Genomic DNA, 121,896 nt, shown 5'->3' on the forward strand with positions numbered 1-121,896 from the left:
TGCCCATTATAAAGCAGTGCTGCTCAGGATTATTGAAAAACCCAAAAATTCTGATCGGCACCACAATTGCGCTCGTCACCTTTAGACATAAGATGTTACGTCTCATTTGGCCAGTAATTTCACTAGCTACGGCGCCCTACAGACAAAAACACAGTTATGCTTACACAGTACTGCTTCACGGCAGAAATAGGCGCCGTTGTGGTACTCATAATCTAGCCGGCGTTCTGTGTAAAGGAGCTTCTCACTGGTATTTGCATATTTTTCATGAAGGCCATCGGAACTCCTGCTATCTAGTTTTTAGAATTGTCATAAGACGCACTATTTCTATATTATAAATAATAATAGATATTGTCCCTCGTCACTAATTACCTACTCATTTTACAAGCATGTTATCTCGTATATTCAAATGTTTATAGTATATCTAATATGTCAACTTGATTTTCCTTAATCAATTACCGTAGAAGACAAATAAAGAGTTTAAAATAAAATAAAACTAAAAAAATACCGACGTTTACTATCCATATAATATATCATACATATAAATATCTCATATCATACATAAAAAATCTCCTATAAGAAATACTAGTAAAAAAGAAATATGTCATAAAAAAAACTTAACTTTAAAAAGTTCCGGTGGACATTTTGAGCTACTCGAAGTCCACATCACCAAATGATGTTTTCTGTATAAAAATATTACCAAAAACGCTATATAAGTTTAAAAATATGACCATATATTTTCTTCAACAGGATAAATATTTTATGTGGTTTTAAAACTTAACTTTATCTAATTACGGATGTAAGTTCTTTGCGTGAAACAGAACAATTAACAGGCAGCTACAAACCTCAGCCTCCTTCGAGCCTCAGCCCGCGAACCGCAATGTGTTTGTTGTGTGAGAGTTCGGCACTCGACTCACCACACAATTATGTTACCAAGTTTTACTACAAACAGACAATCTCAACGAATCACTTGTACATTTGTAACGCTGTTAAGGCGAAGGGTAAGCAGAAAACACGCAAACAAGGTGTTTTTAGACAAGTTTTGTGGTGAAAATTTGGAGCTATGAACACTACTTTATCATTTTACACATACTCTTAAGACTTATTTGTAGGTTGCTTATGTTTGCTGTTGGTTATAGTTAACACTCCAGAGCTAACACTTTTCATTGCAATTAAACCAGATTTTTTTTGGCATAACGCATTTGTTAAGTACTACTCTCAAGTTATTCTTATAGTATGTAATATTTTTCTGTTGGTAAATTTATTTCGATTAGTAATTTATAGTGAGAATTTAAACTGTTTGCGCCTGTTAAAATACTACGTATTCCACGAAAGAATTTTAAAAATAATGGCTTTGTTATATAGATGGTGGGCCGGTAGCCGTGAACTCATATCGCTCAAGGTCGCTGGCACTTAGTGTCGCCTTACTATAATTCTATCACTAATTTACAATAAAACACCATACGGTGGACTTGTTATCTAAACGTTGCTTGCTGTTATTAAACTATTAAATATACTCGTATGTATTCAATGAAAAATTACAATTTACACTTTCAAGTCAAATAAACTTTCTTCAAATAGACTTTAAAGAAAAAAAAGCGCTTAGCTTTTGAATCGCCACTATAAATATTTATTTTAAAATAACTGTCTACAATAAAATAATAGTAAAATCTACCATATGTTCGGAAAAAGTAGAGTTCGTGAGAACAAGAAACTCAACGGCCACTCTTTTTAATCAATAGAGTATTTTACAATGGCTATCATATACAAAACAAATTAAGTATGGTGCCGCATCCAATATATGAATTGTGTTCAAAGTTAAAAGAGTTTTATATATTAAATATTTCATTTAAAGTATTAAAAAGCAAATTGCATAAATATTAATTGTCGTTTATTGGATGCATCAACCTTTTGAGCTTGAATTCATTGTTTGTGTATGGATGCTTTGTGAACATAATGGTGATATGAAAGTGATTACTGTCATAAGTAGTAGTCGCATACAATTCTAACGTTGCTACCAATATTACTGTAATGTCTAAGATTTTGATTTAACATTCCCATTGTAGTTTTTATGAAACAACAGATATAGGTTTTTATTTTTTTCTCTTTAAGGTTAACTGTGAGTGTCAAACTAGCATTTGTCTGTTGATTGAAGAAGTATCTTAAATCAAAACCAAAAAGGAATTTACTTATATCACAATCGCATTATTATTGATTTTTTTTATTTGGCACCAACAAATAAGTGTTGTAAATAACTATAGTCTTTTTCCATAATTAAATTGATACTTGAGTTAATCAAATCTATTTTTGTTCTATTTTTTTTATCACAATAAGGGACACGACGAGCTGGACGTTATTCGATACGCCCTGCCCATTACAATACATTGCCGCTCAGGATTCCTGAAAACCTTAAAAATTCCGAGTGACACTACAATTACGCTCGTCACCTTGAGAAATAAGATGTTAAGCCTCATTTGCCCTGTAATTTGTAAACAAATCATCGTTCCCAATCGTTTTTACAATACTTTTCATTGGAAGAGAGGCTATCGCAGGATTCGCGTAAGTCGGCAGGATAGCAATAGTCACGCAGCGGATTTATCGAGTGTGACGGATCATTCTGGCCTCAAAAAGCAGACTTTAATTCAGAAGTTAGTGCCGCGTGACATTCGTGCGTGACTCCCCACTTATTTGATTAGCTACAATGCTCTACACAGCTTTTGAGATTTAGATTTGATTAGTGTTAAAATAAAAGATCACAGACTCTTGCAGGCACTATTTAAAAAACATAATTAAACGATCATTGTTAAAACATAATTATGTTTTGTTTGAAGGAGAGCTAATGTGCACAAAAACGTAAACTGGATTTGTGACTTACTTTATGGTAAGTGAGGTAAGCTTTTAACCTGTTTCTAAATCAATTGAAAGGTGCGTGAAGTAATTTACCAAGGAGAACGGATGTAGTTCCAATTATAAAGGATTAGACTTGTTATCTAAACGTTGCCTGTCTGTCATTTTTGGGGTGTTTTGCCATAATCGCCACGCTTGTCAGGGTGGTTGGCGATCGCAGTAGATGGTGTGATCTTAAAGAAAGACGCTGTTGCCCGTCCTCCATTGCTTGTATCGCTTAGTCGCCTCTTACGACACCCACGGGAGGAGATGGGTTGATGCTGTTGGGTGAGGCCTTTCTCATGCAGTGGACGTCTTCGAGCTGATGATGATGATAAGAACCGTCTACACCGGTACATGGTGTACAAGAACATGTAGATGTTTCTTTTCTAATGCTTGTTTCTTATGTTTTTTATATGGACAATGCACACTTTGTCTATTGCACCGATCTCTCAACAGATCCTTTTTTTTTATGGAATAGGAGGACAAACGAGCGTTAAGTGATCACCGCCGCCCACATTCTCTTGCAACACCAGAGGAATCACAAGAGCGTTGCTGGCCTTTAAGGAAGGTGTACGCGCTTTTTTTGAAGGTACCCATGTCGTATCGTCCCAGAAATACCGCACAAGGAAGCTCATGCCACAGCGTTGTAGTACGAGAAAGAAAGCTCCTTGAAAACCGCACTGTGGAGGACCGCCACACATCCAGATGGTGGGGATGATATCCTAACTTGTGGCGTGTCGTTCAAAGTTGGAATTCGGCGGCAGAAATCAGGTTAAACAGCTCTTCGGAACACTCCCCGTGATAAATGCGTAATTAAATGCTTTGAATAAGAGTGAGTATATATAAAGTCACAAGTGCGTGAACACTTACTTCTTAGACCTGTTGCGTGCGTCTGACTTGCTTATATATATAGCTCTGTGGATATAAACTAAAGGAAACATAATATCCTAACTGTATAATAAATTATCTACGATATTGCTACTAGACCAAAACATTAGCAATCTGGAGCGATACGAGACTATTTCATATTATATTTAAGGCGACGTCACCAAATTTCCCAACGGAAGACCAACTCTGGATTTCAAGCCAGCAAACATGCTGATTTGCTACCACTTTGTGACGTATAGAAAATAATATTCCTCAATTTTGTTTGCGTTTAATTTTTAAGTCTTTTGTATTTAGATGTAGTCCACTATAACGTCACAAATGAATATTTTTCTCTTTTCCTAATCAAATTATCAATATCATCTTGAAGAATTGCTTTCCACATTCCCTGTAGCGCCTTTTTAAGTTCTATCATACCTGCGGATTAGGATTTCTATTTTTATTTCGTCTCCCAACACTGTCCCAGACACGCTCTATAAAACCATCTCCTAAGGGATTAGCCCTTAGTACTACGATTTCTTTACAAATTTTCGTTACAGTGTAATGGGCAAGGCGTATCAATAACCATCAGCTGAACGTCCTGCTTATCTCGTCCCTTATTTAAAAAAAATACATTGATTTATTATTATACAAAAAAATAATTAATTATCTAAACATAATTCTTGCAATTTTACTTGTAAAGTAAATCAATATTTGTTGACAGACAATGGAACGAAATATATTTTGACGTAAGTGTTGTTCTTGGCGCTCTATCTCTGGGAGACTAATGGGCAGGCAATCGATATGAAAGTTTTTTGTGTTCCCTCCGACTGCAGACAAATTGTCTTCGAGAACAAATTAATTTGACAAGTCTTGGAGCACCCCCGAGACGCCTGTATTAATTTATTTGGACGAGTAAAAATGTGGTCTCGGTCAGGGGTGGGTTCTGTTGCTGCCAATTACTTCAAGATTAGTTTTGGGGAACATATCGGTACGTCGGTACCTTATAATTTGCACTCATAAAACACACTAAATTAACTTTTGCTCTAACAACTCCTAATGTTATGTTAATACTAGCTGACTTCGTCCGCATAGATAAAGGATTTTTAAAAATAATAAGCAAGTTTGGAATTGAAGATTATCTCATGTCCTCTTCTATTTCCGGTTTCCGTTTTTGCTGCAGTTCTCAACATATTATTTGAATCATATTTCGAGGAAGATTGCTATGGCAAACTAAACCTTCTATTGGTATAGCTCATCGACGTGAATTACAGTTTTTAACAAATCCCGCGGGAACCATAGATTTTTCCAGGATAAAATGTAGCCTATATCTTTTCCCAAGCTCTAGCTATCGCCGTACCAAATTTCATCAAAATCGGTCCAGCGTAAAAGCGTAACAAACAAACTTACATTCACATTTATAATTTTAGTAGGGATTGTCAATATCAATGTCAACATATTATTATAAATCAAGAACCTATTGTCCTTTTCTACAGTTTCATCCGTCCAAGTTGTTCATATTATTATTATCTGGTATATTTGAATTCATAAATAAAAAAACACTATTGCAAAAAAATTTTTGTGCAAATTACGCTAAAATCTGTCTCTCACTTAGCCAGCGCAGCGAACTGCCTGACATCTATATGAATGTATTGCTTCAAAAGCCCCCTATTATTCTTTCGCCCATTCTTCGAATACCTAGGTAGTTTTTGGTACGTTTTGAAATTCAATAAGTGATTTTAAAATCCTATTTCTGATAAAAATATTTTGTATTTAAATTGATTGCCGGATTGATAATATTAATGTACAATGACAACTGACTGAAACTATAATTTAACACAACAGAAACTGATTTTATCAACAAGATGGAATAACAATTGTACGAGTAACAAGATGTGAAAAAAGCAATCTTGATAAGAACAAGAATGAAGAAGCAAGTGTATCAGACGGATATAGTTATCGTCTAAACATGGACATAATAAGATCGCAGTGGGGTAAGTCACAAATATCGTCACGGATACGCAGGGGACGTAACGAGTACGACGCAGGGAGAGGATTTATGACGTTCTGATGATACAATCGAATCATATAAACCAACTATAAATCAATGTCCGATTCAGACTCTAGGTGAGAATGTTATTTTTGCTGTTATTTATGGTATTGCTTTTCGTACTTCGCGTCTTATTTATGAAATACACTTTATAAGGATGTCATGCGATAAGTACGGTACATTTTACGCAAAGTGAGTGATGTTTTATGACATTGTAACCAGATTTAATAGCTTTGACTGAAAAGAACCTGATAAGCCTTAAGCTGTTCTAGTCTCCTAGAAGGCAAAGAATATCTATAGTGGCAGAAGAAGAATGATTATTTATTTACTTGTAGACGGTGGCTATTTGACTAGTCCTGGTGAATCCTAGTAATACCGTGTCCAGAATTGAACTATTGTGTTCGCCACTCATACTGATCGTCTGAGCTCATCGTCAAGCCCTGGCGCCTTAACGAACCGCAGTATCTTCTTGGCGTGAGTATTACAAACTGCATCTGGGAGCAAGGTATAATCACCAAGGATGGTTTTACGCTTATGAATTAGTGGGCCGCAATCGCAGAGTAGATGAAAAGGCGTTTTATCAGCCTCAAGGCAAAATCTGCAAATTTAACGTTTTTGATACCGACCACACTGAGATGCTTGTTTAGGCGACAGTGCCCAGTTAGCATTCTGGTAAGTATGTATAGATTTTTCCTGTTCAATAATAGGGCTTCATTAGCGATTCTATTTTTAAAGCCGTTATCAGTGCTTTGGTATGGTTTAAGCCTGTTGAGTTGTTCCAGCGTTTAAGTGCTTCTTGTTGACATTGGTTTCTCAAGATGTGGTGGATGGCGCTCTTAGGCAGTCCATAAATAGGTTCTGGACGATATTAGACTGCTTTAGCTCCAGCTTTTGCGAGCTCATCGGCTATTTCATTGATTATGATTACGGCATGCCCTGGAACACTGGAATCTGAGAATCACTGTGTTTTTCATGTCTAATGAGTTCATGAATTCAATGCAATTTTTTAATAATTCAGACGCCGTCAAGTTAGCGTCGTAGGCCAAGAAGAATGTACAGCGTCCAGGTTACATGATAGTAAGATTCCCGCCACCATCACGCCTTACCAACGCTCTCTTGCTACACCAGAGGTGTCACAGGATCGCTGTCGGCTTTAACATTGGATATTGTCATGGCGACGTTGATACAGCACTCAAATAAGTTCATACCATATTTTTTTGTACGTAACAGATTCTTTTATTAAAAACGCACTGAAGAAGAATAGCTATAATGAAGGAGGATCTTTTGATCTTGGTGTGAAGATGGAATTGAAAGGCAATAATTTGATCAAACAGCTCTTCGGAACACTCTCCGCGATAAATGCGGTGAAAGATGCACATTGAAGTGACGTCTCTACGCAACGCCAAGTGGTTGAGCTGATACAGAGTAGGTACTCGATCCCCGACAATTTGAATCGCTCTACGTTGCTACGTAAATCGCTCAAGCTGATTTCGGGGCCACTAGACCAGAAATGAGCTCCACATATGGCCAAACCTTAACACGAATACTTGAGTCTGCTAGAGTATATTATTCCAGATTGTGGAAATTTCTGGTTGGAAATAGATTCTAATAATTGCTTGTCAAACCTCCGTCACGTCTATAAAATATTGTGCGACGATTATTTTAATAGTGATAGAAATTACACATCCAACAGACTGCGGACAAGTAAAACAAAACGTTGCAAATGGGATACATTTTCGTATGCTCTTCGTAGGCTAAAATATTTCATTTAATCTCCATCGTAAAACAAAAGACAATATCATAACCGAGGATGTTGACATGTTAAAGGTTTTAAATAAAGTATGAATTTCAATTAACAATGATCGGATAAGTCAGTTAATGAGAGGTTGTGTGGATTTATTGTCTCATACCCGACAATTAAACGTCTTTGTTTGAGACGCGACACAGCTCCGCCCCCCGGCTCCGCTCGGCTCGTGTCGACCTCACAGTGCGAGCTTGGCCCCCATCACTTTGAGCTACAAACTCTTTTCATATTTAACATTCATAAGAAATTATAATTTTTCTATAACAAAAATACTAGAAGTTGGATTTTACAAAATCAACAATTTAAATATTTTGTACATTTGAATTAGTGTGTCCTTGTGAGATAAGTCCATGGTAGAATGACTGCTGCTAGAGGTTCTCATGTCAAAGAGGTTGTAAATACTACGTAATAAGAGGCGGGATTGCCTAACTAAATATTAAAATTTAGTTGAAACGTGCAGTCATTTGACATAAGTTTGAAATAGTGGTAAATAAAGTATTGCAATTGGCAACGAAGTAGAATCCGGCTAAAACGTAGTGGATTTCGGCTATCTCTGTATTTAACAAGATTATAGCCGTCATCTGTCAATCTATCCATGAGTGAATAGCTTTTTTTCTTAGATAGTTTCGATAGGCTGCTCGCATAATTTTACTGAACGAATAAAGAAAAAAATGTAGGGTTCTTTTTACAATAATTGACTAAATATATTTACTATACTTGACGTTAGCTCCTATAACCTCTGGCTAGGGAAGATGACATCCACAGAGCATGTCCATTGGGATCGATCGTAAGACTAAATAAAGTTATATAAACAGACTATTCCAGATAGCTTTTAATTCAATAAAACAGAATTCTCTACGACAAGATCATCCTGCCAGTATATCAAAACGAAATTCAGTATTAGAGCATTAAGGTCAACTCCGAACTCATTATTTAGCTTCAATACTTCAAATGTTATTATTGTTCATATTTGAATTGTTAGAACTCCGTGGTATAAAGCGCGAACATTTCTGTTTTTCATTGTTTGTTTTATATTTATATAATATATGAATATATTTTAACTCTATATATATTATATTAACCCTAAATAGCTAATCTTCTCTTGGGCTTTATTTTAAGCTAACCATCCGTCGAAGCGACGGGTATTTAAGGCCGCTATCCCAAAAAATCGCCAAAATAACGCATAATTGTAACCGTTTTTTGAAGGCTTATATAAAGCTTATATTTTTATTAAAAAAAAATAATCATATATCTACAGAATATGAGAAGAAAGTTCATGTTTTCTTCACAATTCTATTTTTTAGAGACAGTGCGAAATAAAATCATCAAAATATCCCTAACTTTTACAGTTGGAGCCATAGCAATCATTCAATCTAGACAAAAAATGTAAGAAAATTTATTAATTGTACACCAATACTATTTAATATAACATAGTTTTGTAAAGAAAATTGTTTTTTATGTTTGTCATAAATTAAAAATGCTTCTAATTCTGAATTAAAACTATGGCGATCTTGTGTGGGAGAGGTAACTTAAATCCGCTCGATTCCTCGAGGCTATCTGCTCGATCCCCAGCCTTAAAGGAAACTAGTTTATTCGTAAATTATAACCAGAAAAGTGAACTCCTTGTCTTTAAGCCTAAAAGGTGGTAAATGCCCAGAATCTGTATCTACGATGAAACTAATCGATAACAAATTAAAATGCGTCTATCACTTCAAGTACCTCAGGCATTATGACCAGGTAGATTATGACAGGGAAATAAGGTTACTGGTAGTCCGGCGTAATATGCTGGCACGCAGGCTTGCATGTTCTAGCAAACCAAAACCAAGTGCTGTTAATTAAGTTATTTGTATTGCAAGTATTTACCAGTGGGAGGCTCCTTTGCACAGGTTGACGGCTAGATTATGGATACCACAACGGCGCCTATTTCTGCCATGAAGCAGTAATGTGTCTGTACTGTGTTTCGGTCTGAAGACTGGCGTAGCTAGTGAAATTACTAGGCAATTGAGACTTAACAACTTATGTCTCAAGGAGACGAGCACAAACAATTGTGCTCGTCTCGTAGTGCCGCTCAGAATTGTTAGGTTTTTCAAGAATCCTGAGAGGCACTACATTAAATTGGGCAGGGCGTATCAATTACCACAAGCTGAACATCCTGCTCGTCTCGTCCCTTATTGCAATTAAAAAAAAAACATTCATAATTTATTTTTTAGGAGAAGAGATCATAGAAAATTTAGAACAATTTTATATACTAACTTTACACTGTAGTATTAAAGTTTATAAACATAACAAACACTTCTATAACTTAAGCACAAATCAGTTTTCAATAAACCCATTGTACTTGATGTAACTTATCAGGCTTGCATCTTCACCTCGTATCCGATGACTTGTCATTTCAAACAATAATCCTCTTGTATTGTATCGTTTCTATACCCCGGAGTTAAGGCTTACAATTCCGCAGCTTATCGTCTTGACATCTATTCAATCAATTTTATTATGAGATTGTATTCTTATAACTTTGTACTTAAAGTTGAGTCTTGATAAAAATACAGTTTGACACAACGAGCAACAAGAAATAGACAGAGTGCTAGGAGAGAAAGATTCATATATTAAAATACAATAATACTATGTATGGGTGAATATTTAAATTGAGATCATAGATATAGTATCTAATAAGTCAAAGTTTTATTGAAAAAACTATGTTTAAATAAAACAGACTTCAAAAACTGAAAAGTATAAAATAACATAATGAAAATTAATACACATCTATGTAATTTTACCTTTAATTTAAATAAAATACTATTATTTATATTTGCTACCTATTGACATATTTTAAGTTGGTACCAAGCCTACTGTAAAAGTAAGGTGATAGCTTCGTCTAGAAGAAAACAACTCAACAGAATTGAGAACCTCTTCCTTTTTGAAGTGGGTAAAGTGTAACAGAAGATAGGACGCTTAATCATTTAAATTTCAAACAAGTTATTCAATAATATTTTGTTTGTTGGGGTTTAAAGATGATTTCGGTTGGAACGAACAGCACAAGGAGCATTCTAAAGCCTCCTGTCCACTATCGGCGATGATCGTTACTTGAATGATCATCTGTCATCGGTAAGTTGATCGTTGATCATCGTGTAAGCATCCACACGATCGTCCGTGATGTTGTAGCTGCTACTACTATAACTTAAATTCAGTATACAATATTTATGAGTAGGATTCCATATTTGTGGGTAGTTCTGATAAAGTTCAATTCATTTTATTGTGTCTTTATTTGACCGCCCAGTAGTCATTCATTGTATCGTATTCGCGCTATGTAAATAAAAGGAAAACAAAACATAGCTGCGACGACGCGAAGTACGTACGGTTTTGCTCACTGTCCAGTGTACTACGGTGAATGAATGACGGGCGATCGTGTGGGCACGCGAACGCAACTACACGCGAATTCCATTTGAAGTCACCGATCGCAGCGAACACTATGACGATTATCGGCGACTAGAAGCGAATAAACCCTCCACACGATCGTGCTCGCGTGTAATCGCCGACTGTGGAGAGACGCCATAACGTAAATAAGCAATTTCAATTAGTTTCGTGTCCATCTACACATTGCTATATCTGAGAGTGGGCCACATCTGAGAGAGTCGCGTCTCTCATTGAGGCAACCATTCATGTCTAGCTGTACGTACACGACACTCAATTGAATGGCGTTATGTTCATTCATGGTTGTAATAATTAAACAGACATGATTTTATAATGATGATGAGTTTACTATGAGCTGGTCCTATTAGCAGTCATCTTATTAAAATAAGATATAATCTACTTCTTAGCTTGTTGAACTTAAAGTTATCATTTAGTAAAGAAAAATTTGAATACAATGTAATTTTCTAACTATGCGGAAATATTTTACAATAACAATTCTTTATTTTCGATAAAATTGAAAATGATTAAAATTTGATATCATCTTTACTATAATAGATACTAGTACCGGTTCGGAAACAAATGGCGCTCTGAGAGAGAAGAGGCGTCGTAAGAAACTCTACCAGCGTTCTTTTTTTGCGCTCTTTTTAATCAAAATATACAATATTTTTCTGTCATTGCTATTGGTATAAACTAATCATAATCTAGTCACTGGCTGTCGGATCACTTAGATATTCAGCTGCGGAGAAGAAGGATTTACGACGGAGCCTTTTTTAAATAATACATTTAATTTTTTTTATAGATAATGCCTGAACAGTAGCTGGAGATTTATTATGAAAGTGTATACATTTTCCGTTAAAGGTATTATATATCTTTTGAAGCCTACTAGAATTAGTTACAAACAATCCCTTATTTCTAGTGTTATAATAATGAAAATCACTATTAAGAGTTATACTTTACATATTATATTTATTACATTTTATAGCAGTTTTTTGTTGAGTTGTGTTATTTCTATTTTCATCTCATGTTGCCATTAACAAACAATATAAAAGTTAAGCTTTATTAAATGTTTGATCGTGTATCCTGCGCAGGCGCATCCCGCGGGCCACACCCAGCCCCCGCCTCTCCCGGTCTATGCTAATGTGGCCCTTTGTCTCCGCGCACGTAGGCTGATCCTGTGGGATGAAAAAATATTCCTGATCCATGTTGTGTCGTTTATGCAACGACGATGACATACAAATTTATGTCAGGTACCTAATCGGTGACAACCGATTTTGACAGACATACACTTTATAATGATTATATAGAGATACTAGCTGACCCGGCAAACGTTGTTTTGCGAAATTATTTTTAGAATTAGACCGTTTCTTGGATTATTTTTTTAACATTATATATAACATTATTTTTTTTTTTCATAAAATAAAAGATTTTTTCTAAAATAAACGTTGCTTAAGTTATTCCTTATTAAATCAGCTACCTGCCAATAAAAATCCCGTCAAAATAGGTCCAGCCATTTCAGAGATTAGCCGGAACACACAGACAGACAGACAAAAATTGTAAAAAATTATATTTTGGTGTATGTACCGTATATATACATGTAGAAAAAAGTGGTTATTTCAATATTGCAAACAGACACTCCAATTTTATTTATATGTATGTATAGATAACATTAATTAGAAAGAGTAACTAATAATTAATATCTCGTCAGCTCTTTGTAATATAGATTACACACTTCGCGTTAGAATATTAATATATATTATTTATTAGCATTATTATTAATTAATGGCGTGAAAAAATTTGGTACACTGATACGTTTAAAAGGCATAAAATGCATTTATTTTCTCAAAATTGATATCATATCTAATATACTAGATACTACTACCACTTCGGAAACAAATGGCGCTCTGAGAGAGAAGAAGGGGCGCAAGTAAATCTCCTAGCATTCTTTTTTTTGCGGTCTTTTTAATGAAATATACAATTAAATAATCTAACAGTAAGTTAATATTATAATATATATCGTCTGCAGGAATTGTGTTGAGAAGCAGTAACTGCACGCTCGTGTATTTCATAGTCAGTACAAATACGTCACATTTGCTGTAATTATAGTGCGCTCCCCACACGATCCGCGGTATTAGCTTTCTGGGCTTTTAACTGTACCCACAATACTTCTATGACACAACCCCAGCGATGCTTTCACGTCGCGTGTTAACCATTGCTCTGCTACTATATTATATGTGAATACTATATCTGTTCGTAGCGTCAATGTACTGCAGGCATGCAACTGCGGTCGAAAAAAATCTACGTGCTTAAAATAACAGGGTGTCAAGCCTATGATTATAGCATTATTAACAAAAGGGCACATTTGTGGCTAAAAATTTTGCAATTTATTTTAAATATTATGTATATTTTATTAGAGCCTAACCTTAACCGATAAAAAGTAAATGTTTAAAAAATATCAAATAGTATATTGCCATGTTGAAACTCAAAACAAATAAAAAAGTTAATATAACTTAAAGTAACGTAACCTACTACTATAAAATCTTAATATATTATATAAATCTAGTGTCCTAATTTTTGTTTCCAGTGAACTTCTAAACGAACGAAAGGATTTTAATGGGGATTGCTTCATGGAGTGCACTTTAGTCCAACTTGAGAGATAGGATAGTTTTTATTTCGACTGGGGACTCATAATTATTTTATTTCCAATATTTGTTTTGTATGGACATATATTCTATGAGAGAAATTATTTTCGCAGCGTTAGACAGTTCTGCTGTGAAACAATTTCATTATACCAACAGGGAATAATTTTTAACGAAATAATTCTTGATGTTATGAAATATTATTGACAAATTCATAAAAAAAAACAGTGTTGTATTCATTATGTACAGACAAATCCTGTCAGGTCAGCTAGTATTACATAATCTTGATAAATCAGAAAGATACTTAAACGAGTATCCGAAAAGGAAGTTACCTGTTACAAAACACAATAACAATGATCAGCTTAGAAGACTCACAATGCACAAGCAAAATTATTGAGAACTAAGGTAAATTGGACGATTTATCAGGTGAAAAATTACATTGCCTTCGAGGAATCGAGAGTAGATCGCAGGATAGTGGCGCATATAATACCGTCGAGTCAATAAAATCGTTTCTGATTGATGAACTACAATTTTTTGTCCGTGTCGCGAGTCCATCGGTTCGCCATGACGAGCGCCGTGCCCGAGCTCCGCACAATGGTTCCTGTGAACACAATACAATGTGTTCCATTCGATCATCGATTACTTTTTTATCATCAAAAATATCAATAATCTGTTTACGCCCACTGTTAATTTCAACGTTAGTCAAATTGAAACTTTGACACGTGTTACGAGGCGAAAATAATTTTGTGGGTGCGTGATTGTGCGTTTTTATCACTTTTATTTGTTTCTTTTGACCGACGCCTCGAGAAAGCATTGTGAAGGCATTTAGTGGGTGACTGGCTGTTTTTTATTGCCCTTGTAATGAAAAAGTGTTCGTATCATTGGATAGAGTGTTCGCGAGGGCACAATGTTCACCTGATGTTGAGCCAATTGACGCAACCTTTCAAGTTTTTTACAGCGACATAATTGGCCTCAAGCACAATGACCAGTAGCATCAATAACTGATACTCTCTTTCCTTAATGAACCTTCCACCTGTTAGAACATTTGTTGCGATTAAAAAATATTGAAGCAATCACATAGCACGTTTGGGATTAAATTTATATGACTAAATTCGAATTTATTTTACAAACAAGTAACTTGGTATTAAATATAGATTATGTCTGTGAGATGACCGTAACCCGGTATTTACGAGACGGCCGGACATTTATTGGAGGTGCTGCTATCGATATTATTTCAATTACCCGAAATGTAACTTTCTTTTATCCGGCTCGTTAGAGTCACACACTGGGATCCTACCCTCGAAACATTCAATAACATAACTTATAACTCGAGAACGAGCCTTCAAATTACACACAAGTGACAGGTTTAATATTTGCCGTAGTCCCGGGCTCAACACCACATGCTGGGCTTTTAATTTGTTCCATACATCGTTTTACGTGAAGTTTTTTGTGTTTTGTTTGAGGCCAGTGGTGATCGATTGTTTAGTCGCTTTTTATCTTGTTTAATTTTGGAAATAGATTTCGGTTTCGCCAAGTCATTAGGAGGTATTTGGTCTACAGAGTCTGGCGCTGGGATTGGTTTGTTTATCAGCTGCAGGCTTAGAATGGGCCATAGCACTAGTCGAGGGGTCTGGGGACTAGAGGCATGAGTTTCCATCAACATTAATATTTACATCATTATTAATTCTTATTTTTGAATTTTATATATTAACTTATATATGTACTTTATAAAAGTATGTTAAAGTTATTGTTTGCGTATCACTCTAGCTAGGTATAAAAATGAATGAGCCACATCAAAGTGGCAGGCCGTATCAGTCGTCACGGCAGCATTAATGAAGTCAGGGCATTTGACACTCTTTATATAGCAGCTGTTTTAGAGCCACATGGTATTACCCGCCGCGATGGCAAGCGTTCTGATGGAATAACCTAGGTGGGTTGGGCACGGTGAAGAAAGCTTGTGTGGGACGCGACTTGCGTCGACACTCTGGCTCCATCTCATGTTAAGGCAGCTATTTCGGTCGTTGGATCAGCCTTGCTATCCAGTGTGGAACTGCTGCCAGTATTCTTGGTACGCTTCCTCGTAATGATAGTTTTATTTTAATGTCATTATAGTATTGTAAATATAGTTATAAGATTTGTTTTGTTTGAATAAATCTCCATCATCATAAAATCAGTATTTGTCAATATTTAATAAAATTTTAATATAATATTATGATAGCATGTGTGACGTAAAATACTCTAGATAGTATGTTAAAAGAGATAAAAACACACACTTTGGGAAGGCTGTGGTCTAGGTGAAGAAGAAAGATGGGTTCGTGATAATGCTTGTAGGGACACACGTATGCAAATATGCTTAAGGCAGCATTTTGTTTATGTATGCGTGTCCACACTGTGTCCCATCAATTATATTTTATTTTTATATTCAGTAGCGGTCTGTAACTCATGTAGTTCGGTTCACTTATAATAATTAATGCAATTAAGTAACATACATATTGAAGAAGCTATATTGAATTTTATTGAAGACAACACTTCCGCCTGTTAATAGGACCCTACTCTACAATGCTGGATACAATATCAATGGATAAATCGCTCACAACCACGCTTTGATAAAATACATCTATGTGAGTACCACAAATAACATACTAAAAGTGGTAGAAAAATGTACACTTGTACTATTAAACAATTTCCACCGGATAATGTACGGTCTCGAGGTATAGGAATAACAGATGGATCTGGTTTACTCCGCATCACACAGCATGCTCAACATATTTTGATGCGTCTGCGAGCTGCATATTTCATTGGAAATATAGAAAACCCATAACTACACACACCAAAAAAGGAGAGGACACTGTCAGTAAATTTTGACAAAAACTATCTGTGTACAGCAAATACCACCTCCGAGAAAATAAATGGCGCTAAACTTCATAATGACAACTATGACAAATACTATCTTTGACTCACTATCTGCAGTCCCCCTGTAAACGAGATCTGGATAGGTCTTGAAACGTCGGGTTAACTAAAATAAAAATGTAACTTTTACGCAAACATCTAATGTAAAACCGTTACAATTACACGCGTTTTAATCCTTTAAAAGTGTTTTATTTAAATATAGAATAGCCTTCACACCTTAGATAATTTATACGTCTAGATAGAGCCTCTTGCTGTTAGACAACTGATAAAAACAGGCCACGAATATTAGTTTAGTGTGCGTGACAAACTACGTCTTACACTCGCGATTAGTATGAAACTTTTTGTTAGTGTGCGTGAATTGTTCAATTTTTTTTTGACGATTTTGCAGCTGTCACATCCATCTAGACGTATATATGATCTAAGATTCACACCAAAAATTTTGCATAGAAATAGATATTTTATTTTTAATTAATTTGTAAGTCAAATTGTCATAAAGAGCTTTAAGATTAAGTCTCCGTGAGTTTTAAATTACATTAACACTTAAGTTATTATACTAAAACGGAATACAGTGAGATAACTTAAGCATAACTCGAATGATAATAATCTTACACGTTTTATCAGAGATTGTCGATCTCAGCTCGTACCTGCAGGCAGCGCCGCGTGGTGAAGTGCCAAACGGATGATGACGGTGAAATATTTGCTAAGTTATGACACAAGTTGGCCGCCTCGGGGCCTCTGTCAAGGAGAAATTACTGCTATTATTAATTGTATATTTTTTTTATGACCATGAAAATAAGGGACGAGACGAACAGGACGTTCAGCTGATGGTAATTGATACTCCCTGGCCATTACAATGCAGTGCCGCTCAGGATTCTTGAAAAACCCAAAACTTCGGAGTGGTACTACAATTGCACTCGTCATTTTGAGACGTAAGATGTTAAGTCTCATTTGCCTAGTAATTTCTCTAGCTACGGCGCCGTTCAGATCGATACACAGTAATGTTTACACATTACTGCTTCACGGCAGAAATAGGCGCCGTTGTGGTACCCATAATATAGCCGGCATCCTGGGCAAAGGAGCCTCCCACTGGCACATAATATGTCGATGTTAAGTTTGTTAAGAGAGAAAATAAAAATAACTAATGTCACTTATGCTATATACTTAAATGGCGCTAGACGGGACTCACCCTTCGGGGGATAAACAAATGGAGCAAATATAATTTATAAGACTGGTATCTCAGAAACCTAAAAAGGAAACGGGAGAGGGGGGGGGATACAGTAGATGTTCAGACGAACAAAGAACGATAGCAGGCAAGGTCTAGGACAGCTAAAGATAGAAAAGAGTGGAAGAAGTTGGAAGAGGCCTTTGTCAATAGACAAACAAATAGATTTAGACACTTTGTTAAGGATACTATGTATGTAAATTGTAGGAATATAGATGTTTATAGTAGGTATATTCAAATTAATAATAATATATAACAAAAAAAGGCACAAAAGACATTAATATTTTTAAATACATTTTTTTTTGAATACTTATTGATAAAATTACTACACCGATAAATAAAGGCGAGCTGAAAACAAGAAACGGTTCCGGAAGCTCTCCCAGTATTCATTTCTTTCTATTTAAAATAATACAGTTTAAATACAAAATTTATGTGTTATTTCAATGTACCGTCATAAAATAGTCGTTACGACTAACAAATCCCATATTATGACAATCAAATCCCCAGGCACTCTGATCCCTTAAATATCCAAGATTGTCAGCAGAGCCATTTTTAATAAACATTTTAATTTATTAATTACAGATAACGCCTGAACAGCTGCTTTATTGTAATAGTGCGCAATTTTAAAGCTGTAGAATGAACTTCCTTGTGCGGTGTTTCTGGGACGATAAGACATGGGTACCTTCAATAAAAGCGCGTACACCTTCCTTAAAGGCCGGCAACGCCCCTGTGATTCCTCTGGTGTTGCAAGAGATTGTGGGCGGCGGTGATCACTTAACAACAGGTGACCCGTACGCTCGTTTGTCCTATTCCATAAAAAAAAATGTTTATAAGGGTTTACTTATGAAATTCTCATAAAAAAGGAAAAAGTTCTGCAATGCTTCAGGTGCCTTAAATAATAAAATCATTGAAAAGTAATTATTTTTCTTAATTAATAACCTGAGCCCAAGTCGGAGTTAATGAAGCCATGAATCTGTACTAAAGTTTTGACTATATTTGGCAACTTTTTATAAACTTCAAAGCAAATGTAGTTTGTCTTAGTTACCAAGTTACGTCATATATTGCTGGGGCTGCTGTTTCGACTGCCGAAGAAAGCAAACGTCGCAAATATGTCTTGTCTCAGTGAGTCTTAGGCCAGACGAGACACTTGGCCCGTGGGGCCCAGAGGCGCGGAGACAGCACAAAATACTATCTTCTCGCCTCAATAGGGCTACAGGAAACCCAAGCGCTAGCAGCTATTTCGGTCAACGGATCCAACAAGAAATGCTGCCAGTATTCTTGGAACGCTTCCCCATAATGCTAGTTTTATTTAAATCTAATCATAGTATTGTCACACACCCCAATAGGATTTAACGAATAACTAACACCGGGTGAGCGGCCACCACCATCGGTGGCTTATTAGGCGCTCAATTGCAAGAATTAGTGTGACACAGGAAGACTCAGCAAGAATCTAAAGGAGAATAGATAGTTATAAAACATTTCAATAACATCTAACTTAAAGAGTAATGCATCCGTAACAATTCAAGTAGCACTTATTGCCGATGAATGGTTCAAGAAGGTAGAGGCAGACCAATATAAAGGGCAGTACTTTATTATATGTGGATGGATATGCGCTCCACAGAGTACCCATCTGTGGTCCGTTGTCAAGTGTCCACTCAATGAGCGGATACTCAGCTCCTACAAATGACGATGAATCGATTAAGAGGGGTCTTGTGACAGCTGTAGATACCTTCGGCTCGTGTTGCTATCAATTTGTCCGAAAGTCACTCATGACCATGTCATTAGTACAAAGTCGAAATTTAAAGTTGATGTACCAATTTTCGACAGAAAACGTCGTAGGTTTAAATCCAAGCACAAAACTGGAGAGTTTTGCGCGAAAAACCTTATCCAAAAAGGCTTTTTCAACCAAAGTTTACATTCACACTGACAATCAGGCAGCATTATTGGCTTTAGACGCAAACCTAAAGGCGTCAAAATTAGTCAAAACTGCATTGACTGCCAACATTAGGCATGAAAAATAGAGTGATCCTCAGATGGGTGGCTGGGATTCAGGGCATGCCGGAGTCATAGGCAGTGAAATGGCAGATTAGCTCGCAAGGGCTAGAGCTAAAGCAGTCCAATATAGTCCGGAACCTATTTCTGGACTGCCTTAGAGCAAAAGTTACGTTACTGAAGACCTATCATTTAACAGGAAACATCAATGCATACTCACCAGGATGCTAAGTGGACGCTGTCGTCTTAACAAGCACCTCAGTGTGGTCGAAATAAAAGACAGTAAAATTTACAGATTTTGCCTTAAGGCTGATGAAACGCCTCATCAACTCCGCTGCGATTGCGGCCCACTAATTCATAAGCGTAAGACCATCCTTGGTGAATACACTAAGGTTCTGTTTGTAATACTTGCGTCAAGAAGATACTGCGGTTCGTAAAGGTTTTTGACGACGAAAAAACAAATTTTTGTTGCACAATTTAAATTTATTGCTTCATCTTAATTCAATGAATGCCTGCCACAAAGTAAATATAAGACGAATTTCTGATATAGGAAACCCGCAGAAATATGTATACAATAAAGACGAGGTGTATCTGAGGTCGCTCGCATTATGTGCGAGTATCACAAAAGATATTGTTCACACTCGATCACTTTCAATAGTGCTGACTGAAGCGAGCACTTAGGGATGTGTACGCCACTTATCGATATACTCAAATGTCGTAACTTACTACAGCATCTTAAGAATAGAAAATGTTATATATGAACACTTTTTATTATGACGCAGAGTTTTAGATGATTCGACCATCAAGCCACGATTAAGCCATAAGGCTCTTGCATTATCTGTATTCATAAGCATAATATAAATTAACCAAGTTACTTTGTATACTCATAGTATTATAGATGCAGATAACTAAATAATTTTTAAATAATAAAAAAAATCAGATCAGAAATGAGGTGATTCGCAGGAGAACCAAAGTCACTGGCATAGCCCAAATGATTGTGAAACTGAAGTGGCAGTGGGCAAGGCACATAGTTCACGGACAGATGGCCGGAGGGGCAGAAAAGTCCTCGAATGGCGACCACAATTGCGAAGTGGTCAAGATCGCCGAAATACGTTGCATGAGGGCAGCGCAAGACCGATGGTCGAAGCTTTGGGAAAGGCCTTTGTCAGCAGTGGACGTCTGGCTGATGATGATGAAACACTATTTTCATGCTTTGAAGCGCTGGAACATCTGAATAAAAAAAAATTACACGTGATGAGTGTATTGATTATAAATTAAGCATATCCTGATTTGAAGGAGCTGAGTTGAATAATATCCCACGGAGCACTGGAACCTTTTTGACAAATAAAAGGGTTTAAATATGTTGTATACATATTTCAGCCTTGGTTTGAGAATCTCAATGATAAAAATAAATTATGTAATTTGTTGACCACTGACGCAAAAATACAATTGCTAAAAAGCTACTTATTTTATGAGGAAATAACGCTATGTCAAATTTCTTTTAAATATAACTGTCTACTTTATAATATGGAAATTCGCATTGAATGTTGCAGAACTTGTCTTAAGTTAATAAATTGTCAACTATGATATATCTCGCAATGGCAGCCCTGAGCGTAGGAGCCGGACAATCGCAGGTTTGTCGACACGGCACAACACTAGGGGGCCGCACGCGTAGTGATGTAGCTCGCGGCTCGTAATTTAAAATACCTGATTTATAGCCTAACAGTAGCATTAAATTTGTAATCATATATTGATTTACAGCGGCGATAAGGGCGCGCCCGCTGTCTTCTGAGAACACAACTATTGCTATTGCAGAAATTGCTTTTGAATCATGTGGGCTGCGGATATATGGCTCGTGCCGTGACACGACACTATCGGCCCGGTCTGCAGGCTCTAGGTGTAATATACGGAACAGTTAGCTGTACTGAACATAGACCACTCGTTGGAAGTTTTAGCTGCTAAGTAATTGCACTCTAAGATAATGTACTAAACTTATTATAATTATATAATACTAGCTGATGCCCGCGACTTCGTCCGCGTATAATAAGCAATAATAAGCAAGTTTGGAATTGAAGATTATGTCGTGTCTTGTACCAGTTTTGGTTCCCGTTTTCGCTCCCGTTCCCAACATATTATATGAGTCTTATTTCGAGGAAGATTGCTCTTGCAAACTAAACCTACTAATGGTATAGTTATAGCTCATCGACGCAAAAATTCAGTTTTTCATAATTCAACTAAAAAATCAAATCAAATCAAAATCACTTTATTCATGTAGTTCACGGAAATGACATTTATGAATGTCAAAAAAAGTATTTTTTCTTATTGAACCTACAGTTACTTCGTAAAAAGTTGAGCTAATGACAAGAAGTTGCAAGAAAATCCCGCGAGTATCATGGATTTCTTAGGGATAAAATGTAGCTAACGTCCTTTCCCAAGCTCTAGTCTATCGCTGTACCAAATTCACTAAAAAAGGTTCAGTAGCACCGGCGTAAAAGCGTAACAAACTTATATTCACTAACTCTAACAAACATATTTATAATATTAGGGATATGCTTACATCCTTATGATGTATTTCACATTATCTAAGAAACCCTACTCCAACTTTAGTATATTTAACCTTGGCGCTTTTGTAGTCACTAACAGCAATATCAACATAAGTTATAACAAACTCAAGTTGATATTGCAGTCACCTGCCTACTACTCGTTTAACGGCCGTTCCCAATATACTATCTACAGATAGAGATAAATTACTACCTTCAACTGTCAATAATTAGCTGCCAATAATCTGAAGCTGTCCCAATATACCCGATGTACGGATAAGTTGAGTTAGCGTCGATAAGTTTATTGGGACAGAAAAGTCAACGATAGTAACGATTTTTATCTCAAGTAAGAGATAGACTGAATATTGGGAACGGCCGTTAGTCGAGTTTGTCAGTCTTTTATGCGTTGTATAATATGTTTGTACAACTGATCCCAGAAAATGTATAAAACAAAATGTTACGAACCTAAAAATAATTGTATAAATACTTTTTGGATATAGGTTAATTTAATATAAATGATTTTCTTAATGATACCACAGACTGGGAATGGAGCGGACACCCTCAGGCTATTTAATTATAAATGTTTATTGTACAATATTACATTGTAATCCATATTTTTATTTAAAAAAGCCCGCTGAGTTTGTTGCGCCCGTTCTTCTCAGGTCTGAGGCAGTCTATTTTGAATTGGTTGTAGTTTTTGACAGGAGGACGGACACCCGACACAGGAGTACAATGCTCATTCAAATTCAAAGTCAGATAAACTTTATTAAATTTGGCTTAAGCAAAGCGGTTTGAATCATCCCTGTAAATATTTCTTTTAAATTACTGAATCTACCATATGTTCGGAAAAAGTAGAGCTCGTGAGAAGAACATACAAGTAACTCAACGGCCACTCTTTACAATCAATAGTGTATTTCACAATGGCTGTTATTTACAAAACAAATTAGTTTGTAAGTTGCTGCATCCAATATATGAATAGTGGTCAAAGTTGAAGCGTTTCAAATCTCAAATATCTTACAAAAATAATAAAGAATAAATTGTGTATGTATATAAATTATTCTATATTGGATGTATCAACCTTTAGAGCTTGAATTCATTGTTTGTATGTAAGGATACTTCGTAAACATGATGGTCGTGATTACTTCCATTGTTAGTAATCGCATCCAACAAAAACAATTTTCTCAACTATTGACTTGGCACCACAACCAGCACCCGTTCACGAGTTGACGCATTGTCTGATGAAGGCTGATATGATTATGATTCAAATATATCCCGTTGATAACATAAGTTCCAAATGTCTATCTAGCTGTAAAGGTGAACGTGATTTGTATGTATGTATAATAAGGCAAAATTATATACACTACTTTAATAATCCCTTTTATAAATAACGTACGTATTGAAGGCCCCGGGACGGGGTCCATATGTCGGGCTCGGGTGTAAACCCCCCCCTACCGACTAAAAACCTCTGTGCTGATATCCCTAAAGACTTTTACAGCGAAGCCGGGCGTTTACAATGGGACCACTTGGAAAGGACCAGCTTTCAAATAAAAAAAGAATTATCAAAATCGGTTCACCAAGTCGAAAGTTTTGAGGTAACAAACATAAAAAAAATACCGACGAATTGAGAACCTCCTCCTTTTTTGAAGTCGGTTAAAAATTTACACGCATTATCGGGTTGCCAGGTTGTCTATACGCTAGTATATTGTAAGTCTATGACTGTACTTACTATTTTTATCAACTTGTAAAGTAATAAACTTTATGAATGAAAAATGTTGTAAGTACTTTTGTATATTATTAATCTCAGGATGATGAAGTTTTCACTTCTGTCTTGTTTGAAACACACCGTTTAGTTTTATAAGGGTGCCGTACCTCAAAAGGAAAACGCAACACTTACAGGATCACTTTTTGTGCGTGCATCTCTCAAGACCCTTTTTCTTTGAAACGTGTAGACGCGCGTTGCCACAACTAACGTAGGTTAGGTAACTAAATTTATAAGGTAATTTCTGTTAATCTAGAACTATGAATTTTGCCATGTAATACTGTCTTATACTATAAGAATAGGGAAAAATCTGAAACTATGTATATGTAATTAAATCATAAAAAAATAAGAGTATTTTTATTACATCAATTTGAATAGATGGTATGTAATAGTAATATAACATAATATTTTAACCGACTTCAAAATAGGAGGAGGTTCTCAATTCGACGGTTTTTTATGTTTGTTTCCTCAGAACTTTCGACTGAGCGAACCAATTGTGATTATTCTTTCTTATTCAGGGGCGGATCTACTTAAAGGCTTTTTGGGCTGCAGCCCAGGGCCCCGTGGTTACAGAGGGCCCCCAACCGAACTGAAAACAATAGACGATATTGTCAATAATAAAAATTATGTAGAATTAAAAAAAATCCGATCATTAGGTTGGCAACACTGCGATAAATCAATCCGTGTGCGCATCTATCAAACGGTACCCGTTCCGTTTGATATGAATTTGAATTCCCCGTTGCTTGTTTTCGGTCGGTGTATTCCGTGTATTGTCTATTGATGGAGACTAGTGAAAAAAATAAACGTTTTCTTCTCTGCTTCGACCCATATGTGGGAACTGTTAAATCGTGAAACAAAACTAAAATTTACGTTAAAAAGTTTAAGCCAGACCAGATGGTCTTGTCACTATGCTCATATATTTATTATTTGAAGCTTAATTATGTCAAACTTACTTAGATAGAATCTAATAATTTGTTATTGAAAATAATGTTTCAATTTACAAGAGGAAAACTTGAAGGGGTGTATTAAATTTTTAGTTATTTGATACTTTTCCGTTTTTGAAGTCGGTTTTTTTAAACGTTGTTTTTTTTTCGTGTCAGTTAACAATAATAATATATCATCAACCTGAATGAAAACTATTAAAAAAGTCATATACAAAAAACAATTATATCATCCAGGTAGACAAAAAATTTCAAAAAAAATGTTCATTAAATGAAAACTACTAGGCCAAACTATATAATTTTTTATGGGACCAAATGGCATCTATTCCGCATCGAATTAAAGAAGAATTTCGTTAATCAGATCATAAATTTGTGAGTGTACAATAAACGGTGTACATTCATAAAAAAAGTACAGTAAGTGTACAGTCCTTTTTAAAGTCGGTTAAAAATCTTTCATCTACAGGTCTATGTGCACCACGAATATATTATCTCCACCCATTTGCGATCAAATCTGTCATTCCTTTATGATCGTTACTTTAACACCAAACAAACGCAGATAGAACTCGCGCGAGGTGTCCCTTATAACAAACCGTGCAGCAATCATCACGGAAACAAAGATATTAAAATATGTTTGTGTGTTTGAGTTGTCAGTGATGGTGTTGGTGTATAATTCGATTTAGACACTTCCTGTGCATTGTCAGCGGCCGCCTCGTCTCCCACCACGCGAGGCCCTGAGTTGCGCCGGAGTCGGGCAAAGATAACACCTACAGAACCGACATTTTGACTGGAACAAATTTACACTCCGACTTTGAAATTACTGTCACTTATCGGTGCATCTAAAGTCACCGACACAGCCCAAATGATTGCGAAACTGAAGTGGCAATGGGCAGGGCACGTAATTCGACGGACAGATGGCAGTTGGGGTAGTAAAGTCCTCAAATGGCGACCACGTACCGGAAGGTGCAGTGTTGGTAGGTCGCCCACAAGATGGACCGACGATCTGGTCAAGATCGCCGGAATACGTTGGATGAGGGCAGCGCAGGACCGACAGTCGTGGAAATCTTTCGGGGGGGTCTTTGTCCAGCAGTGGACGTCTTCCAGCTGATGATGATGATTGGTGCAATCAAAAATTTTCTAACTTGGTCATATTCAATAGTTTAGTATCTTATTTGGCTACCACCGGATAGCTGAGAACTCTGGCCCAGCAAGATCCAAAAGACTCAAAGACTTGCTGGTAGCTAGTAAACCTCTAACAGCAACCACAACATTAGGACAAATTTTAAGAAATAAACATTTGCGTTTTCAATATATTTTTGATAATGTTATGTATGAACATAGGGACACAAGCGAATTTTCTAGAAGCTGTGATAATCATAATGTAAACACCAGGAACAAACATAAACTTGATATGCCTACTACTCAAAATTTTACAAAAAAGTTACAATATTCAAAAGAAGTTTTAAAAATCGTTTTATGTGGTAAAGGTAGCAAAAAATAAATGACTTTAAATTTATTTTGTTAACAAAATTTACGAATGATGTGGGACTCAAACCAGCGATTTTAAATAAAAATATTTCTTAAACTATTTTCAATTTACATTACATGCACAGGGTATGCAAAATCATTAAAACGTAAACATTATATGCTATATACACCTTATAAATGTAAAAGTGAGTTAAAAACTAAAACCAGAGAAAAAAATTTATAAAATAGTAAATTAAAAGTCTGCAATACATAATCAATTGAGACTTACCCATTAAGTGTTAGTTAAGGAACCAAACAATAAATGTTTCAATTACATCTAGATATAACAAAAATCTTAGTATAAGCTAACTAAATTTATTATAATAAAATCGAGTCCCGCATCCTTCATAAATTTTAGTTACAAAATTAATTTAATTTATCACTGTGAGTGATACCACTTTAAATTTCATCCCCCTAAATGTTAAGGGTGGTCCACACATTTTTTTTTATTTTTTTTTAAATTTGTTTGATTATGAGTCAACATTAAAAATACATACAACTTCAATTTTCAACCATCTACGATCAACAGCTACTTTTGTATCGCGATTTTAATATCGGCAATACAACGTTTGCTGGGTCAGCTAGTTTTATATAAAAAACTCAAAATCTCAATAATATTTGAATTTGAACTTTTTCAAGACTTGAGCCCGTAACTTTTTACTACCGACCAATCTCAGAATATGGACGTAACCTTTAATTGAAAGTTCCTATAGTCTATAACTTTATAATAATACTGACTAAAAAGTTTTCTAAGAGTTGTAAGGTCAGGCCCAGAATCAATCTGAAAAGTGTTCAACAGCCCGAATCACTAATTTAATAAAATTGATAAAATAAAACCGGAAAGTTCAACCGTGGCAACATCTTTGTGTCGAGTGTTTATTCTTACATTTTCTTATAACGATCTTTATTGTTGCTTCTCAATATATTCTTGATAATTTAATGTATGTTAATAGGCACATAAGTGAATTTGATAGAAACTGCCATAAACATTATGTTACCACCAGGAACAGACACGAACTTAAAATGCTTATTACTCGGTTAAGTCGAGTTAGTAAGTCTTTTGTGGGGCGATGTGTATGCTTTTACAACAAGATCGTAGAAAATGTTCAAAACAAAAGTATTAATTACGTTATTCAAAATAACTGTTAAAAACCGTTTGTGTTGTAAAGGTTACTATAACATACATACCACAGCTTGGAAAGGGAGCACTGCCCTCAGACTATTGAATAATAAGTTTAATTGTACAATATTACTTTGTAAACATATTTTTTTTGTTAAAAAAAAAGCCCGCTGAGTTTGTTACGCCCATACTTCTTAGGTCCGAGGCATTTGTTTTGGAACTTTTTGACTTACAATAAGACGTGTCACATGTCACATCCAATTTTAAATAAAAATATTTGAATTTGAATTTGAATTTGACGTCTTTGAGAATAGAAATTGGTGTATCTGTTGAAATTGTCTTTGGCACGTGGAACACGGGCGCGGTGATGTCTGATGCAGGACGAGGGCCGTGGGTGTCAGAATGACGCGCCAGGACTATGATTTACTCCGCGCTCCGCTTACCGCCAACAATGATTGATGTGAACTAATCTTTACGATCGAGAAGTGCATGTAATCACCATTTTTGGCTTTAAATTATTTCACGCTGCGAATACGGGGTCATTGTCACGGGCCACAATAATCACTGTAATTAATTTTATATTCGACAACGTTAAATTTACGGTTTACTTACTTCGCTTTTGTGGGCTTGAACAATCATTTGGTGCTGTGAAGAATGATATGTTCATGTGTTTTATTTATAGCTTGAGCCTGTGACTCTATCATCGTATACTTGTGTTCCGACGTCGACCGTTTTAAAAATATACAATTAATTTACTCCTAAACTGTTATTTAATCTAAACTTAATGCTTAGGTAATTTATATGTCTAGATAGAGCCTTTTGCTGCTAGACAACCGATGAAAACAGGCCATGTTTATTAGTTAAGTGTGCGTGACAAGCTACGTCTTACACTCGCGATTTGTATGTCACTTTGTGTGCGTGCATTGCTCAAATTAGAGATTAACTGACAAACTCATTATCTAAGACTGAATGTTATAATAGTGAGTAGGCGCAAGGTTTATAGTTGGTGGGAGGTGTTTACACCCGAGCCTGTCCCATGGCCCATATCGCCTTGTTTCGGGGTCTTCAATACGCAATTTTATTTTAAAATTTATTAAAAAAAAAAAACGGTTTTGTTATCATTATAAAACTGTCAAAAGCTTAAACCAACAAATATCACTGAAATATTCACGTAGGGACTTACACTTCTCTTACACGTGACATCACATGCCAGAGCCTCTAGCAGTTCTACTCTGTGGTCGCCACAGATAAATGTTTCTCAGAACAAAAGCGCTATCAGTTGGCGAGTGGTGCCGACGGTGGAGTACAACGCCGCAAAAGGCGTAAAGTCGTAACATCTAATAATAAACGATTATATATTCGAAGCCACGTGCCACGAATAATGACAAAATACCGCGTAAAGAGAAACAAAAGTGGGCTTTTTTGTTGTTGGCTGTGCGGTTTATAAGGTATCGCTTAGTGGTAATAAAGTCTTAAAGCGCGTGCGTCGTTAAGTCGCTAGATGCGCACGACACAACGAGAACGATAAAATATTATCGAAGATTTAATGTTCGCTCAAATGTTTTGTTTTGCCCGATTGATGGCCCGGTACAAGAGATGCCATAAAACATAAGAACGCCAGCTTGGGTGCTCATGGATCGAGCAATGCTGGACCTCGTGAGAGGCACAAGTAACCTTATTGAGAGAGACATTATACCTTATTTGGTATATTGTTATGGGGCAGTGCGGCCGATATTAATACCATCTTTGTGCTGCAGAAGAGGGCTATTCGCACTATTTATAACCTAGCTCCTAAAGAATCATTAAAAGAAAAATTTAAAGAAGTGAACATTTTGACTGTTGCTTCTCAATATATTCTTGAGAAAGTTTTGAATGTTTATAAGCTCATTGAGGAATTTGCTATAAACTGTGACAATCATAATGTTAACACGACGAACAATCATAAACTTGTTATTGGGCGGTGTATATGCTTCTACAATATGATCCCAGAAAATGTACAAAACAAATGTGTTACGAAATTTCAAAGAATTGTTAAAAAACGTTTGTGTGGGAAAGGTTACTATAGCATAAACTATTTTCTTAGTGATACCACAGACTGGGAATAAAGCGAACACCCTCAAGCTCTTTAATTTTAAATGTTTATTGTACGATATTACATTGTAATCCAAATTTATTAAATTTGGATTAATTTTTTTTCTTTCTTCCTCGTACCACGAAGCTGTGGAATGAGCTTCCTTGTGCGGTGTTTCCGGGACGATACGACATGGGTACCTTCAAGAAAAGCGCGTACACCTTCCTTAAAGGCCGGCAACGCTCTTGTGATTCCTCTGGTGTTGCAGGAGAGTGTGGGCGGCGGTGATCACTTAACACCAGGTGACCCGTACGCTCGTTTGTCCTCCTATTCCATTAAAAAAAAAATATTAAAAACAAAGCCCGCTGAGTTTCTTGCGCCCGTTCTTCTCAGGTCTGAGGCAGTCTCTTTTAAATGGGTGGTAGTTTTTGACGTCCGATAAGCGATTATGAATCCTATTTTGAATAAAAATATTCGAATTTGAATTATTTGAACAATTAATAGCGCTTTAAGAGTGCACTGTGATGCTTTTTAAATGTTTCGAATTTGCTTCTCAGCAAGCTAGCAACATAGCCTAGATGGTACTTCGATTTGGGAAGCCAAATCAAAGTACCATCTAAGCCTCTCCTATAATGGCCCCTTTAGATCGAATTATAGCTTTTTAATTCCATTTTGCTTACACAAAATTTAATTATCAATTACTAACGAATGGATGAAACTACTTTCATATTTCAAATATCATTAAAATTAAAATTGATCAAAGTTTAATATTCGCGATACTTCCTATAGCTGAGGAAAATTAAAAACCGTTTTAACATAACTCAATTACGTACTAATTTGATCAGAGTGCGTGAAGCTGAACACGAAAATTGTTTCGATAATAATATTAACTGACATTTTTGTTCACACCATAGCACCGTGACAATGTAGCTACTCACTGGAGTTTAGTTCAATTATATAACAATATTAACAACGTCACTAAACTATTAAATAAATAAATAAATAAATCCTTTATTTTGCTAGAAAACATACAGTAACAATGGGTGTAAATAGTTTTAATGTGTCATCAATATTATCGGCCATTACTGGCATGCAAAATTTTTATTAACCAAATTATAGTTATTATTATAATTGATTTAACATTAATAAACTCTAAATTTTAAGAACTTAGGTCAATTTGAATTATAATTATTATTTTTTAATGTCATTATTTGAAGACTAGAATTAATATATATTTTAAAGTCAATTTAATTTAACGTAATGTGTCAACATTTCATTTATGGAATAAAAACATTTATCTATAAGCCATGTAAAAAGATCCTATTTAAATCGTTGGACGGGTAGGGTAATACGCGTAAGCTTGGAGGGAGTTTATTAAATATTTTTATGCACATGACATAGCTACATTTTCCGTAGGATTCATTATGAAATTTGTGTGCAATCACCAGTCTGTCACCGTTTCTTGTATTTCTCGGATAAATATCTCTTGCTTTTGTAAATAAATGGTCATGTTGTTTGACAAACATACATATTTCGTATATATACATACAGGGAAATGGAAGAATACGTAATTCTTTAAACAGTGGTTCACAGGACGTACTTGTTATTAAATTAATAAATAACAATAGTTAAAAAAAACTAAAAAACACGCTTCGGTTGAAAAGATAATGGTTGTAATTTAGAATGAACATCAATTCCTGCCTAATCGAAGATAAATGCAAAAAATATATTAATTAACAAAAATCTTATTTTGCAAATTGAAAAATGGAGTAATTTTATCAAATTAATGTATTGTCATTGGTCCTTGATAAATCTACGAAGTTTGAAGGAAATCTGACCGTTTAAAGTGCTTCAAAATGGCGCCCTAATGAGTCGGTTACAGACAAACATACATACAGGTGAAGCTAATAAAAAGCATGTAAAAATGTCGCGATCACATCAATCAATTATTTCATCACAACATCAGATGCCAACGATAATTGCCGACCTGGACTGTCTTCTACAGTATATCTTATAATATATAAAATTCTCGTGTCACAATGTTCGTTCCCGTACTCCTCCGAAACGGCTTGACCGATTCTCATGACATTTTGTGAGCATATTGAGTAGGTCTGAGAATCGGCCAACATCTATTTTTCATACCCCTAAATGTTAAGGGTGGTCCACACGAATTTTTTTTTTTTAATTTTTTTGACATTTTTTTTTAAATTTGTTGGATTATGAGTCAGCATTAAAAAATACATATAACTTCAAATTTTCACCCATCTACGATCAACATTTACTTTTGTATCGCGATTTTAATATAGGCAATACAACGTTTGCTGGGTCAGCTAGTTGTATATATTATCTTATATTATGTCATAATATAGGTACACAAATTTTATTCCAATTACAATACCAAGAACTATCAGTGTATACTTAAATAAATAATTAATATAAAAACGTATAATTAGTAAAATGAAAATAAGGGATGAGACGAGCAGGACGTTCAGCTGATGGTAATTGATACGCCCTGCCCATTTCAATTAATTCATCTCAGGATTCTTGAAAAACCCAAAAAATTTTGAGCGGCACTACAACTGCGTCACCTTGAGAAATAAGATGTTAAGTCTCATTTGCCCAGTAATTTCACTAGCTACGGCGCCTTTCAGACCGAAACGTAATAATGTTTACACATTACCGCTTCACGGCAGAAATAGGCGCTGTTATGGTACCCATAATCTAGCCGGCATCCTGTGCAAAGGAGTCTCCCACTCCCCATATGTCTCTTGTGCTAGTCATGTCTTTATTCGCGGGTGTGGAAGTTGCTAGAGATGTGTGGAAAATAACTTGCTGGCTGGTAGAATCAGTAGCAGTAGTGGGACACGTTTAGATGACTCTAGCTTTTCAATCGCTGTGGGTTTGCATTTAAGCATCTCAATAACGGTGTAATGTAGACAGCCACCAAGTTTTGTTTAAATCTATTACTACTTTTATACATATTTTTGAAAATCCGATATTTTTACCTTTCGTACCATAAATTAAAGATTGGTCTTCGCTGCGCTCCAACTAGATATCACATTACCTAAGAACAACAGCTTTTTTATTACGGCAACTATTGGATGCTCGTATGCGTGGCATCTTCACACTCAATGGCATCTTTCAAATTTTGTAACATATTTTACATTGAAATTAATAAAATACGAAATACTTACTGATGATATGTAATCCGAGAGTCTTTCTTATTTCTTGTAGTATTAATCTTAGCTTCCTCGTTTATAATTGATTGTATCATATAAACGGTTTGCCTCACAACGGCTGTAAAACACAATAACAACACTATTTAATACGCCCCAAACACAGTTCATAGAATGGATAACTTTCACCAAATAAATGTCCTTCTAAATCGGGCTCCTTAAGTCCTCATTTAGCGGGAATGAGGTAGCAAATGTGTGGAGATGTTTGGAGGTCACTTAAACTGCATTAGATAAGGTGGGGTGATGTGTCAACAGATTAGGATAACCACAACGCAGGATTTTTTCATCCTCAAGCGTGACAATAGTATGGAGAGGGACTCGTTGTAGCTTAAATGCTATTTACATGAAAATAAAGCTTTTACTTTCATTACATTGAAGTCAAGCTTCAAAGTCGACACAAACTATTTCATTTAGCAAAACATACTAATAAGATAGAAGGCTTAGATTTATATATTTTTTTTTGTACTGAAAAAAAGAAAAACTGAATTTTTCTTCATTGTTTACCAAAAATATACACCACTATAATAATATTTGGTTTGATTTATTATTAATTGTATTTTTCGGGGAAGAAATTAATATGATAAGAAAAATTATTATTTGTATTTTTTCGGTGGTGAGAAAACCAATATAACGTCGCTGTAGAATATAAACTCTTATGTTCAAAGAGTTAAACCTTACAAGAAATTATAAATATGGTTATTTACGGCGGTATGACGGTGAAATAAGAAATAAGATTTTATTTTTATTTTAGTCTTTATATAGCACTCATAGTAAATTAATTGGATCTATCGTGAGGTAATATACAATTAAGCCTACAAGACAATTTAATTTGCACTGAAAAATAAAAATAGAGAGTCTTTTCCATATTAAGCTTGCCCATTTCGTTTGGTCAGCAAATCCGATGTTAGAACATTAAGAAGACGCCCCTACCACTTGTTGATTACCGAATATGTGATGTTACATTCAAAGGATTTCGTTTAATTCGTCGTGTGTTGGATAAGAGTGAGTCATGAAGATTTGAGAAATAGAGGTATCATTTTATACCTACCAATGACTCAGTTCGTCTACGTACCTGGGTGAAAATCTGGAATTAAAAATAAACTGAGTTAAAAAAAGCGACTTTAAAAACTGGAAAGTATAGTATAACTAAATAAAGATTTAAATGAATACACCTCTTATGCAAATCTTATATTATACCTATAATATTAATCAAATATTATTATTTGTATGTTCTACCTATTGATAGAGTTTAAGTCTGTACCTGCCCGCTTTTGTTGTTTGGTTCTAGAAGAAGCTATCCCGCTCAATGTCACGCGTGGCGAGTGTAGGTACCTGCTAAAATATTTGGCTTGACACTTACTTCAAACTATCAATAGGTAGCACATACATATCAAAAATCATACATAAAAAATACCAATTGAATTGAGAACCTCATCCTTTTTGAAGTCGGTTAAAAAGAGCATTCAACAATAATTCAAATCTATTGTTACAGCACTGGTCACTGTTCTAATTTTGTCTATTACTAAATCGTAGTACCAATCGCTAATTCTTAGAAAAATCTTTGTAGACACTGGCAAAGTACAGATTATAAGAATCATTTAGACAGGAATATCTCAAGGGGATGTCGCGTCCGGGCGTGTGTGACCGGTCAGCTAATATAGATTGATAAGGCGCTCACACCGGCCCTCTTCGCTACGATAACACTACTAACTATCTTCGATCTTATTCGAGGGTACTGTTGACATTTGCTCCAGATGACATTCAACTGTTAACTAATAGTTCAAGATGGCGATTTATGAGGGGCCTTGACAATTTTATAGTTATTTGTGGTGAAAATAAATATTTGAAGTTATTTAGTTGGCTCTTTTTGAATTGCATTATCGTTTGCGACGTACTCAAATAATAAAAGTAACTAAAATAAAGTAATAAAATAATTAAACAGATTTGTACCCACAGGATTTTTAAAATTTTATTTAATACCTGTTTATTTTTGTATATTTGTACAAAAATATCTTATAAGTTTTATGTGTTATTTGATATTTTAATCCCACAGTTAAACGTCCCTCATATAGTTTTGTGGGTCTTTGTACTAGTGTTTAAGTGAACAAAAAAAAATTATATCCGAATATGACACTCGACACTTTTATATGAACGCCGATATTCCTTTAATGAACCTGGTGATCCTGGCTAGGATAAAAGACCAAAGTAATGAACATATTAACATTATTATATTGGTACCTACTGGGGCATATTTTAAGGTAATTCAGATGTCTTGAAATAGGGGAAAATCACATTAAAGATTCTGGTTAGATAAACATAATATGATGTAGCATAAGAACCGAATGAGAATTAAACCCGATGACACTCTGATCGTTCGATCTAAAACAAAATTAGGATATCATTCCCATCATCTGGATGTGTGGCGGTCCTCCACAGTGCGGTTTTCAAGGAGCATTCTTCCACGAACTACAAAGCTGTGGAAGCAGCATCCTTGTGCGGTTTTTCCGTAACGTTACTACCTTCAAAAAAAGAGCGAACACCTTCCTTAAAGGCTTTACGCTCCTGTGATTCCTCAGGTGTTGCGAGAGAATGTAGGCGGTAGTGATCACTTAACACCACATACGCTCGTTTTTCCTCCTTTATCATAAAAATAGACCAAAGCAATAAACATATTGACATCATTCCTTTGTATGGGTGCATATTTTAAAGTTATTCAGATATCTTGAAATAGGGGAAAATCACTTTAAAGAATCCAATTACATTAACATATTAATATGACCCGATGACACTGCTTGCTGGATCCTAAACAAAATAAATGTGGAACAAATTGGTTCGAACTGTTATGACTTACTATTATTGAAACGGTAATATTAACAGAATAGCGTTTTCAGGTCTGTGTAATTAAGTGAGACGCATGTAGGAGGGTGTACACGAGTAGGTTTATATTAAAGCGATGACGATTCAACGATTAAGACCCTATAAGTAAGAGCCAAGTTGAATAAGACGCCTGAATACCAGGCTTTGAGTTACAATCCCTTGCGATCCCATCAGCAATGAGAGACATAAAATACATATACAATTATTATAATCGTTACTATTTGCAAGTGATCTTCGATGTCATATAAATAACACACTTATACGTACATATTTCATAATAGTTTTTTACCAGTGGGAGGCTCCTCTGCACAGGATGCCGACAAGATAATGGGTGGTATTTCTGTCGTGCAGTAGTAATGTGTAAGCATTACTGTGTTTTGGTTTGAAGGGCGCCGTAGCTAGTGAAATTATTGGGCAAACGAGACCTAACATCGTATGTCTCAAGGTGACGAGTGCAATTGTAGTGGCACTCAGAATTTTTAGATTTTTCAAAAATCTTGACTGGCACTGCATTGTAATGGGCAGGGCGTATCAATTACCATCAGCTGAACGTCCCGCTCGTACGACACTACTTATTGTCATAAAAAATAAGTCACCGGTGGCGTTGTGCATTAATTTATTCTGATAACGGCCGATCGTGGGCGAATTCGACTTGCAAATGATAGAAAAAATTTTATAGATGAAAGTATCTATTAGTAGTGTATTGATCCAGTCCCGTACAAGCCTTGGAGTTATTCTCCATCTGCAGTAGCAACAGGCACGCCTAGCTGATGTTATCATTAGCTACTTCCGATAGCACTCAGAACAAACCCACCCCGAAGGGTAGAATGTATAAAAAGGAAAGCATCAAGTCCGATCTGCTAACCTGTTATTCCATATCCTCCGAAGTCTGCAACGAAGGCATTTGATGACCACATGAACCGGCAATAGTCAGGCGGCCGCAAATTTGGCATGCATGGAGTCCTGTGTACTTTTTGGGGTATATATTATATAGTCCGGAAAAATATTCCCTATTCCCCGTGCATAATATTTCATTGTCTTAACGTTACATTATGGAGATATTATATTAAAGGTAAGATTACCGATATAAATTATAAACGCATGCAAGAGGCATACTTACGAGTATTTCGCAAACGGCTGGATCAATTGGCGTTACGTAGAGACATTGCTTCATTGTGTGTCTTCTACCGCATTTATCACGGGGAGTGTTCCGAAGAGCTGTTTCACCTGATTTCTGCCGCTGAATTCCACCTTCGTACGACAAGCTGCAAGTTAGGATATCATCCAAACCTGGATGTGTGGCGGTCTTCCACAGTACGGTTCCCAAGGAGCTTTCTTCCACGTACTACAATGATATGGAATGAGCTTCCTTGTGCGGTGTTTCCGGGACAATACGATATGGGTACCTTCAAAATAAGCGCGTACACCTTCCTTGAAGGCCGGCAACGCTCCTGTGATTTATTTGGTGTTGCAAGAGAATGTGGGCGGTGGTGATCACTTAACACCAGGTGACCCGTACGCTCGTTTGTCCTCCTTTTCCATAAAAAAAAAACTTGTATACTTGTTTGTATACATAAACCTTTGTGGGATACCTTGCCAAACAGTTTCGGGATATCGAAGTCAAAGTCAAATAAACTTTATTCAAATAGGCTTAAACTAAGCGCTTCTGAATTGTCCCTATAAATATTTATTTTAAATTACTGAATTTACCATATGTTGCTAAAAACTTTGAGCTCGCTAGAAGAACGTACAATAAACTCATGGGCCACTCTTTTCAATCAAATAGAATATTTTACAAGGGCTGTAATATACATAACAAGTTAGTTTGTAAGGTGCTGCTTCTAATATATGAGTTGTGTTTAAATAATTTAAATTATTTCATTAAAATTAATATAGACTTAACTGTATAAATATAAATTATCGTTCATTGGATGCATCAACCTTTAGAGCTTGAACTCATTGTTTGTGTAAGGATGCTTCGTGAACATGATGGTCGTGATTACTGTCACAATTAATTATTGCATCCAAAAAATACAATGATTAATTAACTATAACAGGTTGACTTGGTACCACAAGCAGCAACCGTTCACGAGTTGAAGCATGGACCAGCCATCGTTCCCTCGCACATATTTGAGGGAAGGAGAAGAAAGCGAAAAGCGCTGCCGCCGTATTGCCATACTGGTAACGTATGAGAACGTAGACAGTGAGATGATAATCTTGTCGAGGGCACGATTGAGTGTGCATCAAACTGACCTGTTCGCCGGGTATAAAAGTGTTTGCGATAAAAATTATTTGTTCTTAATGGTGATTTTCATTATTATTACACTAGAATTAAGGGATTGCTTGTTACTAATTCTAGTAGTCTTCATAAGATACATAATAGCTTTTTAGGGTATTATACACTGTTGTAATAAAGTCCCGGCCACTGTTCAGGCATCTATAACTAAATTTAAATGTTTTATATAAAAAAATGCTGTGTCGTAAATCCTACTACTGCACAGCTGAATATCTAACTGATAGAACAGTCTGGGTAGTCCCAGATTATGATTATTTTATAGCAATAGCAACGACAGTACAATAATGTGTATTTTATTAAAATGAGCGCAAAAAAATAATGCTGGGAGAGTTGCTTGCTAAGCTTCTTCTCTCTCAGAGCGCCATTTGTTTCCGAAGTGGTAGTAGTATCTTGTATATTAGAAATGACAACAAAAATAATTCTAAAGGAATCAATTTTATGAAAATAAATGCCTTTTATGCCTTTTATTGTGTAGAGATTACTCATAAGAGCTAGGTCTTCAAATAATGGTTGACTAGAGACTAGAGTTAGAAAGAGAAGCTAATCACTGTATTGGATTTCCATTCTTGCGAAGTAAGATGTGACTCCTCGTGACCGTCAAGGTACGAGTAGTCAACTAGAAAAAAGGATCTAGAAAGGATCTAGGAAGATAACTAGAAAAAAGTTTGAGTACTATACTATTCGTATAGTATAATACCCAGGAAGTACCAAGAAGTAGTAGAAGTAATTATATATTTTTTTTATAATCTTTTATATAAAATTCTCATGTCGCGGTGTTTGTAGTTAAACTCCTTCGAAACGGCTTGACCGATTCTCATGAAATTTTGAGTGCATATTGGGTAGGTCTAAAAATCGGACAACATCTATTTTTCATCCCCCTAAATGTTAAGGATGGTTAACGCCAAATTTTTTTGACATTTTTTTTTAAATTTGATTGATTATGAGTCAAGATTAAAAAATACATACAACTTCTAATTTTCACCCATCTACGATCACTAGTTACTTTTGTATCGCGATTTTAATATCCCCAATACAACGTTTGCTGGGTCAGCTAGTCACTTATAAAATGCTAGCAAAATACCTTTATTTATTAACGGTGTGTGTGGATGCAGCTACTGTACTCAATAACTCTTGTTTTATACTAATTTAAATTTACTTTTTTGACTTACACGTGTAAGGCATTGACTATTTGACGTTTTGACGTTTGTTTGTTTTTATTTGATTTGTAAAACGATGAAAATGTAAATGTTGATTTAAAAGAGTAGCAATGAGTTTCTTGCGACTTCTTCTCATTAGCTCAACCGTTTACGGAAGTGGCGGTAAAATCAATAATGAAAAAAAAAATATTGACATTTCATTTCCGTGACCTAGGTGAATAAAGTGATTTTGATTTGATTTGATTTTATCTACAGCAGGAAGTACAGTAGTCTCAATCTATCACTGACAATATTAGTATTGGGTACTACTGAGATGCAGGTCAGCAATATTCAACACTATATATATCGCGTCACTAATCTTGTAAGCCTAGTGATGTACAACGAGTGTGGCATCGACTGTCGATAAACTTTTGTTCGTATCACGCACAGTGTCGCGACAGTCGATATAAAGATTACTGGTTTGCGTATACGAATCGTGCGTGACGAGAATATTGATGAACCTTCCCCTCGCCTCGCCTCACTCTCATAGATTTTAATCGGCCACGAACACGATTGATGGACAATAAATTTTTTAACTGCACAAAACAAGTACGCCGCGAGGCCGCTTTAAAAAATCAAACAATACATTTTTTTTATGAAAATATGGAACGAGACGAGCAAGACGTTCAGCTGATGATAATTGATACGCCCTGTTCAGGATTCTTGAAAAACCCAAAAATTCTGAGTGGCACTACAATTGCGCTCGTCACCTTGAGACATAAGATGCTAAGTCTCATTTGCCCAGTAATTTCACTAGCTACGGCGCCCTTCAGGCCGAAACACAGTAATGCTTCCACATTACTGCTTCACGGCAGAAATAGGCGCCGTTGTGGTACCCATAATCTAGCCGGCATCCTGTGCAAAGGAGCCTTCCACTAAGTAAATTGTGAATTTTAAGAATCATTATGAAGAAGTTGATTAATAATTCTGACTGCTACACAATTTGGTTTGGTTTCATTTTGGACTTTCAATGTATATATTTCCTTACCTGATAAGTTTTTTAAGCATGAACTATTTAGTGAAATTTGAAAAACACTGTAAAACAAAACAAATGAGAAATTAATAAGTATATGCAATATATTTTATATTTTTTTTGGTAAAATTCTTTGCATGTGAGTATCTTAATTAATATCATTTTTTTCTACTTGGGTTTCCAAGCATTGGCAGCTATCTCGTTCAACGCATCAGCCTTGCTATCCAACGCGGAAATGCTACCAGTATTCTTGGTTCCCTTCCACGTAATGATACTTTTAATTTTCTATAGTCGTAGTATTGTAAATTAGTTATAAGATTTGTTTTATTTAAATAAATAAGCGTATTTTTTCTTACATGTAATAAATTGTTAATTACTATGGCGAACAAAAAAACTCGTATTCTTTTCTGCTAACTTATTCTTCTATAAAAAAATTAGAGATATTCTTTATTCTACAGAACACACTATTATTCGAAAACTTAAAAAAAAATTATGTTTCCATTCTAGATAATTCATTCTAAAATGTCCCATCTCTATGACAAAGTAACGTATCAAAACGTAAAAATATGATGTTCTTATTTTATCTGTGGAAGTTGGATCTGATAATATTTCGATTTTAGCAAAAATAATGCATTTAAATCATTAGTTATTAGCTTTCATTAGTTTTATTCAAAAAGTGTGTATTTCTGAAATAGTTATAATTGATATAAGCAAATCTAAAATGTGCGATATGTTTGTTTACCATTTAAGACACTTAAGAGTAAATAGACTATAACTAATAATATTTAAATAAACTTTACGATAGTACTCTCTATCGCTGTAAGGTGCTTTTATAATTATAGTATAGGTACTGTTGTATTTCAGACTGACATCAAGTTCAAAAGATTTGGAGCAAGCTTGCAAGATTATCAAAATTGTGTCAAATTGGATAATTTTAATGGCGATTACTTCATCCACCTAGAGAGATAGGATAGTTTTTATGTCAATTTGGGACCCATAAATATTTCTATTTCCAAGATTTGCTTTGTATGGACATATTTTCTATGAGATAATTTATTGACGCATGGTTTGACAGTTGTGCTGTGTAACAATTTCATTAAACATGGAGCATATTTAACGAAATAATTCCTGATGTTATGAAATATTATTGTCAAATTAGAAAATACATATATAAAAAATTATCAGTTAAATGTAAGTACGTAATAAAATACACAACCCAACGAGTGGAGCGCTTCTGAAAGCAATGCAATAGAATCAAACAGAACGAGAACAGCCCACGAGCACGCGACCTCCTCAGTCTTATCGTAAGTGCAGAGATTTGAATATTTTTATCTGTTTAAAATATTAATGGAGTTTTTAGTATTAAGAGCATTATGGACACCCTTGTTTTTGTTCACCGAATTTGCATGTTGAGGGTTCGACGGCAGCAGTGGGCACTGATCGTGAAATATTTTGCATGTGGCCGGATCAGCGTGATGCATTACGGGAATGTATTCGCTAACACGTAAATAAATAAAGATAAACATTACTCTGTTATGGTCCCGTCGCGTCCGGCTCACGATATCACACATACTTACTAAATATTTACGGACATGTTTTGTTAACAAAACTCTTTACAAAAAAAGCCTTTATTGCTGTTCCCAAATATAATAAATGACTAGCTGACCCAGCAAACGTTGTATTGCCGATATTAAAATCGCGATACAAAAGTAACTGTTGACCGTAGATGGGTGAAAATTTGAAGTTGTATATATTTTTTAATGCTGACTCATAATCAAACAATTTAAAAAAAATTCAATAAAATTAAAAAAAAAAAAAAAGGCGTGGACCACCCTTAACATTTAGGGGGATGAAAAATAGATGTTGTCCGATTCTCAGCTTCCCAATATGCACTCAAAAACATAAAAAAATACTAATTGAAATGATAACCTCCTCTTTTTTGAAGTCGGTTAATTAATGAAATTAGATGTTATGTTGCGGAGATCCAATACCACTTAAAATATTATAAATGATGAAAATGAATATGTTGATAATGAAAAAAAAAATGAACGAACTGTAGTGTTAAGACCGCTGGCTGTTAACAACATATGAAATGACCTCGTGTAGAGGCATCCGTGTCGAAGTGAAATTTTGTGATACTTAGCGGAATTATCACTAACGATCTTCTTTTATTACATATTTGGAATAGAATAGAAAACTTTTTATTACAAACGTAACAACACATGACACAACAATATTAATTAAAATCTTAAGTCTTAATATAAGTGCGTGATTCCCTGCTAAAAAGATCTGACATACTGAGTCAGCTCTTGTTGTGTTAGTGTCTTCTGCACATATATAAGTAGACAGTGTCTTCCCACCTTCATTAATTTGTGTAGGTATCAAAAGGAATGACTAAATATTATATTTTGTTGATTTTGTCATTTTTTTTTAATTGATAGTGTTAATAATTAAAAATAGGGAGAACCTTCCATAAACTTCCATGTGCATGAGCAGTGACGACCATATAAAACAATGGTTAGTGAGAAATAGGTCCCGGGTTCGAATTTCGGGAAGTGAAAGCATTTATAATATGGTGAATATGATTGTTTGTTTCCGAGTCATGGATGTTTATATTATGTATTTTTTTATGTATAAGTATGTTTATCGTTTTAAATATATTATCGTTGTCTTGCACCTATAGTATAGGCTGCGCTTAGGATAAGATAGTTTATGTAAAAAAAACATTATTATTATTATTATTGTTTTTGTCTTGACTCTTTTGAGTTTGTTTCATCATAGTACTGTACATGCTTATTTAACGAGGTCCAAAACAAGATCAATAAAGCCAAAGATGTCTACACAAAACAGATATAGCCACATAGAGTACGCAAACCTGTAGACGGAGTGACACATCTATGACGCGATATAATATTTGTTCACGACCGGGCCGCTGCGATCAGTAATATTTGCTCACATTGCTTAGTATCGATTAGGCCTTTAATCTATAATACATATTAGAGCAATGGCATAATCAATGAAGCATATACGTCATACCCAGTAGCTATCGTGGCATATTTAATGGTCTCAAATTGTCCGATACAGCACGAATCCCATTCACATAATAGCTTAACTATATTGTATTATTGTCCGTAAGCCTTATCACACATATTCTATTTTAAACAATAGAAAACCCTGACTTCTCTTCACTGAAAATAGTGAGTGATTACAGTAAATGGAAAGAAATTTAACATTTTTTTTTTTATTTTTTTAAACGTCTTGAATATTTTTTTAATGAAATATTTTGTTGATATTGTACAAACATACGCAAACTGATTTTTTTTAAGTATAAAACTTAGATAACTTATACATATATCTAAATTGAGTATCTTGCTGTTAGACGACCGATAAAAACAGAAATAATAGTTTAGTGTGCGTGACAAGCTACGTCTTACACTCGCGATTTGTAGATATGTCACTTGTTTGTGTGTGAATTGCTCAAAATAGAGGTTAGTTCTAAAGTCTAATTTCTTCAACGTTTTCACATCTGTCATAGTCAATCCAGACGTATAAATGATCTAAGGTATAAAATTAGCTTTAGTTTTGTCAAGATAGTTTGAAACTCGTAGCTGAGTATTTCAAATCACTCCGTAAATATAACAATAATGTGCTCCTTCTAAAGTTTTGTATATCAATAGATATAGCGTATAGCGATAGTGGAGCGATGTCTGCCCATAATATTCTTTGGGGTGCATCTCATTTGGCTTAAGAACCTGCCTTTGTCAACACAAGCGGGGGAGGAAAAATCGATAATAGCCACAAACTCTGATCATCGCTTGTATCACGTCACTCTATTTTCAGTTTCAATTCCATATTTAAATCAAGCAAGTTGTTAAACAATAGGTCATAATGTGTATTCATCTTATTTATAATAGTTTGACATCTGAAACATGTAGATGTCTGTCTGTCGGTTCTGTTTGATTTTTATTTAACATTTTTATTATTGAGTTCAAACTTTTTTGAACAGACATAATCTTATAATGCCTGAGTTAGTAAGATTATTCTGGGACGACGTATATGCTTTTACAACAAGATCCAAGTAAATGTTCAAAACATTACAATATTCAAAAGAATTATTAAGAATCGTTTGTGTCGTAAAGGAAATGACTGGAATGGATCGACCGCCCTCAGGCTATTAAATAATAAGTTTATTTGCACGATATTACTTTGTAACCATATTTGTTTATAAAAAAAGAGTCCGCTGAGCTTGTTGCGCCCGATCTTCTCAGTTCTGAGGCATGCCTTTCGGAATAGGTGGTAGTTTTTGACTTTCATTAAGTGATATCACATCCTATTTTGAATAAAAATATTTGAATTTGAATTTTGTTTTGTTATTGTCACAGTTTAGTTATATTATGCATTAAAACCTTAGGAAAAAAAAACAGATTAAGAGAAATAATAACGATGAATTTTGTTCATAAACAAAAAAATAATTGTCATTAATAATGTTATTTACAACTGCAGTCAAACTTATATTTATGTATACATATATATTTTCTGCCAAGGTTCCAAAAATGAGAGACTGAAGGCTGCTACTGGAGTAAAACTATTAAATGCTAATAAATGTTTCCCTTTTGTATGTAATACTAGCTGATGCCAGCGACTTCGCCCGCGTAGATAAGGGGTTTTTAAAAATAATAAAATAGTTTGGTATTGAAGATTATCTCATGTCCTATTCCAGTTCCGGTATCCGTTTTCGCTCCTGTACCCAGCATATTATATGAATCTTATTTCGAAGAAAATTGCTATGGCAAACTAAACCAATTATTGGTATAGTTATATGTCATCAAAGTGAATTTCAGTTTTTCACAATTCCCGCGGGAACTATGGATTTTTCCGGGATAAATTGTAGCCTATATCCTTTCCCGAGCTCTAGTCTATCGCTGTACCAAATTTCATCAATATCCATTCTCCGGCGTAAAAGCGAAACAAACACACTTATATTAATAATATTAAGTAGGGATGTATGATTCATTATAAAAAGATTTATCAAGCATTAACAGCTTATATACAAGATAACGATCCGCACGTAACAGGCGTGATATAAAACCACAACAATATTAGCATTGGATTGAATATAATTCGTGTTGGAGCCACGCAATCTCATTATCTATATTGTTTCTAATTGAGCAAATAAATTATGTAAATAAAAATCACGACTGTGCACGTAATAGACGGACCACTGTACACTGTAGCCCGTTGTAATTTAAATTATTTTTTTTTACTAATCAGTTAATTTTTTATACTAGTACATCTATATAGCTGTAAAGTAAATTTTTAAAAATAAAATATTATTAGTAACAAACCGTTATGGAATTGGAAATTTTGGTAAACTAAAATTAGTGGTATAATAAATGTGCATGAATAACCAAGGTAAAGGTACCTTTTTTAATACCTTTTTTTTTCAATGTATAAATTATTTTAATACATATTATTATGTGTGGTAAAATCACTATTTTATTGTTATTATATTATGTAATCAGTTAATTTAATCAAATCACTGTAAATATTCGTGAAAATTTGTATTAAGCCTTCAGTACTTAATTATGTAACTTCTTCTTAATAACCTAGATGTAAGTTTTCCGAGAAGAATAAAAAATAAGTAGGTAGGTACAATTATCAGCCTAACAGGTAAGCCAAATTCAAAATAATAAAATATTATTGCTATCGGCTTTTAAAGGCCCTAAATTGAATATATAAACAAAAATTAGAAATATTTATTCTTATGAGAAAATCAGTGAATGGTTGATTGGAAATGTGAGCAGATACCGAGTAGCAGGCTCTGTCTGAATATTACCAAGTCAGTCGTTAATATATACATAAGAAAGGTGATTATTACGATCTGTGAGAACTGTTACGGTTTTATCGTCTTCGGAAAATTAATTATGAAAATTTCAATCATGATATTTAGCACACTATATAGCTGCAGTGGTATCTTGTGATACTGCTGTGGTATCGATAGTATACCATATTTTATGGGGAGTGCTTCTCCTATCGATCAGCGATACCTGCGGGAGTTCCTGTACGGAAATTAAATGTTTTGTCGGTTGCAGATTTACTGCACACATTCTAAGAATGATTTTGACTAAGCATTCAGAAAAGTATCAAACCACAATGTTTACGTTCAGAATTTGAATCAGCAGCTCTTTATTACGTCGATATGTAAATTTTGTACAGCGTCACTACCCTTATAAAGGCCCTGTTTGAATTGAAAATTTAGTCGAGGCGAGCGAGCGCTCAGGCAGTTTCGCTACGACTTTCAGCCAACCCACAACCTCCGTTACTAACACTAATATCATTTTATTATAACGCGCTCGTTTGCTGAGAAACGTGACATCGAACTGACACACCGATGACGTAATGTGACAGCTGTCACCGTGACGGTCCGGCTGTCGGGCGGAGGGAGACAGTGAGTGATCGAGCAGGACGGAACGATTGCGTGTTTGTAAGTAAATATTTTGATAAATTCATCGTTCTTACATAAATGCTATGAAGATTTTTATTAGTAGTTGCGAAGCTTTTTGATGGATATAACGTTTCTTTGTTTTGTTTTAAGAAAATAAGGGACCAGACAAGCAGGACGTTCAGCTGAAATGGTAATTGATACGCCCTACCCATAACAATGCAGTGCCGCTCTGGATTCTTGAAAAACCCAAAAATTCTGAGCGGCAATACAATTGCGCTCGTCAACTTGAGCCATAAGATGTTAAGTCTCATTTGCCCAGTAATTTCACTAGCTACGGCGCCCTTCAGACCGAAACACAGTAATGTTTACACATTCCTGCTTCACGGCAGAGATAGGCGCCGTTGTGGTACCCATAATCTAGCCAGCTTCCTGTGCAAAGGAGCCTCCCACTGGTAAACTGGTTTATTATTCGTGTAATCTATCTATCTAGATTATCCGGCCAAAATTTGTATGTTGGCTATATTAATTGAATGATAGATAAGTAGTGAGATGTGCATCTAAAAACTCACTTCTATTATCTTGTAAATATCTTAGTATTTTCATTTGCAACTATTTTTAGCAATAAAAGCGCGCAATAATTTATAAATATATAGGTACATGGAGTCTCTAACGTTAAGTTAAATAGTAAGAGGGCGCTGCATTCGCCGTATTGCTGTTGTATACTCTGTGATACCTATTTTCCTAAGATTTCAAATAGAAAAGTATAACTACTTAATTAACAACTTTTTGACGTGAAATGATAAATAATTTATTCATATTAAGTTTGAGTTTTAGTTTATTTTCGCACCACTGTCTGTTTATCCTGATACTCCGCGAATCTTATATCAATAATTATTGTTACTGTAAGTGATACCTACTGTAATTTTATTTATACTTAAGTGAGGGTTGTACTTTGATCATAAGTGAATGTTTCTAATTCTTATTAATTACTTTATATATTAAACAATTTGTTAAGCGGGATTTTCACTGACACAGAGCACTCGGAAATGACTTCACAAAAGAATATATAAAAGTTTACGGGATCACCAGTGCTATCGTCTGCATAGCAATGTATGTGAGAGGTATCCAACACATCATTGATATGCAGAAGAAACAGTGTAGGAGACAGCACTTAGCCTTGGGGCACTCCAGCGTTCACGGGCTTCGGGTTCGGACAATAACAATCGACAGCGACTTGCTGCGCCCGGTGAGGAAGCTGGAGGTCCACTTACATAAACGCTCGGGAAGCCCAAATGATGGAAGTTTTGAGAGAAGCGCCATGGGTCTAACGATCTAACGCCTTCGATATATCCAGGCTAACTGCCCGGCCTTCTCCCATGCTTTCAATAGCCACCACCCATGTATGTGTTAGGTAGGTATACCAGAAGATCACCTGCCGACTGACCACACGTCCATGTGTACTCTTGTGCTATCTAGCTTGAACGAGTGCAGGATACTTGGACGATGCAAAATGATTATGTATGGTACGAAACTTCACGTCCACTGTGAGCATACTGATTCATGTCCTTTTCTGCCTGTCAGGTTACGTACGTACAACGTAACGATCAATCCATCGATTATTTACTGGCCATTATGAGAAAACAAGCACAGCAAGAACTTATTGCTAAAATTCTACTGCAGGCGACAAAAATTTCGTTTCGTGCAGAATTTTCGGTTCAATCAAGAATCCTGAGCGTAACACTCACCGTCAGGTGAACATCTTGTTATTCTTCATTAAAGAGATGCTTATAATGTGTCTATCGTTTTTTATTACATTTTATATCATAAACCTACTAGCTGGTGCCCGCGTGCGCTTTGCTTCACCTAAAAATGCATATACATAGCATACAAAGTTTCATATCATAGCATTGAACCATAGTTCAAAAGATAAAACGGCACTAAACTAACTATATTCATCAGAGTGGTAATGTCGTCCTTTAAAGTGTCTTTGTAGTTTCATTTCAATTGGAATAACGGTTCTCGAGTTTTAGGTGAAAATGCATACACACATACATTCTCTTTTGAATATATAAATAATGGTTTCGGCTTATGTTATTAAAGTTATTCATTAATTTATTATTATGTAAATATAAACAAAGTTATTTATTTAAAAGAAATTGTCTCGTTTAATACAGAATTTGATTAATTCTTTTCATATAAAAGTTTATTCAGATTGATTCTATTCGACCCAAGAGGACAAATTCTAATTGTAATTATAGGATCCAATGGCGTGTTTATGGTGATTTTTATATTATTAGTAATGAATGAATTATTTATATACCAACAAAATCGTTCGGTGAAGTTAAGATGGTGAAACTTAATAAACAAGATTTCTCCACCATTATAATATTATGTATTACAAGGGTGGCTAGTGGTGGGTGGTAGATGAATGTGTGACCAACATAATGTAATGCATTCTGATGAAATTGGCATCATGAAACTGGTCGGTGATGGATCAGAACTCCTTAACAAAACCAAGTAACCTAGACTTATTCTATCGTGTATGAGTCGCCACGAGTATAAGAAAAAACTGAAAAATAACCAGATTCAAATCTGTATTGAAAACTCGTTATAAATAACTAAAATGGATTTTGTGGTTTTATGAAACCACGGTAAAAGTGAAACTATTTTTCACATTTCAGACATATAATTAAAAAAAACGTGGAGCACTGGCACAAATGAGTAATAGTCTATACACTACACGGTCAGCTGCTGCGAACTATAGGCGCCGCCCGACCGCCATGCAACACAGGCGAAAAAGATTGAGACGATGTAATAAAAGTTTCACTTTAAAAAGTTAATATATAGGTACCATACATTATCATAGTACTACGTAAAACGTACGTCTAAACGCCTTTGTTAAGTTAATTTGTGTCGATAACGCTACTCGTTCGAAAAAAACTCAAACACTGCGGTGTTCAAGATAAATTTGTATCTTATGACATCATTTTAGCTATTCTAAATACCACGGGTGTACCACAGGGTTAAGTTTTAGGTCCTTTTCTGTTTGCCGTATATGAGTTAGCGTATTTCGTCAAAATCATTATATTATTTTAATTGTTTTGTTGCTGACGATCTTCATTAAATTTTTCGGTGTTGAGAGAAAAAATAAATGTTACAAATAACGTTTTTGCTTCCGTTTTAGATTGGTTTTCTATAAAACTAAATATCTTAATTATTTTTTCCTTTTAAATATGACAATTACTTATTTAAATAGTTAAAACTTGAGTTAACAGTATAAAATTAACATAAGTAGAAACAATAAAATTTCTTGGAATTACCTACATAACATTAAAAGCTGCAACCCTCGCTCAGGCTTTGGCTAACTGATTGAGTTGGCATGTCAGCCAGGGTTGCTTATTTTTATAGAAAAGAAAAAAATACGCCTATAAGCCTACGGGTCAGCTGGTATTAACTAATCACCGCTGCCAATATTCTATTGCAACACCAGAGGAATCATCTTTAGTCTTTAAGGAAGTTTACGCGCTTTATTTAAAGGTACACAGCTTTGTAGTAGGTGGAAGAAAGTTCCTTGAAAACCGCACTGCGGAGGACACATCCAGATAGTGGGGATGATATCCTGATTTGTGGCGTGTTGTGCAAAGCTGGAATTTGGGGGCAGGAATCAGGTGAAACAGCTATTCGGAACACTACCCGTGATAAATTCGGTAGAAGACACACAATGAAGCGACGTCTCTACGCAACGCCAAGTGATACAGCCGTTTACAGAGCACTGGGTCTCCGACAATTCGAGTTGCTATTATACTTTTGCGTCACTATAAATATTGTTAAATGATCTATCTGATACGAGATACAAGAAATAACATCTTATAGTAAAATTCTTCCGACTCTGTCAGGTCAAAAAGTCATATATCCCTGAGATTGTGAGTTTTTACAATGACCTAGCAATACACTACGAGTAAAACAGAGTTGGCCTTTAATCGATTTAAAAGTCATGCAAAGCGAATTTTCCTTACAAAAACTATTATACAATCTGTCAGTACATAAGCGAAAGAACTGTTGTTCAGGATATAATGATATCACATATAATCTTTTTTTATGTTATATATAGTACTTATTAAGTTATTGTGACTCTTTACAAGTTTATTCTAATTATTGTTAAGTTTCTAATCGTTCAACCTCTTTATATAAATGTATATTATAGTAAGCTATTTGTATTATATAGAATTATTTTAAAAAAGCATGTTTTGAGATTCTTGCCGATTCGTCTAAGCAAAGGCAGCTTTACGAATCATTGGTAGTCTGAAAAAATATTTAACGATTCAATATTGTTTTTATAAACCTCTTTAATAATAAATATTAGACTCTGAAATTTGCCCTTAGAACCGAGTTAGACCTGTGGACAATATTTTAAAATCTGTGAGAATGTGTAGATACGATTGATTCCCAGAGAAGCATATAATCGAGGCGTCAAGAGTTCATAGTCGCTTCAACTGAAGTTGAACAGCTTTCAAGCCTTGCTACATTCAATACATACTTCAGTCAATAAATAGCATTTAATATTAGCAATATTCGAACAATCGTCACGCAATGGCCGGCTCCTCGTGAGTCGCAACCCCTACCATGAAGCCTTAGGGCATCCATTAACATAACAACCCCCATTACGCACCTACGAAATTTAACAAACCTCTCACTATCCGCAAACAGTTCCCTGGCTCCTATCTCGAAGCGATAACGCATACAATCGCTTAATATCTAGAATCCTGAGTGAAACGTTGTATTTTTGTTACAATGAAGACTAGAATTTGACAGTAGACTGGTTCGTTTGTCGATTGTCATCGATTACTCACAGCAAGTTGGCAGCCCGGGGCTAAGCGGGCTTGCTGGGATCGCGGGGCAACTATAGTTAGGTATTTTTCGTCGCTAACTAGATAACAAGTGGTTTTAAATTGGAATCTACATAATAATGTATGAGGGTGAAGGGTGGTGTAATGAAGTTGTGTCGAGGACGCGACGCGAGGGTCGTGTCACGTGTGTGGTGCCGGTCGTGTCGCCTTCTAGTGCTGCTGGCTCCTGGTTATTATCTGTACACGACCGAGAGTTCGAACACTCGCTGAAGTTGTACCTACTCTATACTGTCTGTGCCTGCGGTTTCACTCGCATATCGCATAAAGAAATAGATATTATAGTATCCTCGACTGTTTTTAATCACAGATTATTTCACAAACTAGATGAGACGTTTAGACCAAGGGCAATCATGTAATTAGGCAGTTCCTACCTCGTTCTGAATCTTAATAAATGTAGCACTAGTGTTAAAGTTAATTTACTACCTACGGTAGGCAGTGCATTACGTAGCAAGCAGCGTTTCATACAACTTATGTCAGAGTTATACAGTGGCTACCTTTCTAGAAAACCAATGCACGTCCCTGGTGTAGACTTATGGTATTACAATAAAAGTATATAAAAAAGTATAGTATATTAGTATACAAGCGTAATAGATGAACCCTATGCAAAATAACTACTACTAATAACTATCCTTACATAAAAACCTAGGTGTGAGAAAGAGACGAAATAGACGCAGACCATGAAACCGTTTTGAAACAATTTAGTGTCCATTAGTCTCCTGTCAAATTGGACCGCGTTTTAATTTTAGTGTTTTTATCGTTATTGTTGTGTTTTAACGGATATTAATTAAAAAATATAATGGCGTCGTGTTCTGTATTAGATTGTGTTGTTACATATATAGCAACAATCCAACCAAAGAAACATTTCAAAGGTAAATACTGATTCTTCAATACTACTTTTGTGATATTTATTTTCGTAGGACATATGGACTAAAATACTAAATATTATATTTTATATACGCAGGAGAGACTCTATTCTCTATAGTTTATATTAATTAAAATAATGTTTGTTATGTAATGAAATATTGTCTATGTAAATATGACGCCGTTTATCAATATTTGTCATAGGGATTGACCAAAAGCAAAATACTACACACTTCACTAACTCACTAACACATCTGTAAAACTAGCACTCACGAACAATCTATTGGTGTGTGTACAGTTTTATATGTATTTCTGTAAATGTTTTAAATACTGTTTGTTTCCCAAAAATAAATAAAATATATATACATTGGGCATTTCTTGTGATTTGTCTAAAACATTTGACTGCACCTACCTTTAGTATTGTTGAGTAGGAAATTTACAGCTTTAAATCTATTAATATAATTATTTAATTGCAATAGTTCAGGTAGTTGACGTAAATAGTCAATAGACTTTGAATCAACATATGGGAATACTGAATATTTTTATTTATTTATATATAAAAACGACTTACCTTTTAAGATTTTGATGACGAGATAGAGAAAGTATTTACGGTATGTGCACACTTCACGCGAGATATAAGCGAATCTACCTAAAGGCGACGAGAGAATGGATCGTATGGCCACTAGAGCCTTCCTAGGTATAGGTTTACATAAAAGGCTCTAGTGGGGTCCGCACATTGACTAACTAGTAGATGAAGTTCAGTTGCTGTTCTCAGTTCTGCTGAGAGAGTACATTGATGTTACTGCGGCAAGATCAGTTTATTTCAGTTATTTTCACAGCATCATGAAGTGCTATATTTTGCTAAGAGGCCTTGTAGCTGACATCAATATAAATTTTGCGATATAGAAGAGGTTATAGACAACCTCTGAAAGAATTAAAAGAAATAAATTTTACGACAGTACTCGGTTATGTCGACCTTTAGTTTTGGTGCAAGATGTAGGCTTGATTATCTTGATTGTGGTCTTATTCTTGATTTATTAACTTATAATGACTACTACTCGGCTAAGACGAGTTAAAAAGTCTTTTGTGGGGCGATATATACTTTTACAACAATATCCCAGAAAATGTTCAAACCAAAGTATTACGATATTCAAAAGCGTTGTAAAAAAACGTCTGTGTGGTAAAGGTTACTAACATAACATAAATGACTTTCTTAAAGATACCACAGATATTGCCCTCAGACTATTAAATAATAAATTTAATTGTGCGATACTACTTGTAAGCATATTTTTTTTATAAAAATAAAAGCCCGCTGAGTTTGTTGCTCCCGTTCTTCTCAGGTCTAAGGCATTCTTTTTGGGATGGGTGGTAGTTATTGACTTTCAATAAGAGATGTTATATCCTATTTTGAATAAAAATATTCGAATTTGAAGTTGAGCTAACAATTTTACAATTATTATTTCTACTAGTACTTATACAATGTACTTTGTGTAATAACTGTATTGTTGGAATAAGTCACGCCGAACGCAGCTGATGCCCCTCGCTAACCTCCGATTGGTACCTACATATTATGTTTCTACTGTGAAAGCTGTTTAATCGGAGCACGTGCAGAAGATGTTCACTATCCCATGATAGAACAAACGGTCGTGTTTGTCTGTCTGTTTGAAAAGATAACTCACCGCTCTCGGCCGCACTGCTCACGGTCGGCTTGGCGCTGATGCGGCGCCCACCGCCGCGGGGGTGTAGAGTTGTTTTCTCTTATTTTGCGCTAAAAATACAAGGTACGGCTGGATAGGTCAGTTTATTATTTACTGCCTAAAGAGCTTCAACCCAGGATTAATAAGAAAAAAAATATAAGTATTTGTTCGAGCATTTTTACAACTTTGACTGGAAATGAAATAGGAGATTAAAGTTCACAGGGAAATACTATTAAAGAGAATGTCCACAAGGGATATTCGCTGTATCATAGAAGAGCGCCGCCAGCAGCGGAAAGAGCAGTTTGTATGTGTATTATTTGCAAAGTATCCCAAAAAGTAAATAATTCTGCCCAAATTCTGACAAATGTAACAATCATTGTACTAGCAGCAATACAAGTTATCAAGAACTAAGTCTATTACTTTGAAATAAAGGAAAATTCTTTTATTGCATAATTTCAACATGACTCAATCAGCAGAGTGGCGCAGTGGAAGCGTGCTGGGCCCATAACCCAGAGGTCCGTGGATCGAAACCACGCTCTGCTAAGGTTTTTTTTTTTTGTTATATCGAGCTGGTAGCCGGTATGTCGTTGACCGATAAGTAATTAAACAATAATTGAATGAGAAACTAGGATGCTGTATTATTTAGTTATAAATGTTGCTTTTTAATTTTTAATCAGTATTGAAAACATTTAGAAGAGAAGTGGGGATGATATTAAAAAAAGTGTGTGTACACTTATGTATGCATGAAAGAAGTTATACTTCTTTGGCGTAACAAAACGTTTGTAGAAAGAACAATATTGTAAAAATCGTGAAATAATCTATTGAATATTATCGAATACGGCTGCATTGGCATGAACCCTTTGCCTGTCCTAATAATGGACGAAGAAACCAAAAACAAAAATTAATGTCGCAAACGTCAGAAAATTTCTGGAAACTTTCATTTTTTGATGTCGTTGTGCGTGCGCAACGTAATAGTCAAAGAAGCGCATCTGCAATAACATCAAAAAGGTACAAACGTCATTATGTTTTGCTTTTTATGTCAATGTAATTTTGTAGTTATAAACTTTGTCTTTGGTTTGGTCTTGTTACCAATGCTCCAAATAAATAAAACAAACGTCCATAATTCTTAATTGTCAATGTTTAAAAGACATATTTTAAGAACCAACTTCAACCTGTTACTTTGGTGTTACAGTGATGCGCGCGCATTTTAAAATTTCACTCATCATTCTTCATTCATTCTCAACACGCCTAATGAAGTATAACTTCAAAAACGCATTATATATTTTTGTTGACATTAATGGATATCAGTAGCCATACACGGTTTTCTAAATTCATTACTTACACATTAGATGGAAGACCGGTCAGTACCTAACCTACATCAATTCAGAATCTCTCACATTGATTGGATGTGCTAATATTTTTATTTCTGATAAATATAATTATGTTATATTAGGTACGGACATAAAAGGCATTTATTATCTCAAAATTGATTCCTTTAGAAATATTTTTGAAGTCATTTCTAATTTACTAGATACTACTATTTTTTCTTGACACAGGTATTAATCTAAAATAAATGGAATAAATTAAAATGACTTTGAAGATTGAAATTTGCCGTTTCATTTTACTATTTTTAAAATATGTTGAAACTGAATCCTATACACTAACATGTTTGTGTTTTTATCGTCTCGATTTTTCGTTTCATCGAGTTTCAAATCACAACGATTCTAAAGAAGTTTCACTTCAATATTGTATGAATTATAAAATACATCATGTAGGTAGTGTAAACAAACGTGTGAGTTTCATTTAAATCTACGTGGTCTATGCAACATGCTGATGCGACAGTGATGTTGAACTGTCCGTGGGGAGCCATTTTTTTTTAATATCCACAAAAATAATTTCAATCTAATATATAAAATTCTCGTGTCGCGCTGTTTGTTACCAAACTCATCCGTAGTGGCTGAACAGATTTGAAATTTTTGTACATATCGGGTAGGTCGGAGAATCGGCCAACATCCATTACTTATATCACAATTTTTTTTATTAATTTGTATACCATTACAATGTAAATTGCTTGGTCATCTAGTCTAATATATTATAAAATTCTCATGTCGCGCTGTTTGTTACCAAACTCCTACGAAGTGGCTGAACAGATGTGAAATTTTGTGTACATATCAGGTAGGTCTGAGAATCGGCCAACATTAATTTTTTTTACTATTTATATGGCATAACAATACAACGTTTACTGGGTCAGCTAGTAATATAAAATTATGTATGTGTGTGATGAAATTTATTTTTGAACTACATTTAAGATAAAAAGTGTGATAAAATGCGGTGAAATATATAATATTATTGTAGATAGTGGGTGGAACCGGGAAAGTAACACGATCACACATTAGGGTAAAGGTCGCAATCAGCGGCCATCACATCGTCACCTCGGGGAGCCAAGGTGTCCAATAAGCTAGTACAACGGCCCCCCGCGGCGTCGCTCGGCCCCTAGCTGGTTCTCCTTCTTTATGGCATTACGACGGTTAATCTTCTCCGCGCTCGAAGCTCGGACCCGTGGGGCTCTCTTTTATTGCTTTTTACTAGCGCTCATTTAGAAACGCGATCCCCAGCCATTGATTACTTCACAAGTCACATTATCTTTTGTCATTACGGTTTAGTCCTATTTAATGATTCTAATGCTGTTTTATTAAATGAAATTAAATAATTTTATGATTTGTGTATAAATTACTATCACATTTCCATGTTATTGTATTAAGCGAACTCAAAAAGTAGGTTATATATGAGTGTAACAAGTATCTTAAGAATTTTAATATAATAGGGTTACATACAACTTGATGATTGACCCAGATAAAGCGGTGTATTGGTTCTACGTTATAGGAAAACGCTTTATAGGATTCTTCTCGTGTGACGTTTTGAAGTTGCGTCTCGTACCAGAGTTTGGCATAAAGGCATAAAGGCATAAAAGGCATTTATTTTCTCAAAATTGATTCCTTTAGAATTCTTTTTGATGTCATTTCTTATACTACTAGATACTACTACCGCTTCGGAAACAAATGGCGCTCTGAGAGAGAAGAAGCGGCGCAAGAAACTCTCCCAGCATTCTTTTTTTTTGCGCTCTTTTCAATAAAAATATACAATATTGTACAGTTGCTATAAAATAATCACAATCTAGTCCCAGGCTGTCCGATCATTTAGATATTCAGCAGTGGAGTAATAGGATTTACGACAGAGCCATTTTTTTATAAAACATTTAAATTTATTTATAGATAATGCCTGAACAGTGGCTGGGACTTTATTGTAGAAGTGTATACATTTACCCTTAAAGCTATTATGTATCTTATGAAGCCTACTAGAATTAGTTACAAGCAATCCCTTATTTCTAGTGTTATAATAATGAAAATCACTATTAAGAGCAAAAAGGTGACGATTTTTGTGAACATATATTAAATTTTCATAAATGTACTGACAATAAACAGTCATAATATTTATTTCTTTAAATTTTTCTTTGAGAGACTGTCTATAACCAAGCTGATATATAGCACGAACAGCTCTCTTTTGCAGAGCAAACACTATATCAATGTCAGCAGCATGACCCCATAGTAATATACCGTACGTCATGATGCTGTGAAAATAACTAAAGTACACTAATCTAGCGGTCGCAACATTCGTGTACTCTCTAATCTTTCTAACTGCATATGCCGCAGAGCTGAGTCTATCTGCTAGATGGGCAATATGTGGATGTGGCAAGTCAACATCTCCTGATGATGCTTCGTGTAGAGGTGAAACACGTGTCGAATTGCTTGAAGACAAATATTGGCGGAATTAACACTTAAGAAAACCTTAAAAATTTGGATTATTTATTGTTAAACATATATATACTTGGTCGATACGCTTTTGACAGAGCTAGAATATGATCGAATGTTTTGCCTTAAGTGCTCTAAATAGTCATTGCTATGAAAATTTAAGGCTGTTAGGCATAATATTAATGTGAACTTCATTGTGTGTTCTAAAGAAAACTAAAAACATTTGGGTATGACGTTTTTACTTAGCCGCATTATAGGGAATTTAGGGGTATTTATAATTAGTAGTGTATATTATTGCGAGATATTATTAGTGGATTCGATTCTTGGGTACTTTAAATAATAAATTTCAACGAGTACATTAATCAGTTTGCGAATCAATAGAGAACTTGCAAACATCGTAAATTTCAGTAACTTGCTTCAAATATGAACTCGATGTTCTGAGCTAATTAGTAAAATATACTTCACGATAAGAGAGAAACTTGAATTCGTCACCATTGTCACCATTTGTCGTACAAATAATAAGTCAAAGGGAGCAGCACGCCACAGAAGGGAGCACAACTCTCGACTCATAAACCAAAATTAAAACTTCTCGATACATTACACTCGCACAATAAAACCATTCCGCTCTCACTAAATACGTAACATTAAGGTATCGTTAGTCAAATGACGTTGCATTCATGTACCCAACTCTATTCCGATTTCCTAACACACAAAATCACACCATATAGCCTCGACCATAGAGCCTTTTATTCCCCATCATTGTATTATTCTTGTGATGTTTCTCGCTATGCTCAGAACGATAAAAAATCTTTATGAATGGGGTTGTCGTGTGACGGCTAGCGACCGTGCCCTACTTAAGTAAATCATTTTACTAATTTTACGAATTGTTTTATAGCATTTTTTGAATGTGTAATATGATATATTAATACAGGTTTGACATTATCAACCAATATATAAATAATATTATGTAAATATGAATGATCATTAAATTAATTTTCTTTAAGTATATATAAAAATTCAATTTCCGTTTGTGGAGGCTAATTTCGGGTAGTTGTTGAATGATTGATATGCATGGGATTTTACCAGTTGGAGGCTCCTTTGCACAAGATGCCGGCTAGATTATGGGTACCACAACGGTGCCTATTTCTGCCGTGAATCAGTAATGTGTAATGGAGAACATAGTCCAAATGATTGCGAAACAGAAGTGGTAGTGGGTAAGGCACATAGTTCGATGGACAGATGGCCGTTGGGGCAGTAAAGTCCTCGAATAGTAGGGGACGTCTTCCGGCTGGTGATGATTATTGTATTTCAGTCAGAGGGGCGCCATAGCTAGTGAAATTATTCGGCAGACGAGACTTAACATATTACGTCTCAAGCCACTCAGAATTTTTGGATTTTTCAAGAATCCTGTGCGGCACTGCATTGTAATGGGCAGTGCATATCAATTAACATCAGCTGAACGTCCTGCTCGTCATGTCCCTTATGGTCATAAAAAATGGATAGTACATAGAATAAGTTAGGCAGTGGAAATCGCAACCATTGACCAAAGTGGCCAATATGACAAATATCTCGCTATGGTCCACGGTCTGCGTGAAGCATCCTCCCATCATTCATAGCATAATAGTGGTTGTCATCAAAAGGGACGTTTAACAAATGATACAATGCGCTTCTATTGTTCACTCTTTTGTTATTTTACTCTCAGTTTTCGTACCATTTGTGTAAAATAACGCAAAAGATTAAAATGCCGCAAGCCATAATCAGTTTTAGTTGTCCGAGATAGAGTTGGTTTTCAAACGTATTTTAAATATTCGAAGTGTTTTACTCGTGTAGCTGGCAATGTGAGGCTAATAAGTCACATGCGAATAATTATTATTTTATTGCGTGTCAAATGAAAGCAAGTCATGGGTCTACACCATGTTGATGGAAAACTTTTGTCTATAAAAATTTGAAACAATTTGTTATGTTTTTAAAGTGATAAGGGTTCACTTGTGGGATTAATACACAAATAAAATTTGAAAACAAAATTTTATAAACGATGCGGGACTCGAACCCTACTTGTCGCGTTCCGTGCGAGTGCTCTTCCAACTGAGCTAACCGTTCGAGTGACGTATTGTCATAAATTCTTGTTTGTTTTGTTCAACTCTCAGGTGGTAGCTTAATCTACAGGTTCTACTTTACAATTGATAACCTGCTCAACCCCAATACTTGCATATTAGGAAATTGACTTGATATGTCGCTCTTGCAAATCTAAACAATTTATGCTTTTTAAGTGATAACCCTCACTTGTGGGATTAATACATAAATAAAATTTAAAAACAAATTTTTACAAACGATGCGGGAATTGAATCGAAATATAGTTCTTTATCACTAACAATTGATAAATGCTTTGAGAAAAACGATGTGCACTTGTTGTTATATTAGAAAAAAGCTATCCTTTCTAACACCATCTATTTGAGGCCTTAGGGCGATACTGCCTCGGGCTCTGTGGGGGTCCAATCTCAAAGTGTATTAAGGAATAAAAAAGTATGTAGAGAGTTATTGTGTAAACATTGAGAACTGCGGCGGAACATTCTTAAGATCTTATATGGATTGTAATTATTCAAATGGCAGATAGCAACGATAATAACCACGACACATATTGGTATTGGTAATGGTAAAGGGCTCCTATTTGCGCAATTAGACCGCTTAATTGGGTCCATTTTGTGTGCAGTGTTGGCCAGTCATTCCAACCAACCCAGCTCCTTCCAGAAGTTCAGAACACTCCTGGGGTGTTCGCAGACTTCCTGGAGCGACCTTGTATTTACTAAGGTTTGTGCCCGTTGGTTGGCCACCCCAGCACATTCCAGGATTACATGAGTGACCGTTTCATCTTCGGTTAGACAGCCCCTGCACCTAGGACAGTCCGTAACGCCGACTGTAAATAGGTGCTTGTTCAGTGATGTGTGGGTGCCAACCATAATTCGGATGTCGTGTATGTTTAGGCTAATAAGTCGACGTGTCAGTTTGGGCGATAGTGCAGGAATCGCCTCTTTCGACTGTCTACAGCCTGAGACATTTGTCCATCGGGTTCTGTGTAGGTTGTTGGTGAGAGAGCGGCAGGACTGGGCCAGCCACTTGCGTTTCCGACCCCCGCCTTGCAAGTTCATCCGCTGCATCGTTCCCCAACGAACCGCTGTGTCCTTTGATCCATTGCAGACAACGACACATATCTAAAGCAGTAATGTGTAAACATTATTGTGTTTCGGTCTGAAGGGCGCCTTAGCTAGAGAAATTACTAGGCAAAGAGACTTAACGTCTTATGTCTCAAGGTGATGAGCGAAATTGTAGTGCTGCTCAGAATTTTCGGGCTTTTCAAGAATCCTGAGAGGCACTGCATTGTAATGGGTAGGGCGTATCAATTACCATCAGCTAAACGTCCTCTCAATTACATATAAAAAATATATTGTGCTACTTAATATATATAATATATTATGTTATAAACTATTCTTTATATATAATTACTAGCTGAGCCAGCAAACGTTATATTGCCGATATTAAAATCGCGATACAAAAGTAACTGTTTATTGTAGATGGTTGAAAATTTGAAGTTGTATGTATTTTTTAATGCTGACTCATAATCAAAAAAAATGTCGAAAAAATTAAAAAAAAAACATATTTTGGCGTGGACCACCCTTAACATTTAGGGGGATGAAAAATAGATGAGTCCGATTCTCAGACCTACTCAATATGCACTCAAAATTTCATGAGAATCGGTCAAGCCGTTTCGAAGGAGTTTAACTACAAACACCGTGACATGAGAATTTTATATATTAGATAAAGTACTCTACCTACTTACTCTATGATAATCTATAATTTGAATTAATGTCGATCTTTCGGTGCCGGTACTTTTCTTATTATTTAGAACTTAGCTTCTTTAAGCTCGTATTCTTCTACATGTTTTTTGTTTATATTCAGCACAAACCTACGAAATATAATACGAATTCGGTAAATTGTTAGAATTTCACATTTAGGGTTTAATTCTTAATAAATAATATTCCGTAATATAAGCAATTTGTTATTTTAAAGTACCCTCACTTCTGAGATTAATTGCACTAATTAAATTTATAAACTAAAAGTACATGAGAAAGAAAATGAAATAACATGAAGCCGCAACCTGATAACCTTTATCAAAGATACGCCACTTGAACGCTTGGCTCAGTGGAAGAGCACTCGCACGGAACGCGAGAGGTTGCGGGTTCGAGTCCCGCATCGTTCATAAATTTCAATAAATATATTTAAAATATTACACAACCCCTTAGTACCGATGTTACCTATACGTCAATGCTGTTGAGTATTTGTACGTAGGAACTCTCATTCTATTTCTGCTCTTCAGTCTGAAACCGGAGACATGGTTCGTTCCTATAAGGTACTGAACCCTGAGCATATTTTTATTACTAATTCGCTGTCAATTGAAAACAATTAGCATATTCATGCAATCATGTACAGCTTCCAACGCGAGCCTCAGTACAACGGAGGGTAGTTGCGAAAGCGCGCGATTCCGCATTAATTTATCTGTTTTGCGCGCGAACCGTCATGGCGTCGTAGCAGCGGTCCGCGTGCGTTTTGTTTCACACTATCGACGTTTATCTGATCGATTGCGATCGCCACGTGGCCCTTTGTACCGAGTGCAGGGCTCACAGTGCCCGGTCCCAGGCCCTAGACACGTGCCGTTCATTATTTTCGCGCCAAAATGTTCCAACAACGCTTTGTTAAGGGATTAGGCGTGAGTCGAGCGGGCTAGTTAATGGGACTTCTGTTGAAGCGATATTGCGTTTGCTTTGTTGATTCCTGTACGCCTGGATACAGATAATATATTAAGGTATACTCGCGTCATACAAATGACAATCTCTTATTCCACTATGATCGCCTGGTACCAAAACATTGTATTTTTTTTTATAAAAATAAGGGACGAGACGAGCCTTACTTTCGGCTGAAAGTAATTGATACGCCCTGCCCATTACAGTGCAGTGCCGCTCAGGATTCTTGAAAGACCCAAAAATTCTGAGCGGCACTAAAATTACGCTCGTCAAGATGTTAAGTTAAGTTAAGTTGCTAAGTAATTTGCCCATTAATTTCACTAGCTACAGCGCCCTTCAGACCAAAACACAGTAATGGTTACACACTACTGCTTCACGGCAGAAATAGGCGCCGATGTGATACCCATAATCTAGCCGGCATCCTGTGCCTCCCACTGGATGTAAGATTTAACCACTTAATAAGAACTTTCGAGGTACAAGATATTTAACTACGTTTAAAAAACCGACTTCAAAATCTGAAAAGTATAAAATAACTTAATTTTAATTGATAATATCATAAACTTTAATTGAATACACATCTTTTGCAAACCTTTACCCTTAATATTAATAAAATTGTTCTACGATTCCCCAAATTTTGTAATCTTTTTAGTTTGATATAATTATTGTATTTGAGTTTGTGGTCGCTGATAGCCTTATTGTTCTAAGCGACCTTAAGTAAAGGGGAAAAAACATACTATTATTTATATGTGCTACCTATTGATAGGTTATAAGTCGTTGCCAAGCCCTCAACAAAATAAAATTAATATTATAAGCAGCATACTTACTGTAATTATTAAAAGTACTTAGGGCCGCTTGTCTGCCCGCTTGTTGTTTTGTTCTAGATGAAGCTATCCCGCTCAAAGTCTCGAGTGGCGAGTGTAGGTACCTACTATTATATTTGGCTTGTGACACAGACTTCAAAGCTATCAATATGTAGCGTATATAATTAATATTAAAGATAAAGGTTTGCTTAAGATATGTACTATTAAATTAAATTAAATTTTACTATACATTTGAGTTTTTTAAGTCGGTTTTTTTAAACGTATTTTTTTTTCTTTTTAGTTTCAGTTAATAATAATATATAATCAACCTGAATGAAAACTCCTAAAAAAATCGTAAACAAACAAAAATAACATCATCCACATAATTTTCATATAAATGTTCATAAAATGAAAACTACTTTGCCAAACTATGTAAAATTTTTATGGGTCCAAATGGCATCTTCTCCGCATCAAACTAAGGAAGAATTACGTAAATCAGATCATACATCTCAGCGTAATCCGGTGCACATACATACATATATACATGCAAATGCAAATAAATCAATATTAATATGAATAAAAATGTGCCGATAAAATTTCCTCCTCCTTTTTGAAGTCGGTTAAAAAACTACCAGCCAAGCTTATCGACATCTGATGATATCGGTTAACAAATATTTTGATGACACACAGTGTAAGCACCTTGAACTCAGTTTACAGCACGCTTCGTTCCCACCGGGTGGTGTTGGGCTATGTTGTAAATTTATTATCGATTACCACTAAACACCTACATTAGACAATTTGAATATATTTAGGATAAATTAACACCTTCATATCTAATCAATGTTTGATTTATTTGGTATCTTCAGAGTATATTTTAGTGAATGTAGTCACTAGGGGGTCCTACATCTACTATGTCTATACATACCTATGTACAAATCGCAAATAGACCCACTTAGACTTTTCGTATTAATCTCAGCTATCAGTGGTAGAGCATGAAGATCACTTGATAGTTGACTAAAAGCTCAATTACGCACGCAATTACTGATCGAGTTAATTTTTAATAAAAAAAAAACATTTAAACTTCATACACCATCTTTAATACTCAACTAGTATATTCCTCGCTGATCTTAGACTTAGTTTTAGATATGAATGGTGTTCAGCATAATATGTATCAGGATTTTTTTATGACTAATATAACATGGCTGGTCTCTATGCCACACGACCACAAGGTCGCCGATTTGCATCAATAATGGCTGGCAAAAAGCCCGTGCCAAATTTCATAAAATTACCACGTCTGAATATCAAATAATCATTAAGTAACTTCCAAATTGGTAAATAGAGTTGTCATTCACATTAGCACTCTATTGACGAATTTATCGTATCATATTTCACTACAAGTCACGATTAAATCTAACGAATACATTTATTTTTGACCGACATCAAAAAAGGAGGAGGTTCTCAATTCGTCGGTATGTTCTTTTTTATGTTTGTTACCACAAAACTTTCGACTGGGTGAACCGATTTTTATAATTATTTTTTTTGAAAGCTGGTGCTTCCCGTGTGGTGTCATTGTATTTCGGTCCAGATATGACAATCGCATCCATGAGAAAACCATAAAAGTCTTTTTGCTATACATACGTATAGCAAAGTGGATGATAAATTTACGAATAACTCAATATCGCGCCAAATATAACAATAATCGTAACTAGAATACGATTAATTAATTAGATTGTATAAAAATACGCAATTATTTTTATACCTTTTTAGTGCATCTTATATCTATTGTTTTTGAAGTCGGTTGTTTTTTTGTTAATTTTTTTTTTTATCACAAGTTACAACAGATTCTAATATTACTGTCTTAGCATGATATATCACTGCAATGAAAACGTTAACAATAATATCAGCCACGGAATAGTTTACCCTCCAATGTACATCGACGCAGTTTGTTGTTCGTATCAATATCGCGTTTGTTTTATTCCGCGCTTTCACCCCCTGTATTAATCAACCCCAATACAAAAATATTGAAACACGGCATGGCTATTGTACCGGTGGGCGGTACCGGGCCATATTTATTATTTTTGTCACTATTGTACGTAGGATTATAACGAGTATTTAGATGAAATTGGGGATAAAGTCCACTAATCTCACTTTCGTTCTTTTGTGGTAAAGTCGATATCGATTATTGTGGCGGCCCCGCACTAGCTACCCGCGGAGCGTAGGCGCAAGCGCAGGCTACAGCGAGAGCATAATATTACGTTATAACTTTAATAGAAATCATTCAATAATTTATTGTTTTACAATATCCTTGAATGACTGAGAGTTAAATTTCAATTTGCAATTAACTATTAACTCGTATTTAGAATATATAAGAATTATAAAAAGGCCCACATTTATGTAATAGGTATTTTTAAAGAATCCCTACCAATATTATAAATGTGAATGTAAGTTTGTTTGTTACGTTTTTACGCCGGAGCTACTGAACCGATTTTGATGAAATTTGGTACAGCGATAGATGAGAGCTTGGGAAAGGACACAGGCTACATTTTATTCCGGAAAAATCGAACTTCACGTCGATGAGCTATAACTATACCAATAGTAGGTTTAGATTGCCGTAGCAATCTTCCTCGACCTAAAATTCGTATAATATGTTGGGAACGGGAGCGAAAACGGGAACCAGAACGGGAACCAGAACTGGAATAGTACATGAGATAATCTTCAAACTTGCTTATTATTTTTAAATACCAACGTTCTAGAACGTTCTAGATTTAATAAATTGGATAGTTCGACTTTCAATTTTTCTTGCGTTCGGGTTTAAAAGTAAAGGTGGAGACATTGAAAATTAGAGTAAAATTTGTAATAAGAGGTTGCGTTGTGGAGCAAAAGCAGCAGAAATATCTCGCAGTATCAATGACATACTTGTGAGAATACGGCTAGTGGACTAGTGGAGGAAACAATTTGAAGGAAGAACTCCGAGGAAGACCAGACATCATTATAGAGACCAAGTCGCACCAAACTAACAGGGAATTGACGGCATGTTTTGATATTAACATACCTAATATAACGTTCCATTTGCATCAAATTCATCAATTAAAATATGATTGAAAAATGGGTAAATATAACTAACCTACAGAGACAACACGCGATAAAAGCATAAGCAAGAACTAAATATTAATAATTATAAATATTAATTAAACAAATTAAATAAAACATAAGAAGAAATAAGCGGTGTTATGTAACGTAAATTTTGTACTATAGTCGCAAACAAACATTGTTAAAGCTGACTCCAAGTCAAACGCGGCATCAATGCTCTAAAGCGAAGCTTACCAATATGAAAATGACGATAGCTGCTTCATTATCAATTTGAAGTGAAATCCACTACAATTCCTAAGATCCGGTGATGAAAAGATAGGAGATATCCATTTCAATGGACTTCGAACAATCACAGAGACAACCCCGATTCGTCAACCGACCTTTAAAAATAGTAAGAAATCGCGGGTGTAATTTATAAAGCAGTAATGTAAAATAAAAAAAGTAGGAGTTAGACGCGCATCGCATTCCGTACTTATTAAATAACAAAAACAATCAAAACATAATTAGACAGACGGTACATTGTACACATGAAGGTACAATGTGCTATAGAAGCTGGATGATCCTGTCATCGGAAACTATGCTTCATGTTATTAAAATTGAAGTTATTTTCAATATTTTTCCAATCGCTAATGATATAATACCTTTATTTATTTACGGTGTGTGTGGATTGATGTGGAGGGATGTACTGTACTCAATAATTCATGTATTTTTCATTTATTAATTTATTTTTACTTTTTCGACATACTCATGTAAGGCATAAAGTATTTGGTGTTTACGTATTTTTGTTTCATATTATATTATAGCTCCTTGACGAAACGGACCAAGTGAGAAGATTCAAGACAAGAAAACACTACAAATCAGAAATAAAATAATTTTAAAGAGCACAATAACATACTATGTTCGTCTTAAAGGGAGTAATAATACTTAGTAAATATGACCTTAATTAATCATAACAAAACACCTGTATATTAAAATAAAAGACTAAAACGGCCATAAATTATGACCAGATAAGAATAAAGATCATTTATACGTCTCGATAGACTATCACAGCTGTGAAAACGTCGAAAAAAAATGACTTTAGAACTAATATTTTTAACAATGCACGCACAATAACACAAAGTGTCACACAAATCGCGAGTGTAAGACGTAGCTTGTCACGCTCACTAAACTAATATTCCTGTCTAAGTTATAAGCATTAAAATTTTGTGAATTTAAAGTTATTTAAACATAAAAATGTAACCCATAGTAGTTTATCGTGAAATAAACATTCACATCCAACTGATTAAACTGAATTTGAAACATTTCTCTACGTAAATCGCTCACCCACGTAGGGTTAGTGAGGTGCAGAGTGCAGAGCTATAACTATATAGTGGGTAGTTACGTCAACCCTACACTCCTCGGGTCAGGCCTATCTGATCCAAGCAACTGACTGAGAAACGCTTCTATCTCGTCTTTATATTGTGACACATTTCGTGTAAATCCTCTCTCCTAATATCAACCGACGCTATTCCAAATATCGTTTACTAGATATGAGTTGCAAACGTTGAAACAAAATGTCTGCACCATATAAACAAAAGAAATTACAAAATATGAAACTACATAAATAAAGTTTACAAGTTTTAAAAAAAATATAATCTAACAATGGTTTTTGAAGTGAAACTTCTTTTTGTGTGACTTTCGTGAAAATTTTTACGGATGAAAAGCAATAAAGTTACACGAAAATGTGGGAAATTTTTGTACAAGTAGAGGTCGATTAAGACCGATTGAGAGTGAGAAAGGTCGAACGTAGCATTAAGCACATCGTGCTGCTAGTAAGTAGAACATCTTACATACTAGCATTGTATAATGCAGTCTTACCGCGCGACCATGAGTAAATAGAACATCTTCCCTACTAGCGTTACAACAACTAAATTGAAAAATAATAATTAGTAATTTTTAATATTCACAAAAATCATTACATTTAGAGAACATATTTTTTTAATGTCAATGGAGATACTGCGAACATTGCCGAGCGCATGGTGACCCATGTGTACGGTCACTAGAATGTAAAGCCACATTTCATACCAGCTTCTACTCTTTCTACCATTTATTCTTCCATATTCCATATTTTCAAAACAAGAACTTTTTTCATTAATTTTTTTTCCAAACTCAAATATTTTTATTCAAAATAAGATGTGACATCACTTATTGAAATTCAAAAACTACCAACCATTCCAAAACTAATGCCTAAGTGAAGAACGGGCGCAAAAAACTCATTGAAATGCGTTGATAGCACAGCAGACGTAGTGTTGTGTCTGTAAGAAACAGCAGGATAAAACCACACGCATGGGGCAAGTAAAGCATCAATAACGAAAAAATCATTACATCTTGGATTGTTTTGAAGCGGGCTGCGTTGGGCGGGCGAGGGGAGGGTGAGGGACGCGGGGGGTGCCAGGGGGCAATCAATACCGAGCGGTACACCGACCGAATACTAAGCAGGTGAGGACGTGACCGAGCCGGCTGGAGCCCGGCCGCTTCTAGCACGCGGTGGCTGAAGCCCGCGCCGACACTGCCTGCACTCAACTAATTATATTTGTTTTAAATCTATACCAATCAGGGCCTTGTCATCAACAGAACAGAAGCTATACGGAGAGGTTCACAATCGCTCGAACAATCCGCACTTCAAAATGTTCTACACTTAGATCATTTATACGGGTAGATAAACTTACCAGTAGGAGGCTCCTATGCACAGGATGCCGGCTAGATTATGGGTACCAGAACGGCGCCTATTTCTGCCGTGAAGCAGTAATGTTTACTGTGTTTCGGTCTGATGAGCACCGCAGATAGTGAAATTACTACACAAATGAGACTTAACATCTTATGTCTCAAGGTGACGAGCGCAGTTGTAGTGCCGCTCAGAATTATTGGAGTTTTTCAAGAATCCTGAGCAGCACTACATTGTAATGGGCAGGGTGTATCAATTACCACCAGCTGAATGCCCTGCTCGTCTCGTCCCTTATTTCATTAAAAAACACTTGACAACTGTGAAAACGTCGAAAAAAATTGAGTTTAGAACTAACTCCTATTCTGTGCAATACACTGATAGTGTGTGTGTCATACAAATCGCGAGTGTAAGACTCAGCTTGTCACGCACACTAAACCAATATGCATGGCCTGTTTTTATCGGTTGTCTAACAGTAAGAGACTCTATCTAGACGTTTAAATTATCTAAGGTTCTAAGAAATACGATTATTTGTTTATTCTTCGGAAATTATTTATCATACAACCTGAAGTACCAGAATGATATGACAATCACACAGATGTGGACGTGGAGAAAAAAATATGTTTTTGTAGCGGACTCCGAACACCGATGTGTCACTTGAAAGACATAATATACTCACGCATCGATAAAACTATTATTAAGTACCTACTTGCAATTAGTTATTTATGCAACTGTTATGTAATAAGGGGTATTAAAACACGAATGGGTGATAATAGTACCACATGTGAGTGTTTTAATACCTAATTATCAACAATAGCACACAAAACTTTATCTGACCCATAATATGAATCCTCTTTAAAAGATTCTGAAACAGTTAGCTTGCTGATAACCTTAAAAAAGTCAGACCTAGTAACCAAAATATCATCCAAAGGAGTGTTATTACGAAAACGGATGATATAATGTTGTACTGAATTTCATTACAACACTCGTTTGGATGATGTAATGGTTATAAGGACATTGTGTGTTTTAATGTTGGTAATAAGCTGTTTTTTAATCTTTAATAGTAGATTTAAAGCATGGGTAGATAAATTAATTAATAGGAGGTATAGAATTGTTTAAAAAGAGACAAAGTTTATTTACCAGAACTAGTGGTATCAGAGGTATAAGTCCAGATAGCGAGACATAAAACCTTGTCGGGGAATAATGAAGAATCTATCAACTGGGGCCGGACGGAGACTATTACGTCAGCGCGAGCCAGCACTGGTAATGGACATAGAAATGATAATCACTGAGCTGAGCCGTGTCAACAGATAACCCGTTCGGTGCTCAAACAATGAAGCACTCGTCCTAACAGCCAATCCAATCATCGCAAACAGTATCTATCTAAGATAACAATACTCGAACAGCCCTTGAGAATACGACCAAATCAACTTAACGTTTCATCCCGTAAACGCCCTTGTTGACTTCTGACGTTCCAACATTGCAATTGTTATCTTAGTTTACTTAATCAGCACTGGAACGCAACCGATTCGGCGTGTGGTCCCCGGGGCCCCTTAACCGGTTAACTGGTCCCAAAACGTGGCTCCCCATTCGAGGGTCAAAAGGGGTTTTCATAATCTCAACGAAAGGAAAATATTTCTTATCTTTTTAATTATAAGTGAGGATCGTTCCGCCTCGTCATCTGTTTTAATTTTCGCCCCGTCCCTCGGGAACTCCATAATACGACGATGTATGTATGTATGGTATGATTAATTCAATATCAGTTATAACTTATCTTGTGATAAGGTTTCTAATGAAGATATTTCAATGTATATTGCAACTTACACAAAATTTATAGGTATACTAGCTGACCCAGCAAACGTTGTATTGCCGATATTAAAATCGCGATACAAAAGTAACTGTTGCTCGTAGATGGGTGAAAATTTGAAGTTATATGTATTTTTTAATGCTGACTCATAATGAAACAAATTTAAAAAAAAATGTCAAAAAAATTAAAAAAAAAAGTCGTGTGGACCACCGTTGTGACTGTAATGACATTTAGGGGGATGAAAAATAGATGTTGTCCGATTTCAGACCTACCCAATATGCACTCAAAATTTCATTAGAATCGGTCAAGTCGTTTCGGGGGAGTTCAATGTTTAACACCATGACACGAGATTTTTTTTATATTAGATAATTAGTAATAAAGAAATATTATAATTTAACGTTCAGTTTGAAATATGTATTACATTTTGTATTATAACATAAATTTTTGATAAATAAATATTTGAAAAGATCTATAATGAAAAATAAATTATTAACACTTCGAACCACGCCATGATTAGTAACCGGTTACTTACTTGATACTTAGTACCTACACGAATCATGGTAATTTAAATCCACCTGGTGTTGGGGGGTTTAAGGGTAAATGTATACACTTCTATAATAAAGTCCCAGCCACTGTTCAGGCATTATCTATAAATATATTTAAATGTTTTATTAAAAAATGGCTCCGTCGTAAATCCTATTAATCCACTGCTGAATATCTAAATGATCGGACAGCCTGGGACTAGATTGTGATTATTTTATAGCGATAGAAATGACAATATTGTATATTTTTATTGAAAAGAGCGCAAAAAAAGAATGCTGGGAGAGTTTCTTGCGCCGCTTCTTCTCTCTCAGAGCGCCATTTGTTTCCGAAGCGGTAGTAGTATCTAGTATATTAGAAATGACATCAAAAAGAATTCTAAAGGAATCAATTTTGAGAAAATAAATGCCTTTTATGCCTTTGAACCTGAACACCCGCCACCTCTTCAGTGCTAAAAAAGCATATAATGGAGAAAAAAATACAGCTTGTATTGGTAATACTTCACAAGCTGCACCTATAAATATAAAAATATGTCATCTTAGGAGTCGTGAAAAATTCACCCCCTTTTCGGTTCAACCCCCTCGGAATCCACCCGCAAATATGACAGAGGAAAATCCCTCAAATCTGGTGTCAAACTACATCCCATCTGTCATTGCTCGCGCCGCCATAAAAACTTAATAAGCGATCCGTCACCATAAAATAACCATTTGAAAGCTGTCGGACGCTTTTAAAAATACATCAAGAAATGAAAGCGGTAGTTAATTACCAAGAGAGTTCGCGGATCGGGTTTCCGAAGGGAGAGTCGGGGCGAGTGTGATATCTCTCGCGACTCTGTACACATTGTAGTGTTCTGTTGATGCACATTGATCATGGACCCACGGGGAGGGGGTGCACTGTCAACAGAAGTATTGGTACGTTCAGAAGTACACAAGAGAGGATTACAAACAAGTGGAACGAAATTTCCAGATTTTTTTTATATATATATATTTACTAGCTGACCCGGCAAACGTTGTTTTGCCATTTAAATTATGTTTAGAGTTAGACCGTTTCTTGGACATTGCTTTATTTTTCTAAAATAAACGTAGCCTAAGTTACTCCTTATTACATCAGCTACCTGCCAATAAAAATCGCCGGATTAGACGGAACAAACAGACAGACAGACAGGCAGACAGACAAATATTGCAAAAAATGTTATTTTAGTGCATATACGGTACGTATATATATTCATAATATACAACATACACTCCAATTTTATTTCAATGTATAGATAATTCACACAATATTTTTATAAATTATACCCTATATGTTATTCTGGTGTGTAAGCTATATTATTGCAGTTTCCTCAAAATTCATTCAGTGGTCTTTGCGTTAAAGAAGTTCAAACATACATCCAGACATACAAACTTTCACATTTATAATATTAATAAGATTAATAAAAAACAAATTTATTATTGCGGTTTCAAAGCAATAAAACCACTGAGGTTTGTACAATTGCTAAATTAAGTCTACACTAACAGAGTTAAATTAATAAAAGAAAAATAGTTCACAATCGTTAGAAACTTAGCTATACATTATAATTTTACAAATAAAAGTAAAAGTACTTGATACAATTAATAGTTAAGCACGATAAGTTGATCGGTGGTCAGTCAAGTCTAAAAAGTTGTTTTTTTTAATTCTGTTTTAAATTTGTCTCAGTCAACGAGTCGGTCAAGTCACGTGGCAGTTTATTAATCAGTCTAGGTACTATGTAAGCTGTTGTTCTTTCACCGAAAGCATTGGATGTTGGAAGTTGTCGATTTCAAATCGCAATAGGAGGATTGGATCATAAAGTCAATTTTGCACGCATTAGGCACCACCATGGAATTAAAATATACAAGACATATTATTAATTATAATATTATGTTAAATTTGTTTTTGTGTTTAAGCGAAAATCGTGTAAATAGTTTAGTGTGAGATTTATTTCGACCATTGCATTTTTTTAATTATATTAAACACTGGACTTTATCTAATATATAAAATTCTCATGTCGCGGTGTTTGTAGTTAAACTCCTTCGAAACGGCTTGACCGATTCTCATGAAATTTTGAGTGCATATTGGGTAGGTCTGAGAATCAGACAACATCTATTTTTCATCCCCCTAAATGTTAAGGGTGGTCTGCGCCAATTTTAATTTTTTTGTAATTGTTTTTTTAAATTTGTTTGATTATGAGTCAGCATTAAAAAATACATACAACTTCAAATTTTCACCCATCTACGATCAACAGTTACTTTTGTATCGCGATTTTAATATCGGCAATACAACGTTTGCTGGGTCAGCTAGTATCGCTATAAAAAACTTTCTGTATTAAAAAAATATTTTCTACTTTATGATTAATTATTATTTGAGATTCTCGTTAACTATATGTTTATATTAGTTAAATAGTAACTATTAAAAACAACATCAAACCTATTTTCAATTTATAGGCCTTTCTTCAGGGAGGTAATAGGCCTGTAGTTTGCCGGAACCGAATTGTCTCTTTTTTTGGATCGGATTGGATCTCTTTTTTCATTGACGTAAATTCAAGAGCTCACGTTCTAAGTACGATCGGAGAACTGCCATCCAGTCCGCTCGACTTCTTTACATCCAACGAAAACAGAGCTTGCTGAACAGTTTACTGTCTGAATTGTACTTCAGCTCTGACACCGCGGGATGGTTGGTGGTATATTTTCGTTGCCGTCAAGAGTCGGGTTGGAGGCAAAAAGAGTGCAGAGACGATTCGCTTTCTCTCTTTGCCTCATGTGCAGCGATGGAAGGGACGGGTAGTTCAAGTTTCTGGTTGAGCCGGTACAGTTCTCAAAGAAATTTTACTCCAGAGGAGACTGCTGACATATTCTAGTGGAGGGACGGGGGCATGGGTGCTGGTCCTCAAAACTAATCTTTGCGAAACATAGCTGCGCTAGACCGCTACTTCACGGCGGTATACTGTGCGAGTGTGGTAATAACGTAACCCGGACGAGTCTGGCACGTTCGTGTTGTCGTCATAAGTTGGTAGCGTGACTCTCTCATTTCTTAAGGCCCTTAGTGGCCTCTTACTACTTACTCACCCTAGGGCCCTGTGTGACACACACTCTCGACACTCACACATCTCGTAGATTTTTCTTTATCATGGTTTACATAATAAAAGGCTAAAGCATGGCCATCTGGAGGGCAAAGCCAAATTGGCTTCGAAGAAGCTGGGCGTCATCAATAGAGCACGGCAATACTTCAAGCCGGCCCACATTCTAGCGCTGTACAAAGCGCAGGTCCGGCCACACATGGAGTATTGCTGTCATCTCTGGTCTGGTGCACCCCAGTATCTGCTTGATCCATTTGACCGCGTGCAACGTAGAGCAGCTCGAATTGTCGGGGACTCAGTGCTGTGTGAACGGCTGGATCACTTGGCGTTGCGTAGAGACGTCGCTTCATTGTGTGTCTTCTATCGCATTTATCACGGGGAGTGTTCCGAAGAGCTGTTTAACCTGATTCCTGCCGCCGAATTTCACCATCGCACGACACGCCTTAAGTTAGGATATCATCCCCACCATCTGGATGTGTGGCGGTCCTCCACAGTGCGGTTTACAAGGAGCTTTCTTCCACGTACTACAAAGCTGTGGAATGAACTTCCTTGTGCGGTGTTTCCGGGACAATACGACATGGGTACCTTCAAAAAAAGCGCGTACACCTTCCTTAAAGACCGGCAACGCTCTTGTGATTCCTCTGGTGTTCCAAGAGAATGTGGGCGGCGGTGATCACTTAACACCAGGTGACCCGTACGCTCGTTTGTCCTCCTATTCCATAAAAAAAAAGCAAAGAAAATTATGCAATGAACATTATAAAGCAAATCTGGCGTCTTGAAGTAGCTGAAAATCACTTTAATATTCTGTTACCTGTATATATATATATAGATACAGGTAAACCTCTTAATAAAACAAAAAACGGCAACTACAGGAAAGTTTGTGCAATGCTTTTTCTGAAAGGAAAGACATCCATTACAACATCAATTAATTAAGATCCTTAGTAACGGTGATTTAATTAGGCACAGCAATATATCTAATTCAAGGATGGTAAATTAAAATATTTTTAATTTTGTTCACCAGTGGGAGGCTCCTTGCCGTATTAGTGCCGTAGCTAGTAAAATTACTGGGCAAATGAGACTTAACATCTTATCTCTCAAGGTGACGAGCGCAATTGTAGCGCCTCTCAGAATTTTTGGGTTTTTCAAGAATCCTGAGCGGAACTGCATTGTAATGGGCAGGGCGTATCAATTACCAACAGCTGAAGTTCCTGCCCGTCCCGCCCTTATTTTCATAAAAAAAAACAATGTTTGCACACTTGCAGTTGATACTGCACTGGTCTCGCGACTTTGTTATAGTATTGCAGATACTAATAACTGCCCTTAGCTAATTTTGTAAAAAAATATAGAAAAAAAGTGAGGGAGACATAACAATTCAAATTTATTAACTTTATGTCAGCATGATGATTCCAAACAGTCAACATGACACTTATTTTTTTTATATTTCTAATTTCCAAGCCACCCCTCGCCGTCAAAAATGAAAACCTCATCAAAATCATTCAACAATGATCAATGGATCCTTAAAATCCCTGACGTATTTGTCACTTAACACTTGGCTTGATATGTATGCAAATATTTACAGCACAGGTACCTACGCACATAGCCGACCCCATTCACGAATGAACGCTTCACTGACTCCTAACGAATCATTCGTTCACCGCCCCTCCCGCCTCCACCCTGGCACCACACCCCGCAGGTATACCAACTATTTACTGATGACTGTATACGCTTCTAGACAGAGTTTTGGATGCAAACCACTGTATAGTACCTAAAACTCTGGGAATTGTGTTTCGACTTTTGATTATGAATTTTTTGATTTTTATATCCAGTATCTTAATACACTTCTACCTAAAAAAAACGTTAATAAACTACTATAATTAAAACTATAAATATGAAAGTGTAGCATTTGATACTTGTCCGTTGCCTGCTTTTACTCAAAAATCTAAAAGGGTGGTATAAAAAGTATGCATCAATCAAAAGTAACAAAACAAGGCATAGAACAAAATAATCAACCTCACTAACTCATTCATTATTGAAACTTAAATGACAATGCCCTGGATACCTATCCCGCTTGACTGATGAACACTCAAACCAAAAACATGGATGTGAGCAGAATTTAAAAGAAATGTTGGCGGCCCAAACAGACGGTGGACTGATGATCTTACTCAGATCAATGAACAAACCAAAAATTCAACATTACTAATTCTAGAATGAATATTTTGGTTATAATTTGCCAAAAAAAGGAAGGTTGCCCTTGCGCGGACCGACCAAATTAAGTCTACTGTGGGCGGTCCATTGAACGCCCAAAAGATGTCACTTCGTGATGACCACGACTGCTCTGCCAAGAGTGACACGAATAATAAGAAGTATGAAAAATATTTTATTGTAAAATTAAAACTAATTTAAAGTCTTACGCGACTCCATCTAGAAATTGCTAGATCCTCATTATTTACCTCTTCCTAGTATGAGCTGTATGGCTCACAATTTGCACGTCTCCGCGAGGCGCAGGCCCTGTGCGTCCAATGGCTGCTCCACGCTCTGTGTTCGCTCGGTTCTGGCGCGGCCGCGGCGGAGGGCGCCAATTTGATTGTTAATTACTTGTCTGCGTACCGAATGACGAATTACATTTCGGAGTACAGATTTGCCTTTCATTATATTTTACATTTGCTTGTTTGTTTGGTGCTTAGTTCTAATTAGTTGTTCATCTGGGAGTATTGCTGTCGGATCATCTCCGAAGTATATTTGTGCGACGCCTGTTCTCGACTTCACACATTAGACTGTACGAAGTAAGTAAGGGACAAGACGAGCAGGACCTTCATCTGATGGTAATTGATACGCCCTGCCCATTACAATGCAGTGCTGCTCAGGATTATTGAAAAATCCAGAAATTCTGAGAGGCACTACGACTGCGCTTGTCACCTTGAGACATAACTTGTCAAGTCTAATTTGCCCAGTAATTTCACTAGCTACGGCGCCCTTCAGACCGAAACACAGTAATTTTTACACATTACTGCTTCACGAAAGAAATAGGCGCCGTTGTGGTGCCCATAATCCATCCGGCATTCGGTGCAAAGGAGCCTCCCACTGGTAACTGGTACTGGACATTAAAAATCAAACTGTGTATAATTTAATTAAAACGGGATTGTTTCCTTATAGAAATATGAGACATAACCAACTGCCCGTCTAATTACAAGCATTATATTTCCATTATAGTGACAATAACATCTGATTAGCAATTAATTGCTAAGAATTTCGTGATTTTTGATACGGCTTTACTCACGTTTAATCGGCGTGGGTACCTCTAGTTGCGGACCATTCGGAGGTCCTTCATCAGGGTGATTGTAGTGGGTTCGAGATAACGTTCCGTCTTTTACTGCCTAAGAAGTCTTATTAGTCTTCTAATAAGTTAGATAATATCTGAGTCCTAATGCTTCACCAAATGACCAATAATATAGTGAACAGGGATAATATAACCCAAAATTGCTCCGATATGTTGCAGTCTATGTTGGTGTGATATGTCCCTACAACCATTCTTAACCACAAATCTGTAGTGTTAATTAATTTCATAAAAATTTAAAGTTTCTGTAGCCATATTACATATAGGCTTAGATAACTAATACGTCTAGATACAGTCTCTTGCTGAGACAACCGATAAAAATAGGCCAGAAATATTAGTTTAGCGTGCGTGACAAGCTACGTGGTACACTCGCGATTTGTATGACACTTTGTGTTAGTGTCCGTGAATTGCTCAAAATAGAGGTTAGTTCTAAATTATTTTTTTATCGACATTTCACAGCTGTCTATTTTTTTTATGAAAATAAGGGACGAGACGAGCAGGACGATCAGCTGATGGTTATTGATACGCACCGCCCATTACAATTTAGTGCCGCTAAGGATTCTTGAAAAACCCAAAAACTCTGGGTGGCACTATAATTGCGCTCATTACCTTGAGACATAAGATGTCAAGTCTCATTTGCCCACGGACTAGTAAAAAAAAAGGACTCCGCGCCGTGATATTAGCAAGTAAAGCACCTTTATGCTAGTGTGTGTGCGATTACGGGGTATACCAGTTACACAATTTTTTCTCCCTTAAATAATCATATATCCACCAATACTTTTATATTATTGTTTTTACACTGTTTCACAACGCACGACCGAATTTTTTAAATATTTTATTGCGACGTAAACTGATCTGTCACAGACGATAGCAAATCTCATAATGCCGGCCGATCGGCTTGTATTAGTGTAAGTGTATGCGTGGGGCTATGTATTTACACGTTTACCGTCTTGTTTTGGTGCCTTACTGTTATGTAAGGTGACAAGGAGCATTTGCCCAGTAATTTCACAAGCCACGGCGCCCTTCAGACAGAAACATAGTAATGTTTACACATTACTGCTTCACGGCAGAAATAGGCGCCGTTGTCGTACCCATAATCGGCATCCTGTGCAAAGGAGCCTCCCGCTGGCTATCTAGACGTATAAATAATCAAAGTTATCATGAAGAGGAATTATTATTTGACCAGGTTTTAACATGAACATATTGAAACCATTCATACTGTCGTTTGAATGAATAGACAGACGGCTCGAATATGAGTTCATTTAGATTTCATTTTTTGATATGCTTATAATATTGTAAGCGTGTTGAGGTGACATTTATGAATAACACACATCTAATTTTATTTATATGAAATGTGATACTTTTGCGCTCTTTAAAAGGATTCATAGAAAAGATCGGTAGATCTATACCAACGAGTGTGTAGTGAGATGTAAAGCCGGTCAATATACAGGTTTCATCAATCTATATAATACATACATAAATATAAAATTTGTTTTAATTCATTCAGTCATAATCACGCGAAAACTACAAGATCTTTTTTGTATGGAAAAAGGAGGACAAACGAGCGTACGGGTCACCTGGTGTTAAGTGATCACCGCCGCCCACATTCTCTTGCGAAAACACCTCACAAGGAAGCTCGCTCCACAGCTTTGTAGTACGTGGAAGAAAGCTCCATCCATCGCATCCAGATGGTGGGGATGATATCCTTGTTTGTGGCGTGTAGTGCGATGGTGGAATTCGGCGGCAGGAATCCGGTGAATGACATAAAAGTATGAGAATAAAAAATAAAAAATAAATATTTTGGATTCTCACGTGCCTATTCCTATGATATACACATAAGAATCTAGTAATTTATGAATTCTAGCTGCCCCGACAGACATTGTTCTGTAGATAATAAAAAAATACTGTTTCATAGGAATTTGCCAATAATATTTCAAAACCTCAAGAATAATTTCATATAAAATGTTCCCTGTTTTTATAATGAAATTGTTTTACAGCGAAACTGTCAAACCGTGCGTCACTAAATTCTCTCATACGAGAAAAATATGTGTCCATACAAAACAAATATAAAAATTAAAAATAATTACGGGTCTTAAATCGAAATAAAAACTATCCTATCTCAAGCTGGACCAAACTGCACTGCAAGAAGTAATCCCCATTAAAATCCGTTCATTAGTTTAGTAGTCCATCGCGGACAAACAACGTGTCACGTAATTTATATATATTAAGATTACAGCGTGTAATGTGTATATTACACATTACACGCTGTAACTATTTATGAAGTTTAGACAATAAAGTCTTTTCAACTCGTACTGTATATGACTATAGTGTCATCGCGAGAGTTGTTAGTTTGATCCGTAAAATAATAGCAATCTACAAATCCCCAAGAGAGCAGGCCGCTGCGTCAAACTTATCTTTTTATCTACAATTAGGATTTCGACACCTCCCGCCGAGGGCCGAGGGCCGAGCGCCATCAAAGGCCTCTCATTATGTCACTTTATTGAGTTATCAAGAGAGGGAGATTAGTTCATACTTCCATACACAAATCCTATCACACAAGCTGACGCCTTTCACTAAAAACAAGCTCCATTTTGGTTCGCCACAAAATCTTTTCATATCCCACACCAATGCGTTTTATGCTTGCGGCAAACTATTTTGCACTTTATGCCATCAGATATAAATCACATTGTTGTATATTGTTTATCTTTGCACGTACGAAATCTACCCTCAAAATGATCTGTAACGTAGAGAATTTTAGGTTGTAATTTCAGAAGGGATGGTCTCCCTTGATTTAGAATACCGCGATAATCAGATGCATGATTCGATAATTTTTTTTTCTATTTTTGATTTTGACAGCGTAATTAGTATTTTATTTTGTTTTGAATTCAATTTTTTTGAGGATTTCGTATGATTTTTGCTGTTATATAAACAGGCCGCCAAACGGGAATCACGATATTGTTTCAATAAAGATTGTGTTTGCAATTGGGAAAAATATATGTCTGTCAGGCTGGTGCTTCACCTGAAAGGAAATATGAACCACCGCCCATGGGCACATACATTACGAATTACACATGTATTACCGGCCATTGGAGTGAAGATCCGCTTGAAAATAGAATTAAAAAAATAGGTATTGGAAATGCTTTGAATACAATCACCGACAAGTAAAAAAAGAAGGACTCCGCGCCGTGATATTCGCAAGTGAAGCACTGTTATGCTTGTGTGTGTGCGGTTACGAGGGATACTAGTTACACAATTTTTTTATCCCTTAAATAATCATATATGGCCACAAATACTTATATAGTATCGTTTTTACACTTTTTCACAACGCACGACGGCATTTTTAAAATATTTTATTGAGACGCAAACTGATCTGTCAAAGACGTCGACAATTCTCATAATTGCCGCCTATCGACATGTAGTAATGTAAGTGTGTGCGTGGAGCTATGTATTTACACGTTAATCGGCTTCGTGCTACACTGTTATGTAAGGTGACACGCAGTCCTGATTTTTTTACTAGTCCGTGAAATACAATAAGATAAAATCTTATAAGACTTGAAACGCCTAATAAGATTTTAATTTACAAAGTTCGGAGTCGACTTGAGACAAAAGATAGGTAAAGAACTGAAGTTGAGACGCATACAGATTGAAGTGGACTGTATTAGTTCTGATTCGTTCCGCAATAAAATGCAGACCAGTAAAAAGTATTAACTCTGGTTGGAGTGTGTGTTGCGAATGACGTTTGACAAAACGGAAGATTATCATATCTGTGGATATGAAACATAAACATAGTAAGTAGTATCTTTACCGAATGTAGTTCTTGCAATATTAATGCTAATACCAACACGAACTTATTATTATTATTTTTTTATGATTTTAAGGGACGAGCAGGACGTTCAGCTGATGGTAATTGATACGCCCTGCCCATTACAATGCAGTGCCGCTCAGGATTCTTGAAAAACTCAAATATTCTGAGCTGCACTACAATTGCGCTCGTCACCTTGAGACATAAGATGTTAAGTCTCATTTGCCCAGTAATTTCACAAGCTACGGCGCCTTTCAGACCGAAGCACAGTAATGATTACACACTACTGCTTCACGGCAGAAATAGGCGACGTTGTGGTACCCATAATACGGGTACGGGTCACCTGTTGTTCAGTGATCACCACCGCCCACAATCTCTTGCAACACCAGAGGAATCACAGGAGCGTTGTCGGCCTTTAAGGAAGGTGTATGCGCTTTTTTTGAAGGTACCCATGTCGTATCGTCCCGGAAACACCGCACAAGGAAGTTTATTCCGCAGCTTTGTAGTACGTGGAAGATAGAGTAAAAGTTACATTTTCATTATTATTTTTGTTAACCCGACGTTTCAAGACCTTTCTAGACCTTTCCAGATCTCGTTTTCAGGCGGACTGCAGATGAAATGAGTTAAGATTGTATTTGTCATAGTTGTCATCATGAAATTTAGCGCCATTTATTGCCTTGGAGGTGGTATTTGCTGTAGAAAGATGGTTTTTGGCAAAATTTACTTGAGATATTGCGTTTAGTTTGCCCAATGTAACTTCAGTAACATAAAAATAAAAATGTACCATTTACTCAAAAATCTAATTTAAAACCAAGTAACAATTACATGCCTTTTTTATCCTTTAAAAAGTTTTTTTAACTATGACAATGACAAAAATATTGGAAGAAGAAGTCTCCCAGTTTTTATTGCTGTCGCCATCGACTTCAAAAAAATAAATGACTCATTCTTATGATCGTGATATCGTCCAAAAAGATAAAGATGTATGTTTACTAGTAATGTAGGTACATTTAGTGTAGTGCACACAATCTTAACCTTTCTATTACCTAAGTCATCAGCTCCTGTGGTCATGTACGAATACCAGAATACGAATAATCGGTGTGTTTTTTTAACACTGAAGTATTTATTGGTCTTCACAAAAAACTCATTGCTTCAAAAAACAGCCTAATTCCTCCGCAACTCGTACATTGTCAAGGCTTGTAATGTAGATTTTAAACAAAAAAAAACGATTGTAGTAAAAAAAACCTTCGCATTTTTGAAGAGTATAAAGGAAATACCTAACGAGAGCCCATTTCCATAACTCCCATAAAATATTCGGAATTCATTTCGTAGTGTACATTTTTCCCTTAAATAGAGTGTGACAATAAAAATATAGTTATGAAAAGACGTAATAATTAACAAAACAATTGCACGAGTGAAAAATTAAGCGTGTTGGCCCGTAAGGTTGATGTTATCGCCGCTCGCATGTTTACAGCATTTTCGAAACTGTGCTGTTCATTAGCGAACACTTTTTACGGTACTTACTGTTATCAAACATATTTAAATTAATGTTAAAAACGTCGAAGTGTTCACCAATGATTGTTATAAAGTTCTGATTAGAGCCCGGTATTGTTTCCCAATCTATCGACATATATAAGACACATTTTATATCACTACTAGTTTATAAATGTGAATGTAAGTTTGTTTGTTACACTTTCACGCCTAAGCCATTGGGCAGATTTTGATGGAATTCAGTACCAAGATAGACAAGTTCTTGGGAAAGGACATAGGCTAACTTTTATCGCGAAAAAAGCTTGGTGGTGTTGAAATAGGGATGGAAGTTTGTATGAAAGTTCGTCAATATCGAAGAAAACACAAAAGGGGGATGAAAGTTCTATAGTTAGTAGTTTATAAAATATATTAACCAAAGCAGTTTGTATGTGTGTTATTTGCAAAGTGAGTATATTTAAAAAATAAAAACTGCTGCCCAAAGTAAGTATTGCACGCGGACGAAGTCGCGAGTAAAAGCTAGTACATTTATAATACGCTTTTTAGAAGCTATAACGCAAGGAAGCAGTAAAATTCTATATCTTTTAATTGATACAGAATAGCCTACCAAAAAACTAAACGCATCTCTCATATTCGACCAAAAGTCCGAAACTTGATGGCTCATGAATCATCACAAATAGAGTTTTGCAAGCAAAAGTTCGTGTTTCACCGAGATCAATATTGAACATCTTACTGGTCCAGGAAACAGGCCGGATGCTGAGTAGGCATAAATAGTAAATAATAAAGAGCGAGCCGTCATCGCGATCAGCAATAACATAAATCAAACCGAGGCCGACTCTGATTTAGCGCATCGCATCGCAATATCAAGCGTTGCAGAGAAAGTGTACCGAAGTAGGGTGCATCCGATGAATATGTATGAGGGGGTGGGAGGGGGCACGAAGCGGGCGCCGCGGGGAGGGAGGGGCTCGTGTAAATGGAAATTTCAAATAAAAACGTTTCAAATATTAACATGAGCTGGATTCGTGTTTTCCCGCGTTTTTCCTCGCGCCGCGACGGTGGACATGTGTGATAACATCCCAGTAATAAAACTCAGCTTTTTCCTGATTCATTTTGTGAAACACGACTGTTGCCGGACTTGTGTAGGGCTGGTGTTATTTGATATGTTTCAGTTTATATAAACAATACGAGTTTTTAATTTCATCCCCTTCTGAAGGTTGTTCCCCAAGGAAGCCACAAAATGATTTTAAAACTCATTTTTATTTTCGATTTATTCAGTTGCGTTTTTTTATGTTTAAATACAGATTTTTCAGGCTGAGAAATAATATAGCATCTTACACAAAATGAAAACACAGTAGTCAATTTAAAGACTGCTAATACACACGGCCTTCGTAGCACGAGTAGTACCGTACAAAACAATATATCACAATTCCTATACTTTATAAATAACTGTTATTAAGGATACTTCTTTTTTAATTTGCAAGGCGGCCTTTTACGAATTTCGCCGTATTGTTTTTTTTTTATTGTTCTTATAGCAGGAACACTCACTATCACACACACACGACATGATGTAACTTTTGCGGTTTATGCAATACTAGCTGATGCCCGCGACTTCGTCCGCGTAGATAGGTTTTTAAAAATAATAAGCAAGTTTGGAATTGAAGATATTCTCATGTCCTATTCCAATTCCGGTTCCTCTTTCCACTCCCGTTTCCAACATATTATATGAATCTTATTTCGAGGAAGATTGCTCTGGCAAACTAAACGTACTATTGGCATAGTTATAGCTCATCGACAGGAGTTTCAGTCTTTCGAAAATCCCTCGGTAACCATGAATTTTTTTGGGATAAAATGTATGTCCCTTCCCATGCCTTTGTCTATCGCTGTATCAAATCAAAATTGATTCAGTAGCTCTGGCGTAAAAGCGTAACAAACAACGTTACTTTCACTTTAAAAATATTAGTAGGGATAATCCGCTGATATATAGATGGACAGACGGACAGTGTAGTTGTAGTAATAGGCCCCCCTTGGCTACCCCTTGGAGTAGAAGATCCTAATAGAGATACATTTTCGGTCGCTACAAAACCTAATCTCCTAAGTTAATCTCTTTTGAACTACCAGTGGGAGGCTCCTTCGTCTATTTCTGCCGTGAAGCATTACTGTGTTTCGGTCTGAAGGGCGTCGCAGCTAGTGAAATTAATGGGCAAATGAGACTTAACATCTTATGTCTGAAGGTGACGACCGCAATTGTAGTGCCGCTCAGACTTTTTGGGTTTTTCAAGAATCCTGAAAGGCACTGCATTGTAATGGACAGGGCGAATCAATTACCATCAGCTGAACGTCCTGCTCGTCTCATCCCATTAACATAAAAAAAAGACCACCGACTTTGATCTTTATTATGCCATCGCATCTTCACACATCTTTACAACGATTATAATGATCAACTATCATGTTGAAACATTGTCACCGAGACGTCGTCTTATCTTCAAACGACTAAAATTTACTTACTTCAATAAGATGAGGTAAGAAAATTGTAAGTTAAATTTCAGTTTCACTTACACTTTACTTGCTTGATAACAAAATTTCACTTACACTTCTAAGTAAATCTTAAGAAACTTGAATAAAATTTAGTTTAATTGGTTTTATATTTCAGTTCGAAAGACATAATGAATTGTTTGACTCTTATCTGTGCCTGTAGTCGACAACGAGACCATACTTTTGCGATATCTACACCAAATATTTCAAAAACTTTACCTTACAGACCCTTCGAATATCTCCCGCAGCAAATTGAAACTCTATCACATAGCACCAAGATATACTTTGCAGAAAACACTCACGCAGACACGTGATTAGTGACAAGCTGGAAGCTGGGAATCATTTCTGAGTCGAAAAGGACAGGTGACACGATATTATGCAAATGTGATAAGCGAAAGCGAGACGGCAACAGAGACGTTGTTCAGTAATATTTATACGCGGATGAAACGATTTATAACGCGTTGAGCACTGAAAATTAATTACGAGTTTTGCTTGAATTTCCTCGCATTCTACTATTGGTGGCTCAGTGTAAGGGGATTTATTTGAGGACTTGGCAAATGATTCTCTTGAAAGATTTGACTTATGATCGTTTGTTGGGGAGCAAATGATGAGTAAGCTTGTGTTGCTGATCCATTATTGTACTTATATTGTAAGCTTTTTTATGAAAATAAGGGACGATACGAGCAGGACGTTCACCTGTTGGTTATTGATAGGCCATGAACATTACAATGCAGTGCCGCTCAGGATTATTGAAAAACCCAAAAAACTCTGAGTTATTAAGTTGTCAAGTTTCATTTGCCCAGTAATTTCACTAGCTACGGCGCAATCTTCGTTCTTCTAGCTTTTTTGAAATTTTGACTTGTATGGGGTTGAAATAGGGTATAAAATTCGTAATAATAAAGTATATAAAGTTCATAATAAGTGGAATTCCAAACAAAGTCACTCTTTCACGCCTAATTTTGAATTCGATTTCGATTATATTTGGTACAAAAATATACTAGATCAACTTGAGAAAGGATATATTATGCTACCTATTGTTGTAAAAAAAGGGCATGAACGCATCATTTTCAGATATAAAACCATGAAATTTTAAATTTTGGGCACTTGATAGGAAGTTAATAAACAATCGTTCCAACGATTTTGAAACTTTGATCTCCATGTAGATGAAATTTCGCAGGAAACTCTAATGGGAAAAGTATGAGAATGTCATGATGAATGATATTTTACACGTATTTCAAGAACAGAATCCGAATGCCTCATAGAATTATTTAATTTGAAATGACCCGCTAACAAAGCCTGAAGAGCAAGTGATAACTAACTAGAAAAGATTTATGCCTACAAAAAATTAACTTGTAAAAAACCAAGTCTTTCAACTCAGTTCCTCTACCGTGAAAAGTTTTAAGATCCATATAATCCAGGGTCCATCTGTGTTAAGTTATAACATAATATGATCACTTAACAGTATCTTATAGTGAACATAAATCAATATTAAAAATATTTTATGTTTTACTGCGTTACGCTGCGCGGGCGAAGTCGCGAGTTCTCTCTAGTTATTAGATAATTCTGGTTATTATATAAAACACACAAACAAAATAAAAGAACCGACATTTATAATATTCCTAAACAATATTTTATGTTTTTAAAGTGATAACCCTCACTTCTAGGATTAATACACAAATAAAATTTGAAAAACAAAATTTTATGAACGATGCGGGATTCGAACCCACGACCTGCGGCGTTCCGTGCCGGTACTTCCTTTCTAATATGCAAATATTGGGGTTGAGCAGGTTATCAACTGTAAAGTAGATCCTGTAGATGAAGCCACAACCTGAGAGTTGAACAAAGCACATTTTATAACGAGGCGGTACTCGAACGGTTAGCTCAGTTGGTTAGAGCACCGGCACGGAACGCCGGAGGTCGTGGGTTCGAATCCCGCATCGTTCATAAAACTTTGTTTTTCAAATTTTATTTGTGAATAATATTCCTTATTTGCTACAAAATTTTCATTGACAACTAATTTTTGTGCGAGAATTTAATACATAAGCTGTGAAATGCAGTTGTTTGCTCCTAGCTCAGCTCCTTGTTATTCCATATTCGAACGACGTGTTCTTTTAAATCACAACAAATCAAAATCACTTTATTCATGTAGGTCACGGAAATGACTCTTATGAATGTCAAAACACATTTTGAATCTACTGCTACTTCGCAAAGGGTAGTGCTAATGAGATGAGGTAGCAAGAAAGAGATACCAGATGATTTATTTCTCGATCATACTCGTTAAAACATCTCAGTTTATATAACTTACGCATATATAAACATAGTAACGCTTGACTCGGTTCAACGTATCTACAAGATAAAACAGCTACCCTCGCCGGCTGCGTGGACTTCAAACGATTGCCTAAAATATTCTATTTGACAGCGCGCCTTTGATCCAGATCCCAGAGGCCAATCCGAATCGCAACCAATCACAGCCAACTGGAAGTTTCATTGCTTGAGGGTCTCTTAATTACCCGATGACCTTTGAAGGCGGGGCCTTTAACACCCGAACGAGTGCCAATTTGTTGGGCCTTAAGACCCTGGCGATGTCCGTGTGCCAGCACGTATAATAAGATTTCACTCATTTACATTCTACTAGAGCTATTGCTTTCGCTTACAATGAGGACTTGAAAATACTGTCAAAGAAAATGTTTATACCAAGACTCTTCAAATGGTTGGTTGAAAATATTTTTATAGTTATAATGAATATTTAAATAAACCATATGTCAATAAAACAACACACAGTGCTATATATCAGCTTGGTTATAGACAGTCTCTCAAAGAAAAATTAAAAAAAATAAATATTATGACTGTTCATTGTCAGTACATTTATGAAAATTTAATATACGTTCACAAAAATCGTCACCTTTTTGCTCTTAATAGTGATTTTCACTGTTATAACACTAGAAATAAGGGATTGCTTGTAACTAATTCTAGTAGGCTTCATAAGATACATAATAGCTTTAAGGGTAAATGTATACACTTCTATAATAAAGTCCCAGCCAGTATTCAGGCATTATCTATAAATAAATTTAAATGTTTTATAAAAAAATGGCTCTGTCGTAAATCCTATTACTCCACTGCTGAATATCTAAATGATCGGACAGCCTAGAACTATATTATGATTATTTTATAGCGATAGTAATGACTGTACAATATTGTATATTTTATATTGAAAAAAGCGCAAAAAAAGAATGCTGGGAGAGTTTTTTTCGCCGCTTCTTCTCTCTCAGAGCGCCATTTGTTTCCGAAGCGGTAGTAGTATCTAGTAGTTATTAGAAATGACATCAAAAAGAATTCTAAAGGAATCAATTTTGAGAAAATAAATGCCTTTTTATGCCACCCCTAGAATACGCACAGAACTCTATATAACTTGGAATACAAACCAAGAAAATCAAGAATACAATTCACACAGACAAACTAGTCAGAAGAATAACATGACCTGGAAAAATGTTGGAGTGAAAGAATCTATACTTTCAATAATATGAATATTTAATTAAGTTTTAAGTTTTAGCATGCTTTTAATATAAGCTGGATTGTGGCAATATTGTTATATTTAAGATCTGGACATACCCTATTTCAAGGCAAAATAAATTATTTCATTACAATTTCGTATAAAATTTCTACCTTAGAAGTATATCATCATCATTATCATCATTATCATCGTGATTATCATCAAATAATTGACAATTTAAAGTAATTGACGGTTCGATCCTGGCCCACAATGTACCGATTTATTTTCAGTTTTCGCCTTCATAATATGTATGTTTATTCGACTCTTTTGCAAGTCAAAGTCAAATAAACTTTATTCAATTAGGCGTAAATTTAACGTATGTACTTCGGGTGTCAAAAAGAGGACAGAAAGAAAAGCAATGCTCTTCCTTTGACGCTTTTATATAATTTTTTATTATTATTTATACATATATACATTGTAGATTTTAGTTATAAACAATATTGACTATTGATGTACTGGAAACGTCAACTAATGATGAGGTGAGTGGCTAAACGTTAGGCTCGATGCACTGGCATTTTTAACGACGTCACAGTAGGTACAAAAAAAAGGGCACGCTTGGTTTTCATACAGACGGAGGGATTTGCGTTATCAACTTGGATCTATGTCTGTGATCACAACCATTAGGTATAAACATTAAGAAAAACGTGTACATACTTAAGTTTCCTAAATGCATCTAGACAAGTAGGTACGAATTTGTTACTGCTACTTCTTCTTAAATTAACTAGGTATATACAGACAGCAGGTTTAAGTGAAACAGACATAAAAACTGGTGCCTTATTCCACAAGGCGGTAGAAGATGCAGAGGGAACTCCATCTCTACGCAACGTCTAATAATTAATATGTAATTAATAATCATATCATATATCGCCAGACAAACCGCTAGCTATGTCCTCCTATTGCTTTATTGCATTACATACATTTGTTTATTTGTAGCTAAATCTTCAATTTCTAAAATGTTCGAGTCTCTGGCAGTATCCGAGCCACGGTATTCGCATCGCATGTCATTGGAGCTCCGGAAATCGCCATACATGACTATTTACCTAATAAGATGTGTATTCCTTTATGTAAACAAACGTCTTAACGAGCTCTTAAGAGCGTTACGTGTCCACTAACGTAATTACCCGTTTTTAATTAACATATCGAATGTCAGTGCAATAACAGACGATACATAAATTAAAGGAAACGTCGCAACAGTATCAGTGGACGGACGCAGCGGACAGACAGTGACGTGAAAGATCAATCCGCGACGAGTTCTTGAACATACTCCTGCCTTACAAGACAGTATCTCAGCGCAGGCCAAAAGCGGCTCTATTGCTTCTGAGTAGAGGACGACTACAATCTGCGATCATTTTTGTTTTGTATACGACTCAATAAATTCCTAAACTGGAAGCGATTGTTCGCTCGCATTAAAAACTGCAGACAATGTCCGCGGCTGGCGCGCGGAGACGAGGCTGCGGAGCGCAGTTGCATGTATAGCTTTTTGTTTCTCTCGCCTTATCAGAATGTTGTATGAACGTCCACATAATACTTTCGATATTCACTTTTTGCGGCCCAATTGTTCCTCACTCTGGTCTATCCCATCCGCAAGTATCGCCACCGAATATTTCTCACGACTTACGATTATTTACAGTTAATTAAGAAACAAATCAAATAAATCACGAGCCCCGCGGTCCGAAGCCTCCATTAAGCCTCACGGAGCAACGGGTTGAGAGAGTTCTAAATATAATTAGTTAATTAACGGAACATCAATGGGATTCTCGAGATTACAGCGACATCTACACTAAAAGCAAGTCTGTGTCGTGGGGGGGGGGCTCCCTCTCCCCGCTACGGGCCCACCGGGCGCTGTGATTAACGTTGCTCAAGCGCTTGTTTCACTTAATTAGCCTGGCTACATGTTGCGTTCACACTCGCCACGACCCAAAAAGGAGATCTCAGTTAGCCCTAAGCAGACGCCCGCACCCGCGCTCGGGCACATCTTACACGACATTCCCAGCTATCCTTTATTTGGTCCCTTTAATTCCTCGTTAACCTTAATAATACAATCACATTACTTTAACTGGATTCGTAACATTTCGTATTAACAGTTCAATATTACAAACAAACTGTAAAAGTCCTACCAACAAAATCCAACATTACCATAAAATACTCATTTGTCATTAGATAAAAATGACACAAGTGCTTCATTATCATATAATATAATGTGAATCAATTTCGCAATGTTCTTTTTATGACAATATGGGACGAGACGAGCAGGACGTTCAGCTGATGGTAATTGATGCGAACTGCCTATTACAATGCAGTGCCGCTCAGGGTTCTTGAAATACCCAAAAATTATGAGCAGCACTATAACTGCGCTCGTCACCTTGAGACATTAGATGTTAGGTCTCATTTTCCCAGTAATTTCACTTGCTACGGCGCCTTTCAGACCGACACAGTAATGTTTACACATTACTGCTTCACGGCAGAAATAGGCGCCGTTGTGGTACTCATAATCTAGCCGGCATCCTGTGCAAAGGAGTCTCACACCGGTAAGTGTATAATATACTAATGCTTTCGTTCCTTCCAAATATTTACACGGACACAAAAATAATGAGAGTGAATTCGTTAACACGAAGATTATAATTAGACTATAGTGACAAAAATAAATTGCTGCATCGTCTGCTGTTTAGACGATAAATTAAAGAGTGACTGTCACTGGTTACATAACACATACAATACTCGTCTGGCACAAAAAGTTGATGCATGATAGTAAAAAAAACTCGCAAATACACAATAGCAAGGAGTCCACGGCTGTATTACTTCATTCCGAGCGCTTCGGCAACTCGAACAAAAAGCAAACAATCGTTGCAATGCGGCCAACGGTAGCGAAATAATAAGATCGCACAACAAAATAAATACCCTCGAAACAAAAGGAAGGCTAGTGAAATAAGGCCAAAAGGCTTAAGGAGTGACGTGGTGTGGGCTGTGCTCATTGTCTTCTAAATCTTGACGAGCTGCGAAATTGGGATGTGGTATTTTATTTAATTTAACTCATACTTTTAAACCTACTGGTTTAAATGGATATTTACACATGAGAACAGCCTTCCGGTCTGCAAAACAACATTGTGATCCATTTCTAGCTTACATTAAAATATTTTACTTTTAATTTGAATTTGAGTTAGGATTGAAATAATAAGAAAAAATTACATAAATGTACACTTTGATAATAAAGAATCCGAATAACATAATCATGACGATAGTTTTTTATTTTATAGAAAATTTTATGGTAGGATATATAGAATACGAAATTGAAAGATGAAATATTTGGGTATTGCACAGCTATCAAACATAGTACAAGATTTAAATACTTATAAGATTCTTATTCATATAATATTATTTCTTTATCGGATATGCATTTCAGAATTAATTTTAAGTAACCTTAATATCCATACCATAACATTACCACAAAGCTTATGAGAACTCCTATAAGAATATTATAAAACAAGTGCTCACACGACAAAAATTGTTTTGCCGTATAAATTGATTACCTGGCGCCCTCGAATTGTATGAACTGTCATAATATGTATTGAATTAATGTCATTGACTCAATTCTTTGCATTGAGAATATATAAATATACCTTAGTAAAAAAAATAGGTTCTGGATAAGTTATCACCATAAATATTATATCAATACCTTTTCCAAAACACGCAGCATCTTATGGTGAACGTCTTATTCCGATTGGTTCAGGAGTTTTCGCAGTGTAACCGAAGGAAATAAACGAATATCCATTTATTAGTATATATAAGCGATGAATTCAAATACCTATTTCGTTCAATAAATAGTTATTAACATTTTAAATTTTACGGTAAATCTGAAGATATTAATGCCACATCCATTGTTACAAGTTCGAGCGCAACAGGATCTCGAATGAAAAAAGTCTCGCAATGGACTGGCGAAACATCATTGCTGCTTCCGATCAGCCCTTGTTCAGCATCACTCTTAACACCTCGTAATTAGGTCCATTATCGTTCGGCATGTGCTAATTAAGTCCGGTCATACCTCGCCATTGATAAGTTGACAGCAAAACCTCAAAGTTGGATTTTTTTAGAATTCCTTAGCGATATATTTGGCAATTGGAAATTTTCGATCGTGACTCATGTTTTGTGTTCGGTCTGTTATTCGATACTAAATACTTTTTATGTTTAATTATGCTGCAACTGTTGCAGACTGTATGAAAGGTTTTTTAACCGACTTCGAAAAGGAGGAGTTTGTCAATTCGATTGGTATTTTTTTATGTATGTACACCGATAACGCTGAGATTTATGACTCGATTTTCGTGATTCTTCTATAGTTTGATGTGGAATGTTTGCCGTTTGGTCTCATAAAAATGAAATATGATATAGTTCGGCCCAGTAGCTTTTATTTTATGAATATTATCGTTGAAGTGGATGACGTTATAATAATTTTTGAGAACTGCTTTTCTATGAGTCTTCATTTAGATCGTCGGTGCCAAGCCAAATGTAATAGCAGGTGCCAACACTTGCCATGCCTGACTTTGAGCGGGATAGCTTCTTCTAGAACCAAAAAACCCAAGGGGGCAGGCACCGCCTTAGGCCCTATTAATAGGTAATAGGTAGCACATACAATTTTTTTTTTATATATGGAAAAGGAGGACAAACGAGCATACGGGTCACGTGGTGTTATAATAGTATTTTATTAATATTAAAGGTAAAGGTTTGCAAAAGAGGTGTTTTAAATTAAATTTTTAGTTATTTGATACGTTTCAGTTTTTGAAGTCGGTTTTTTTAAACGATTTTTTTTATTTCTAACGTTTTAGTGTCAGTTCATAATAATATAAATCAATGAATACTCCAAAAAATAGCCGTACACAAAAAACAATTATGTCATCCAGGTAGACGAAAATTTTCATATAAATTTTCATAAAATGAAAACTACTTGGCCAAACTATGTTAAATTTTTATGAGACCAAATGGCATCTATTTCGCATCAAACAAAAGAAGAATTACGTAAATCGGATCATAAATCTCAGAGTAATCGATGTACATACATTTAAAAAATACCGATCGAATTGATAACCTCCTCCTTTTTGTAGTCGGTTAAAAATAAAATGGCGGTGTCCCAGGAACATTTTACTCTTTCATCAATAGATAAAAAAAAATCAAGAAGCTTATAATGACTTGACCATATATTGCTATTAATTATTGCTAAATTAAATTTTTATTAAGGTTTACTTCACTGCACGTAAAGATTACACACACATATTTTTTTTCCCAAACATTCTTGGAAATTTGAGCATTATTTGGAAACAATCTTCGAGATGAATCGAAATTGCTGACTGGCGAAATACATGCGAGCAGCGGCCGGCAAAATTTTGTATGAAAATCCACATCTGTCGTGGCTCAGGGGCCAAATAAATTACATAATAAATTAATATCTGTTGAGTAATTTAAAATTGGAACGATCTTTTACTTCAAAACATGGCAAGGATGTAACTTATCAAAGGTTTTATATAAATTTCGATCGGGCTTGCAAATAGAAAGCTGTTTACTGAAAAAAAAACATCTGTGATATCAAAATTTCCGAATTGAAAACACTTAAACGAACTTTTCGCAACTTTTACTGCAAGTGTCTGTAAATATCTCATTTTTTTTTTCGCAGCTTACGGCTTTCATTTGGTTGTTGGTACGTGGCTGACTATCATCTGGTCACCACTAGTGAAGTTCATGCTGCAGAAGTGTATTCGTGGTCTTGTTTATCCACTTCTCCAACTTTCTGTAAGCTTGGTTTTTTTGTCAAAAGCAAACATTGTAAAATTTGAAGAATTCTCATAATGACTTATAGATTCCATCTTCAGTTAAAAAAATATCCCTTAAAAATACCTTATGAAATCAGCCCAGACACTACCGAAATCCGTAGCAAAAAACTACAATCGACTTGATAACCTCATTCATTATTTATATAATATAAGTAATTATTCAAAAAGGTACGATTTTGAAAATGCGTTGTAAATTTGTTGACTTATTAAATTAGGTGTATTTTTTATCAAGCTTCATCTGAATGTTATTTGATACAGTGAATTCACGACTGTGATCATGAGATTTACCAGTGGGAGGCTCCTTTGCACAGGATGCCGGCTAGATTATGGGTGGACCACAACGACGCCTATTTCTGCCGTGAAGCAGTAATGTGTAAGCATGTGTTTCGGTCGGAATGGCGCCGTGGCTAGTGAAATTAGTGGGCAAATGAGACTTAACATCTTATGTCTCAAGGTGACGAGCGCAATTGCAGTGTCGCTCAGAAATTTTTGATTTCACAAGTATCCTGAGCGTCACTGCACGGCTGGGCATATCAATTACCATCAGCTGCACGATCTGCACGTCTCGTCCCGTACTGTCATAAAAAAAGAGATAGAACATATTATATTTGAAGTCAAATTATTAATTTTGATGAATACGAGTATAACACTACTCTGTGTATAGCCAGAGCGTCAGAGCCTTCAATATTGTCACGTCTGGCTGAAGCGAGACGAGGAGCGAAACGCGACGATATTTGAAGCGAGCATTGAGCGCCGAGCGTCGTCGATTTTACATTACAATTGTCACTGCAACCTGCGTTGGAATATGATAAATAAGTATAGTCGCACACAAAATACAAATTATGAATATTTAATATATTTTTTAAATCCCGTAAGACCCGTAAATGAAATTTTATTTACAAGAAACATTGTACTTAAGAACCAACACACTTCTGTAATACTGAAACATTTCGATTTGCACAATGCTATCATTAATATTTATAAAATTAAAATTTAAAGATATTAGATTAAAATATGTAATTAATTTAATAATTCATTTTGGACCTATGTATAATTTCAACAAATTTAATGTCATAAAAGTATATTAGTTACGTAGGATAGTAAAGCGTAAAACAGGATTGCTTTTAATGTAATTCAAAATTAATTATTGCCTTTCAGAACGATTGGCCAGAAATAGTAATTTGACCAATTATTTACCTGATGGCTTGCGGGTTGTATGATGCCGAAGATTTCCTCGCACTTGTCTTGTTAGAAGACGATTGACGAATGAGGTTAAGGATTTTAAAACACCGAAAACCTTTCGAGACTTTTGTGAATATCATACGCAGATTCTTCTGATTTTGAGCTGACGGCAGGAGCAGAAACAGGCTTGCCTTAATGTATAGGTTATTTCATATACTAGGCTCCGTAAAATTGCTAAATCTTTTAAAGTGGATTCTGTTATATTGTATTATAAACTCCCAGATGATTTTAAAATATTACCATGTATTGAAAAAATAAACTAACATCGAAGGCCTATTATTGAAAGATTATTTGAATGATAAAGATAGTTGGAATTAATGTTCTAAATTTTGTTAATGAATATTGTTATACTCATTTGAATGCTATTGTAACTTTTGTACTTCATCCTGACTTGCACTAAATAAATTATAAAGATTTACAGTGGAGCAAAAAATAAATAAATTAGGCTTGGTTACAGATATAGAATTTTACAATGAGATCAACTCCTGTGCTGGTAAAATGTGACAATGCTGACTTATAATATATTATGTGATATGAGACATTTTCTAAGTGCAGACTATTTATAGACCTTTTTATAAATAAAATGTTAAAAAATATTGTGTATCTGAGTGTACTCCTTGGATTTACAAGGTGCAGTGGAAATCATATCCACCGCCATCGGTATTTACAGACGAATCATTGAGTCGAACACATCATTATCAAACTATATTTTACGAGTATGAATGTTTGATCTCACTTTGGACCGCCATTCAAAATCTTCACACTTGTATCTAAGGCTGAGCAGTTGTCAAATTAAATGAAATCGAAATCATTTTATTCATGTAGGTCACGGACAAATGACACTTATGAATGACAAAACAAAAATTCTTAGTGAATCTTCTGCTACTTCGTAAAGGGATGAGTTAATGAGAAGAAGTAGCAAGAAACTCATTGCCCCTTTTTTAAGTCAAGATTTACATTTTGATCGTTTTACAAATCATTTCAATTACAATATAGTATGTAAAGTGATGCAATAAACATACTCAAACGTCAAATAGTCAATGCCTTACACGAGTAAGTCAAAAAAGTAAATGTAAATTAATACAAAACAAAATTTATTGAGTACAGTAGCTGTATCATTCATACACACCGTAAATAAATTAAGGTATTCTGTGAGCATTTTATAACCGATTATACACAAAAAAAAATATATTTCTTTTGTGTGTCTGTTGTAACTGAACTCCTCCTAAACGGCTGGACCGATTTTTCAAATTTAAGACGTGTGTACAGTACGTCTGTCGGGTCCACTAGGATTATATCATGCGAATGAAAATAGAAATTATTTAAAATATTTTAAAGACATTTCACTCCGAAAACTGTACGGTACCAATCGTTTATATAGGAAGAATGAAATCTAAGGGTTTCATCCATCCATCATGTAATAAAAGAAATGAAGCGTCAAAAGTTTTCAGCTTCACGGCAGAAAAAGACAAAAAAAGGTTAGCTGGAGTCCCGTGCTGCGATACGTTAGAGTTTGGTACGGAGTAGACGCATAATAGACTATGAGCTGCTGACAATAGCCCGGAACATCTTCTAAGCCTACCAAACAGAAAACGATTGTTTTCATTAAAAATACTAATTTTATACATACATACACACTCACGCCTTGTTCCCGTCGGGGTAGGCAGAGATAATAGAATGCCATTTGCTTCAATCCTTACAAACCTCACGCGCTTCCTCTACATTAATAACTCTTTCCATACATGCTCGCCGGTTGCGGATGCTTCGGACCTCTCCTTTTCTCAAAACGTCTCCAATTTGGTCTACGAATGTTCTACGAGGTCTCCCGCGACCGACTTGCCCACACACACTTGCCTTATATATTTGATGCGTCATTCTTTCTTCACTCATTCGCTCCACGTGTCCAAACCATTTCAGAATTCCATTTCAAATACTAATTTATTCTAAAATATAACTGTTTTACAACATTTTGACATTGTAAGGTCTGTGTAAAATAAAATAATCCAACAAATCAAATACTTTGTACTTATTATAATAGTTTGTCTCACTAGCTTTCAGATAAATTCACTTTAATCACCGTAATTATACTCACTCTTTTGCTACACGTAAAATAATACGAATAGATACGCGAACGCACGCGCGGTAAACAAGCGATATTCAATGCTTAGAGAGCCCGGAACTCAAAAGGTTAATTACAAACATAAATAAATAGATTTATACTAATTTAATATGTTTATGGTATATACACTTGTACCAGTTGTAGCATCACAAATGTTAGGAACAAATACGAAGTGAGCCCAAAACTCACGCGATACAGCCATTACTGAATATAGCCGGTGTGTAACGGAGGTTTGACGGAGCGGCGCAGATACCGCGATCTACCGTAGAACACGCGACGTGCGTCAACCGTACCGTAGCGTACCGTACAGTACCGTTCCGTATAGTTCATATTTTTTTTATATTTACTATTTTAACTTATTTACGACCTATAAGGCGCAGTAGTTAATGACCCTGCCTACTGAGCTAAAGGTACCGTGCAAACATTTATATTATGATGAATATGGATGTTTGTTTCCGAGTCATGGATGTTTATATATATTTATGTATGTTTATCATTTAAAATAAAACATTGTTGTCTTACAACCATAGCTCATGCTATGCCTAGTTCGGGGCAAGATAATTTGTATAAAATTATGTAAATATTATTATTATTATTATTACAAATTATTCGCACAACACTTTTTTGAAATACATAGATTGATCATCACCCTAATTTGTCACCACTCTCTTTTCATTACCACCAACTCGAGAGCAGCCTCCACCGTCAAAATAATTTAAAACAATTTAAGAGTTAGGTTACTTAGTTAGTTAGTTACAGCATTCTGTCCTGTGTGTCTTTAACATCCTGTACGATGTGATTTGATGTAACGTAACTCGGGATCGATAGCGTTTGACATGTCGATAGTATTCCATAAGATAATAAGATCAAATTCAAATTCAAATTTTTTTATTCAAAATAGGATGTGACACTCCTGTACGATGTAATACTGCCTTTGGTGTAACGGAACTCGGGATCGATAGCGTTTGACATGTCGATATTACTCCATAGGATAATAAGATCAAATTCAAATTCAAAATTTTTTATTCAAAATAGGATGTGATAGTTATTGAAAGTAAACAAAAAAAACAAACCACCACCCATTCCAAAATGAATGCCGCAGGCCTGAGAAGAATGGGCGCAACAAACGCAGCGGGCTTTTTTTTATTTTTTTTTCTTGATCTTGTTCGAGCCTTTGGGCTCAAGCATCACGGACACTATACCCTTATAACTAGATACAAATTGTCCGTTGGACAGCTTCCGGACAGGAATAAACCCACGTTCCGTGACTATAATGCCTCTCGACCCCAACTAAGAAGCTGTACCAGTAGAGTAACATTAGTGAACGTGTGTCCGCTAAATATAACACGCGGGTTTTGTTTTCCACGATATTATAATTTTATGTAAATCGCCGCTTTTCACGGCCCTGACATACATTTTAGTCGTTGCTTTAGTCTCTGTGCTGTTATCTTAGTAATTTGGTTCTTCTTATTATGCTATGAATGTGATATTTGATTTTGAAATAGTTGTGACTCTAATAAACTTATGTAAGACCATTCTGACAGTTAGTTATGGAGAATAAGAGACAAATTGGAAATGTACTTTAAAGACTGTGTATCACAAAGTTTATTGACGTAAAACATGATTCGTGAAGATGTCTCAAGATGTAGGAACTCATACGTCACCTCGCATCAAAATCATATTTAAAATAGGACAAAAGCTGTCAGGGCAGTAAACCTCCAGGCAGGCTGGTGTGCGTGTGTCGGGACGGGGGAGGCACGCACACATTCGCGCAGAGACGATCATTTACATACGGCCGGCGGGGCGCAAACTCGGCCAGAGAGGGACGCCACCCGAGGGAATTCACCCTCCCGCGAGTCGAACAGAGATGACTATATTATTATACTATGCTAAAAAAGCGAAAAGTGGGCGGGGGATTACATTACAGAAGCGAAAGTAATCGATATTCTGTTTTAGTACGAGGTTGTTAGACCCGTGCAACTGCAGCCTAAATACGCAGCGAGGTCACGATAGTGTGTGGCGAGCCTGCGGTGGGGGCCATCACCCGCGGCCTCTTGGCACACGGCACCAGCACACCTGCCGACTGCCGGCTGCTGGCTACTTCCTGCTCACATCACCTGTGAACCTAGAATAGCTGAGCTGTTTTATGTACTCCTGTTGTATCAGATCAGTTCTGTTAACTCGTCCGTGTGGTCTTAATGGGAATCTCATATCTAGTCTAATCTGGGAGAGTTTCTTGCGCCGCCACTTCTCTCTCAGAGCGCTATTTGATTCCGAAGTGGCAGTAGTATCTAGTATATTAGAAATGACTTCAAAAATAATTCTAAAGGAATGAATTTTGAGAAAATAAATGCCTTTTTAGTACTAGGAGAACACGATGCTGCAGCCATCACTTTTATTTGAATCCAATTTATGTCTAGATAAATGGCATTTCTTATTTTAACACGATTAATATATTATTGATAAAATTTAAGTGGTTTTACCCAGTTTTGCCCAGTAATTTCACTAGCTACGGCGCGCTTCACACTGTAACACAATAATGTTTACACATTACTGCTACATAGCACAGCAGAAATAGGCGCCGTTGTGGGGCTCATAATCTAGCCGGCATCCTGTGCAAAGGAGCCTCCCACTGGAAAAAATATATATTTACATTTTTTTTTAAATTGTGTACAATAGTACAAATAAATTCAATGCGATTATCACAAAATATTGCGGTTTATGTCGTTATTTACTTAATAAGATCATTGTCCAATCTATAAATCAAGTTGACATTAGTGAAATACATCTTACACACAAGTTATATCCGTGACCGAGTGACAACTTGAGAATACTAAGCACAGTTTAGCGATGTGGTTACCGCCGTCCTCAAAGGGACACTTTCGAACATTTTCACGGCATCGAAAGGGTTTTATTAATAGGAAAGGGTCAGCGTAGTATCAAAGATGCATCGTTCGGAGCAAATGATCCGTGCGAAATTTCGCGCATAATTTCACAAGACCCGCAAGTCTACTGCCTTGCAAATGACCTTTGAAATATTAACTGCCAGTACTTTATGCTAGCCTGGTATATTGGATAATAGCTTCATTTTAATAATATTTATTTATATTCTAATATATTTACTTTTCGTATAAAACAATAATTCTGTATCAAATTATGCACTCCATTTTAGCATTTGCCACAGAGACTGATATTACTTAAAAAAAAAATATGTATCTATCAATTAGCTTTAATTTGTAATGTGTTTATTGAAGTAACGGCTAATCAACGTTCCTACTTGATAACGTGGTGATAATTTTTAAATTGTTGTGGAAATGTGTATCTAAAGTTAAAGAATTCACTGTGTTTCGGTCTGAAGGTCGCCGTAACTGAAATTACTGGGCAAATGAGGCTCGACATCTTATGTCTCAAATTGACGAGTGCAGTTGTAGTGCCGCTCAGAATTTTTGGGTTTTTCAATAATCGTTTAAAATAATCCCTTATTTTCATTAAATAAATTTAAAGTAGATCACTATACAATATACACACAGTAATAAAATTACTTATACTTAGATTTACTTTCCCAATAACTTTAAAAAGTTAAAATTACAGTTGGTATTTCTTGAAAGATCTCATGTATATTTTTGTATTGTATTTTTATATATTAAATAATATTAAAGTTTTGATGAAGGAATATCTAAAAATACTCGTCAGTCAGTCCCGTAAGGAATCTTTGTCAGATCAGTCAGTTCGGCGTTACGCGTCACGCCACGTTCTCTGCGAGGATGTCGCCAAACTCTACAGATATTTATATAGTGATAAAATCCATTTACGAGCGCTGCCTTACAATGCGGGTGGAACAAACTTTATTTCCATAGCTTTCATATCTAGCTGAGGAGTTCTAGTGATGGGGCCAATTTATCGATCTCGATGCTGTCTATGTTTTAGCAACCTCTTTTCATGTTGTTCTTTCGAATATAATTTCGAATTAAAAATGTTTTATAAATTTTTAATAATCATACAATTAAAATTAAAATGTGCAAGAACAGCTTTAAAAGCTTTGCAGAAAGGTCAAGTACAAAGAAGCCTCCATGTCAAGCTTATTTGTCATATGAACTCGAATGACAATATATCATTTGTGACTGTTTTTCATATATTTTATTAATATATAAATAATTTCAACCAGGATAAAAGCATGAATTGTTAACTACAGTACATCTATTTTAGTTTTAAGAATAATTTAAAAATAGTGATCTTCTTATTTTATTGTTGCTACCACATTATTTTAAATTAAAATTATCCACCACTTGCATAAATATCGATATAATAATCTTGTCAATACTTCCCTATCGTCCGAAGCCACCCTCAGTTTTCCTTCAATTTTCCTTTTGCGATCTTCACTCACTTAATTGACGAAGAATTTTGATTGGTTGGGGTATAGACGCCATATTTCTATGCATTCGTCGCGACCAGTTTTTTTTTTAATCAAGCTCATTTAGTATTCCGTTTATTTTAATGGTATGGTTCGTTATTGTTCCTCGGCTCTCTCGATAATATTTCTGACTCTAATTGCTCTTGTGTTCACGTTCAGATCCTTGAGTTCACTTCGTTTGTTTACACTGAGACGCGTAATTTAAATTTTCTGTCTCGAACTAAATGGCGTTGTAAATTTGAAAGCGAGATGCTAATATACAAGTGAAGCTTAATCGTTTCAACTTCGAGAGTGTTGCCAATTAAAAATAAGTATATTTTTATCATTATTGTTTCGATATGATATGATATTATATACGAGAACCACCTATACGCTCATAAAAATATTAGCCAATTTAAAAAGAATAGTGATGTATACAGTGTCAATACTCGAAACAAACATAAACTCGCAATTCCATCTACTAGGCTCCGTAAAATTGCTAAATCTTTTAAAGTGGATTGTGTTATATTTTATAATAAACTCCCAAATGAAATTAAAATATAAACTATTAAAAAATTTTAATGTGTCGTAAAAAATAAATTAACATCTAAGGCCTGTTATAATGTGAAAGATTATTTGAATGATAAAGATAGTTGGAATTAATGTTCTAAATTTTGTTAATGAATATTGTTATGCTCATTTGAATGCTATTGTTACTTTTGTACTTCACCCTGACTTGCACTAAATAACTTATAAAGTTTTACAATGAATAAATATTTTTTGACTTTGACTTTGACTTATGATTACTCATTAGTATAATGAATATTACATCAGTAGAGAATAAAACTATCTTATTCTGTTTATTTATATTATTTTCCATTCATAATGCAATGGTAGTGTTATGTTAAAAATACTTATCTTTAAATTACTATTTAGTACAATTGGACGTAAATCCAGAAAAACGTTCCAAGTCACAATCATGTCGAAATTTAGTTAAGAACACAAAACTGATCACGTGATTCATATTAACGGACTAACAAAAAATAGCAGCCCTACTGTCACTCTTTAATGGACATCATGACTTAGTAGCCCAACACACATGTATGGAATACACTAATATTTTTTTTTAAACTTTAAAGACGAATTCTTTAAAGTGTGATGTTTCATTAAGTCCCTTTTTTTTGTCTGTAGATTTTGCTGAATTATGTGTACAATAAGTATATGTAACCATTAACATCGATTTGAAAATTTTTAGGAAAATAATCATTTGAAACATATTCAAAATATACCGCTTAGTAACATTTCAATTGCAGCAATTACTCGTCAAAGGCGGTACACTTGAATACTAACTGATTAAACAGTAGCACTGCGGACAGGGTTGACAAAATGGCTGCGCGCGCGCCGATTCACTTGTTCCCATTCAAGCAAGATGGCTCAACAAATTTCCAGAATAACTGGCCATTGAAATGTCATAGTCTGGCCATTGTGCGGATGTCTGGGCCGAAGAGCTGGTGTTTCTTTCAATGTCAATAAACTATAATGGATTATCGATAAACGTATTCGGAAGACACATCACTAATTTACAAATTAATGTTGATGGAAATGTTGGTTAAGCAGCATCAGTAATCAATAAAATATGTATGTTTAGGTTTAGCTGCATCGAAACATATATTCAAAATAAATTCAAACATTTTTATTCAAAATAGATGTTTATATATATATTCAAAATGATTGAAAGTCAAAAACTACCACCCATTCCAATTGAGAAAAATGGGCGCAACAAACTCAGCGGGCTTTTTTCTTTTCTTCATTAAAAAATATGTTTACAAAGTAATATTGTACAATTAAACTTATTATTTAATAGCCTGAAGGCGGTCGCTCCGTTCCCAATCTGTGGAATCATTAAGAAAGTCATTTATGTTATAGTAACCTTTACCACACAATACAATCCAATACAAGATGATCATTTGCTCTGCCTTAGATCAGTTATACGTCTATGACAGCTATGAAAACATCGATAAAATTGGGCTTAGAATTTACCTCTTGTGCTTGTGACCTAAGTCAGAATGAGAAAAAACACTCCTTAGCGACTGTTTTAAGTTAGCGGACCATTATGAATAAGGGGGTAAGAAGGTACAAAACCTGAACAAAAACAAACTAATAGGACATCTGGATTCAAATCGGGGTCATTTGCTTTCCGGATCACCCAATGTGTCCCATCTGATCTATTATAGTCTTGTATATAGTGGCGAAATTTATCTTTAATTTAAAATTGGAACCTAGCTAAATCGATTTCTCGCCCCAGAAACTACCTGTATCCTAAATTTCATTCAAAACGTTGCAGCCGGTTCCGAGATTCAGTTTATATATATATTAAGTATTGCTCGTTTAAAGATATAAGATAATATATTCTGTCGCCAGTCGCCATCTTGAGTTAGCACTGTATCATCGTCGCAATAATTTAATATTATAAATTATATTACAATATATATGTATATACATATCTCAATTGTCTTTCATGCCACCAACTACATTTTTTTTGAGAGGAGGAAATACAGTTACGTATTACCCCGTTCCGGGGCGTAATATGTCGGACTCGAGTATCCGCGTAAGCGGTCACCCCATACCGACTAAAACCTCCTCTATGCTGTTAGCCCTGGCTTCTACAGTGACATAGGGCATGGGCCGTGGAGGCCGCAAAGACTACGCAACAAGTCGCGGGACGTCTCCTAAGGAGACTCAAACCTCGGACCGGCTGTGTGCTTGTGGGAAGGAGAGAGAATGAGAATGAAGATGATAGATGAGAAGAACACACTCGCCGGCGAGTGTGGTGATGTTTTGGTGTAATGTATGTAAGTGTGTATGTATGTGTTTATGAATGTATGTATGTATGTTTGTATGTATGTATACAACCAACTACATGATAGGCAAACTTTATTTTAAGCAATTCACGCACACTAGCAGAAAGTGTCATTTGTAAATCGCGAGTGTACTCACTAACCTGATATTCCTGGCCTGTTTTTATCGGTTGTCTAACAGCAAGAGACACTAGACATATAAATTATGGAAACTTCTATTGTCATCAGCTTAATATTCACGTGGTCAGCCTTCATCACTCGATCGATCTGAGTCACTATAAAACTTCTCCCACAGTTAGTTCCTTGTCACAATGTTCGTTATAATGACGAGACAAGTGTTTCTAAAGTACGACAATCCTAATTAATAAAGCTTTTAAGATTCAATACACGTCCCCGATGGCGCCGCGTAACTCCGACCACGAATTGAGAAGACTGTTCAGAAGAAACACTCATTAATTGATATTCGGGGATTTAATTATCATTCTTATTTAGTTTTGTGATGTTTGTTATTTAGCAATGGATAGCAATAAAAATTTACTTAAGGTCTGGTTTTATCTTGTCAGATACAACTTTTTTTATGGGATAGGAGGACAAACGAGCGTACTGGTGTTAAGTGATCACCACCGCCCACATTCTCTTGCAACACCAGAGGAGTCACAGGAGCGTTGACGGCCTTTAAGGAAGGTGTACAGTAACGGTAAGGTACTAATGTCGTATCGTCCCGGAAACACCGCACAAGGGAGCTCATTCCACAGCTTTGTAGTACGTGGAAGAAAGCTCCTTGAAAACCGCACTGTGGAGGACCGCCACACATCCAGATGGTGGGGATGATATCCTAACTTGTGGCGTGTCGTACGAAGGTGGAACTCGGCGGCAGGAATCAGGTTAAACAGCTCTGCGAAACACTATGACTTCGGAACTTATAAGTCAATCAACAATATATACCAGTGGGAGGCACAGTTCTTTGCACAGGAAGCCGGCTAGGTTATGGGTACCACAGCGGCGCCTATTTCTACCGTAAAGCTATTTTTTATTGTAATTAATTAATAATTCGTAATTCTTTTTCTAATGTGCAAGCATTACTGTGTTTCGGTCTGAAACGCGCCGTAGCTAGTGAAATTACTGGGCAAATGAGACTTAACATCTTATGTATGTATTGTAGTGGCGCTCAGAATGTTTGGGTTTTTCAATAATCTTGAGCGGCACTGCATTGTAATGGGCAGGGCTTATCAATTACCATCAGTTGAAGGTCCACCTCGCCTTGTCCCTAATTGTCTAAATTTTTTCATAAATTCATAAAAAAAGGTAATGCAAACAATAGTAGTGGTTACAACTTCAAATTACAAATTAAAACAAGAGAAATTTTACCTCTTCGCCGTATGCTTGACATTTCACTTTTGTACAAAATTATAAAAAATAAAATAGATTACATTATGTTTTTTTTTATGGAATAGGAGGACAAACGAGCGTACGGGTCACCTGGTGTTAAGTGATCACCGCCGCCCACAATCTCTTGCAACACCAAAGGAATCACAGAAGCGTTGCCGGCCTTTAAGGAAGGAGTATGCGCTTTTTTTGAAGGTACCCATGTCGTATCGTCGCGGAAACATCGCATAAGGAAGCTCATTCCACAGCTTTGTAGTACGTGGAAGAAAGCTCCTTGAAAACCCGCTCTGTGGAGGACCGCCACACATCCAGATAGTGGGGATGATATCCTAACTTGTGGCGTGTCGTGCGAAGGTGGAATTCGACGGCAGGAATCAGGTTAAACAGCTCAACATTGTGTTTTCATATTATTATTAAAAATTACATGAAAAAAACTTTTCATTTCTCTTTATAATTGGAACCAATATTCTTACTTTTTTGACATACTCATGTAAGGCATTGACTATTTGACGTTTGAGTATTTTTGTTGCATCACTTTACATATTATATTGTAATTGAGACGATTTGTAAAACGACGACAATGTAAAAGTCCATTGAAAAAACTGGCAGTGAGTATCTTGCCACTTCTTCTCGTTAGCTCTACTCTTTACGAGGCGACGGTAAATTCAATAAGACAAATAATTTTTTGACATTCATAAGTTTCATTTCCTTGTCCTACAAACTACTAAAGTGATTTTGATTTGATTTGATGAAATGCACCTTGTTATAAAATTTATTCCATATAAATCACAATTTTGATTGTGAATAGATCTGTTCAACGATAATTGAGCGGTTGAAGACGTTAAATACTTGCCATTACTCAAATGATATTATCCTTTTCAACCGACTTAACAGAAGTAGGTTTTATGTATGTTTGTTACCTCATATCTCCACCGTTTGAAAAACTCGTTTCAAATTTCAGGTCTTATTACGTAATATAATCTTAATTAAACCTATTCAAGATGACTACTATCGGTGTTAATGCGGGTCTTTAATCTGTCCGGCCATGAATCTATGGATTTACGCACTGTTTCGTGGGAAATTTAGTCATGTTGCTTAAAGCGGTCACATTTAGGTTAGACGAGTGCTAGTCATTCTTATAACGTCCGGAAGTTTGACTTCCAGACAGTTCGTGCCTTGTGACTCCAGGTTCAGTCTTGCTAGAAAGTCCAAGATACAATCTTTAAAAAGTGCATTGCTGAGAATTTTTATAAGACAGTCTCATACTACTTTGACGAATTCTTTATCGCAAAAATGAAGCTATGTGTCCGATATGTTAAGAACATCGGTGTTGGCATCTGTCATTAGATTACTTAATAGATATCTGCCAGGACTATATTAATAATTAAAAAATTATTTTATTATAATAATTAATTCAAAGTTTAAAATATTTTTTATCGTTGTATTCATTTGTTTAACAGACAAATTGCATACCAATCAAAAGTCAGTTCTATAGAGAGTAAAATCTTCTTTGACTATTTTTCCGTCATTACTATTGAAACAGGTAAGTCACTACTACGAATTTTCATCATCTATAATAAATAAAACTTATATTATCAAAATAAACATAACTCCATTACGAATACGGTTACATAAAGTTGTATCTGCAAGCAATCTGTTTTGAGATTCTACTTCAATTATAGCTATGAAGTCTTTCGTAAAAGCCACTAGAGCTATGTATATTTATCATATTAAATTCAATAAAAATACTTTCAATCTCTTAAGCTTTGAAGGGTGCTCGGGGTTTAAAATATGAGTATAAAGTAAGTAAGGACCATATGTACCGGACCCATTGCTACCTCAGACCCCATTCCAAAATCGGTAAGTGCCCTTTGGCACTAGATTTTTCATATACACCAAAATCGAAAGTGCCGTATGGTACACTACGCCCTGGCTTCGAGAAAATCGGAAGAAACCCACCTAACACAGTAGAGAAACTATAAAGGATACAGGCAAACAATGAATGCAATTCCAGCGTCATCAGAAAGGTTTGCTAGGGACCTGATCAGAATACACAGGGATCGTAGGTGTTGTCATCGGTCACTATGCCGTAAACAAACATCTATCTACCATATGTGTGACAGGCAGCCCTTGATGCAGAGGATGCATGGAAGCAGATGAAACACCAGAACACGTACTCATAGAGTGCAGGAGTGCGGCTGAACAATGGGCCGAATCCTCTAATATCCAGCATTGCTTCCGGATGCCTGTAGCAATTTGAAAATACTATAGACTACTGGGACCATCTGGGTTGGTTGGACTGAGAGGACTAGAAGGACACGCATAGTGCCCCAATCAATAGGCTAAGTGCGTCCACAGCCCAGCTAAACTAACTAACTAACTATAAGTTAGTTAGTTTAGAATTTTTATAACACAACCTAAGACAGTCTCGTAATACACTTTGACTGAATTTTTTAATTATTTTTCAATTAACCCTACCTACTAAGCTAGAGGTCCGGGGTTCGAATTTCGGTACGTGCAAACATTTTATATGATGAATATGGATGTTTGTTTCCGATTCATGGATGTTTATATGTATTTATGTATGTTTAGGTAAGATTATCGTATTAAATATATCGTTGTCTTGTAACCCATAGCACAGGCTATGCCTAATTTAGGGCGAAATATATTGTGTAAAAATGTGTCAATATTATTAATAATATTATTATTATTGTAGTAAGTAAGGATAGTTTTATAACCACGAAGCAATTTAATGATACGTCTCTGTATGTATACAGAACGCAGTCGGTCGCTCACTTGTAAAAACCTGATGAAAATGTAAGAAAGCCTTGCAAGTATTATCAAATATAACTCATTACTGAAACTAGGTTGTAACGACAGCATTGGTACTTGGTTATAAATAACAATGTTTATTTTGATAAGAAAAACGTTTCCCGCCGACAACGATACTGATAACAAACACAAGAGACACCATACGCTGCTTTCAATGATATCACAAACATTGCAAAACGCTGTCCCGGCTAACGATATATCATAGGTATGTTTGCTTTCGGTACAGAACTAATATTATTGCAAAATGTCCGCCCTGCATCCCGGCAGGTTCATTAACCTCCCCCCCCTCACATAGGGGATGATAGAGTCCCCCCTCTCCCCACCAGGGTGCTACGGGCAAATATAAACTCACTACATAACTTTGTTATGGAATACCATTTGATCAATTATTAATAGCGCTTCCGAAGTTATCTTAAAATTATTTTAATTAAGTAGTAACTGTATCATATCCCATTCAGTAATTTTGAGAGAAAATTTTAGTAATAGATAGTAACAGAATTGAATTTAAATATAAGACACTATCATATTTCATACCTATTTATTACTATTAACGTATTATCTCCTTCAGCTTCATTCATTGGTACTTCCAGAATTGTCTGCGTCATAGGGATCCATTCTGATGACGCTAAAGCATGTGTTTTAATCAATAAAATTTTCACCAGTGGGAGGCTCCTTCGCACAGGACGCCGGCTAGATTATGGGTACCATAACGGCGCCTATTACTGCCGTGAAGAAGCAATTTGTAAAAATTACTGTGTTTCTGTCTGAAGGGCGTCGTAGCTAGTGAAATTACTGGGCAAATGAGACGTAGCATCTTATGTCTCAAGTTGACGAGCGCAATTGTAGTGCCGCTCAGAACTTTTGGGTTTTTCAATAATCCTGAGCGGCACTACATTGTAATGGGCAGGTCGTATCAATTACCATCTGCTCAACGTCCTGCTCGTCTCGTCCCTTATTTTCATTAAAAAATCCCATTATTACTAATTTTTTAATTAATAGTTTTACCAATGGTAAACCTTAAATTTCGTCAGGGGTTATTAGATCTAGCCTGTTAGGTTTGATTGCGTGGATCTTACTGTCGAAACTGCTGTAATTGTTCCAGACAACATAAGTCACTGGACAGGAAGAAGGCAGACGAAAATATGCAGAGCGCGAGTCGTTGAGGCGGCGCCAGAGGACTTCATTATGCCAAACAATGCACGCGGAGACGTGCGTACTGCGCTCACGTGCTCGTGGCCGTGTGTGTGTGTCGCGATAGTCGAGCGTCACAGAGTAGCGGTATCGGTAGGTGCAGTGTACACCAATATATAACGTTTCGCTGTTAAACTGTTAAATCGTTATCTGGAAGTTTTAACATTCAAGAATTCGTCATGCCTTAAATGAAAACTATGAACATATTTTCTCATTTTTCATCAAACAATGATTTCCTCAGACGATAGATCAAACAATATTGTATTGCGTCACTGATGTTTGAAATTTTACCAGTTATTTTATCGTAAATTATTTGAGAGATGGCGATAACTTACAGATAAAAGTTATTAGACGCTACTACAAAAATCGCTGGCGACAGCAATTCGGGTTAAAATTTTATATTATGAGTCTATGTAGAGATATTGCAAGTTTCTTGGATAGATAAAAGGGTATCAATAATAATCATATCGAATCAGTATAAGATGTTAGTACTATGAAAACTTTAACATCTGAATTTATTATATAATTCTTCTGTACGTGTGTTGACAGTGAACTCCTAAGCGGCTAGACCGATTTGTGTGTTCAAGTGGATTCGAGGATGGTTAAAATTCACAATTGAACTACCTCCAAAACTGCTGAACCAATTTTGATGATTTTTAGTGTGTTTCAGTGAATTTGAGATTGGTTTAGATTCTCAATTCAGTCCATATATAATTCTCCTGCCCATATGTATGTTAGTGAACACCTACTTACAGCTGGACCGATTTTTAAAATTTAAGACGTCTGTCGGGTCCGCTAGTATTACTATAAAATAGTGACAGTGTTCGTTAGTAATGTTTCGTTATAAACCTACTGTATTGCCTAGTCTGTGTCTCTCTTGTATACAATGTGTGTGTGTGCGTAGGAGTGAGTACGCAGCTCATGTTATATGCATGAGCCACGTTCTCATAGAAGCGGGCAGATGTTTTGGTGAAAGGTGTCCGTGAAAACTTTTTTAGTACGTTATTTGAAAAACAAATGTCATTTTGTTACGTTGATGCGGATAAGACAGTTGCTAATACAGTTACGGCAGTTCACAATATTCAGTCTATGGCCTACTTGAGATAAAAATCGTAACTATCATTGACTTTTCTGTCCCCAATAAACTTATCGACGGTATCTCACCTTATCCGTACACGTTGGCTGTCAATCGGAGGACGTATAGCTTACCAGCGATAGAAGTTTGTATGGAAATTACGATTCACGCGTCCGGCGGCGATAAGAATGACTTATCGGGTATATTGGGACAGCTTCGGATTATTGGCAGTTAATTACTGATAGCAGAAGGTAGTAATTTATCTCTATCTGTAGACAGTATATTGGGAACGGCCTGAGGAGTTACTTACATACCTTCACAGCTCGGAGAGTACTGGTCATAGATCTTCTTATCTTATGATCCTTACACGCTTCTTCGAGCTTCCTGGAGCTTATCATCAAAGATCTGCGTTGAATTATCGTTCATCAAGAGTTGCGGGTAGTTATGACCTTACCATATTGAAGCACTATTATTGCAACGGTAACGACATTCCCCCTTATTCATAATGGTCCGCTAACTTTAAACAGCCGCTTAGGAGTGTTTTTTCTGATTCTGACTTAGGTCAATAGAAGAAGACAGAGTGAGAATTAGCAATGCTTTAAGTTAGCAGACTATTTTGAATAAGGGGGATTATATTTAATTTGGCATTGCCCATTTATATTAAAGGGATTGCTTGTAACTATATATATTCTAGTAGGCTTCCATAAGATACATTAAGGGTAATTGTATACACTTTTATAATAAAGTCCTAGTCACTGTTCAGGCATTATCTATAAATAAATTTAAATGTTTTATTAACTTAACCCTACTACTCCACATCTGAATATCTATTTGATCGGACAGCCTGGGACTAGATTATGATTATTTTATAGCAATAGCAATGAAAGTACAATATTTTATGTTTCATTAAAAAGAGCGCAAAAAAAAGTATGCTGGGAGAGTTTCTTGCGCCGTTTCTTCTCTCTCAGACTGCCATTTGTTTCCGAAGCGGTAGTAGTATCTAGTATATAAGAAATGACATCAAAAATAATTCTAAAGGAATCAATTATGAGAAAATAAATGCCTTTTTTATGCGTTTATATCTTTTGACTTCACATAATATATTGCCGTAACACGTAGGTCTGATGTCAATGAGGCACCATAAATAGAAAATCAAATGGAGTGACAAGAAAATATTAGGAATAATGCAATATCCATTTTACAGTAATATGGATCATTGTGGAAATTAACGAACATAATCTGAAACATAGAAATCTACAGCTTTTTACAGCCTGTCGTTCCTAAGCAAAAGATTTCTACGTGGAAATAGTTCGTTCATTAAGCATCACTTATCAATGTCAAAGTTATACATTTACCACTGTGAAACTTTTACCTTAAATAAAAAAAAAATGGCAAGCAAATAGACATAAAAGAATTATTTTTATTTCTCTAACGTTATTATTTTAGATTTTTTTATTCATGAATTTGACAGCAACGTTCAGAAACAAATAACGCTCGAAGGTTTCAATTATACCTTCGATCATTAATACATCTAGACAGACTGTGACAGCTGTGAAAACGTCGATGAAAATAGAGTTTAGACTTAACCACTATTTTAAACAACGCACGCATACTAACTTTCGCCCTCCAAGGCCCCCACCCGGCTTTGCTGTAAAAGCCTTTAGAACTATCAGCACAGAGGAGGTTTTTAGTCGGTTAATTTACACCCGAGCCCAACATATGGGCCCCGTTTCGGGGTTTTCAATACGTAAATGTATTTTCCTCCTCTCGAAAGAAAAAAACTAAACTCGCGAGTGAAAGACGTAGCTTGTCACACACACTAGCGTATTAAGCCTGACCTGTTTTATCGGTTGTCGAACAGCAAGAGACTATCTTGCGCTGCAACTTGCTGCAGCATGATGCTGATGCCTATTACTTGGTCACACGTGACACTATATTTGGTATATTTTTTTACTTATCGGTATCATTATATAGATTGATTTAATTAGTTTTAAGGATTATTGTAGTGTTAATTGCAGCGTAGTGATCAAATAAAAGTTTTCTTTCTTTCTTTTTTCTTCCACCTAGACGTATAATTAATTATCTAAGATAGAATCATCTTGCTCTTCTCATTAAATGTTTTAATTGTTGATTCTTTTTAAATCTCACTTTTCCGAGATGGTGGTATGTTGTATAACTTTGACATTTGAAAGTGACTGAATTTGAAAAATACAGCTTTCTTATTGAAACCATTTAACTTATTTGTTCTTCTGAACTAACAGAATCATCGAAATGAAACTCGTTAAAACGCTTTGAACCGTTTTAGTGGCGGAGTGACGTACATGAGATCCGCGGATAATTTGTGAAGAAGCCGCCGTAACCCAGATCACAATAAGTGTGACCTTATTCTGACAACGATAAAAGCAAAGCGTGTGCCGCATTTTAATGACAAGGTCGTTGCTCCGAGACAGTCCCGGACTCTGTGTACAGATTGAAATCCCTTTGTCTGAGTTCACTTTGAGCTGGACAATTTTATGATTTTATATCTAATTCAAACTTAATACTAACTTGACTACTAAGTATAACGACCCATATAGCCGAATGCTTATGGCCCTGGACTACTAAGCTAGAGGTCTCGGGTTCGAATGCCGGTAGGTACAATCATTTATATGATGAATCTGGATGTTTGTTTCCGAGTCATGGATGTTTCGACGGATATGGACGGATATATGGAGACGGGATTCGAACCCGGGACCTTTAGCTTTGTAGGTAGGATCGCTAACCACTCGGCTATACAGGTCGTCAAAATTCAAAATATTTAGTTTTCTTTAAAATTCAGTTAATAGAATTGATATTATGATAGCAATTGTCCACTTTTATTTAGATATGATATTTCTCTACCTTAGCTGTACAATTTGCTAATTTTAAAGTGATATCCCTCACTTCTGGGATTAATTACTCAAATTAAATTTGAAAACAAAATTTATGAACGATGTGGTCTCGAACCCCCGACCTCTCGCGTTCTTTGCGAGCGCTCTTTCTACTAGGCGAACCGTTTGAGTGACGTATCGTTGATAATTCTTGTTAAACTCACAGGTTGTGGCTTCATCTACAGGATCTACTTTACAGTTGATAACCTGCTCAACCCCAATTTGCATATTAAGAAATTGACTTAAGAAGTCGCTCTTTCAAATCTAAACAATTTATTACGTCATAAATTAAATTTGAAAACAAAATTTACTAACTGAACTCTTTCCACTGAGCCAACTGCTCGAGTGACGTATCGTTAGTAAATCTTGACTTTTACAAAATATACAATTACTTTAGCCGTTATTATTATAGAGATAGCCCGAGCATGTGTTAATTAATATTGTTTTGTTATTAGGTAGTTCGGCGGTGAACTGGCTGCGAGCTTGTCGTGGAAGAAGCGAGGCGGCCCCGCATCCGTCACCGGCGTGGACGGAATAGTAATCACCGACTTACCACAAATGACTGCTCCTACCACTCCGACCACGACGCTTGAGACAAACGGCAATGTCCCACTGCTAATTTGGAATCTGTTTCTTAATCTAATGTACTATTACGCAGCTATTAAACTTATTACTATTTTAATTTAGTTTTAAATTTTTTTGTGTCCCTTGCCTTAGCAATTTTGTTTTTACGGTTACAGGATTACAATAATAGTTAGTTATATTTTAATTCCTAGTTGATTAATTATACTAGTTGGTAAAAATTGTATCTTTTTTTTAAGAAAGGGAGGAGACGGGCAGGACTTTCAGTTGATAATGGATACGCCCTGCCCATTACAATGCAGTGCCGCTTAGGATTCGTGAAAAACACAAAAAAATCTGAGTGCCCTCTCATCTCTTATTTGCCCAGTAATTTCACTAGCTACGGCACCCTTCAGATCGAAACACAGTAATGCTTACATATTACTGCTTCACGGTAGAAATAGGCGCCGTTGTGGTACCCATAATCTAGCTGGCATCCTGTGCAAAGGAGCTTCCCGAGCTGGTAATGTTCCCACTGTGGTATTATGAAGGTAATATTCGTGTTAACAAAAAAAATATCTGTATCTAGGCTCTATTGGTCATATAACTCCATGGCCAATTCGCAAGACATTGATTTATTCTAGCTGCTTGCTAAATATAAAAAGAAAATACTAAATTTATACAAGTGATTTAGAAAACCTTGTTTTCATAATTCATTTGTATTTTTCAATTTATATTACAATATTTATAGATTTTAGTTTCAAATTGTTGAAATAACTGTCTTAAAAACGTAGTAAAAATTATCAATCCTGTGGTAGCTTTACAAGTGAATTAACTCTTATCCATATTTCGCGCATATTATCGCCTACTTCTGCCGTGAAGCAGTAATGTGTAAACATTACTGTTTCGGTCTGAAGGGCGCCGTAGCTAGTGAAATTACTGGGCAAATATGACTTAACATCTTATGTCTCAAGGTGACTAGCGCAATTGTAGTGCCGCTCAGAATTTTTGGGTTTTTCAAGAATCCTGAGCGGCACTGCGTTGTAATGGGTAGGGTTTTTCAATTACCTTTAGCTGAACTTCCTGCTCGTCTCGTCCCTTATTGTCATGAATAAATTAAAAAAAAAACAGTGCAGCTCTTTGTAGGATCTCAATAAATTACTGCTCGTCACTAAAACGGCTTCCAAAAAGCTTACGACGTCAGGACCTGTGACTCAGATAACAGACATACTTATGTCGCGTTCACAATAAGCCGTGATTCATTCGTCTTCTTGACAAACACGTTTCCCTTTTTTCAACAGTACCTTCCGCCGCAAATGGAAAGTCGAAAATCGACATTTGCATACAGTGTTTACCAACGAATTACTGATTTTTTGTAGACTCAATACCTACTTAAAATATCTGACTTACATCTAGATGTTATTGATTTCGGAGGGTAGCTATTTATCAAGATCTAATGAGACATAGTAACACTGCGTCCAAAATTTAACTCTTGTGTTCGCGACTGGTACTTAGAGATAGAGGCACGAGACGGGCAGGACATTCAGCTGATGGTAAATGATACCTACCCTGCCTGATTCATGAAAAACCCAAAAATTCTGCACTCGTCACCTTGAGACATAAGATGACATTCCACCTTCGCACGACACGCCATAAGTTAGGATATCATCCCCACCATCTGGATGTGTGGCGGTCCTCCACAGTGCGGTTTTTAAGGAGCTTTCTTCCACGTACTACAAAGCTGTGGAATGAGCTTCCTTGTGCGGTGTTTCCGGGACGATACGACATGGGTTCCTTCAAAAAAAGCGCGTACACCTTCCTTAAAGGCCGGCAACGGTTTTGTGATTCCTCTGGTGTTGCAAGAGAATGTGGGCGGCGGTGATCACTTAATACCAGGTGACCCGTACACTTGTTTGTCCTCCTATTCCATAAAAAAAAATGTCCAGTCTCATTTGCCCAATAATTTCACTGGCTACGGCGCCATTCAGATCGAAACACAATAATATTTACAGATTGCTTTTTCAGAGCAGAAATAGACACCGTTATGGTACCCATAATCTAGCCGGCACCTTGTGCAAAGAAGCCTTCCAATAGTAAAATAACTCGTCGTCAAGCCTTGCCTGACTTATCTTATAGGCCACAGTATCTTCGTGACGCGAGTATTACAAACAGCACCTGGGTGCAGGGTCTAGTCAACAAGGATGGTCTTGTTAGAAATATCGTGTAGTCACCGAGGATGGTGTTACGCTTATGAATTGGTGGGCCGCAATCGTAGAGAAGATGAAGAGGCGTTTGTGAGTGTCTTCACAGTTGACTGTTGGTAAGAGGTACGCCCTGTCTGCTGCCATTACAGTGCAGTGCCACTTAGGATCCTTAATTGAACTCAATATTCTGACTAGTATCACAATGGCGCTCGTCACCTTGAGACATAAGGCACTTAGACTCATTAGCCCAGTAATGCCACCAGGTACATTCTGATGCCCTTCCAACCGAAACACAATATTGCTTGCTCTTTATTGATTCACGGCAGAAAGAGGAGCAGATGTTGCATCAACATATATATAACTTATATATCTGCAATATAAAAAACACAAACAAGTGTTATAGTTAGAATCTAACTGTTAGATGACCAACATGTACCCCACACTTAAAGTAAGTAACACCCATTTTACAAAGACACAATATATTTTACAAAATATTGTGAAAAAATTAAGAAAATTAGTGAAAATGTACACACATTTTGATACCAATGTAAGCAAACGTCCAAGTAGTGTTCGTACACAAGCATGACGCATAGACCAGCTATCGCTAACACGTCTTATTTAAGAACAACCAACGATACCGCGACAAGGTATGAGCATGACGAAAACCACCAGGGCAACTAAATCAAATAACAAGAAAGCAACACTCACGAAGTACTTAAAATACAAGTTTTTTACAAATATTTTTGTTAAGTTTAGGTTTTATTAACCCATTACATATAAAGCGCACCTCACACCAAGGCTTTGTTATCTACACATATAAATAAAATTGGAGTGTCTGTTTGTAATATTGAAATAACCGTTTTTGTCTACATGTATATGAATTACTTACACCAAAATAACATTTTTTACAATTTTTGTCCGTTTGTTCCGCCATTTCATCTCTGAAATGGCTGGACCAATTTTGACGGGACTTTTATTAGCAGGTAGCTGATGTAATAAGGAGTAACTAAGGCTACGTTAATTTTAGAAAAAATATTTTATTTTAGATAAATAAAGTAATGTTGTTATGTCCAAGAAACGGCATTACTCTAAAAATAATTTATATTGCAAAACAACGTTTGCTAGTCATTTATATAATCCTAAACACTGTGGTAATATAAGTTTTAAAGGATTTCATTTAATAATTATAAGTTTTTAACTTGTTCAAATACATAACCAATTGGTATGTTTCAGGATTTAAGACCGAATACTATGTCCGATGACAGATCTACACACAAGACGTTCAAATGATTTCAACGAGTGTAATTTATATTTTCATTTAACCCAGAGGTTCGTTGTCTTACCTGATCACCATTTTAAGGGGGTTCACGCAAGTCGAGATAGTATTAATTTTCACAGTAGTTTATATATTATACTAGCTGACCCGACATTGTTCTGTTCATAATAAAAAAAAACTCTAGCACGTGGAATTTCGGTAAAATCCGTTCTTAACTGACCTCTACTCAGCGAAAGGAATATTCCTACCAAATTTCAAGTCTCTAAGACTTATGGTTCCATATATGATACCGTGATATAAATATATATATATTATATAGCTGACCCGGCAAACGTTGTTTTGCCATATAAAGTATAATTCACGCGATAGTTTTATAAGTAATAAAATATTGCCTATATTATAGCCTGTACATCATTTTCTTCTATTGTCAATAGTTTTTGCAGCGCACACAAAAATAGGTTTTCGATTTTACACCTTGTGTTACAAAAAAGCAATTTTATTACGGATCCCTAATTTTGAAAAAAAAAACATAGCCCATAGCCTTCCTCGATAAATGGACTACCCAACACTGAAAGAATCATTCAAATCGGACCAGTAGTACCAGAGATTAGCGCGTTCAAACAAACAAACACTGCAGCTTTATAATATCAGTATAGATTCGTCTTATTTTTTTGTATATATATATATTGTATGTTGAGTTTACTTAACTAAGCAGTACACGTTAATGGTTGTTTCTGGTATACTAAAATCTATGGACAATTTATGGTCATACATAAAATTTAAGTATATCTAAGTAGTTCTTGCAAACAGTCTAAATTGGATTTTTAGGAAATATAGATCATTATTATTATATTATTAACTCTCTTGGTCTTAAATCCATATAGCTCGAACAGCTCGTAAGTAAGTAGCTAAGTTAAACAAAGCAGAATAGATGTGTCAATCCGTTACCTCAGCAGTCAGCTCACCAGGAAGTCCCACCACCGACGTCCTCGCCAGGAATGCGGAAAAAAATCGATGCAGAAGCAAATAAGAGGCATTGCGAAGGTCACGGGCCATCGATCGTACGAAAGTGAGTTGGCCACTACTAACACCGTCCCGGCGGCGATGCAGGCTGAATTAATCGCGCATATATTTGAATACATTTGAAGCGGCGCTCGGGCTGTGTCGATGCCCTCTTAAAACTCTACGTTACGCTCTCGTGTCACTGCTGCCGCCGTATCGCGCGCGACCTGACAGGTCACCCAAACATACATACATCACCTTCTAACACATTGTTGTTCAATAAAAAAACAACTTAACACGTCACCATTTTTCCACACTTTACACCAACATTGATATTTATTGACTTGAAATGGATATTAGCCTTTAAATGCTTGATTACACTTAAAATAACATGTTATTACATTGTAATGGCATACACTCACACATATATTAAAACTGACAATAGTTAATATTAGTTTATTCCACTTCAAAGGAGTTCTACCTCAAGTTTTGGAGACAAAAATTCAAAAAATTCGAAAAAAAATCATTAACATCACTCAAACGGTATATAAATTAAAACAGTCATAATACCATCAGTCACACGATACTGAAATGGTTTTATTAACTGTGTGTGGAAGTTATACTTAATAGATATTAGATTTTTTATTAGATAAAGCATAGAAATACAACATAAGGAATTTGGAAGCTGGAGATCTGAAGAATTAGCGTCAATTTGTAATATTGTTGAATGACTTCTGTGTGTGTTAGTGTGTACCCACATTCCTGTCATTTGAATAAAATACGATTCTTTTATGAACTCTTATTTCCGTCAATATCTCGGTAGCCGTTGATGTGATCGTCAAAGTAAAACGAATCGCTTTGACTTTGCGATTACGCCCCGAGAGATAAGATACAAAGACTTGCTTTAACGGCTAAAAGCCGAAGGTCTCGAAAAGCCCTTGTAAAACTCCTTTTCAGGTCTCTGAGGAATTTGTTACATGTATAATATAATGCGAGGATAGACGTTGGTGGGCGTGTGTGTGTAGTGTGTGTGCGTGCATGTGGCAACGTGCCGTGTCCGTACACGCCGGTTGCGGGTGTGTGTGTGTTGGAATGTAGAGGGATCTGGTAGTGTTGGTACTTGCTGACGTCACATTACGTGATTATTATATTAAATAGCAAACTTTTTCAATCTTAGCATCTGAGTAAATAGTGATCTTTAATTTGTTACGAAAGGATTTGATTGTAGTACAGTCAGCTTAAGTACATGCGGTAGACCTCTTTTCATATGAGTTGTGTTTTAAGATAAGAAATATAATTTGAAGAATTGGAAAGCTTCTCAATAGCCGGTGAGTTAATAGGTAAGGTTTATATATAGGCACCCTCGTGAACAGTAATATTATTGGTAACAATATTAAATGATATACTTCATAGACGCTATAGGATTCATTAATGACGCATCGATCATGACTTAAGAAAGAAGTTCTCAATGAGGGAT

General features: G+C 35.8%; 1 long non-coding RNA gene and 1 other non-coding gene across 3 annotated transcripts; both read left to right on the top strand.

Moving 5' to 3' along the window:
- The first annotated feature begins 46,579 nt into the window (after nt 1–46,579).
- Nucleotides 46,580–116,029, top strand: LOC126970868 (uncharacterized). Of its 2 annotated transcripts, none has more exons than XR_007730711.1 (3): nt 46,580–46,792; nt 111,304–111,489; nt 115,832–116,029. It is a non-coding gene; the product is annotated as an uncharacterized LOC126970868 (long non-coding RNA). The 2 variants fall into 2 exon arrangements; XR_007730710.1 differs by having other exon boundaries at nt 111,304–111,485.
- Trnam-cau (transfer RNA methionine (anticodon CAU)) lies at nt 54,690–54,761 on the top strand. Its single transcript has one exon. It is a non-coding gene; the product is annotated as a tRNA-Met (tRNA).
- Nucleotides 116,030–121,896: the final 5,867 nt, after the last annotated feature.

The sequence above is a fragment of the Leptidea sinapis genome, chromosome 1 (genome assembly GCF_905404315.1).
Source record: "Leptidea sinapis chromosome 1, ilLepSina1.1, whole genome shotgun sequence".
NCBI lineage: Eukaryota > Metazoa > Arthropoda > Insecta > Lepidoptera > Pieridae > Leptidea > Leptidea sinapis.